The sequence below is a fragment of the Microtus oregoni genome, unplaced genomic scaffold (assembly GCF_018167655.1).
Source record: "Microtus oregoni isolate MIOR12 unplaced genomic scaffold, Mior012 000026F_ref0000081, whole genome shotgun sequence".
NCBI classification, from domain to species: domain Eukaryota; kingdom Metazoa; phylum Chordata; class Mammalia; order Rodentia; family Cricetidae; genus Microtus; species Microtus oregoni.
This window is the reverse complement of record NW_024543085.1, coordinates 31,982,120-32,094,525: the sequence shown is the minus strand read 5'-3', so window position 1 is coordinate 32,094,525 and position 112,406 is coordinate 31,982,120. Positions and strand designations below refer to the sequence as shown.

Sequence of the window (112,406 nt, the reverse complement as noted above, 5' to 3'; positions counted from 1 at the left end):
TAAATATATCAACACTGTCTAGTCCATTTGCATTTGACAAATTCAGAAAAAATATTTGGTGAGTCCAAAGTCTTATACCTAATTTACTTTCTATCATAACTTGCTTTCTGTGTCTGGTAAACTATAACTATAGCTATCTAATCTTCAACTTCCTCAGAGACCCAAGGAAAAAATGATATTTACTGAGTAAGCAGGAAGTACACACAAGTGACTTCTAAAAACTGTGAGTAATGACAGGAACAGCTGGCTACCTGGACAGTCACCCAAAGTTTCTCTACAACATTGGGGCATCCATCTTCGGCTTTTAGGCCTAGCATATTCAACAGACTTTTCTGTGAAGCAGGATATTTTGTGTCTTGCTAGTCTAATTAGGACAGCATAATGTCAACAGTCAGGGCAGGGGAGTTTTCTTGCCCAATGGCTTATGTTAACCACAAAGAAAGTAAACTCCATGTGGAGTTTCTTCGATGCCCATTATCTTCTCTGAAGTAGATTGGTGCTGCCAGGAGCAAACATGAATCGTTGTCATAAAAATGAAGAACCTCGGTTATTAAAATATTTTAAATGCCATGTTCTATAGATCTCTGAAGTGTTTGAAGATGACCTGAATCTAAATTATATCTTTGTTTAAACTTACAGACATAACTAGTGTGAACTATTAAGTTCTAAGTGCTTAACTACTAACCTATATTTCTTTACTATTCTAAACAGTTGATAATAATAATTTCAAGGACTAGAAACTTGCATTACACTGTTAAATTATATATATATATATATATATATATATATATTACCTTGAACAAGATTGGATATATGTATAATATATTTGAACAAAATTAATATCAAATTTGTATCAATATACAATTTTTGTGTATAATATACAAAGTAAAACCAATGTAAAACACTTAAAACTAATAGTTGCTTTTTAAAAGTAGATTCAATAACATACCTTTTTATTTTTATCATATCTACATCCTTTATCTTATCATATTTATATCCCTTTTTTCTTTTCCTTTAATTTTTTTTCTCTCTCTCTTTCTTCTTTTTGTTTTTTAAGACAGGGTTTCCTAGTAGCTGTGGAGCCCATCCTAGAACTTACTCTGTAGACCAGGTTGACCTTGAACTCACAGAGATCTGCCTGCTTCTGCCTAGTAAATACTGGGATTAAAGGTTTGTGCCACCACCACCTGACCCTTTTTTTTTCTTCAAAACAAGAGCCTTGAATTTAATTTTTTTTGTTTAACTTTTTTTCTGATCATTGTCCATAACAATCTGTAACCAATATATTAAACAAAGAAAACATTCATAATCTACTTTTTGGAAATGTGGGCATAGTTTTCTAGGCTACTTCCTGCTGATTGGGGGCACTGATGTGGGGACCCAAAGAAAATTTAGGATTATGGTCAAGTCCTTACTGGAGTATTCTGTGTGACTGGATCATTTCAGCCAGCAGTCTTGAAGCTGTTCTAGATGTAGAAGTCAGAGGAAACTGCAACAAATGTATTCTGAAAGGTTGGATCATCTGGGTCATCTCTTAACATTTTTCAGGGGGGTCTTCCTTGATCAAACCTTATTTTTCTTAACCAACAATGAATCCACAGACTCTCATTTCCTGTGGAAACAAAAATAAAATTTCTTCAAAGTAACATATCTTTTGACTTAAATTTTGAGGTCAAGGCATTTTGAGCAAACCTATTTTTCTTAATCCAGAATGAATCCACATCCTCTCACTTCCTATGGAAACAAAAGCAAAGCCTCTTTTCCAAAGTCACTTATCTTTTGAATTAAATTTTGAAGTCAAGGCATTTTCAAAAATATATAAATTGGATTAATACAGCAGCCTCAATAATCAAATGTCTTTGTCTTTTTTGCAGCTGTTGCTTCTTCCTCAGCAGTCAAACAATTCAAAGACAATACAATAACATACAGTATCCAGATTCGCTGTGTATTTTCCATCTTTACATGGAAGCTAGGCTGGGGTACATGGGAGCTGGGAGCTTTAGTTTTTCTCATAAACCCAGGTAGCTAGGTTTGGGTTCTGATTCCTAAAACATAGCACTTTTGTAAATTTGTGTCACAAAAAGTTGGACACACTAGATTATATAAGAAATCAGACTGGCTGGGTAGTGGGGGTGCATGTCTTTAATCCCAGCACTTGGGAGGCAGAGGCAGGTGGATCTCTGAGTTCAAGACCAACCTGGTCTACAAGAGTTACTTCCAGGACAGGCTCCAAAGCTACAAAGAAACACTGTCTCACAAAGAACGAAAGAAAGAAAGAAAGAACGAAAGAAAGAAAGAAAGAAAGAAGACTGATAAAGCCACAGGGAGAAACCAACTAGCAGTTTTTCCCTGTGGTTTCTGTATACATTCCTTGGCCAGATTTCCAGCCCTGACTTCTCTTAATGACTGACAACAAACCATAAGCTGACACAAATCCTTTCCTGCCTTAAGTTGTTTTGGGTGAGTCTTGTATCACAGCAACAGAAAGCCAAACTAGGACAGCAGGGAAGTAATTAAAAGTCAGCCTTTAGCAAAGTTTCTTATTTTTATTCCATTTAAAGGGGCAAACAGCAGTTTAAAGATGGTTTTATTACACTGTTGAGAGCTTCTTACAGGAAAAGGAGCTGATTTAGGAACATTATGAGTGGACTACTAATTGGCCCATAGTTTTTGAATCATTCATGGAATTTACACATAAAGTGGAATCTTTAGCTGCCAGTTTGTGCTGTGGTATAGCTCTGTTAACTGTAGCTAAACAATGCTTTCTCCACCACTGGGATCTTTCACAGCCCCCCAGCTGGAGATTCCTAGGGGTGGACTTGTTTCTAATAGTCCACTTCTGCTCCTTAACTCAAAGACCAGTGTTCTCATCTGGGAAGCTGGAATGTGATGGACTATTCTTGCTCATTTGATACTTTCTCACTCATAGCAAACTGACTGCTGCTTCTAATCAGTTTTGTGCTCCCTAATCTGTTGCTCCTTAATTCTTGTTTACTTATTTAGACTGCTATTATTTCCCACAGGAATTATCTCAGTAGGTACACATTGCATCTTTTATTTTAAGTACAGCACATCACAGTAGGACCTTTTAAAATGTGTGTGGGTGTGTGAGTGCAGGTGTATTACTGTGCTTGTCAACTTAGATATAGGTTATAAGGTAGCTTGATGCTTGATGGAGTTCATTCTTTCCTTTTACCTTATGGGTCCTTGGTATGAAACTCAGGTCATCAGTCTTGGCGACATGTTACTTTACCTGTTGAGCCACCTTGCTAGCCCAGAGTGGAAAATTTCAAAAACGAAAATCTGATGTATGATGCTTCACAGCTTAGAACTTGTTATGATGCTAACCATACTGTAGAGACAACATCCTCAATGATGCTGGCAAGGCCACAGATCCGATCCATGTTCATCTATTCAAATCCACTTCTTAGAATTCCTTTCTAAGGAAGCTTTGCAAACAATGGAGCATCTGTGTACAGAGGCCTAGTGCACTGTTTCAGCTTTGATTTCTCTTTTGCATATATGCTGAGATAAAACAGGATCTATTTAAGCATATATATGTACACACATGCATACTTTATATGTATATATGTATATACTTAAACCTTCAACCCAATCTTTTAGGTCTTTTATTATTCATTTTATTTTTTTCAAATTATATTATTTCCCCCTTTTCTTTCCTCATGCTAATCCTTCCCATGTACCAGCTTCCCTGGTTCCCTCTTAAAATCATGGCCTCTTTATTGCTGTTGTTTTGTTTGTCTTTTGAGGCAGGGTTTCTTTGCATAACAGCCCTAGTGGTCCTGGAACTCACTCTGTAGACCAGGCTGGTCTTAAACTCACAGCGATCCACCTGCCTCTGCCTCCCGAGTGTTGATATTAAAGGCATGTGAAAAATCATGGCTTCTTTAATTACATATGGGCACACACATACTTGCTTAATCTATAAATATAACACGCTCAGTCTATTTAGTGTTACTTATATGTTTATGACTTTAGGGGTGGCCACTTGGTATTAGAGAATCAATTACAAAGACTCATGTCTGGGGAAGACTGTCTCTCCTGCTGTGCTCTCAGCATTCTGCAGTTGCCTGTAGCTCTTTATCTGTGCATCAGGACACATGAGGTTTCCATGCTAGCATGTCTTTTGACATACGTCATACCTTAGATAGCCATATTGTTGAGCTGTCATGTGTGAAGCTTCCCAGTCATTTCTAGAAGACACATCCTCACAGCAAGTTTTCTGTCCCTTCAGGTCTTTTCATCTTTCTTTTCCCTCTTCTATGATGTTCCCTAAGTCTCAGGTGCAGGACTTAGGCTTGAGATGGATTAATTTGGGGCTGGTTGCTCTACAATCACTTGTTCTCTGCATCTTAACCAGTTGTGGTTTTCTGTAATGGTCTCCATTTCTTGTAAAGAGAGGTTTTGATGGAGGTGGGTCTTGTATCTTATCTGTTGCTTTCATTGGTTAACTAATAAATAAAACTGCTTGACCTGATAGGACAGAAAATTAGGTAGGTGGAGTAGACAGAACAGAATGCTTGGAGAAAGAAGCTGAGTCAAGTAGTCGCCATGATTCTCCCACTTAACCCACAGATGCAGGTTAAGATCTTCCCTGGTAAGCCACCTCGTGGGCTACACAGATTATTAGAAATGGGTTAGATCAATATGTAAGAGCTAGCCAATAAGAGGCTGGAACTAATGGGCCAGGCAGTGTTTAAAAGAATACAGTTTCCGTGTAATTATTTCAGATAAAGCTAGCCGTGCGAGAGCTGGGGCTGCCGGAATGCCCACCGCTGCTCCTTCAACAAGGTTTCTTGATGAGGGGTGAGAACTACACTTACTTCCGTGTATAAGGATAAATATTTACATTGCAGTGGGGGATTATGCTTATTTAGTAAAGTGATGGTTTTAGGTTCTCCTCTAAGATCCATGACCTCACTAGTCCTGGGGAGTTGACTAGGTTTCTACTACTAGGCAGAATCTCTCTCCTGTGAGATGGCCTTTAGGCCAGATAGAGAGCTGATGAGTGTGCCGCTATTGAACCTTAGAGTTCTCGTGCCTTGCCATTTATCATTGTAGTTCATAGGTCTTACTGATTAGGGATACTGGTTGCTTCCCCGTTTTGGAAGCTTGCATAGCACCTTCTGGTAGAATGGAAAGCCTAAGACCTGGTACTATGAAAGCTCATCCTTAGGAAGGAGGCTTCATCTTGAGTCCAGAGTACCTGGTGCCTTCAGAAATAGGCATTCAATAGACTGCATCGTTTGTAGAGTCTCCTGGTTATAATGTTTTTGTTAGACAGTCTTTGACTCTTGGCAGAACAATATCAGTCCAAGTGGTATAACTTCATTAAACTATCTATGTGTATAAATGGGTATCTGTGTGTATGTATGTATATCACATATACATACATACATATTATAATACAATATATAGGTAAGTTATGTAGTACTTACTTTTATGTAAATAATGATTCCTTGGGCTTTTCCAGACATCCGTGGTGTTATTTCACCCTCCTCCCTCTCCTGCTGTATAGACCTCCCTTCTCCCTCCCTAATTAAATCCTTCCATTTTACCCATTTCCCCCTGCAAATCACTTGCGCCCTGCTATTTCTGTATCTAGTCCTCCCCCTCAAAATTCCCTTTTAACTTTTCTGATTTTTGTCGAATTTAGAGTTGTAATGACGCTGAACCATAGTGACAACCACCATGGACAAAAGCTTTGGGGAACAACAGTGGCACTCAGCAGCTCTCTAAGATCTGGTCTAAAGACCAGCTCAGCAGGAGAGAAATGGAGCCTCTACCAGGTGGTGTACTCACACCTGAAAGTTGGGAGCTGAGACTCACAGACACGAAAGGACATGTGGTGTCGTCTTCCTAGGTCTGGGTCACCTCACTCAGTATAACATTCCACTGTAGTTATCTTCAGCATTGGTCACAGATGTCAATGTCCACCAGTTCATTAGCAAACCGACAGGAGTGTTAGTAACCTGAGTTCGAAAAACAATTAATATCCACTTAAAGTTTTAAATATGAAAGTTGGGAAATAGTTTGCCAGATTACATCATGACAAGAACTGAAATCTGTAAACAGACACTGTGCTTTCACTTTTCCAGCTGCCCAGACCCAAATAATCACACAGAAATGGAATTAATTACAACACTGCCCTATGGCTCAGGCATATTTCTAGCTAGCGCTTATGCCTTAAATTAACCCATTTTGTTATTTTATATTTTACCATGAGGCTCATGGTTTGTTACCTTACATCTTGCTTCTGGGCAGCTACAAGGCATCTCTCTGACTTCACCTTCTTTCCTCCTCTATTTCTGTTTTGATTTCCCACCTTGCTATATTCTGCCCTGTCATGGGTCAAGGCAGCTTCTTTATTAACCAATGGTAATGAAATATATTCACAGCATACAGAAGGGCATCCCACATTGGAAATCAAATGATGTTGTGTTTAGATGAGTCCTTTATAGTTCCTGTATCTTTCAGCACTCTAACATTGTGTGCCAAATCCAACCTAATCTGTGAAAAGTAAGCCCCTCCCCAAACTATTCTAAACTAAAATTAGCAAGTTATAAATTACATGTACTCTCTTTTTAAGAAGAGAGTATGGACACAAGAAGCAACCATTCAGCAGATAACTGATTGGTGCTCTTGTTCCCACTAAATAATTCAGTGTCTCTAATGGAAGTCAGATCCAATGTCTTCCCAGTGGATGAGCGTTATCCAATATTCAGCTAGCTGTTCAAGGCTTGTAGAGAATAACAGTAAAGCATGAGGTAAAAAATAAAATATTTTAATGGTGTTCATATTCTCCTGGGGGTATCCTGACAAGAAGTTTCTAGCTTCCTGGGCATCTGTCTCTGCTGTGAAGAGATAGAGAGAGGGAGAGTGAGTGAAACTCAATATTCAAATGTGAAACAGTCAGAAAGTTCAACAAGGGGCACTGGTATTCACAGCTTTGTGTATGTGGTTAGCCTTTCACAAGTCCCTGGTCTGAAGAGGACAGAAGATGTACTAAGTAAATAACTCATTAGGAACCAAATGGCCAGGTTTGCTGAGCTCAAAAGGAGCTCTCTCCATCTAAGGGAGAATATTCATGTGAGCCCGTCTAGAGACTTCAGCAACAGAATGAACTGGTGCATAAAGTGCTGTGTTGTTCTCTGCCTTCCCCTCTCTCATTCAAAACAGGAAGAGAATATTGATTTCCTCGTCTTGGCCACCAGCCCCACCTCTTCTCCCCATAAGTACTGAGATGAATGAGGGTGAGTCTCTCAAAGCACTAAGCAATCTTCAAGAGAGTACCGCCTTATAAATTAAAAAGAGAAAAAAAAAGAAAGAAAGAAAAGCTGTATTATTATGGGGTAGAAATGTCAGAGAGAAAGTTGGAGCTCTTATCAAAGGCTGTTGGTGCCCCAACATTTGCTGTCAGCCCTGAAAAGGTGGCTGTGAAGCTCATTGTATCCAGTCCTGGTTGGCCTTGGGCCCAGCATACAGTGGGATTTCTGGCCAATGGCCCCTTACAGTGGAAAGGCTGGCGCCTGGCCCAGGGACTAGAGAACTTTCATTTCTTTGTCTCATTGATATTAGTCACAGAATCTCCCTTTTCAGGCACAACCCAAACCCATGTGGGGTGGGGGATAGGAGCAGAAATTGCTGCACACTCTGAGCTCTTGAGTTCCCTAGGACTAAGAAAATTGTCCATTTCTGACTCGCTTATACAACATCTGTATCTATTTTGTTGTGCACATTTATCAGGAAATGGATAGTATGGGGTGTCCTTGAAAGAAAAATTGCTTTATAGACATAAGAAACTATAAGTTAACCTTGAATAAACAAAGAAGTCAGTATATTTGGCCTTTTCCCCCTTCTCTGCTTGCCTTCCAATTTCCTCTCTTTTACATTCTTCTTTAATAAATTAATAACTATCCTGAAATTTCACCTCAAAAAATAATTTGGTGAACAAAATTTGTGGGCACATTTTCGTCAGTCCCTCTGTGTGTGTGTGTGTGTGTGTGTGTGTGTGTGCACGCACGCATGAATGCGTGCAGCCTTTTCAAAAGGCCACATGTAATACACAGTTGAGAGAGTTCTTGATCCCTTGCATCGCAGAATCTATCCATGTAATGATATCCTAGATTCATATTCTGTTCAAATCTTGGAGAATGCTGTGCTTAGTATCACAGGATAAGGTTTGGTTTCAAATAATAATATGGTCTTAAACAGTCATCTCTAGTGGAAACTAGAAATCCTATCCAAAATCAAATTGGGACAACACTAGCCAGCAACTGATTTGAAAATAAATCACAGAGCTCCAGCATACCATAACCAAAGGACTAAGTTTTTTACTTATTTGCCTGATTCACCTATGCTTTGGTACAAGAAAAAAAATAAGATTTAGAGTAGGTCAAAACTCAGTACACATCATAATCGTGCCTGTTTTCATTATATTGCAAACTTGCCTTTAGTGTGTAGAATCAGTTAACATGGGCATGGCATTTTCTGGCACCAGTGGAAAGGTAGAGGAAATCAACTAAGAACACACAGATAAAAATCAGTTGCCTTGAAGATAAGTTCCCACTGTCCTCATTAGACAATTCTAGCTCAGCTTCTTTTGAAGTGGGGAGAATGGTGGCCATCCTTATAGGGGTCACGATGTGTTCTCTGGTGAATGACAAATATATGGCGGAAACTTTGAAGATTTCCATTATGCTGGTAAACAGAGTTGCTCCTGCACTTGATCCAGCATGGCAGGGTTGACAATCAAAGAAAACTGCATTCTCGTGGATACATCTTCTCTAAAGGCTTCAAAACTCCGACAATTATGAAATCTCCAATTCCCATTTCAGTGGCAAGGTAAAGATTGCTAGTCTCATATGTTGGATAAAAATGAAGGCCAAGAGTCATTGGTCTTCTACCCAAAGTCGGAGCGTGTTCCAGCAGCAGAACAAGGCAACTGACTGCTCATTTTTGGCCCCTTACTCTCATGTCTGCGTTTCTTCCAATTGGCAGCTGTTTGTTTGAGTCAAGAAAATATTGATCTTGAGGAGAAGTGGCACTGGTGCTGAGACAGCTCTATGAAGCTGGGTCATTTATGCCATGGTGAGTCAGGAGTTTGTCTGAAGGCAGATACGGAAAGATCTATGACTACAGAAAGCAGAAAGAACCAAGGAGGCCTGAAAAGCGTGCTGTGTTCACAGGCCACAGGGAATTGCTACCAGTTTTGACAGACATAATACACTGGGGGCTGGAAAGAAATAGGTACACTAGGAACGGCCAAAATTTTATATGGTGCTTTCCAAATGCATTTTCCCAATGCTGTAGAAGCTTAGATTCACACACGGAAGGCTGGCAGGATAGCAGCCACTTCTTGCATTTTCATCCTTTGAGGCTGTCTCCATGTTTTATACATTTGCCAAATCTGTCTTTCTAAATATGATTTGCATTAAGTCCATCTGGAGTTTGTAGTGTTCCCGGGTCTTTACAATACCAATGGTAAAGGCAATTTCAGGACCCACTGCAAAGTGAACTTCATGATAATCCAAGTTCGCTCCTTCATCTGCATTCTCTGTTTGGATGGAAGCAGTCTCCTTTTGCTTTAACTAAGCTCCGGTGTGGATGGCTCCCCTGCCCTGCTTTTTAACCGATGAAGCATTCTTTGGCTTGAACTCCTAAGCATTTGTTAGTAATGCTACTTGTGTAATCTGGTAGCAAATAGGGCCTGTAATTCAGGATGACGTAGTCCTGGGACACAATCTGAAGTCTGCCAGTCAGGTATCCATTGTCTTGATGTCTGTGCTGGTTGACTTTCTGTCAACCTCATGGAAGCCTGTATCATTTCAGAGGAGGAAATTTTAATTGAGAAAACATTTCCATTGGATTTGACTGTGGCAGATCTGTAGAGCATTTTCTTGATTACTGATTGATGTGAGAGGACTCAGTTCACTGCAGTCATTGCTACTCCTGGGTAGGTGGCAGTGGGTAGTATAAGAAGGCAGATTGGTCTGGGCAGTGGTGGCGCACGCCTTTAATCCCAGCACTCGGGAGGCAGAGGCAGGCGGATCTCTGTGAGTTCGAGAACAGCCTGGTCTACAAGAGCTAGTTCCGGGACAGGCTCCAAAGCTACAGAAAAAAACCTGTCTCAACCAAAAAAAAGAAAAAAAAGAAAAAAAAGAAAAAAAGGAAAAGAAAGAAAGAAAGAAAAAGAAGAAGAAGAAGAAGGCAGGTTCGAAAAGCTGCATGCGTCCATGGCCTCTGGTTCATGGCCAAGGAATCCTCTGCTTCGGTTCCTGTGCGCTTCCCTCAGCGAACGACTGTAATACAAACACTCAAACAAATCCTTTCCTCTTCCAAGTTGGTTTTGATGAGCATTTTACCACAGCACCAAAAGGGAAAAGTAGGGTAAGTACTCTTCCTGGTTGACTCTCAATTTACTAGCTGTTTAATGTTAGACATTAAAATCCAGTGTTTGAAAGGAATAAATAAGAGTGAATTGTTAGCTACTTTTGAAAGCTATAGAACGCTGTTTTTAAAAAGGAGAATGTAAGTCCCTAAAATGAATTAGCCTCAAAGCATAACAAATGAAAGAACCCCAATACTTAGCTCAGGCAATGTGACATGAGTGTTTGCTTGGGCCTTCCAGCTGGGACTGAGGAGAAATGATTCAGAATTAGCAAAAAGTCCACTGAAGTGGTGGCTACATAGGGCGTTTGTCAAAAGTCATCAAGCTGTGAAATTAAAATAGAGTCGTTTGAATCTTAAAGGACATGTCTCTTGTTAATGTGTATTTTTCATATGTAGTCCTCACTTAATGCAGTATTTGACCCAGAATATAATGTGATAATTAAAAAACAAAACAAAAAAGAAAAGAAAAACGACCTCTTTATTATACTTAACCATGTATAATCAAATGAATCTATTTTAAATTTTCAGCTTGATGACATTTTGACAAATGTCCTATGTAGCCACCACATCAATAGACTATTTGCTATTCTAATCATTTCTCTTGAGTTCCAACCAGCAGGCCCAAGCAAACACTTGGGTCTATTTTAGCCACATAGGTTGATTTTTCTTTTTGTAGAATATCAGACATTAGAGTCACATTGCATGTGTTAAGTGTTGAAATCCTTTCATTCATTATATTTTTAAAATTAATTCATTTTGTTGCATGTGTTTGCTGTTCACTGTAGAGTAATATTTAATGGATCTACTGCATTTTAATGATACATTCATCAGCTTCTTGTTTTGAGTTCTGATGAATAAAGATGCTATGGACATTTATACACAAATCTTACCATGGGACATATTTTTCTCTTGAGCAGCTACCTAACAGTGTAGAGTCTACTGTGTCTAGAAAAGCCTGACGACATGCTAGATTCATGCCTAATTTATGAGAAGCTGCCATACCGTCTCTCGGAGTTAGTTAGACTGGTTTGGATTCCCACCAACTCTTAGGGTTGGCAGTCTTTAAATTTCAGTTCTTTGATGGTGAGTATAATGCTAGCTTGCTGAGGTTTTAGTTTGCATCATTGAGGTTTTAGTTTGTATTTCTGAGAGTTTTCAATAAACTTAAGATTTTTTTCTCAGGCACTTATGGGCATGCATCTATTTTCTTTTTAAAAGTACCAAATTCTTTGCCCCGTTTTTATAGGATTGAATGGCTCCTGATTACCAAATTTTATGAGATATTTAAAAAATTTCAGGTTATAATTTTTGCCACACGTATATTTTGAGAACATTTACATATCCTTCCCACATTGCTTTATTTTTAATGGTAGTTTGTAACGTGTAAGGATATTTTGCCCATATGTATATCCAAGCATTACATGCACATATGATGCCTACAGATTTCAGAAGACATCAGATCCCCTGCAACTGGAGCTACAGATGGGTGTGAGCCACCATGCAGGTGCTAGAAAGGGAACCGGGGTCCTCTGAAAGAGCAACAAGTGCTGTTCACCACTCAGCCCTCCACCTAGCACCCCTCATGGTCTATTTTGAATAAATTTTTCTCTCTGGTATCAAATCATCCTTCTTCCCAGATGTGTATCCAGTTCTTTGAGTAGAATTTGTTGCAAATACTCTCCCTCTGTCATCAAACTGTTTATATGTATATTTATGTTTATATATGTGAGCATTGATTATTTTTCTTCATTGATCTACTTTTATACTAAGGATTATTTCAACTTTGTAGCAAGAGCAAAGAGTGTGAATTTTTTTTAATATTTATTTTTATTTGTGCTGCATTGGTGTTTTGTCTGCACGTATGTGTGAGGATGCCAGATTCCCTGTAATTATTGTTACAGACAGTTGTGAGCTGCCACGTGGGTGCTGGGGATTGAACCCGGGTCCTCGTGAAGAGCTGTCGGTGCTCTTAACCACTGAGCCATCTCTATAGCCCTCAGTGTGAATCTTTAAATCTTGTTTCAGTTTAAATAAATTTTGTCTATTCTCTATTCTTTGTCCTTCCACACACATTTTGGTATTAGGTTATCACTTTCTATTAAAATATACAGTGGGGGCCCAAGAAAATAGCTCAGTTGGAGAATTGGTCGCCACACAAGGATAAATTAATGAGCAGTTTCTACACTCACATGAAAGCTAGTCATGGTGGCATATAATGATATTTTATTCGTGTTTTAATGAATAAAGTTTGCCTGATGATCAGAGTGCAAAGCTAGCCACACTAGTCAGTAATACAGGCCAGGCAGTGGTGGCTCACACCTTCAGTCCTAGCAGACTCACTAGTTAGCCGTAGAAGATGGGCAATGGTGGTGCATGCCTTTAAGCCCAGCACTAGAGAGGAATATAAAGCAGAATGAGACAGGAACTTGCTCTCTCTTCAGTCTGAAGATTTCATAGAGGTAAGAGCTCTCTAGTGACTTGGCTGCTTTGCTTTTCTGATCTTCAGCTTGAACCCCAATATCTGTCTATAGGTTTTTTATTACTCATGCTACAGTGGCAAGCACTTGTCAGCCCAGTGCTCAGGAAGGAGTAGGAGAATCTCTGTGTTCATTGGCCAAGCGTCTCATTGAACTGGAAAGCCCCAAGTCCCAGTGAAAGATCCTATCTCCTTAACGATGGTGGGTGACTGTTGAGGAGCAGCAGTTGGGTTGGCGGCTGGCTCCCACCCTCTATGCACACCTGCACACAAACACAAATACGCACATAACACATCCACCCACACACAGAGCACATTCGAATTTTGTTTTGATTGTCTTGAATCTAAGTATGGAAAGATTTTACAGTTTTGCAATCCGAAATCTTTGTTTTGAAGCATGGGAACTCTCTTTTTTCTTTAAATGTGCTAAAACTGTTCTTACAAATTTTGGGTCTTTGTGGTGTACAAGCTTTGGGCATATTTCCCTAAATTTAGTCCGAAGTATTTGCATACACACACACACACACACACACACACACACACGTATGTGTTTGGATATATTTCCTGTATATAAATGCATATGTATGTGTGTATATATATATATATATATATATATATATATATTTCCCTAAATTTAGTCCGAAGTATTTGCATACACACACACACACGTATGTGTTTGTATATATTTCCTGTATATAAATGCATATGTATGTGTATATATATATTTTCCTAATATATATGGAATCCTTTGGGCTGCCACATCCTTTAAAGAAGACTGCAGCTTTTTTCCCCAGGAACTACCAATGGCTACTAGCTCCTCAGAGGTTCCCTACCCTACCTGTGTCAAAGTTTTGCCTGGCTTACTTCCACCGTGTGTGGATAACCCCAGCTGCTGTGAGTTTGAGTGAAGCAGTCATGCCGTGTCCAGAGAATAGAATTCCACAGCCTTCCTACCCATTCTTCTCTTCGGACATTTTTCCGTGCCTCCTCTTACGTGATGTTACTTGAACTTTGGTTGGGTATTTGATACAGATGTCTTGTTTAGGCCTGATGACCCAGTCTAGAGTTCTCTGAACTTTGACTAACTGTCTCTTTGTTGACTATTGCTCACAGCAAAAACCTGCTTCTCTGACCAAGGCTAAGAGTAGCCCAGGTCTATGGTATCCACAAAAAAATGTTTAGATGGGATTTTGACAGAATAACCATCTAGCAAAATAGCAGCAGTAGGTTCTGGCTTAGGGTCTCTGACCTCTACAGCCATGGGCTTTGACTAGGTTGACAGTACCAGGCATGAGATTCCCTATTGTGAATCAGGTCTCAAACCTGGCCAGAAAATAGCTACCCCATAATAGTTCTACTATTATTGCACCTGTGGGTATGACTTGACTGATAATCTGATATAGTATATGTATGATCCCGAACTATGGAAGACGGTTGTGTTTTCTCCAGGAACTCACACAGCACCTTCAGGTACTATGGAAGCTTGCCAAGAGGGAGGAAGTTTCCTGGTTGTTTTGAGGCTGGTTTCTTTCTCTAAGCCCTGTAGCCAGAGTATGTGATATCTTCATCATTGGTGTTTTACTCTATAGCCATGGTGAATGAATAACCAAGGGCAATGACATTCGCTTTTGTTGTTTTAGAGACCTCTGGGGCCTCCCTGACCGATAACCAATAGAGTGGTTTCTTGTGTCTTGAATGACACCGTGTAAGTAGAAAATGCTGCACCCTGAACTTTTCCTGCTCCCTGCCTACCGTGAAATGTGGTGACAGTTGCCTCACATTCCTGGTGGCACAGGCTGTACTGCTCTGCCATGCCTTCCCTGCCATAATGGACTAAAATCCCCCAAACCGTGGGCCAGAGAAAGTCTCCTCACTTAAGATGCTTTTGTCTGGTACTTTGTCATGCTGATGAGAAAGGTCACTACTACGGGTTACTTAGTCCATGGGGTTAGATTCTCTGTGTCCTCCTGATAGACTTCCATGTCCACCCCCAGTCCAAGAAAAAGGCAGTTCTACTCCCTTGGATGCTTTTCAGTTCTTATAAGACTTCGTTGGCTAGAATTACTAGTACAAAATTATATGAAACTACTAAAACGTGAAGTTTTGGCCTCCTAACAAGGGCAGTGTTTAGTCATAGTGAAAGTGGGTGCTTTCTGACTAAAATTGAGGCAAAAACTTCACACACACACTTTGGGTATTAGGGCCTGATTTTTTTCTAGGCCTTAGTGTTGCCCCTAACGACATCTTATTCGTCTATGGTTGCTTTGACAATCTGGAACCTCGTGTTGACAGATTTTAGCAAGAAGGGCAGGCTAGAGGGGCATGAACTGGAGATACTTAAATTCAGCAGGTACTGATATGGCTTAAATATATGAAATATAGCCTAAATCTAATTTTTCCTCCTCCTTCTCCTCCTCTTCTTCTTCTTCTACTACTACTTCTACTACTAAATCTTTCTTAAGTAGTTAATTTCAGTTAATTAAGTAGTTAAGTATTTTAAGTAGTTAATTTTGTCACAGGCCAAAGTCTGATGCATACAAACTGCTTACCTGATCTCCTAACCACATGAACAATGCTAGCAAAAAGAAGAGGCAGGATTTGGGAAGGATCTAAGCATGCTTGCTAGAATGCATTTTTCTATATGTGTTCCTGGGATTGCCCTCAAGCTGTGACAGATAGCTTGACGGATTGTTCTTTGCATTCCAGGGAGATGGGAGAACTAGAGAGTGATGACCAAGAATCCAAACACCCTGCCAAGTAGACAGTAGGAGATGTGTTACCCAATTTTTCATCTGCTTCCTCCACATTTTCAAAGATCCAGCTAGTAACCCACCTCTTTGTATTTGTCACCGAGGAATCAGTGGCCTCGTTTTCAAAACAACCGTGGGCTGTGTTAGAGTTTTCCTGATTTCAAATCATCTTGCATTAATTCCTTATTAGTCTTGTAACAGGCATGCAGGGGGTCATTAATTTCACCTGGAGAGGTTGAATGGGGGCAGAGAAACCCGTGATAGTAACTGCTGATCAGAGCTTCAGAGAACAAAAGTGTTCGGAGTTATTCTCCTAGCAATTGGGGAGCAGGGTAGGGGGGAAACATTCAGTCAAGGAGTAATTGCAGAACCTCCTGCTGGGGGCTCTGTGTCTACTCTGGCTCTCCTGTGGTGTCTGCACCACAGCTTAGGGACCTTGTGAAACCAGTGGGGGGGGGGGTTTCATTCTCACTGGCACTTGGATCATTTGGAGTAAACTGTAGTTACTTGTGGTGGACACAGGCTTCCGCGAGCCGACTTGAACACCCAACCCTCTAGCTGGGAGTTCCCACCACTGAGCTCTATCGCTCTGCCACAACTCCAGCCAGCTCAGATGGTGCCCTTTCTGCTGATGGCTTTGCGCGGAGGCTCTTCAGGCTTCACAGGTCAATTTTCTTCAGTATCGTTTACCACGATAGGTCATCGCTGAAATTTATATCTCTGAAGTTTTCTTCCCAAATCAGCATTTTCTTTTCATGTCACTAATCACATTATTTCCCCCCTAATTTTAATTTGTTAATTAAGATCAAATAGACACGCTTTCTGGATGTCAACATTTTTAACATTTTTCTTTGTGATTATATCCAGTCAAACACTGAAGGGCTCCCCAAGGGTAGTCAGGTGAGTACAATGACTAGAAATCTGGCATCGGGCTTCCCAGGATATGTAGATTTGAGGTCGGGCATCTCCGATGCATTAATAGTGTTTTACTTAGGCTTTAGTGAAAATATTGGTTGATTTAAAATGCAGCTTATTGCCTTTATAGATTTCTACTTATGGAAAAAACATACTCTTCACTCTTTTACATTTTCAAAATATCATGGTAAATAATGTCATTAGTGTTGTTCCTTTGCGGAACTACAGCTCCCAGCGTTCCTCTGGACCATGGACACATTTCCCAGAAGGCTTTGCATTCCTCGTTAAAAGGCGAGGGTCGACCCCGCCCCTTCCCCCCCCCTCCTGTTGTGTCAGCACACCTTTACCTGCCCACTGTTACCCCTCCCCCATTAAAAGTGCACCCACGTGGGACCTCCGCATGTCTGTGTTTTCTTCCCCGTGTAACGTCTTTACCCTCTAACCCACAGACAAGAAAGCCAGTCAAGAATTAGGAACAACAATTAGTATTTCTCAGTTTTGACCCTACTTACATTTTGGAACAACTTATTTGTGTGTGTGTTGTTCATATGTTAACACGTGCTTACATATGTGTAAACCCACATACATACTGGTGTGCATGCCTATGTGTATGCTTGCCTGTGGAGGCTTCACTCAACTCCCCACTTTGTCTACTCAGAGTATCTTGCTGAACCCAGAGCTTATGATTTGGTTAGTCTAACTAATCGCTTTGTTCCAAGGTCCTTGTTTCTGCCTCCCAAGTGCTGGGATTATAGGCTACAAGTTGGGCACTAGGGATCCAGACTCCAGTCTGACATTTGCACAGAAAGCTCTTGAGTCACTAGGCCATAGAGACAGGCCTGTAAAATGTATGTGTAACATTCTTGACCTCTGCTCCCTAGAGAGCTCACTAGATAGAATATGTCGTATCTTCCCCCAAATTGTGATAACTAAAAATGTCTCCAGACTTTGCTAAGTGTCTCCTAGAGGTTCTCCCTTTTGAGAACCACAGATATAACTAAAATTCACATGTGCCTCTTTAGCAACATGTTATATTTTGAAGTGATAAATGAAACAGAGTTGACATCATGAGAATCCAAAAAGTGCCATAATTAATCCAACATGTTTTACTGAACTGAGAGCAGCCTATGCTAAACATAGATAAAATTAAGGGGTAGTAAGGAGAAGGACAAGCTTTCTGAAATAGTCTTAGAATTCCATCACTACAGAACAGAAGGAAATGTTGAGGCGTGTCTTACAGTAAAGGGACTGGCAAAAACAAATCTTGGGAGTCGTTTCTCATCCAGGTAAAGCCCGGTGGAAATGGGTTGACTGCTCCCTGGTGAAATGAAGACTAGAAAAGGAAACCGAGTCACTGGGAGTCTGACTGGAGGAAGACACGGTGGTTTGCGCGCTAGGAAAGGAAGCTGGAGAAGAGTCTGATGCAGAGATAGGTTTGGGTGTGCAAACAAAGTTCTGTTGTTTCCTCCTTTGAAAAAAAAAAACAATGCATTAAAAGCTCTCTCCTGCAGGGTCACCTCTTTTGTCCCCAGAGGACTCTTGGGCCTGGTGCAGTAAGCAGTAAACAGAAGAGCCCCCTCCCCACCGCCACCCATCCTTAAAACAACTTGCCATAAACTAATGGCTCTCATTGTAGGATGGCCCTAAGATATGAGGGTTCAAAGGTCATGGGATCCCATAAGACTTACTAATTAAGTTGAGTCGGAGGGGTGTAATGTCAGAATTGGGAGAAATTGGAGTCCATTTTACAATTTGAACATATTTGGGTAAATTTGAGTTTTACTCCTCCATCGTTGTGCAGTAGTTTCTGTATGAGACTCAACGCTGATATGTCACTTTATCCTCTTGGTTCAAAAGTCGCAGGAAGCTGGGAAGTTCACTCTCCGAGCGTTACAAACCCCCGAGTGTGAGCCACACTGATTATCCCATGTTCTTTGCCAAAAGCGTGTCAAAAAATCGGTCTCTAGAGGCATCAAAGAAGCCAAAAATCCCCTAAAGGAAAGTGACATTTAATTGGGAATTTTCAGAGATCTGTCAATCCCAGTGACAACCCAGGAAAGGTTCTTTGCAGGTTAGTGACTGCAGGTGGGCTGCGGCTGGCGGCCGAAGTTAGCTGGACTCCCTGCGGGGAAGGACTTTGGGGATCAAGAGAAAGAGCAAGGGGGAGCTGCGTTCGCACTTAACTCCCCCTACCCTCCGTATATCATGCTTTATAAAAGAAAGAAAGAAAGAAAGAAAGAAAGAAAGAAAGAAAGAAAGCAAGCGTGGGACCAAAACTGTAGTCTAAAATACCATCGGTTTTCCAATTAAGATACCCGACTTGATAAGTCGAGGTATGGAGCCATGAGAGGAAAAAATGATGGTGCTTAGGAATTTGTTAAAGAAATATCGTGCGGGGTGGATGTTAAGAACAAACAGTTTTATATTCCCTCGTCTTTCCGTGCAAATTCGTTTGGGGAAAGCCTGCCCCCAGAGTAGCCTGCTTTTCATAAGCTTCCCAATCAGATTTCGGGGGCAAAGCACTCCCCCTCCCTCGCACAGTCTGCTTCTTCTCCCCGCCGGCTCCTCTCAACCCTCCCATTCTCCATTTCCCTCCTTGGCAGGGTGTAATTGAGTCAAGGCAGGATCAGGTTCCCCGCCTTCCCGTCCAAAAATCCCGCCAAGGAAGCCCCAGAGCATAAGAAAATCCAAAGTGGAGCGAGGGGAAGAAAGAAAGCACTGAGTCATCCATCCAGAAGCGGGGGGAGAGCGCAGCCGCCCAGGCAGGAGCAGCAGCCAGCAGTACCTGGAGTCCGCTGCAGAAACCTCGCCCTGCACCGTGCAACAAAGGCAGCCTGCAAGTCAGCGAGGACATCTGCAAGCCAAAGTAAGTGCAAGGCACCCTGTGGATTTCTCCGAAGGGTCCCCGGTGAAGTATGTATACCCCCAGGCCACTTTCCTGGCAATCTGCAGTCCGTGGGGGTTGGAGGCTGAGAGGAGCTGCCTGGAGTCGGCTTTTCAAAGCCTACTTGCTCCAGAAGGCAAACTAACCGAGGGAAATTGGGGGGGTGGGGGTGGGGGGTAAACGAGTTCGGCCAGTGAGGGTGTGCTCGGATGAGAGGAAGGAAAGCAGCTTTTGTGTTGTGGAGAGTGCGTGGGGATGGCGTTCCTGCTACCTGCTGGAGCAGGCAAAGCGCGGGAGAGGATACAGTTGTGCTCTTTGAAAAACCTGGAGCTTTGGTGGGTGTGTCTGGCCCGAGAGAGAGAGAGAGAGAGAGAGAGAGAGAGAGAGAGAGAGAGAGAGAGAGAGAGAGAGAATATCAATCCATCAGGCAGCTCTCATTTTCGTACCTCCACTTCTCAGGTTGCCCCAAGCTCGCCAAATGCCAACTGCTGCCGCTTAGGTGTGGTACACGCGCGGCGCGGCCTGCCCCTCCTGTGTCTGCTGACAGGAGACCATCTCTCCCTATCCTACCTGCCAGCTCAGGAACGGGTTCTAGAAACAGTTCAGTCCAAAGTTTCAAAGACATGCTTTGGATTCTGCCTTTTCTTGGGAGTGCCAATTATACTAACGAACGGGCACATAAGCACTTACGTTTTCAATTTCATCCAAAGAACCCAGGGATGTGAGCAAGACTAGTTTGGCAAATACCCAGAATCTTTGAGGTGATGTTTCAATTAAGTTATCATAATGTATTTTGAGAAGAATGTATTCACTTCCTTTGTGCACAAAACACAGCCTCTCCTCTTACACAGGCGTGTGTGTGCGCACACACACACTTCTATGGAATATGCTGTGGCACGTGAATACAAGAACACACTTTTGATTGTATACAGAGAGCTAACTCATTCCCGTCTTCCCTTTAACAGGGACTTTAGAGGTGTAGGGGCAGACTGAGGCCCTGGAAATCGAGTGGTTGGCTCCTGAAAGGAGGAGATGAACACTTTGGGGGAAGAACAAAGTAAGAAAGTTCTTCTTGTTCAGCATCTTTCCTCCTGGGACTACCAAAGATTTTTTTTTTTTTTTGTCCAGTATTTTTAAGAAAGTGTATATGTTTGCCTCTCTCTCTCTCTCTCTCTCTCTCTCTCTCTCTCTCTCTCTCTCTGTGTGTGTGTGTGTGTGTGTGTGTGTGTGTGTGTGTGTGCATGCATGTGTTAGAGGGAAGGGCCTGGGAGGCACTTCAGGAACTACCAAAGCAAAGCTTTTGAACTAGCAACATAATGGAGCACTTTTATGATCCCAGGCAAATGTGGAGCTGATGAAACGGCGGAGCCCACTTTAGCCCTTTGATCATCTGGGAATGAATTGTTTTGTGGGAATATTAAAAGGTAATGAGAATGAAACAGAAGAGTAGTCGGCCAACACAGAACAGAAGGCTGGTGCTTTCCGGGGTTCATTATGTCTGCTTTAAAGTAAATTATGTGCCTTCAAGGCCAAGTCATTAGAAACACTTATAGTCCACTTAAATTCAAGGGAAATTAGGGTGAATGTGGTCCCTCACTCCTCTCTAGGACCTGAGTTATTTCAGACTGCCAACAGTGGTTGTTTGTCATTGAAATGAGAGGATGTGGTTTTTAAACCATTTTATTTTAAAACCCCAATACTTTTCTTTCCAACTATAAGAAACTTTGAAATTTAAATTCTCTGATTAAAATGTAAGTCTTTAGAAGAAGGCAATCTTTCTGCTGCTACTCACAGACCCAGGTCAAGACAGCTTTCTCCCTTGGTGAAATGCCTGCCTGTGTAGGCAGGGTCTTCTTCACCCTCACCCCGCCTTTATGCGAACTGTAGCTCCTCTGGATTCTGGATTCTAGGGGTTTGTTTGTGGCTCAAGCACGTTATGTCCTCAAAGGCAGAGCTGTGAGAGAGTCAGACCTACTGTCTACATGATGCCTTAGCCATCTGACTCCTAAATGATATCCCATGGAGGATGAGAAGAGAATATATTTGACCGCACATTGTATTGTGTGTTGTGTGTGCCATGTAACTATATAATATGCAATTGTCTGTCTTCCTGGACCCTTTTCTTTTATAACACTGGAAACCAAAAACAAGCTCATTTAGTCAAACTTTTCATTTTCTTTTTTCTTTTTGAGATATGGTTTCTCTGTGTCACCCTGGTTGTCCTGGAACTCGCTCTGTGGACCAGGTTGGCCTTGAACTCTCAGAGATCTACTTGCCTCTGCCTCCTGAATGCAGGGATTAAAGGCATGCACCACCACCACCTGGCAGTTTTCACACTTCTTATTCGGTTTTTACAAACAGTAACATGTAATAATATCTGACTTTTCCCTTATTTATTTAATTTTGCAATCCAATGATCTAGTTTGCATTTTAACAAGACCTGGTCACTAAAAACAACACAAGACTCCTGAATAGTTTGCGTATATCAACAAAGTTAACCTTACAAATCAAATATTTTAGGTTTCAAGTTTTTCCTTTCTCTTGGAGAGACTCTGGATTTCTCATGTTAGTGGCATTCCCACCTGGCATTTGTAGTGTGTTGAGTCTATTCCTCAGTGTGTTCCCTGGAACACGGGGTTTGCCTGATCTGGAAGGCATGGTGTGAAGTCAGCAGTAGGTTGAAGTCAGAATTAACGTTATAAATGGCAGCTTCCCAAACACTTACGTTCCTAATATGGCAACATGGTGGTGGCAAGGGGCTTGTCCTTGACCCTGTACTGATGGTAAGGCCCAACTGAGACTACCCAGGACCGTGGGACAGAAAGCGTGCTCCACACCCCAGCTCCCCTGACTTACCTTCAGTCTGGTTTACACTGGATCATCCAAGGCGGATCCCTGAGCCGCTTCTGGCTGTGCTTTGTAGGTAAAGCTGAGGTGGAGGAGGAATGTTTTCTCCCTGGAGGTCCATCGGATGCACAAATGGAAATGCTTTTGTGTCCTCTGGCACAGGCCACTCTTTCTCCCTGGGAGCGAGGGTGAAAGAACGCGCATGTGTATACCCCCTCTTCTATGGGAGCAGGGCCTGCTTTTTCCATCCAGGGTCAATTAGCTTGAGGAGAATTTGTGCCCTGGCTTTTCATGGGGAAGTCCTTCCATTCTTGGTGTTCAGGGCCTGTCTGAGTTACCATTTGTTGGGCCATTATTTTTTTCTAGGTGCTACAAGCCAGACTTGTAGATAGCAGTTTGCATGCAGTTGTTACAACCTTTCTGCATCAATAACTGTAACCCGCCTTTTATGACACTGGGATGTGCTTTTGGCCAAAGGGTATCTGTGAGCAAGCACTATTGGAGAAGATTGTAACTATGGTAGCGCTTGTGCGTTATGAGGCTCACACTCACTGTGATTCCCCATGGGATAAGAATGGGTAGGAACAATGTAGCATAGTCAATAGTTCATGCCTGAGACGATTTGAGTAATAAAATTTAATCTTTCTCAGTGCTTTTTGTGTTTAGAGTCTGGTTATTGTAGTGACTTTTAGGTAGGTTCCCATTTCAAATAGAAAAAGAAAAGGCGGGATTTCTAAGAGTAGAAGCCTTAGATTCTTAAACTCCACAAATAGAACGATAGCAACAGAAATTGTCTACTTTGTGTTAAGTTTGAACAACACCAGTCCTGGTACTGACCATCGGGCCCCAGTTTTATCAAATCACACATCCACATGCTCTAGCCTTTGGTTCACACACCCGGCTCCTAAGCAGGGTTATCTTGTGAGACGCTTTAATAGCAATTCACCTAAAACAGATTCCAAACAACCACAGACCATTATACCCTCACCTGACTCTGGGGAAAACAATCTTTTAAAGCCATAGGTGATTTCATTCCGTGGCAAATTGCCTTTCTTTGTGCTTAGCACACACCTGCATTGTCTGCTAGCCCCGCCCTCTTCTGATATCCTCTCTTGTGATCCCCATGATCCCCAACCTCTTTGGATACTTACCTTCTTGCCTTCTCTTTGATGCCCCCCCCCCCCGTGAGCTTCCAAATGTGGACATTTAAAGTTTTCTCTCTTCTCTCCTCTGCTTCTCCCTTCATCTCTACTTCTAAATGCTGATTCCATCCCATGATGTCCTTATGTCCTTGACACAATCCCCAGGCCCCACAACGAGCATTCTGTGTTGCTGCTGATACCCTCTGTCTTCCAGAGGGAACACCTCCAAATCTACAGGTCCAGCCCGCCTCACACTCCACCTTCCTCTGTCCTTTACATTGCCATGGCTTCTAGCATGGGGAGAGAATTCCTGCTCTTCTAGAACAACTCAATGTACTATTTTCATCACAATTCGAGTCTAGCTGTGAGGCCATTGCTTCTCAGAATTTTAAAAGTCTACTTGCCCCCTGTATCTCTGTAACAATTTATTCATGTAGGCTGAATAGGGTGTGCTTAATGGAAGGAATATGGCTTCTTTCAATAATGTATCTGTGGGCTAGAAAGTTGGCTCAGAGGAGGCCAAGAGCACAGGCTGCCCTTCCAAAGGTCCTCTGTTCAATTCCCAGCAACAACATGGTGGCTCACAACCATCTACAATGAGATCTGGTGCCCTCTTCTGGCATTCAGGAAGAACACTGTATACATATTTTTTTTAAAAAAATGTATCTGCAACAGAACAAATATCTTAAACTCCCTAGTTTAGAGTTTTTTCACGTATGACCATCACTCCTTTTGTTTAATTAATTGAATTTATTTCCCATTAGCCTCTCAAATAAGACCTAAAGTCCAATATATATGAGGTCAAATAACTGAGAACAGTCCTTCCTTCCTTCCTTTCTTTCTTTCTTTCTTTCTTTCTTTCTTTCTTTCTTTCTTTCTTTTTTGAGACAGGGTTTCTCTGTAGCTTTGGTGCCTGTCCCAGAACTAGCTCTTGTAGTCCAGGCTGGCCTCCAACTCACAACTCACAGAGATCCGCCTGCCTCTGCCTTCCGAGTGCTGAGATTAAAGGCGTGCACCACCACTCGGCTAGTCCTTGTTGTGTTCATTGGATTAACTTGATGTGTGAGCATCCCGATTTCTGCAGTCCATCCAGAGTTTCTGTGTAAAGAGATAGACTCATACAACCAGACTATACGATAGGGAGTCTGGTAATGGACAGTATCAAACGCAGGCCTCCCTCTCTGCTGATTCCTTCCCTCTTCTCATCTTTCATGGTCTGTTCTCCAACACTCCCAACATGACGCTTCCTGCTTCTCCAAAGAATAAGCCTTTTTCTTTTCCTAGATCGCTGTCTTTTCTCACTAAATGCAGTGCAAAAATTAATCATGCTCAAGGCCTGGCAGATTTGGCAACTGAGATCTCCAAAGAGAGTGACTTTTCCCTTCCACTTTTGGAGAGCATTTTTCATACAGGGAACTCCTAATCAAAAGCAGAGTCTCCGATTCAGAGGCCGCTAGTTGACTCCTGTCCTGTATATTGCCCAGTGTGAGCTGATGAATGTGTTACCAGGCTTTTTGAAACTTTTTTTGGGGGGAAGGAAGCTTGGAGTGGGGGGGGGGGGATGCTGATGACACACTTTGCTTCCTCAGTGAGTGAAGCTCTCACAAGCTATAAACCATCCTGCTAAACAGGAGCTCATGTTACTAAAACCCAGGCAAGCAAATCCTGTCTTTGCCATGCCCCTTATTTGCTGCTGTCATTGTCATTTTCCCAGGACACCTAGAGATTGCTAAAGATGCCAGAAGGTAAGTTTGATCCAGTGAAGTGAGGACGAGGAAGGATGTGTGACAAGAAACAAGAAAGGGAAATCTGAGTCACAGTCTTAAAAAAAAACAAAAGTGGGAAGACAATTCCAAAAGAGGCTAAAGTGAACCGGGCATGGTGTCTTGTATTAAATGATGGGGTTCTAGATCCTTCATAAGAGTCTGGAAGGGCACGCACTAGATTTTCAATTGGTTATTTTCGCCACATTAAGGTCTTTAGAGTTTTTGGCACAGTACACGTACCACCTAACTTTCATGTTCAGGCCGTTGTCCAAGGATTTCTCCGGAATGAAGGTTCTGATGCCCTAATTTTCCTTAGGAACTGTACATATCAAAGGACTTCTGGGAGACCACAGTTCTTTGACCTGGGGATCATACTTTAAGTGACAAGGCATCTAAGTTCGTGTGACAAATGGCTCTTTTTTTCATAACTTTCTGCATATGGCATCGATAGCTTAATAAAACCCATGAGGATCCTTGGGGGAACCTTCTTGCTTCATGCAAAACTTGCTTGTGTCTGTCTGTTCGTGGCCAGAGGTTTTCAGTGTTTGATTGCATCTTAAAAGCTATCGCATGATCTGATATTGCATCGGCTGAAGCTCCTGTACTGTCCTAGTGGCCTGGCCACATGCACAGGGGTTCTCCCGATTGCTGCTTCTGGTGGAGTCCTCTGTCGAGGAAGAAAGAGATTCAAGTGTCATCTCCCAGATTTTCCTTGAAAACTTACTACAAGTGTTTGGTAGACTTTGCCCTCACTACTGAAAGATTTTCTTAGTGTTATTCACATCTGGATTTGGACATCCAGCACACCATTCTCCTGTTCTCTACTGCATTATAATAGAAGAAGGGCAGAAATCATCTTTCTGTGTGACATCCTAAGAGAGTTTCAGATGCCCACAGAAAAGGCAGCTCAATAGTGAATACAATTTGGTAATAATCCCACGAAACAGAGAAAATCTTTTAAGATAAAACAAGTGGAAATTTTCCAAAGACTTAGAACAATGTTTTCAGAATAGCCTACCTCACTCGGGTGCTGAGAATGTAGACAGTGATACGTCCTAGTCACAGGGCTTTGCTTCTGATTGCAAAAGCATTCTTTTAACATAGAGTCTAACATATAGTGTCTGTATGTGCGCTTAGTGGACAGCTGACCAAGTGTGCCCTATAAGCCATGATTAGAATTTTTGGCCTAAAAATAAGAAGGCCCTAAAACTCTAGGAAATCTGATTTAAATTTTCACATTTTTTTTTCTAAAAAAGAAGAAAAGAAACCTTACCATAAAACAAACAACCCAAACTCCGTTCCTATGAGTACCGTAGTTCTTTAGAGGCACTTCGAATGAGGAAGCCTGATGGTTCTGTAGTCAAGAGGGCAGGCAACTCATTAGTTTCCACCCAAAATGCATGTTTAAGTCTTGGAAGAATATCATAAATTCTGTCTTCCTTTTCTCGTTTCTTTCTGAGCTTACTCTAGAGATTTAATTGTTGATTTGTGTCTGGGGAATATGTGAACCATCAAGTAGCACTCAGTGTAGATCAAATTTGTGAGTTGACTAATTTAAACCATATGAAATAAGTTTCCACTATATATCTTTTTTTTTGTTTGTTTGTTTGTATTTTTTCGAGACAGGGTTTACTCCGTAGCTTTGGAGCCTGTCCTGGCACTCGCTGTGTAGACCAGGCTGGACTCAAACTCACAGCGATCTGCCTGCCCCTGCCTCCCAAGTTCTGGGATTAAAGGTGTGTGCCACCACTGCCCAGCTTCCACTATATCTTATCAGGAAAACAGATATGCCTAAAGAAATATGTTTATTTCTTCTAGAAGAACATATTCATGTAGCAGGGTGATCAAATTTTATGAGAAAAACTTATATTCTTTGAACATGTACCATGTATTATCACTCTGACAAACTTGCAGTGCTTCTGGTGTGACTTAAAAATAGTCATATGCATAATAGTGTGCCCTTCATTTCTATCAACACTGTAATTGACTCGTGCAATATTTTAACATGTATATATCCATTAACATGTACATTTGTTTCCACCAAATGAACTAATTAAGATGGAAATTCAATTTGTTTAGCTTGATAGGGGTAAATTGGAACCGCAAAATTGCTTAGTGAGTTATGGATTCTTATTAAAATGATGGAAACAGAAAAATTCAAGTCAAAAATCTGATGTGGTAAACAAGAAGAGGCCCTGTCTTGGACCAGGATAGTTTTCTTTTTTTAGATGAAAATGAATGATTTTGAAGAATTAGCATGTACCAATTCACAGTCAAGCTGCATAAACATTGTGTTCCATTTTTACCGGAAGGACCCTTTCCCTGTAGCCAAGACAGAAAGTCGCCCTAGGGAAGACACAGCTGCATGGTCCTTCCCAGGACTCATCTAATTCCTCAGCTGGTCCCTGGAGCCTGGGAAACTTCTGAGCCGCTCCAGGGTTCCAGGGTGCATCTAGTTCACTGCAGGTGGGTAGGCTCCAAGGCCAGCAGACCTCTTTGATGCCTGTCGCTCCAGGGTTTGGCAGCCTTCAGGGGAGTTATTTATTTGCTCTGTTATTATTTGGAGTGACTAATGGACAATTGGCTCTAGTTGAAAGTGAATTGGATCAAATTGGGATTTGACAACCACATTGTTGATCACAGGCAAGGGGTGAAAGTCAAATGCCTTTCTAGTCCAAGCCAGTATTAGGGTTCCCATCAACTATAGCCCCAGGGGTTTCCACTCTTTGTAAGTAGAGTCTTGTTCTGATGATGAGGAAAAGGTGGTTTCCCTTCTGATATATGATGCCTGTGGATTTGAAGATGGACTTCAAGGCTGTCGTGAATGAATTTGGCTTGGAGATGTAGATCAAAAACAGGTCAGCAGAATAAATGGGTAGATGTGGATTTCTACCAATTTCTTCTTGAACAGACATTTCCCAAGTGTAGCTTGGCTCTGTGGGTTTCTAATGATTCATCTTCTTGCAAAAGGCTAAATGGGAGCCATTGACTTCAAAGACTGCTCCAAAGAATACACACACACACACACACACACACACACACACACACATACACACACCAAAAAAGAAAGAAAGAAAGAAAGAAAGAAAGAAAGAAAGACGAATTTGAGTAGAGGTCTAAGGGGAACATTCAAGAGTGGGAGAGAGGTCAGCTTTAAACCTGTAGAAAGGAACTTTAGAACTCAGAAAAATTCCATTTAAGGAGTGTGGAAGGTTCTTCCACATGAGACAAGTGACCCGGAGCATGCCATTGTGTCCTCTGGGTCTGGGTCTGTCTGCTGTAGTGGTGTTTGTTGGGAAATTGCTCTGACGCTGGCTTGTTTTGCTCATTTTTCCAATATCCTGGCTCCAGATACCTCTTGCTATGACAATCCCATGAAGCCAGGCTCCCACTGGGGAGCGAGCAGCCCTGTCATTTCCTTGATCTTCCCGGAAGGAGTTTTTGTAGACAAAGTAGTGTCAGCTCTGCCTGTAAGATTCCTGCCTTAATCAGGACACGCACATCCTAGGTGTGGGACCCAGAACTGGCTCTTAAAGCTGCTCCCCTACTCATCTTTTTCATCCTTCTGTGTACCCCCAGTCCCTCACTAATGGATAATTATGTGAAAGAAGAGTGGGGATCTCCTTCCCTGAGCTGGAGCACAGAGGGGGTCCCCTTCAGCCCAGGGCTCAGATATACATTAATCTATTTCTTTCTAGCGTTGTTGTATGCCTCAATTTGTATATACCAAAATGTAGTACATAGTGCTATTTTCTTTCTACTCACAAGTTTATGCTTGGATAGTTTATCAAAAATTCAAATACAAATATGAAAAGCAAATACGGCTCTTTTACCTTCTCATTTCAAGTTGCCTCCTTCCTCATTTGATATTAAAAATCTATACCAAGGCATAGCGACATTTTTGATCATCATCCATGGACCTTAGGCACGAGCAACTGGAGAGGAGTTCACAAAAGAAAATGTGAGTTTTCTTCTTTAGCAAGGAATATCAGCTTAAGAATTAGAGGCTGTTTATCTCGAACAGGAATGGATGTTGTTGCCCTTGAAACCTGACAGGGAATGGCTTACCTTGATCCTTGGTAGCATTTAAAAGAAAAATCACACTTTATTGAGAACATTAGAATATTCATATGTAGTCTGTAGAAGTTCTGAACCTAAAATGAGCCCAGAACCCTTGGGATTGGAATTGGAGACTTAGAGAAATGTATATAACATATATGTGTATATATATATGTAATATATATGTATATAGATACATATTTCACATATATATTTCTCAGGAAGCTTTTGAAAACTACTAGTAAAGTTTTTTCAGGGTGTACATGGAGAAAGGATGAAACTGGTTTATCAGGTACATTTGACTTTTACTGAAATGCAGATGACAGAAACACTAAGAAGGAGGGTCATGTGCCGCTGAGGGTCAATCAAGGTCTACACTAGAAAGACAGAGCATAGAAATGTGACTTGATGTTCGCTGAAGCAAATTCACAGATCTTGAAATATATGCCATGACACAGCCTCTAAATGAAATTATTTCCACTTGGAAGTTTCTATATGAAGCACTTTCAATTGTTAGATTGTCTTGGATACTAGATACTTGTATTTATGGAAGCCGCTCTACTAAGTACGAGTCCCAGTGGCTATGAGTTCTAAAGCTACATTTTGTTATGTCTACCATATGGCTAGCAACATGTGTTGGACTACTTTCAGTATATCACTGCCTGAACTAGAATGGAACTGACACTCAGTCCATGCTTGTTATTAGAAAGGCATAGGATCGGCCCTTTGTGTAGCTTCTGTCTCCCCTATTCACTCATCTCCGGCTGCTTAGGCTGAAAACTGCGGCAAGGGTACTTATTTTCTTGGCACCTAAGTTTTTCTTTCTCCTGTTTTATCCTCTGTGCTTGAAGGACGGTCCTAGTACCTATGCTGCCCACACCCAGAGCCCAGCCTCCTCCTCCTGCGTACAGATAATGGTATCTGGCCTTCACTCTGGTCGCTGCCACCCCTGCTTTTCTTCCTGTGCCCAAAGATATGCTGTCATGAATAGAGGCGTAGGCGTAGGGCCCACCGCTACCTTTGAAGCGTTGCTCCTTGGCAATGCTGTGGCAGGAGTGGATTTTGTCCCTTACCACCAGATAATTCTTAACACCTTGACTTTTTTCCTTCTTGCTTTCTATCTTTGTTCTTTTTTGAGCCCTCTTTAGCTGCAGCAGTTACAAGGAGTACTTACTGAGTGATTTCTCTATAGTGGGTGGTACATTCTCAGATCTTTGCATTAAGTTCTGGGCTAAATTCTCCCAATAACCCTGTGGGATAAAGACAGCTCCCAAATAAAGGAGTCGAATCTCAGGTCGGCCATTCCATGGAAGGTGGTTGGACTCGCAACTGACATTGTTGTCTAAGTCCGCCGAACACAAAGACATTTGATACCACTCTTCTGCTTCTATCTCCCGTTTTATGACAGATATTGGAAGTATTTTAGTTCCGTCTTCCCTTCTGCTTCATAGCCAGATCCAATACAAAGGCTCTCACACTGTTAATTTATTTCTAACTCATTAAGGTTTGTAGAACACAGTCCTGGATAATGAATGTTGCTGTTAGCCCAGACCTCCCTAATTGCATATTATGGCATCCGGTTTCATGTCTACTTGTTTTCACAAGCATCCATTTGCCTGGCATGGTGGTTCCAACATGACTGTGTTGAAGAGAGGGTTCATCTGGGACTGGTGGTAGGAGCGTGGCCGGGAGCTGCTGTTTGATCCCCTAGCCTGCTATCACCCGACTCAATTGTCAGACTGCTGTATTCCAGCCACAATGCTGTGCTTGTTTGTGTATGCGAGTCCCTGGCTTTGATTAGCAGCAAGCTACAGAGCAGCTGAACATACAATGGGGACCAAAGGATGGGAAAAAAAATCCTGCTACAGTTTCCCATTGGAAAGCATTCACTGTCAAGCTTGGACATCCAACAGTGGGGCACGGACGGACAGAGGCTGGGAAAGGTTAGGCGATGGATTCTCCACGCCCTACAGCCTGTTGTGTGCAACGAGGTCACTCTGTTACAGGAAGCATCGGGGCTCTATCCCTCCAAATGTCTTTTATGGTTTGGGTTGGAGACTATTATTAATGAGGTTGGAAGAAGGGCAAAGCGTGGAGGGCTGGCGACTGGGAGGAAACCCCAGGATGACAGGAAAGAGGGCAGAGGCATTGAAAATGATATACCCTCCACAAAGGGCAGGACTACACAGCTAATGGCATCATTAATCTGACTGCATGGAAGAGCTGAAGAGCCAGAGCCTTATTTCAATCAATAGAACAAGGAAGTGGGAAGTATCTGTAAATTGAGATTTACTTTTTGGCTGAAACATAAAAACGACACACGTATATAAGGCTCCGTGTGATGTTTGGTACACAGATGCAGTGTGCAATGTTGAAATCAGGTTAAACATTCTTAGCTCTTCAAACACACCTTCTTTATGGTGGAAACATTCAAGTTCCTTTATCCTCAATTTTTGAAACATATAGATAGCACTTTGTTGTGCTCGATTCTTACCGCATTGGGCAGGAACATGTCAGAATGGACAGTGGCAGGTTTTATTTCACATCACAGGTAAAGTCAGTGGTTTCTAGATACAAATGGCAATTGTGTTTTCATTCCTGTCATGGAATTAAATCTTAAATCTACCATAAGCACTCCTTTCTCCTAGAAGCTGTATAACCAAGTATCTGTTTGAAGAACAGAACTTGAGGGTTATCCTGAGAGGAATGGTTCAGTAAAAAAGATTTTCAACATTCAGAATATTTGTCCAAGCTATTGTTCCTGTTACAAGATCTCATCTGTTATTGTACTCTGTGGATTCCTGGAGGAGCCCCCATAAGAGAAAAGGAACATTTGTAATTAGAAAATAAAAGCCTAGAGCCATTTAACGAAGGTTTTCAGAGGAGGAGGATCCACCTTCTCTGCAAGAAAAGGGAGGTTGAAGCAGGGGCAATATTTAAAACAAAAAGTAGAATTGAATTATACACAACAGAAAGTCGGGGGGGCAGAAGAAAGAAGTGGCACCAAGTGCTATGATTTGGCTGTGAAAAGTCCCCTAGAGACTTGTACGTTTGAACACTTGGACCTTGGCTGGTGGGACTATTTGGAGAGGTTGTGGGGCCTTTGGGCACAGGGCCTAGCTTGGGGGCATAGGCCACTTGTGACGGGTTTTTGAGAGTCAGAGGGGAATTGGGGGAAATGTTGAAAATAATAGTGTGGCCTTTTCAGTGCAGGCTAAGCTTGGGTTAGATGTCAAGGAAGCACTGAATGTCCCTTTCAAGGGAAGACACTTGGTCAAAGTATTATAGGAAAGATTATTCCTGGAGAAGGTACAGTGGAGGTAGAGCAGACACGTAGCTTATGAATGGCAGTGCTTCGGGCATCACCCTCCATACCATTGACTGTGCAGACTTTGGAAATATTGTTCACACTTCAGGCCTTAGCCTAACTGTCATATTTTCCATTAAAACTGCCTTTATTGCCCTGGTGAAAAGGATTACTTCCTATTTTGTCCCAAAACTCGCTTTGGTTTTATGTTTTCTATTTAGTATGACCTCCCTCCATCTTTCCATGACTCTTTCTCCCTCCCTCCCTCCCTCCCTCCCTCCCTCCCTCCCTCTCTCCCTTCCTCTTTCCCTTTCTCTCTCCCTTTCTCCCTCCCTCTCTCTGTTCCCCTCTGTCCCTCCCTTCCAAATCCTTTCTATGTATTAAGCATATAATCAGGCTCTACATTAAATATCAGGAATAGTGACATAAATATATTGATTCCCAGTCCCCAGATTATATAATCTAGTCATAGAGCAGCAGGCTGGCATATCAATAATTCAACAGTGCTGTGGTCTAGATATGCATACTGAAGGCATATAAGAAAGATATTTAAATTAATAGTATAGATCAAAGCAGGCTTCCAGAAGAAAGGATCTTTTGACTTGTGATTGAAGAATATTGAGGTGAGCATATTTAAGGTAGAAATGGCGTTGTGAATGCTTAATTCGTTCTTTTCCGGAAGCCATTACTTTAATTGATCCTTCCCACTTAACCTGTCTTTTAAGGTTAATGTTTTCCATGATCTCAATTGGTTGTATGACTGAGTGGACAATGGGATGAATGGCCAAGGCCTGGGTGTCAGTGGGAGTTAGGATGGATCCTTTCGCCAGGTACTGTAAAATGAAAAAAATCTGAAATGTAAGTACCCCAACAGAATGTTAGCGATCGAGAAGTGAATCCAGATGAGATTTGAAATCAATCAACCTGGGAATTCTAGTGTCATCATTGGAAAAGGGAATCTGTGGGGAAAGTCCATTTGGAGAAGTGAGTATTCCTGGTTTAAGGCAGGATGATCACTGGAACTGAGCAAGAGGAGCTGGGCACAGGCTTCCCAGATGTTTCTGAGTTTCATCAGTGTTCTTGACGCCTATGAGTTTCAGGAGGAACCGGCCTCAGACTTGCGACCCCTGGTTGGTGGTAGTCTGGCTGCCAACTCTATTCTTACTTCCCAAAGTCATAACTGCAACTTCTTCCTTAGAAGCTCCAGTAAGATATTCTGTAATAAAACCACGTTAATGATTTTTACTTTTTGCAAGATGTGTTGTATGATGCATGCTTGGATCAATGAACTTTTTTTTTTTTTTTTTTTTTTTTTTTTTTTTTTGGTTTTTCGAGACAGGGTTTCTCTGTGGTTTTGGAGCCTGTCCTGGAACTAGCTCTTGTAGACCAGACTGGTCTCGAACTCACAGAGATCCGCCTGCCTCTGCCTCCCGAGTGCTGGGATTAAAAACGTGCGCCACCACCGCCCGGCTCCATGAACTTTTAAGAAAACCCTACAGTCAGGTCTTGATGTCAGATGAATATGAAATCTTCTAGAAAAATAAAAAACAGGCGAGATAAGAAAGTCATCTGCCATTCCAGTGACCACCCATTCTTCAAGTGCTCACTGAATCACTCATGGAGATTTTCATCTCCCCTGACACTGTTCATTTTCCCGTGTCAGAGGAATTTTCTTCTGCTGGTCATGGGCAGAGTCATTACTTCAGCAACCAGCGTGGGAAAGAGAGTCAGGTAATTCAGTCCCGGAATGACAGTGAAAGCCAGACTGTTAGGATCAGTAAGTACTTACAACAGTTTGTGTGATAAACACTGTTTGGGGCTCTAGTCAAAGGCAGAGGTGGCAGCCCTGATGCTCTTGGGTGAAGGGCTCCTATCCTGGGAGGATTTTCAACAACACAGTCCCTGTTTTGTGGTAAGACTTTGGCTCTTCTGCATGCCCTGTGGGGAACCCAAGATGTTCCCTTCCTTCCTCCCACTTTCTTCATCCCATTCCAGGTTCTTCCCTCTCCGTGAGAGCAGGAAGACAGGGACACAGATCGATTTTATTTTTCTTCCTTAAAATTTATTTGTCCGGTTTGGTTAAATGGGAAGAAAGCTCAGGAAGTAAGAATTGTCTGCATTCCAAGCCTCAAGTTAATCGTGATTCAGGAGGGGGCAGGATGTGTCCTGGGGAAGCAGATTAGACAAGGCATTTTGTAAGGACGCTATTTAGCTTGGAATCTGTTGTATTTAGTGTGATTGTGGATGAAAGCCTTTAGTTCACAATTTCTGGTCCAAGAGGGTAAAATAAGAGATTTCATTGAAGGCTCGCCCCTCCCTTGGTTCCTTTGAATAAGGTAACTTCCTCCAGAGCGAGTACACTCAAGTCTGATTGTGGATCTTCTGTCTCTAGTGACCCCTCCACCCCTTGATATTTTAAAGAGAAGTTTAAACTTTGTTTAGACTTTTCTTTGATGACAGTCACAGCTAATAACAATACACGATGTGGCCGTTGGGAAAATTGCTTTCCTACCTACATCTTACCTTATCAACCTCCTTGGTGGTTTCTGTGCAACGAGCTTGATTATGGTTGTCTTCTCTATGCATTATAATAGCGAGGTTCTGAAAAGGTAAGAAGTCCATGTCGAGCAAGTGTGAAAAAGGGAGAGCGGCAGTTGTCTCGCCTGCTTCATAGGCCCTTCTGGGAGTCATTAAGATAGGCTATAGAGAGGGTGTGGCTCAAAACATTGCTGACATAGTTCCATTACCATTCTTACTTTAAAAGATTTATTATTTGTGTGTGCGTGCATGTGTGTGTGCATGTGTGTGCATGTCAGGCAGAAGACAACTCTGTGGAGCTAGTTTTCTCTTCCTACCTGTACTTGGGTTCCAGGGACTGAACTTGGATCATCCCACATATAAAGGGATAAGCGGCACTTGGAAACTTTGACAGAGAAGTGAAATTTTTAGTTACTGGCAGTCTTCACTTTGCTTGGACCCATTACACGGCTGAATTAGTTGACGCTAGTTGTCTAACAACGTAGCTCATACTTGAGTGTATGAACTAAAGGTAGCATGCACATTTCCCTATATATGCATCATTTATTCACGTTAGGCCCAGACCCCACGGCATGTGGCGTGCTTGTCTTCCTATCTTCCAGTAATAAACTTACGAGACATCTTTTCAGAAATGGGTAATCTGAAGACACTGGCCAACAGAAAGAGAAGTGCAGACAAGACAGGGGAAGGAATTTAACAGGAGGTGGAACTCAAATCATAAATGGAGTAAGATTAAGTGTGACAACATGGACCACTGTGTCTATCTGAGAGACCCTCTGTGTGCAGCAAGCACACTTCACAAAGACAGAAGACAAACTAATCCTTGTAAATGTGGAACGCAGGCCTGACAAAAGGAGACGCTTTTCCCAATGGGACTGAAGCTAGCAGCAAAATTACTTTAATGGGATTTTAGGTCCTAAACAGTGAAATGTTAGAAGCTGATCCAAACCTAGAAAGGTGTCTGACAGTTTTCCAAGAAAAGAAAAAGCAACTGTCACATGCTACAAATTTTCCCACAAGAGCAAGAAAGTAATCTACTCTGATCAGTCTTGTTAAATTTTCCCAAATCTTCAAATCTGTTTTTGTTGTATAACAGCAGAGTAAAGAAATACTAGTTTTCCCTATATCTTAGTTTCTCTATCCGTTTACAGGTAGTAGTAAGAAGGATTTTAGTGATCAGATATAATTTTTAATAGGCCACAGATCAGTTGTAATTTCCCCAGTTGATGTCCCTGGTGTCTGGTTGAATCTCACCTCTATTGTCCCATGTAACCTTGTATATTACCAGCTTCCTGCAGTGGATCTGTCCCTATGCCACTCCTGAAAAGAAACAGATTGAGTAGGTTTTATAGTTTTAAAGTAGAGATCAGGGGCCACCAGCAGAACCTGTCCATCCACTTATCTATCCACACAAGCTAGTTATGGAATATGCTCTTCCAAGCCTCAAGAACACACGGGTAGAAGCATGGAACGCGCCTGCCTTCATTCTTTGTACATGAAAGGCAAGCATGAACAAAATTGGCCAGCATGAAGGACCGTGGAGAAGAGAAGAGAACAAAGAAACAGAGGGCGGTGTATGTGAGGGAGAGAAGAGGGTGAGGAATGAGGGTGTGGAGAGGTTCCTCAGTCCCAGTCCATCATATTTTCATTTCTGGGAAGAAGAAAGCAAAGCAAGGCAAAACAAACAAACCTACAAGTGTTAATTTCATATTATTTCAGCATGGAAGCTTAAACTTCTTAATCTGGATTTTTATGAAAATGTTTTTATGACAAAGAAATATCTGTTAATGTTCAATATATCATTCTATTTATTCTACTCACCTATAACTTATTTTGAGTAAAATGTAAAAAACGAGTTAATTTATAACTAGAACTTTCAGATTATGTTAAGTTCTTCATAATTTAAGCATTAAAGCAGTCTTTTATTATTGTCATTTTCATACATTTAAATCTAGATTCCTATGTTTTTTGTACCAAAAGATGGTTATAGTTCCACTAAGATGTCAATATCAGACATCATTGAGATGAGAAGAGAACCGTTTTGATTTTGATAAAATAGCCAAAGGTCACTCATATAGTAGTCAGTGTGCAAGAATACAGCATTGGTACAGATAAATTTTAAATTCACATGCAGAATATCCATTATCCCTAACCATCTAAGTCGGTATCCATGATGAACACCATGATGAACACTAGTAATGTCTGCAGAAATTTCACCTCTGCTGGTTATTTATTTTATAATTAGCAGCTAGAGATGAGTGGAGACAACGATTTACCATTCTGGGTGATTATATATGGACTAGGACCTCCGAGGAAGTAAAATATATGCCTTTTGCAGAACAAAAACAAAAACAATTTGAAAACCACAGAGGAACCCAATCCGTATTTGATTGAGCAGATGTTATTCTTATAAAGCAAACATCTCTCTGACTCCTAGCCAAGAGCAGGTAGAAAGCTTGACCTTAAGAGAGTTTGATAAATGGTATTAACCTCCAAGTTTGGGGCTGATAGCAGGAGGTGACCTCGAAGTTGCTTTGCTTGTTTAGCTGTGCTTAGCTGTGCACGGGTTATATAATTCACTACCTCGGAGAGCAGGGTAGCGTTACGGACACGATAGCAAGCGAGCCCTACCAGATGTTCATTAGCCTGGGTGCTCTGAATGGGACACCTGTGGGCACAAAATACATTGTGGGACGAAGACTCATTAGAAGTCGAGCACATGCGGTTCACCTCATAGCAGGGAATGTTCCCCAAGCCCGGCTTGCTCTGCTAGAAGAATGACCACCTTGGGGTGTGTGGGGAGGATAACAAGGTGCCCTGTGGCCTGGCTCCATGCTGAGCTGTGTGGTCAGACAAAGCAGAGAGCTGGTTTGTGAAAAACAACGGCTGTTAGGATTGCAATTCAGTTGACAAGCGAGCGTCAGAAAGCCAGCAGAAAGTGTAGAATGCAAAGTTGAAAATGAAGGCAAGCCTACAGAGAAGTTTGTTTATTTTTCTCTATGCCGTGTCCAGAGTCATATTTCCCAACGATGTTGGCCCTTTTCTATCTAAACACCTTTGAAGATGCCCCCTGCCTTTTAGAACTTCTCTCAGCCATTGATTTAAGTTTGATACCGAGCATGCATTCCTAATCTCTGTAAAAATACAATGCAGTATGTGTTAGCCATGCAAAAAATATCAGCAGTGCTCAGTTTCATAGTAGTGCGGGAAGGTGCGGTTACAGCTGCATCACAGCAGATCGAGTAGAGAATGGACTGCTCATTCACGACACGACGCTGAGCTGTGCTGCTTCATCCTGAGATGTCAGAGCCACCCTCTTCTCTCTGTGCCTTTTATTGTTTCTAGATGTGTTAGGGGAAGGAGTTTATTGTAGTGTGTGGGCAAGTTTCAGTGGAAAACGAGGAGAAAGAGAAAAGGTAAGATTGTTTTGTGTTGTTTTTATCTTCCTGTGGTATAAATTGTAGCAATACAATCGAAGCTGCTGAGTGTTTGGTTAAATATTGATGTATTACGTTTATGTTTTCCAAAGCAGCAGGAACATCACAGGCATATGCAGACTATGGTAAGGGATCATATGGCTAAGAAAGCTGTATGGCATTGTTTATTGTTTTTGAAATGTCACGGGACCCGGCATGAGGACTCTTAGGTAGTGAAGTGTGTTTAGATGGGGTAGACCAGGGAGGTCAGTAGTTCAGAGGGTGGACTGAATGGTGCCTAGATCACTTACCAATCCACTATTTAAATGCTGCCTTGAGTGTTGGCAAAACAGGTGTCCTCACAGCAGGGAACAGGCCACATGCCTGGCCTATTTGGGCAAATGGCAACAGTTCTTGTCTGCAGCCTTCCCCTCCCCTCAGTCCCACTCACCAGCTCTTGGTAACGTCCTTATTCTCATCCATGCAGATTTGAATATCCTTTGCGGACACCAAGAGACAATGTGAGCATCAGTCAGGTTCTGATGAAATGACAATGTAACCCCTTCCCCCAGGGGAGAAATTCTGGATTTTCTAACTCAGTTGCTACAACCAGAGGGTGGAAAAGTCATATATATATATATATATATATATATATATATATATATATGCATGTATATATATGTGGATATATAGATGATATAGATATTGAACAGAGAAGGGAAAGCATGAAGGTACAGAGGTCTTAGGAAAATGATTGAGACATTTGCTTCCAGTTTTTCATTCATCTTGATTCAATGTTATATTTTTAGCTTCATCCCCAAAGATCTAAGTAATGCTGTCTCTGGAGTTTTGACAACCAATGGCAGGGAATCAGGGTCTCTCTCTGTAATACTGAACACCTGGGGGCAGAAGTTCCGATAAATATTTCATATATATGATTCGGTTGTTCCCACAAGAACGTAGGAAAGCGTGGAGATTAATGACCCCCGTGTCAGAGGTGTACACATTGACAACAGTGTTAAGGAAACCGCAGGTCTTAAAATACAAGCTCCATGGAGAAAGTATCCATGCTGCTTTAGAAGTCATGTGGTAGCCCATTACACGAAGTCAGAAGAAAAAGAGCTCAGTTACGGTTGGGGTGAACTGGTGAGTGAAAAACCAGTAGCCAGGGAGTGTAAGAGCAATTTTATAGGAATATCCAAAGGGGAGACCTCACACCTGCAGTTAAAATGCCAGGTGGCAAGCAGACAAGAAAACTTGGGTGCTCACTGGGGACGGGTCAGTTCTCTTTGTTAGCATTTTGACCTGCTTTTATGATGATGGACTTCATCTTACTTGAAACATGATTTCTCTGTTTTATAAGGAGTTCAAGGGTTTTGTTTTGTTTAAGTTAAACTCCTTTCTCAAAATCTTTAGTTAGCTACTAACAAAGACCAAAGTTGAATTCAAGTTGTCTGTCCCTAAGATTCATGGTACTAATAACTTCATGACGAGTGTCAGCACCCCTGGGAAGGGAACTAGTTCCCACCACCCACAAAAGCCTATGACCATTTGTTCAGTTGCTCGTTAACTCACCACACACACACACACACACACACACACACACACACACACACACGGTCCATCTCTGAAAAGCCTAGGGATGTGAAGTTAAAAGGAGATGAAGAACCCACCATTTGTTGCCTTAAAATTAAAAAGAAAAGAAAAGAAGAAGAAAAAAAGGATGAGCTTGAAGTATTTACAGATGTCCACATCTAGAGCCACAGAGATAAAATAGCCCATGGGAGACTCTGGAGTGTTCTATCTGACTTTCCTATTTTGGGGAATGTCTGGAATTGCTGCCTTAGCATCAGGAGTAAAAGAAGAGTATGTTACTCAAAGACTTTACCCCTTTCTCACTTCCTCCACCATGAGCCTTCAGCCACCCACTGACTTCCTTGAAGAAGGGTCCATCTCATCAGGAATTTCTTTACACACTGCAGGTCCCTTCACCTGTAACTGCTTGTGCTTGTGTTCCCAGGGCACTGATTCATGCCGATCTCGTGCACATGTTCTGTGGTTAGCAGGGCCTCACTTCATTCATTTTCTTTCGGCAAAGGTGGTAATTTATATGATGCAAGGACTTTATTTCTTAAAAGAATACTTTAGAAACTTTACTTTAAAAACATTGCAAATAAAATAAACATCACACACCAAAATTAACCAGATCCAAGTTGTATATACTTCTCCGTGGCCTTCGGTACTGTTAGGCTAGCAATTCTGAAACTGGAGTGTCATGATGGACTTTATCCTCTTAGGCCTTTATTTCCTTTCCCCATTAGCACCCTTCACTACTGTCTGGTTGACATATTGAATGTCCTATGCGTGGTTGTCTTTAATGTATTTAATTAAGATTTTCTTTCAAGAAGACTGTGAAATCCACAGACAAAGAGGAAACAAAATGAAGGCACTAGCTACCTGTTCATGCCTGTATTGATGTGGTACTGCAATATTTTGTGGTTTCTAAAATAAAGAGCAAGTGAGTAAAGTTTCTAAGTTTCTGGGATTTCTCTAATTGGAGCCCCTAGGTATGTGAGCAGATGGCCTGAGATATGGGGATTACGACCAGGGGGCCTCTGAGATTCCCATGCTACCCACATGCTCAAACCCGCTGCCCAGCTAGGACAGTTTGAAAAAGAAATTTAGATTTAGAAGTAGCCAGACATTTAAAAGATTCTTGTTCAGATTTAAATCACGAAGTCCATGAGGGAGAAACAAACAAACAAAACCATATTCTGATTCCTGCGTCGAGGAGACCAAGGGACAGAATAATGAACATCTGGAGGCTAGAAGAGGCAAAGGCAAGCGGGAGAATGCACACCTAGCTTTGGCGTTCTCTGCTTCTCCAGGTCGCTGCTCATCCTGCCTCTTAGCCCTCGAGGATTCACTGATGCCCTGAGAGTAACTGTAGGGTATGAATGTGCTTCTGATTAAGATTGCCATGCATGTATAGAAATGAGGGTGGAAAGAGAGAGAAAGAGAGAGAGAGAGAGAGAGAGAGAGAGAGAGCGCATCAACCTGAGAGCAGTCCCACATCCAACAGAGAGGCTGGGCTTGGGGACAGACAAAGCAGCTAATTGTGAGCAGTTCCACTAAGGGGCCTGGGAAACTCAAGCACAGAGGGGTGGCTGTGACCCATTTGGCACGAGCGGGGCTGGCCCTGCATATTTCAGCACCCTAGATGGTCAAACACCTGGGGTTTCTCATGAGTGCAGCCCTGTTCTTGGAGATTTATGACATTTACCAGATTTGGCAGCCGGCTAATCTGCAGGAAAGGTAATTCTTTAAGTAGTCCAGTGTGCAAGGCAGGGCTCCCCAGGAGGGCTCCGGTCCCCCTCCTTAGTTCCATTCAAAGCTTGGACAGTTTGGCCACAATGAAAGTGCTGTCTGAGGCTGGGGAGTTGGCTCTGGGGGTTAAGTGCTTGCTGTGCAAGCATGAGGACCTGAGTCTGAAATACCAGCTTGTTAAGTATAAAAGGCACGGCTGTGATCCCAGCACCATGATGTGGAGACAGGGGGATCCGTGGAGCACGCTGGCCTGTCAGTACAGCTGAAACGCCAAGTGCCAGATCTAATGAAAGACCCTGTCTCAACAAAGAATAAGGTAGAAGAAGAATCTGATGGCTACCTCCGGTCTCTATACCTGTGTGGGCAAGTGCATCTACATGCACACAGATGCACACAGCTCACAGGCATCACACACACACACTCTTGTTTGAAAGACAGACAGGTAACTGTTATTAATGAAAGGGGACCTTCATTTGTCTTAGTAAAATTCTCTTTAGTGATGTCATGTAACATATGTGATCATGAAAAATGCTTTGCTGAATTTCTTAGATATTATTATTTGTCCACTAATGGGTTTTCTTAGATTTATGTTCCCTTAATATTTAGAGTGGTCCCGTATTCCAAATCTCAGGGTAGAAACGGAAGTGCATGTTCTGTCCTGACACAGCAGTAATGAGAGAGCCAGTGAAGCTGAGTCCGGACTCAGAGCTTCCAGAAAGTGCAGCTTTGGGGGATGGAAGCTTGAGGTGTGAAATGAGACTGTCAGAATTAACTACCTTTAAAACAGGAACGATTGTAAGGGATCGGTTGGCCTAGAGACTCACTGGCTCCATTCTGTAGACTCCTCTGCTCTGAAGAGGTCTCTTGGGGGACACAGCAATGAGGGGGAGGTCATTCACGTGTTTGTTTTCTTTGTCACCTGATTGTAGTAGGCTGGAAGTAAAGGGAACCAAAAGGAAACTCAAAGGAGCTTAGAGATTTCACACTTCTGCCTTGGTCTGGATTCAGTTATCCTGGCCTTTCCATGCACCAAGATCTTCCATCTCATACAGATTCCTACTCTGCTCATGAGGATTTGTTGAAACTAAATTTACTGTCTATTGTTGCAATTTATCAACACGCACACACCACACACACACACACACACACACACGGACGCACACACACACACTCACTCACTCACATTCACTCACACCTTGATTTTCGGCATTTTTAACGCGAAGTTACAAGCGATGGAGAGCCTCTCTCTGGTGACTATCTTGGTTTTTTTCTGTGACTTGAGAGGTAGTTATCTTGGCCTTGTCACTTTCTTCTGTTAGGGTTCCATCATTCTCCTACCCTTTATCCCCTTCCTAATGGCCAAGAACAACTGTCATCTGTTCTCCAAGCATGTGTTTCCTTAGGCCAGTCAGCTCAGCTACCCACAGGTGTGCATCTGTCTCACAGCGATGCCGTTCCTTGCACAGTTATCAGCATCCTCTTTTCTGCTGTCAAGTGGTTCTTCACTAGGTTTCCAAGTCAAAAGAACAGCAGACTGAGAGTCGGATTCCTGATCCATGCGATCAGCATTTCTATCAGCACCAGCCAAGAAATAAATCGTATCATTCTAACAGAGGATGAACATATATTATAGTTAGCAATGCGCCAAGTTTTCAGTTACACACAGGACAAACACTACCACCACCACTATTGAGGAATCACAAAGTTGCATAGAGTAGGATGGGCTTGGACCTGACAGAGCTTGCTTTGACTTTTAAGCTTATTCAACATCCCAAGACAGAGGCCATTCTGACAGCTCTTTTTACTTCGCCACGTACGCCTTCAAAGGTGCTACAGAAATTTTGTACATGTCTGGGTTCTGTGGAATGCAGACATGGCACTGGAGACTCTCATTTACCTCTGCCAGGTGCCCTGGGGCCTATGAAACGTACCACAATACACACGGAATGCAGTAACGAGCCGTGATATATTGCTGAATCTGCTTTAGTTAAGAGAATGCTTATACACAGTCTGCTGCAGGAAAGCTGGTCCTGGGATTGTGTTATTTAGGGCATTATGTGGCCTTCTGAACATTTTGGTTGTGATTCACGACTTTAAGCTGAGCTTCCATAGATATGTTTTTTTTTTTTTCTTTTCTAATGAGATTTCTTCATCCTGCTCAGACTGTGGAATAACACGACACCAGATAAAAATAAAGTAACAGCTAAAATAAGCGATCATTTCCCCCCTGCTTTCCAAATGTGTTTCCTTGGCTTGGGCTCCTAACCCAGCAGCCAACTGAAAGAGGCTGGGTACTAATAAGCAGCAGCTCAGGCTCAGCCTGGGGTGACTATACAGAGGGCGGATTCTATCCCAAGAGGGTGCAGGGTCTTCCTGGATTCCCAGAGGGCCAAACAAAGCTCTCACCACAGCAAACAGGCAATCTGCAGCACATCAGAGCTTATAACTGTGTTGGCCATGGAGAAAATCTTGTCACACTAATGATCAGAATTGTTAACGTAGATAGGAGCTGAAATTTATTTCACCCTTTGACAGTTATGAGAAATTTGGCTGAGAGAAGAATTTTATAAGGGAAAGAGTGGGTACAGACCGTCCACTTTTAAAAACTGCTTACAGAAATGTCCCCTGTGGATAGTTCCATCCTTGAGGATTTGAGTAGGAATGGAATTGTTTCTAGAATTACTGAAAATGTTAAAAATATGTATTCTAGACTCACTATCTAGGGCAGCTCCAAGGGAGTGTATTGACCAGCTGGGTCACACCGGAAGGACTGCGTGTCCCATTGTCAAAAAGGCTCCCTTCAGATGAGATGACACCTTGTCATGCACGGGAAGGGAGGCATCTCTGGGTGCACTACAAAGCTATGAACAGAAATGCTACCTACAGACCAGGTGGCCCTGACACAGCTCCCATCAACTGCCTTTGTCCCCTCAGCACTGGGTTCTCCAAGTCTTACATCTGACTGGGTACTGTCACCACAATCTTCTCCTAGATAGTTTGGGAAATATGGTCCTATGGTCTTTACATTTTTTTCTCCTGGCTGCACTATGCTTTTCACATGCTGCATTCTGGAAGAGAGCTGGGATGCCTGCGCAGCCACTGCCAGGCATGAGTTCCCTACTGCTGGGGCACAATACCTTACAGAAACAACCTGAGAAACTGGCTCACAGTTTAAGGTCCAGTTCACCACGATGGGGGAAGTCGTGGCAGCAAGAGCTTGAGGGGACTGGTTATACTCCTTCAGCAGTGTTCAGGAAGCAGAGAACAATGGATGCTATTGTTTAGCTCACGGTCTCTTTATGGGCATTTTCTACCCACATTTAATTTGGGTCTCTGAACCACAGTTAACTAGATAATTTATCATAGTTACATCGAGTGGCTTGATTCCTAGGTGATTTTAGATGCAGCCAAATTGGCAGACAATATTAACCATCATACCTGGTTGTCTTGGGAGAGGCAGAAGTCTAAAGGTTATCAGAAAAAAAAAAGACATGTGGCCTGCCAAGATTGTTCGGTATCTGCAAGATGGGTAAGGAAATGGGAGCCAAATGAAACAAAAAAAAGAAAGGTTTTCCAAAGTATAGTAGTGAAGTTTCTTAAAGCATTTTTACAACATATTAAATATCACTGTAAAATTTTTTTCCACAGCAACCCCGTGTAAGAAGTTAAAAAGGTCATTAATTTGCTTTAGTGGCAATGTCTACTAATTCTGTCTCTATCCATTTCATGTATTTTCTACATTTGGCTTTATATTAAGTTGTTTTAAACAAGAAACTAACTATTCCAAAGTCAAGATTGATTTTTATTCAATAAAATGGAAGTTTCTAGTTTTCTGCTTGAATTGTTTGGTTTTCACTTAGACTGGATGTTAAAAATGTATCCAGTGATTTATACCTTCTATTTTTTATTAAATATATGGGTGGGAGAAATGATAAATAAACAGCAACAAATTTCCCAAAGGTTGGTATTTAAAACAGATTTGAGATAAGGAAGCTTGGCTCAGCAGCTTAACCACCACTAAGCCTCAGGCCAAGGAGGCAGAGGGATGTGTGAGCCACCCAGGAAAACCTCAGCGCAAGCAAACTCCTTTGTGCATCCCTCCATTCTCGTGGTGGCAACCTTCCCAGTTGTTTATCCCTTTCTTTTAACCTTGCTCTTTGTTCTAGATAGAAAAGCAGCGGGGAACCTCCAGACAAAAAGCTCACTCCCTAATAGAGGGGAACAGGGTTATTTGGCTACACACCTTAATTTACAGGGGTTTTCTTTGGAGAACGGTGCAACAGAACTGTTGAGCGTTGACCACCAAAGAGACTACATCTTACTTTACGAAATGGAGTAAATGCTTCCCATGTTTGCAGATCCCTTAGCCCTTCATCACTGTTACTTGTTGCTTCTTTCCCCCCCATGTGGGGGATGGCTACAAACTTACATGTTTAGAAATCATTTTGACAGTATGGTCATTTAGTAAACAGCAATAGTAGATTCCCCCATGGGGCCTATGATTTCTTTAATCATGGGCTTCTGACCAGTTTACAGTACCAGGCAGGAGTCCCTTCTGTGGATTAGGCCTTCTTTCTAATCAGAAAACAGCTGGTCACCCGCACAACCATCTTGACACTATTCCACCAGTGGGCACATGGTACCTGACCAGGGCCATCTTGCAGCATGCAGGACCTTACACTGGATAAGACCATTGATGCTTTCTGCCTTCAGTAACAGCACTATTTTATTTGTTTGTTTTTTGTTATTCGAGACAGGGTTTCTCTGTGGTTTTGGAGCCTGTCCTGGAACTAGATCTTGTAGACCAGGCTGGTCTCGAACTCACAGAGATCCGCCTGCCTCTGCCTCCCAAGTGCTGGGATCAAAGGCGTGCGCCACCACTGCCCGGCTAACAGCACTATTTTAAAACAAGATCCCTTTCTCGTTGTGTGATAATAACATGAAACCTTTTCCCCAGGCATCCCAGGCCTCCAGGTTGCATGAAACTGTATAGTATCTCCATTTTGTTCTCTGTTCCTGGCTCCATTTCGGTGTCTATTTTTGACTCTATCCTTCTTTTCTCCCCCAGTTCTAACTTAATGTGGCTTTTTAAATGGACATGGTATGGAAACCTTTTGGCTCCAGCATTGAACCAGTCAGGTGTCAGAATACCGGTGTCAGGATGAGGCATTGTGTTTAGAGCCCTTTAGTGGGGTACACCTTCTTAGGCTTTAAGTCCTTAGAACACTGTTTATGTTTCGGGACACTCACCGAGAGCCATTGTGTTGGAGAGAGATAAGAGATGAACCTGAGTCATGATAAAATGATCCTATGTTTGATCATCATCTGCCTTCCACAGAAGAACTCATAGTCACCCCATCTTAGCATGGTAGACGCTAATTGTGACTAGACCAACCCAATGTGGTATATCTCATGATCTGTTTATACATACATATATATATATATATATATATATATATATATATATACCTTATTGATCTGCAAATCCCAGCCCCCTGGAAGCAGCCTTGTATAAGCTCCCATGGAAAAGGAATGAAACAGATGATCAGTTCTTTGAGAAGCTTTGGTGGGTCTAGGTCAGGTGATTTGAGCAAGTTCTCACTACTGGTGGGATATGGGTGTGGATGCGTGTGTGTTTTGGTTTATGTGTGCACGATTCTGTGACTCAGCTGTGTGAAACAGCAAGGTTGGTTCCGTGCTGTCTTTTCTTTCTGCTCTTTGCCAATGATTTCTTTTACTTTTCTTCTTTTGAGCAGCTAGGGAAAAAGATAATATAACCTTTGAAAGAAAGTGGTTATTGCCCAATGAGACTGAAATTCATGACTTTTAAATAGTAATAAATTTTGGAGCTTCCAGAGCTTTGAAGAACTCAGGGCATAAAATTCATGACAATAAACAACGAATTGGCTCCATAAGAGGTAGCTCTTTCCCCCGGTGGATGAGATAAAAATTTTGATAACAGTAGGAACAGCAGGTCAGAGGGAGAAAAATTACAAAGGCATCGCTGGGTCCCAGAGTAAGAGCCCTACAACACTCCTTGGGATAAAAGGGAACAGACTGTATAATACTAGGGGCTTTAGATTCAGTGGTTAGGTGAAGCTGTTTCCTACCGCCAAAGACACAGCAACAGCCTCCCACCACAACACACAGCCGTCCACATAGAGCAGCCAGAGTAGGGGAGTTATGCAGGAGAGGAGGAGAGACGTTCATGAGCACACTCTGTCCCTTACTCTGCTGTTCATCAGTGGCTTTAGGCTCTTTTTTGGGAATACCCATGCATACTTTGAGGACTAACTGCAGGGTAACAAGCCATGGCACATAGAAAGGACCAAGTGTATTTAGTCTGGGTTCTTAATCACGCAAGAAGAAATTTTAATATGTTGCTTCTAGTCAGAAATAAGAGGAAAAAGAAAAAAAAACTTTTGAAAAAAGCTATCAGTATAATTAAGTAAGTTTTCCACCCAGGTGTTCTTGGAAAGGTCTTCCCTACGTTTGTTCAGTGATTTTTCTCAGACACAAAAGTACTCAATGTGCCAGGTACCTAGTTTGAGAATCTAAGGATGCATTTATTGTTACATTATGAATAAAGACCTTTCCTGCTCCCTGAAGAAACTTATATCTGAGGAATTATGGGGCTCTTCGAAATTGCCCCCGAGAGGTTCAGTCTGAAACAAAGCCAACAAGGAGGGATAAGATCAGGAATGAACTCTCACGGGGCTGAGACTCTCCATACGGAAGGTATTTAAAAACGAAACAGCATCAAAGCTCAATGTTTAAGTTTGACATTCCAAATTGCTGGCTCAGGGGCCATTGATACTTACACTGAATTTCTGGTTGTCATCTGAGGGCTGACTGCTTGTGGCAAGCATGGAAAACTAGAATCAGTCATTGTGGGTTTTTATTACTAGTGTTTGTCACACCTGTGTTTTCATGAGGAGTTGAAGGCCCCAAAAAGCTAGTGCTAGTGACTGGCCAGGCAGAACTAATGGTGGACCTTCCCACTTCTCAGTTTTGAGACTTTTCCCTTATCACGTTCCTGGGGCTGATAAGTCTACTTATCACTGGGACATTCTGTTCACAAATATGGTCTTGTGAAACTGTAAGCCAGATTTCATTTCAAGAAGGTATTGAGATATCTGAACTGTCAGGGAGTTGTGGAGCCAAGAAAAGCTAAGTATCCACCAAGAAAGGCTAAATAAATTGTGCATGCATTTCCAAATTTTCTGGAAGACAAAAAGTCAGCTACTTTTGTTATCCTTGGTCCAGATTTTCCTGCTTCTATTAAAATAAATAAATAAATAAATAAAAAGCAAGGGAAGCTGTATTGGCTTTGGCATTGTTTTCAAAGGGCCTCTTTCATTTCCTAGAAGACCTCATTTATTCCTAGCTCTCCCTGCTCCCAGGGGATGGGAAACTCAGCCAGGGCATCTGATTTATGGAATTAGCCTTTCCTGAGTGCGGATGGCCTCTCACTCCCACATGAAGTGAGGTGAAGTTGAGGAAAAACACTTTTCCTTTTTTTTTGCATTATCCCCTCCCTGCGAACGCCAGCTCTTGTTCCGAAGCAGAATTGCCGTGGAAAGCAAGGATTCCGCCATTCCTGTCAGAGCTTTCAGTGAGGAAGACTTAGAACCCATCCATTTCATAAGAACGAACAATGATGGTGCCTTTGGTAGTGTTCTCACCCAAATCCCCATTTAAATACGGCAAGGGATGGACAAAGGCTAGTGTTTCAGGAAGGGCAGATTTAAGCTAGATCAGCTGTGGAAATCAGCACTGGCTCACACGTCCAGGACCTAATGAGAATCTGGCAGATGCCCAAGAGGAATTGAGTCTACTTGGCTGTGCATTTGAGCCCCCATTTTGGTGTTGTTCCTGGGAATCTCTAGAACAGAAGGAAGGAGCCGAGGAAGCAGTATAGGCAGGGGTAATCACACGTCTTGGCTATATGTTCATCTCAGGCTCCTTCTTAGGGTGGGACAATGGGCAGAGCCTCTGATGGCTTCTTCTGTGGTGCATTCTTCCACACACATGGCTCTGTCCCGTTTTGTAATGTTCGTAGTGTCCAGTTTCCCTGCCCCTGACCGAGATAAGTATATGTGTACCCAAGAATTCAGTGAGGTCTCTACTTGAGTTCAGCTTCTGTGAATTTCCGAAGTTGACTGTCAGCCTCTTTATCCCCCCCCCCAATCAGAATCCATCATCTCCTTCATTTATATTCTTAGGCTTGAAATCTGACAGTTCAAGAAAAATGCAGTCAGAGAAGCGTCAAGAGAGATGAAGGGGGAAGAAAGGGAATGTGCAAACAGACATTTAGGACCAGTGCCAAATTTCTTGCTAAATAATTTTAGAATTCTCTGTGAACGTGGCTGGAATATGTCAGCGAGGAAGCAGGAGGACATGTTTCCTGTGAGCATAATCCCTACCCGCCCACCATGATGTAACTGCTGTCTTTTTGGTGTGGGAGAATTGATTGAGAAGTGGTAAAAATAGCTTCTCGCTGTAACGCACTTTCTCTGGAGCCCTTGGCGACTGTGTTCACTTACGAAGAAGGAGAAACTCTTTAGAGCGGTTACGGTTTTTGGAGGTAGCACTCCTAGGATAAACAAATCAAATCAAATCAGGACAAAAACGGGCTTTTAGATGCATAATGAATGCATTAAGGGCTATCTATATCATGTGGAGGAAGAAGAGGAATCATAATCATACCTGGACAATTAATCATTGGATTCTCCCTAGGTTTGAGCGCCATCTGATTTAATGCTGGAGTCTTCACCCCAATTCCAGCACTCTTCAACCAAAATGAAATACTTCGTCATCTTGTTGGGCCCTGTGCTCTCAGCAAGCCGTTTATCTGGACAGCCAGATTTGGGTGACTTTTTCCTGTTATCTTTGGATTCAAGGCATACTGAAAGGTCCAGCCATGCTGGGTGCCAGTCAGATTGCTCTAGCTACTGTAACTGATTATCCAATGTGTAGAAGTGTTACTTTGTAGCAATTTCTGACTTTCTCCGCTTCCAGCCCTGATTTTCTCAGCAGGTACCACTGTCCAGGGTCTGCCAGCTCATACCAGATTTCCTGATTTTTCCTTCGATGTCTCCTTTAAATGTATTGCCTTTTTATTTTGTTTCGTTTTCTTAATAAAAGAGGATGGGAGAGGCACCGTATCCCAAACTTTCACGTCTGAAACTGCTATCTCCTTATAGATACTTCTCCTGGGGAAATCTGTGATACAGCTTTTTATCTTGAATTTTGGCTTTTGAGAATTTGCAGCTTGCACTCCCCGCTAACCTCCTTACTCCCCTGCCTCTCTTTCCCTGACATTCCTTCTTTTTTTTTGCCATCCTTTAGCTTGCCTTTCAGCCAAGAGACCATTCTTCTGCATCTCCTGCTTATTGATGAATGAGATTCATTCATCTTTCTCTCTCTCTTTGGGGGGTGGGGCGAGGTGGTCTGTGAATAGCTATAGACTCTGCCTGCTCCCATTTTTCCACTTCACTATTCACTTCCATGGAGACAGAACTGCAGGGTGGGAGGCACCGGGGTCAAAGGTCAAGAGTGATCACCTTTTGAATTCAAGCCTCTGATTTCCACTAGGGATAACATATTGTAACCCAAAGAAACAGGGCAAATACTTGTCCCTCCAAAGGCAAACTACAAAGGGAGGGAGGGGGAAAAGGAGGAAAAGATCAGAGAAAAGGGGAGGACTCTAAAGCCAGGGTCAGGTCCTATTCTCTGCTGTGGTTTCAGATGGTCCCTGAGACTTTATATGGGGGCATTGTGCTTGAAAGCACTCTGTATCTTCTCAAAGGCCAGATTTGGCGAATATTGTGCAGTCCGTGAGCACAAGTAAAACCTCCCCTCTAGAGACAACTTTATTTAAAGAGATGTACGTGGTAAACTGTTGTTCGATGTTAGAGCCATCTTGTGAGACAGGCTTATGCTGTGTGAGATTCTTCATCACTTCCTAGTGAGTTTATAAGACTCAGTGGGATGCAGCCCCTGGGTATATTTGCATTTAAGCTTGCTGGTTTTATGTCTCCTGGTTAAAATGCAAGAAATTCTATCAAAATAATCAGAGAATGGAATGTACTTGCTTTTGACTTGTATTGCTATTTTGATATTTTGGCAAAAAATGAATTAATATCAAGATCAAATATAGTTTTTTTCTAAAGAATTTCGAAGCACTTGGTCTCCATTTTGTTTTTCTTTCTATCCATAGCACAATGGCCTACAGTGTCTCACAAGTGCATGTAGAAAGAATGAATGATGAATAAGATATATTTAAAGCTTTCTTAAAGGCATCTTAAGTGCTCTCTCTATTTGGGGGAGTTATTTGAAATAATCCCACTTTATTAAAGATAACCTAAGTAACTTTTGTACACCCCAGAATCTACTGCAACATTTTCATGGGAATTCTTATTTTATTTGGGGAAAGATGTTAATTCTAACAATAAAATAACAATCTGATTCCTTCCTTGAAATGCAAGGTTCAGCCTGGGTCTGTAATGAAATAGAAGGATGCTACCCAAGCAGCTGTTTTAAACTCAAGTAGCTCATTAGAATTGTCCTGGAAACAGAATTTTGCCTTCATAGACTCTGCAATAGGGAACCTCAGTATGAGTGATTTAAATCTTGTAAATGAACTCTTCAAGTCAAAAGCGTTTAGTAGAACCAGAGCCACGTCCAACAAAATACCACCACAGCAAAAACAACAATATACAGTGTGGGTGTTATGAAACAAAGTCATTTCCATGCCCCCTGCAGCTGGCCCATAGAAACACTGCCTTATTGACATTATTACAATAAACACAATGCAATGAATAGGCACAGACATCAAGTGCTTTTTCACTGATGCCATACAAGCCGTGGTTATTGTTTCAGGAAGGATCTAAACTGCATCGTTTATTTAAAGCATTGGAAAAGCAGAGCGGAGTGGATACAAATTGAGCTATTCTGAGCCATTTCTGCAAAGTGTAGGCCACCATTAAATAACAACTTCTCTATCCTAAGTCTCTCCAAACATCACAATGAGATCATTACAACAGGAGGCCCTTAGAATTATAGAGGCACCAACCAGGTTAAGTACGAATTGGGGACCGACATTATATTCTGCTTTCCCAGAGTCTTGATAATGACAGCAACCACATTGTTGGACATATCTTTAAGAAATGTTAACCTAGGCTAGACAGGAGGGGGCTGATGGTTCAGGCAGGTGTCAGCAGGTGCTCCGTGTAAGTTAGTGTCAAGTTCAATTCCTTCGCCTCTGCTTCAGATTGCCTTGTTTCCCTTCATCACTTCTAACTTTCTGTGTTTTCTCCCATTGAATTGCACCTGATTGTTAAACCTCTTCATTTTGACTTGAAAAGCAACAGATGTTTTTCTCTTTTTCGCGTTAAACACCACGTTTTTTTCAAAGACACATCCCAGCAGTCTGGCAACTAAGAATCAGAGGGCGTCGTTTGTTGCCCTTGCATGGTTTCTCATTATCTGTGTCAACGTCACGTTGGCATTCAGCTTCTTTGAGGATGAGGTTTTGCCGCTAGGAAATGGGAATAATAGCAATCAGCTTGCTTGTGTCGTAGAACGCTTGGGGTCAAATACGAAAATGTGCATACTGTCTGGTTGCTTATGTAAACCACCAAGTATAATTTCTCATACTGAGTTCTCTTATGTCTCCTTGACATTTATATTTTCCAAACAACGTGATACCTGTTTTTAATCCAGGTGTAGTGATGCATGCCTGAAGCATGAAAGGATCAGCAGTTGATGGCCAGACTCAGCTGTGTCGTGGATGCAAGGCCAGCGTGGCTTATATGAGAACTTGTCTCAAAACCCAGGACAGAAAAATAGAACAGCAAAAACAGTATAATTCCTTTTTTTAAAAGAATGGTTTAAAGTTTAATTTAAAACTATAACACAGCCAGCAAACTACAAGAATACACACACACACACACACACACACACACACACACACACAAACACACTTTATAATTATTTCCCTAAATTACTTCCAACTTATACATATAGGCATAAAGAAGTTTGTTGCTATCTCTGCCTTGTTAGATCTTAGTTCTCAACTCTCAGCATATGTTTGTTCACTATGACATGAAGTTTAAAAGAAAGCTGAGCAAAGCATACTTCTGTTGACTTTGAAGGACAGGAAATTCTGAGTTTTAGTGTAACTATCTAGCTCTACAGCTATGTGTTTACCTAGCTTCGATCTTCTGAGAAAAGAGAGTCACATTGCTTACATGGAGCTAGCAGTTACCTCATCTCTAACTTTTGCTTTGGGGCACATTATTTAGAAGTCTTGCTACAAAAAGCCACAGGTACTCCATGATGGGATCTTAAAGCTTAGATTCACTGGAGAGGGTTTTGAAATTGTGTTTATGGGGCACTAATTTGGGGCTTTCATGGTCTATTTCAATAAGCAGGACTCTTTACTCAGGGGCCACTATGGTTCTCCAGCCTTTTCATCGTCTCTAGGAAATGTCAGCTGACCGTTTTTGAGGGCTGATTCTCAGGCAGGGAGAGGATCACAGAAGTGTGCTCCTGTGATGCCCCTTTCCTCCTGTGGAGTAACCATGGAAACCAGGAGTCAGAGCAGATTCTCCACTGAAGATAAAGGTTGCAGATGTGATGGGGTTATGTCTACACACCAGGGCATAACTGTGGTCATACTGACAAATTTCTCTTTCCACTTTGGAGATAATTGCTTACCATGTTTGGTGATCTCTTGAGAGATGTGTGTGTGTGTGTGTGTGTGTGTGTGTGTGTGTGTGTGTTATTCTAGTAGTTTGCTAGATGTGCTATGCTTTTATGGTTTACATTTTAAATTAATCCTTAAACCATTCTTCGCATGCATATTGAGAGCACAGGTTGACTGACTGTCTTCCTTTGCTGAGATCACTAGCCTGTCTAGCCAGGAAGCTCTGGGGACCAGTTTGTGTCTGCCCATTCCTAACCCTGTTACAGAGTTTAGATGTGAAACTGCACCAGCCTTTATGTGAGTGCTGGGGATTTGAACTCAGGTCGTTAGGCTTGCCCAGCAAGCACTGTGCTGTCTGGGCATCTCCCCTTCATCCAGCACACTGCCCTTCTGTGTCCTTTGTGTGATGGACCACGGTGTAACTGTGTACAATTTTGGTACTGTTCCTTATAACCCTTCTATAATAAGATGATCTCTTAAAAACTCGGCTCTTCTGTTTGTGATTGCGCTTTGACATTTACCTTCTAAAGGACTTCTGATAAAGATTAGATGAAGTAGAGGCATACAAACAAAACATTTAGTATTATGACAGCGGCCAAGAGAAAGAGAAAACCAAAAATAACAACCAAAATTCAGCGAATGGCAGCTCATTTTAAGAATGTAGTTGAAGATTTTCTTACAGTTTAAAAGCAGGTAGAGTTAGTACTGAACGCCTACACAGAATAATGTTGGGGCTACTAAAGAATGGAGAGAGCTGAATCTACAGTTGATGAACAGTGTTCTGGCTGGGAGCCCTTACACAAAGGCAGCACAGCCCCACTGAAGAAGCATGCAGGAAAGTTCCAAAGAACTTTTCATTAACCCCAGGGTCAGGGAGCTCCTGTCTACACTCAGAGTTTAATAAGACCCTTTTTAGACGTCCCTAATTTCTTCTTAGCAGTCTGAAGCTCAAGCCTTCTCTCAGATTTGAACCTATGAGGTAGCATGCAGGAGAGAGAGGCCAGTCTGGTGCTCCTAACTACACTTACAGCCTTGTCATTTCCTTGATTCCCAGGAAACTACTGAGCCCGCCTCCTGTCTTTGCTCACTGGCTGAGTTCTAGATAAGGAACATTAACAAGGTTTGTTTTGTTCTGTCCTTTCTCAAATTCTTTCCAGAGAACTCAAGCCCTTGCAGGGAGGTGAGGGAGTTGGAAAGGAACTGGTGGCGTTGGTTGCTTCCTGCTAGGCTAGGCAGAAAAGCCAGAAATAATCTTCCTTCACAGTTGAAGGCCACCGGGCTAAAAAGGAGGCAGGGTGACCCTGGCAACAATCTGTGCTCTATACAGTGTACTGATCAGGGTTGTGGGGTGGGGCTCAGTCTGTCTTCCAGTGCCAGCCATAGATTTTGAAACTTCAGTTATAGTAAAAAATGTATTACTCCTTAATTACCAACATTTTCATATCAAAACCTCTATGAGATTCAGAAAATTTTGGGGAAGAATTCTCACATTTAAGAACTTATAGTAAAAGGCTGGGGCATATTCTTCTGGTTATAGGCTAATCAGAGACTCAGTAAACTTTTGAATAGCTCAGGTTAATATATGGCTAAGTTAGAAAAAGAAAATCTGAAGCCCCCTTTTCTCATCTATTAAATATAGAGTTGAGGATTAGTTCAATCAAAATTTAATCAAAAATTGGATTAGGCCAAATTGCAGGATTTTGGAAAGTCATGGTTACAAACAGCAATATTTTTCTGAGGATGGATTCTTAGGTTCTCTTAAAGCTGCCTGTACTGTGTCTTCCTTATCTCTGCTGCTAGTCCTCGCTTTAGGCATTTCCTGCTGCGATTCTCTATCATGGATGCTTGAGATAGTTTTCTGTTCTCTACTGCCTGAGCTTTTCATATGGAGGCAATGGGAGACTGAGTCTCAGAGCAAACTGGTGAGGGCACAGATGGTATTTACCCTACCCTGGCCCTTCTAGTTCAAAGGTTGCCTTTCGGTAGGGCTTAGCTCCATTTGGTATAGTCTGATGCATCCTAAACTCTAGTTGCTCCCCTTCTCTGTGCTGCTCTGAGTATCAGGAGGCTGAAAACATGAGCAGCTTCCTTTGCCATCTGGCTTCGGTTTGGCCTTGGCCAGTGGAGGGGAATAACAGAAGTTGGAAATAGGTAACTCTGAGCTATTATTTAGCGGTCAGCGTTTCTAAGCTCCAAGGTTGTGCTACAGGCTGCTCTCTCCTCACGCGGCCTCTGCCTAGCTGCTCTCAATGCCCTGCTTCCACCTTACATCAGACCTTTCGCTGTTGCTCTGCTAGGTCCACTCACGTATCTCTTTCCAGTGGCACTTCTTCCTTTACACATGGTTTTGAGAGATATGTCAACCAAAAGCTCATCAATGACTCCACTGGAACCCACCACCTGCTCTCTGTCAAGACCCTTCTCTGTAAGCTACTGTTATCCAGGAAACTCTCAGTCCATTCAAACATTCAGACCAGTGTTCATTCACTTCTCTTAAAAATCTCTTGAGCTTTGATCACCTCCTCCTGTGCAACACTCATGACTCTGCATCCCACAAAGCCATTGGAAAGCCAAGCCGAAATATGCTCACTGAGGGAGGTGATGGTGGATTCTTGGGGTGTGGGCACTGAACTTCACCGCTTTGTGATGAACTCATTTCAACAAATGACTTTACTCTTTATCATTTTTTTATATAACTGTATCTCATGGAAGCTTCCTGAAGTCAAGGAACTTCTTTACATTCTGTGTCCTTTCCTGAGGTATGTACTTCTTTTTACATTAGAAAATATCTGTGCTGGTAGAAATGAGTGCTGCTTTGGGACACTTTTGGGATGCTTTGTACATTTTAGACAGCAGAGGAACTGCTCAACTTCCCATAGCAACCTTTCTGTAGGACGACAAGCAGAACAAAAGTAGGCTTTCCCAGAGCCTCTGGTCCGCATTGGTTTTCAGTGTCTGATGGAGGCCAACAATGTCGGGATCCTCAGATAGTCAGAAGAATCACGTCTCTATGCTTCCATGGTAAGTCATTGTGTGCTACATGGTGTGGTGCCTGGTATTGCTCAGCCAGAGGCTACACAGAGTCTCTCTGTTCAGCATCCTCAAGGTCCCTCCCTCTCACTGTCACCAGAGAAGCACTGGAGCAGCCAGCTGCAGCACAGGCAAGGTGAGGTCTTTGCTTTCCATCACTGGTGTCTTAATGACTCTTATAACGGACTGTTCATTGGAAAAGCAGTCGATATCAAGATAATCCTTCGATGTCAGACAACTGAGAGAGATGTGAAGGGATAAGCCAAAGTGTCCCCATGATGGAGGAAGGTCATTGGCTAATAAAGGAACTGCCCTGGCCCATTTTATTGGTTAGGACATAGGTAGGTGGAGTAAACAGATCAGAACGCTGGGAGGAAGAGGAAGTGAGGTCAGAGACTCCACAGCTCTCTCGGGAGCAGACGCCTCAGAGAGAGACGCCATACTCCCAGCTCCCAGGCAGACACACGCCATGAAGCTTGACCCAGGATGGACTAGGCTAGAATCTTCCCGGTAAGACCGGTGCTCACCGATTATTAGAGATGGGTTGATCGGGATATCAGAATTAGCCAGTAAGGGCTAGGGCAGAAGGGCCAAGCAGTGCTTAAAAGAATACAGTGTCTGTGTAATTATTTTGGGGCATAAGCTAGCCATGTGGGCGGCCGGGTGTGGGGAACGCAGCCCTGCCGCCCCTATTACTACATCCCCACACTTTCATATATTTCTCCTACGTATGAACATATCTAGAAATTCTTTTTTTTTTACAAGAGCACAAATCCACTTTTATTTATTTACTTTTCATTGGTTTAAATCCGGGATGGGTACAGCATCACACGGATTCTGTGGCCAATGGCTTTTGCAGGAAGGTTGCTTCTGAATTTGTCACGGACCATGCCACTGTTTCCATGGGCCCGAGTTACTTTCCCCCAGATCACTCTGGTTTTGTTTGGTTTGCCTCCAGGTGTCACTGTTTTGTTCTTTGCTTTAAACACATAGGCGCATCTCTTGCCCAAGTAGAATTCAGTTTCATCTAGGGCATAAACGCCTTCAATTTTAAGGAGAGCCGTGTGCTCTCTCTGGTTCCGGAGACCTTGCTTATAGCCAGCAAAAGTGGCCTTGCACCACAGCCTTCCAGACATACTGTCCTTTAGAAGTCCTGTTCCCAGCAGGCCTCTCTCCTGCTCCTCTGCCTGCAAGCAGATGGGGATGTTCTTCTTCCAGCCCGGCATGGGGACTGCTCCCTGAGCTTACTCAGGGGTTCGCTCGCTCACTTGCTGGCTCTCTGGTCGCCGGCTGCTGGGCTCGCTGCGCCTCCTGGCTCACGCCTAGAAATTCTTTTGTTGACTCTCCTTCTTTGTCAGCCTTATGATGGTTTTTCATTACTATTAAATTTCTCTTTGAGCTGTTATTAGCGTTAGAATTTCCCCAGAAATATGGAATTTTGATAATTTTCTCCATTTTTGGTGACTTATGGGAGTAGTTATCATAGTGATTACTATAAATGATAACGGCATCAAGGGTGACAGCAGGCTGTGGTTGCACATGTTGACCTCAACAACACAGTATTATTTGAAGCAGATCAGTTTTGTATTTCTGTCTAAGGAGATAGTAATTCTGCAGGATTTTTTTCTCTTTTTTTTTTTCCTCTTCATGTTTCAGTAAGTGAGGACTCTGTGGTCAGAGGGATCTGTCTTTCTGCTTAACCTCTGCCATCTCTCCATAGTATCATGGTACCTATGCTTGTAGCTCAATAGACAAGTGACTCCTCTAGAACAGAAAAGAAGGGATAGGAGAGGAGCTGAGGTAGCTTAAACTCCCCAAATCCCTCCATCCATTTGTGCCACAGTGTTTTGTTTTGTTTTTGTTTTTGTTTTTTTTTTGTTTTGTTTTGAGCAGGCAAAGCCCCCTTCCGTGTGGTTAAACACCAGCTGAATGGAAAAAGATTACACATACAACCTAATTCCCACGTGTGATCTTGTTTTTTTCCTTGTAATCATACCCAAAAAGAACAGGCGAAGTTAATTTTAATAATGCTTTATAATGATGTATTTCACCATGAATTCAATATATAAAATAATGTACTTAATATACCACTTTAAAGTTACAATAATAACTGCAGACAACACTCATAATCCAATGATAGCCTATAACTATTTCATATTTGATTCTAATTCAGGCATTCAGAAGATTACTGATTGGCTCATTTCATGATCCCTTTCAAGTTTAAACTTCTTAAAACATAAAGAAATATAATCTTTGGAAGTTGGGTTGATTACCTCATGTCTTGGTTCAGACTTGGTTCATTTTAATTGTTGACAGTCACATAGGTCTAGTGGTTATTTTATTACACAGCAAGTGTTAAGCGATGAGCCAGGCTACTTTGAGGAATATATATATATATATATATATATATATATATATCCTCAAATATATATGATAGATTTATATGTGTATATATAAATCCCTCAAATCTATCTATCTATCTATCTATCTATCTATCTTCATCATAGTACTTGTGTAGAAGGCCAAGTTTCATAGAGGAATGAAAATTTGAATTTTATCTATTTGTATTTAAGCTCCATTGAAGTATAACCTGAATGTACTCAAGTCTTCACTATAGCTGATCCTTGAATAAATGAGTCCATTATTGATTGAATAAGTAACTAGATTTGGGGTATTTTCTGCATTCTCTTTTGTGCTCACTAAATCCACATCTGATATGTATTTCACTCCAGTTTTCACTACTCACTTTTGTGGACTTACTAGCTACCAGTGGCCAGTGACTACCTTGTGAGACAAGAATTATCTAGAATGTTAGGTTGCAAAGCTAACATAAACATCAACATAAATCACCAGCTTGATATCCCACGGAAATTTGTTTTTTATTGCTTGCCTAATCCTCTAGAAGATGTTACAAATGTGTTTTTTTCTTTGCCACTATTCCTATACCTAGAAGCACTAAGAAGGGAAAGCCAAGCACAATCAATAATGGACTTTTTAGTAATTACAACTCAGCCAGCTTTCTGATGGCTGGGGTAGGTGACAGGGAAATACACAAATAGGCCAAATGCTCTTGGTGGGGCATGAGATGTCCCAGTGGGAAACAAGTGATCCTGAGTTGGCATTTGGTGAAATACTTGACTGCCAAGTGAAGTAGCCAGCTATTAACTTTACAAAGGAAAGTCATACTCAGGAACAGGCCTGGCAGACACTGTGATTCCAAAGGAACCATACCCAACCCAACGGGAGAGGGCAAAGAACGGCACAGCCAGTGGACCCGAGAGTAAGCTTGGGGTCACTTGGAGCAATGGCTCTCAATCTTCCTAATGTGATCACTTAATACAGTTTCGTTGACACAGTTTCTCAGGTTCTGGTGACCTTCAACCAAAACATTATTTTCGTTGCTGCTTCAAAACTGTGATTTTGCTACTGTTATGAATCATGATGTAAATATCTGTGCTTTCTGATGGTTTTAGGTGACCCCTGTGAAAGGGTCGGTTGACCCCAAAAGGGGTTGCAATACATAGGTTGATAAATGCTGGGTTGGAGGAAGAGCTACCACCTTAAATTTTGTACAGGGTATCTCCATGGACTCAACAGTTCTCTCTAGAATTGGGCTCAATATCTCAGCTAAAGTGAACAGAAACTCCCTTCGTTGTGCTATGGAAAGCAACACAACAATGAAGAGATGGATGTAGCACTAATCCAAGAAGCCTTTTTATGCCTCTTTTAATGTCTGCCTGCATTTGGCTTCTTCATAGGGAAGTTAAAGAAAACAAAAACAAAAAGCAACCAACCAAACAAAAATAGAAGTCAGTATCACCTGCAAGTGTGCAAGTATATCTTCAGGAACAGGATCGTGGTGTACGTGGAATTTGGTCGATATACCTTACATGGTACGCCAAAATTTCTCCTTTATTATTTTAGAGCAAATTGTAGGCATTTTGTTATTTTTCTTGGCAATGCTGAAAGCTTTTGAACAATATAGTTGTAAGTAACATTATTAGAATTAATTCAATAAGATTCAGTGTTTTGCCCTTTCTCACCATTGTCTCATATCTGTAATAAACTGGTCCACTAAAAAGTCAGATGAGACAGAGCACAAAAGATCTTTAAGGTAGTAAAACCATGCCATGTGATAATAGAATAGAGGATACATATCACCACGAATTTGTCCATATCTTTCTACAAAACGACAACAAGAATGAATCTCACTCTAAAGTGTGGACCATAGGTGACAATGAACCTTTGTAGTGAGGGATGTGGATAACAGAGGAGGCTATGTATGGGGAGTTGGAGGAGACCTATGTGGTATTTCTGTTTTCTTCTCAGTTTTGCTGTGAATCTGAACTGGTCCTAAGGAAACTGGTCCTAAGTAAAAGAATAAGTGAGACAGACAATCACTCCACCATATGCCTGATCCTGCGTTTGGGAGAATCATCCAAACCTTTACCTCCTGAGATAACACATTTCTTTCTCAGCACTCCTCCACAACTCTATTTCCACGCAAATAGACTAGCATCTTAAATATGTCCGTTGGAAACTTTATTAGTTGTATGATGTTGTCTTATAAATGTACTTAGGGATGATTACCCTCCGATTCCTCTTCAGTTGTTACATTGGTTATGCAGGAAAGATGCTCACACCAGCACAAACACACACAAGTTCCCTCTTTCCACTCCATCTATTCATGGGTGCTTTCCCTCTCGCTTGTCCCTCAACTCATCTTCTGCTGGGCCCATCACAGCACCTGTATGGTTTGAACTATTTGCAAGACCAGACAGAACTCTCAGCCAGGAAAGCAGCCTTACAGGAAGTGGACACAGCCTTGGAGATATTGGTAGAACCAGCAAGGCTGCTGGTATGAAGTTACCACTGACAGGCTTGACCTAACTATGAGGCTAAAACATTCTTACTTAGGAGTTGGTGCAGTGGGGAAGACATAACTGACCTACGGATATGGGATGTATCTACTAGGTAGGAACGTTCTAGACTTGACAATTCAGCCCAGGCAGTCCCGCAATTCAAAATGTCCTCATCATTTACTGTTTGCTAGTCCACCTAATTGTAGATATCTATGCTGATGTGATTTATGTAAATTTCTTCCTTGTGCCTCATTTTTGTTTCTCAAGGGCTTTACATATGCACTTTTGCTTATTATTTTGTATCAAGGATATTTACATGTGTACATTTTGTTGAATGCTATTATAAGTTTGATTCAATTACTGATACTTGATCTTCTTGGTTTTCTTTGGCTTTTTGAAATTACATGTACACGTTAGAATCACCTTATCATATTCCAAAAAAAAACTGAGAATGGCATACAATTACTGAGTAGTTTTGAGAGTCATTCATGGTATTGAGCATGTTGACCTATGCATATGAGTAGGGGTAGGGATAACATTTGCATTTACCTTGTTTTTTTCCAATAATATTTTATTTATTTCTTTATAGAATGTTGGAATAATGTTCATTAATTTTATGCCAATATATTGAATTTTGTGATAAATGGTTTCAGGGATTAATTTCATTTTATTTGATAATGGAATATTAAGCTACTTTATATGTTGATAAATTGTTCAGTACACCTCAGATGCTGTTACTGGTTCTGACAGGACTTTGGCAAGATTTTGATATTTTTATTCAGAATATCTTAAGTCTTCAAAAAATAACTGCTGCTTTATTTCTTCTTTTATTCTTGTCATTTTTAATGTTATTGAATTCCATATAAATTAGTGTTTCGAATTAAATCTATGGACCTGAACATTAATTTTTCCTTCCAAGTAGTTGGAAAAGGGCTATTTTATTTTATAGAAAGCTTAGGTAAGTAAAACTCCCAAATACCCCAGTATTTCCTACCCCATCTACACATAGACCTTCTCCCATTTTTTTTTTATCAGACACTAATCCTGCTTAAAGCTTAGCATAGCAATAGGTACTTGCCATTAAGGGTTATTAAATTTTTCACATGATTTTTATTTTTTCCATTTTTCCATCAGTGCAGTAAAAGAAATGTTTTTAAGCTTTGCATTATTAAAAAACACTCACTTGGTTATTAAAAAAAGCATAAATCAAGACACTAAACGGAAGTGTGGGAAGAGATTTCATGGTTTGTTACATTTTCAGAAGAGGAATGCAAGATGGAATTGCAAGTGACATCTCTGTCAAAATGAGTAAGTGTGCACATAAGTTCAGGACCAAAATAATTGAATTATTTTGACAGGATTAGACCAAAGGACTCCTTCCTTTCTTTTCCTGACTTTAACTGGATCTTGTTATTTCACATTTTGATGAATAGTTTTTGTTGTTTTGAATGATGATTACACTGTATCAGAATCACCACCCACAGGCTCTAAAACCAACAGTCTCCTAAATAGAACAGTCCCCGCCCATGACAGCAGGCAGAAGTAAGAACGTTCATATTTACTGAACTGTTCAGGGCAGACGGAGGTTTCTCTGGCTTGTTGGGAATCCAACCTTTGGTCTCTAGACCTGAAGGATGGAAGAGAGTGAATGACGTAGGGGTGGTGCTTCAGCACATGACCTGAGTAAAAAGGCTAGATTTTTAAGTATGTCAAAGGAATCCCAACGGTTTTTATCTCACTACCTTTAACTAGAAATTTAAAGGTGGCAATGGCTGGAGAGACTAGCATTTTCACACTCCTACAGAGAAAACGAAGAAGAACAATCTACCTCACCTTTCTTCAGGCAGAGTTTTGGAAAAATGGCATCTATACTTTATCATAGAGAAGACAAGGGTTTCCTGGGTCTTTTTTCAGGTCAAACAATACCTGATTAAGTCTGGGGTGCTGTTAGGGACATTAGTTAGCACTTGCTACTGAAGTCCAATAGGTGGTCAGGAATATCAAGAGAGCTGTGGCTTTGGCTGATGAACTGAAGATGCAAGATGCAGAGATGCCCAGCTGTGTTACTGGAGGCAAAGAGTGATTTGTAATGAGACCTTTATGGAGTAGGGGTATTTAACCTTCAACCTTCACAAAGAGTCAGACACTTAATAGTAGCCCTGTTTCCTTGCTATAGGACCTAAGGATAGTTTCAGCTAGGCTACTGTACAAAATAAAATCAAATTCAGTGTTATTTTCTTGATAATAAATGTTTTATGTTAGAGACTAAAATTAGTGTTAGAGAGAGGAATTAGTGATTAAAAGAACTTGCTGCTCTTCCAGAGGACCTGGGTTCGATTCCCAGCACCAACTCAACTATTTGCAACTCAATTTCCAGAAGATCCTACAACCTTTTCTGGTCTCTGTGGGCACCGTAAGGTACACAGACAAAAATCACCAGTAATATGCATAAAGTTAAATAAATAACATATTTTAAAAGTATTCTTTAAAATGCAGAAAATTTATAAAAGTCCTCAAAGGAAAACAAAATGCTCCACATTTCAAGGATAACGCCAAGCAAAAAATAAATATTATACATGCACATAAATGTGTGTGCAAGTGTAGACCTTTCTAACAAATGTGTTGTTTTGCACTCATGGAATTCATAATTCTCATTTTGATAAACATGAACTATAGTGTGATGTGAATAACTATAGATCGCATTTTAATAGCTACATGGAATTTCATCTTACAAATGTTTTAATTAATTTCTTATTGGCAGTAGGAAATTTTTCATGCTATTCCTTCAATCATTCTTGAGCTTGTTTCAAACTTTTACAACAGAAGTTTAAATTTTTTAAGGGAATCTTTAAAGTCTTCTATATTTTGTAAGTGATATTAATGTTTGACATGGTGATGAAATAATTATTCCAAGTATTTCAATTATATTTTCTATTATAGTGTATATATTATTTTCTAATAGTTATTTTTGTATTGAAATAGGCAGAGAGAAAGAAAGAGGAACATAATTCCATGTATTGTCAAAGCATTGTCAGCTTTGAAAGTAAAATGTGAATTTTAAGAGAAATTCAAAGCTCTTAATTGTCATCTCCAGCTCACCCCATCTCACTGCAAACCCCTGAGGCTGTTCTTAGCCAGTCATGTACTCAGGGCTTATACAAGCAGTTCTCAACCTGTGGGTTGCCATCTTGTTAGGGGTCTCACATCAGATATCCTGCATATCAGATGCTTAAATTACAATTCATAACCCTAGCAAAATTACAGTTTTGAAATAGCAATGAAGTATTTTTTTTATTTTGGTTTTTCGAGACAGGGTTTCTCTGTGGTTTTGGAGCCTGTCCTGGAACTAGCTCTTGTAGACCAGGCTGGTCTCGAACTCACAGAGATCCGCCTGCCTCTGCCGCCCGAGTGTTGGGATTAAAGGCATGCGCCACCACCACCCAGCCGCAATGAAATAATTTTATGGTCGGGGGTCACCACAACATGAGGAGCAGTATTAAAGGGTTGCAGCAATAGGAAGATTGAGAACCACTGTCTTACACTGTCAGGAGAGATGATAATATTTGGTTTTCTACTGCACTGAGTTATAACAAGGCTCAAGTGGTGAACACACATAGAAGCACACTGAACACAATGAAGAAGTATGTCCCTATTAGCCAGATTACTATTGTTTTCCTTGAGGGTCACATGATCTGATGGCCGGATCAATTTAATGGAGCTGCCATTGATTTCTACCTCATTAGTATCACCTAGCAATCTGCTTGCAGAAACTTCATTAAACCCTAATCTTGGCTTAATACTGTTGTTATATGAAGATATTTTGAAACCCTCCCTTTCTGCTATTATTGTGTAATCAATTACTACAAAAGTTGGTTGCTTAAGGCAAATGGCCCTTTATTAGCTTACATTTCTGTAGATTAGACGTTTGGTCAAGAGTTGGCTGGGTTCTTGGCTTGGGTTTTGGTTGTTGTGGTTTCTGGAGATGAGAATAATCTTTTCCTAGATCAATCAATTCTTGTCACCAAAAGCAAAACACCAGAGAAAAACAGTTTAAGGGGAAAATGGTTGATTTTGATGCAGCCTTTCAGAGTTTTTAGTCCATAGTGAGCTAGGTCTTAGCTATGGTTCTGTGATGGGGTTGAATATCATGGCAGTAGAAGCACGTGACAGAGGAGGCTGCCCACCTCAGGGACAAAGGAAAAGTAAAGGTAGAGATGAAGAAAACAGGGCAAGATGCACCTTTCAAAGGTTGACCTCATGGCTTACTTCCTTAAAGTAGGGCTCACCTCTCAATACTCTATTCTGTTACTAATGAAATGGGTTAGTCTTTTCATAAAGTTAACACCATCAGCCCCCAGTCACTGGTCTCTATTGCCAGCTGCTTGTCCCCAGGCATGAAGCATAAGCCTATGGAGATTTGTCACATTCAAACAATAACACTAATACCTCAGACTGGCTGGTATTGAGTTTCTTGAAGACGTTGATTGAGGACCTTGTTTTCCCACTGACTCTCACCTGGAGGACATCAATAGAAATAGATAGGTAAGTAAGTAGGTAGGTAGATAGATAGATAGATGACAGATAGATAGAGCACATTTCTTAACCCCTGCTTTTACATCACAGCCTATTGCCAAATGCCTCTCACGTTTTGAATTTTGAGTTACCCTGTTGTTGGTCACAAGATTCAGATGGAACAACTTCTTGAGTTTGAGTCAGATCCACTCAGATCTTCTTACCTCGTTTAAAACTGAAAGATTTGAGCCCCTGACTCTGACTGTGAATAACCTACAGCAACTCTTATGTTAGTCGTTTACTAAATGATGGGGGAAGATTAAGTGTTTGGAGAGACAGAATTCTATGTACTACCTACCTGGAAGTCACGGTGCCTCACTTCCCGTGACTCAAAGCCCTGCTTGTTCCCTCTGAAGAAAAGACATCATCTTGTATAAAAGTCACCCTGATGCTCAAGCTCCAAATTTTAATTCTACTATAATCACTCTCTCCCCTCCCTTATTAGTCTTCGGAGTACAGGCTTAAGAAACAGCTAAGCCAGCTTCAGAACTTGATTTTACCACTCCCTGTGTGTATGAGCTGAGCAATGAGTGTAACTGGTTGACTCATTTCTTTCTATAAAATGGTGATACATTACCTGTCTTGCAAGCTTTTCGTAGTTGTTAAAAAAGTATTATATATTCAGTCCTAGAGCAACACCTGCCTATACTGCAAAAGCACATAGTAATGTTTGTGTTGTTGTCATGGGGAGGCTCATGTTATCAGATTCACCTTATTTTCTGCTGTTGGCCTTTTAAATAACTCACAGCCAGGTGACAGGCTAACTTTTCTTTTAGTACTTCACTGAAAATTACATTAAAAATTTATTACATATTGTTTTAGTTTTCTTGGGCACTGAGAGGTCTAAAGTTTCCAAATTCTACAGGAAGGCTTTGCTTCCCCCAAATAAGCAGCACCTTCCATATTAGTGCAGATACGTATTTTTGGTTATTATGTTTCAGCACTAAATTTTTTTTCTTTTTTTTTCTATTTTATTTATTTTTTTTATTGAGAAAAGGAAAAAAAAAGTTTCCCCCTCCTCCCATTCCCCTCCCCCTCCTCCCACCCTTCTCCCCCCCCCCCCCACTCCTCTCCCTCTCCCTCTCCAGTCCAAAGAGCAGTCAGGGTTCCCTGCCCTGTGGAAAGTCCAAGGTCCTCCCCCCTCCGTCCATGTCTAGGAAGGTGAACATCCAACCTGGCTAGGCTCCCACAAAGCCAGAACATGAAGTAGGATCAAAACCCCGTGCCCTTGTCCTTGGCTTCTCATCAGCCCTCATTGTTCGCCATGTTCGGAGATTCCGGTTTTATCCCATGCTTTTTCAGTCACAGTCCAGCTGGCCTTGGTGAGCTCCCAATAGATCAGCCCCACTGTCTCAGTGGGTTGGTGCACCCCTCGTGGTCCTGACTTCTTTGCTCATGTTCTCCCTCCTTCTGTTCCTCATTGGGACATTGGGAGCTCAGTCCAGTGCTCCAGTGTGGGTCTCTGTCTCTATCTCCATCCATCACCAGATGAAGGTTCTATGGTGATATGCAAGATATTTGTCAGTATTGCTATAGGATAGGGTCGTTTCAGGTTCCCTATCCTCATCTGCCCAAGGAACTAACTTGGGCTCCTGGGAGCCACTCTAGGTTCAAGTATCTTGCCAGCCCTAAGGTGGCTCCCTTAACTAAGAATTGCAGCACTAAATTTTGAACCACTTCTTGCTTCAGATAAAATTAAAAGAGTATATTTGACAAGAAAGGTGTATGCTTTTTAAATGGCATGTTCCTAGAACATGGTCAGATGTCTTTTAAGGCAGCAACAGTAATTACAGATCATGTTTAACAATACGAAAGAAGCTGGTAGTACCACCATGTTCCATGTCACCTGCAACACCTCGAAAAAAAATGAGTTTGATGCCCAGCAGGGATTCTCAGTTTCTTCTGAGAAATAGTCAACTGGGAAGAAAGGGCATTAAGGCTTGTTTTTCACAAAATTGCTGAGAGCCAATACATCTAACAGGCAAATTGCTTTCTCACTACAACAATCAATTTCTTGGTTATTAAATGACAACTCAGTTATCAAGACACATTTCAAAGATTTCTCTTCAATCAATCATTATGTTCTAAATTTTAGCAAACTCTATTCTTTGTCCTGCTTTAAAGGATCCAATTTACACAATGGAGGTGAGAGTTTCCAACTATGTAAACATCCGCTAATGTCATCCTGACCTAACAGGCAGGGAGGTCAGGTTCTGACTTCAATTATGTTAAAAAAAAATGGCTTCATATAATCAACCCAACCTTCTCGAAAGGATAAACAGTTGACATTAATTGTCATATGTACCTTTAATAATATGGAAAATACTAAAAAGTAGAAGCAATTTGATGGACCGTCTTTAAAATTGGCTACATTGTAAATATTTTGTGAACATGGATCATGTAAAGCTTTTAATTCAATGTAGTATTTTTCTCTCTTACCACAGCTGCCTTTACAAGTTAGTGTGAAATATTGGTGTGTTACATAAAAATTTAATATGTCTGTAAAGCCATTTGAATGATATCATTAAGCAATTTCTAAGTGATGGGTTAGAAACCTAAGGATCAATTTAGGGTCACGTTTCTTCCTAAACTCTTTGGGGGAAAAACTATACATTCTGTTTTTATCTTAGATCTAGTCTCAGATGACCTAGGAAAAAGCGGTCATACCCATGTCACCCCAACAATAGTTGTAAGGCTTGTAATAGTAATTAAATGTGGACTATGGGATATATGGCCTACAGGGTTATTTGTAAGTCACTTTGTACAAGTCCTCTGGAAAAAGCCAGTCCAAAGAGCACTCTAAGTGGAGGGAATTCTGTATGTGGAAGTTCAAGATGGCAGGCAGAAAAGTTGTACTAGCCAAGCAACAAATTTTGCTTACCCTTCAGTGGCAAAACCTAACTTATTCAGTATATTGCTTTGTAAACACCTTACCAGATTGGGATAAGAATTAATTATTAATTAGGATTCTAGTAAACTCAACTCCCTGTCCATCCTCACTATTAACTAGCTGTGTATGGTTTAAGTCTTTCAATCTACTACACCTTCAATCTCATAGTTAGCTGACTGAATATTAGCAATGCCCATCATGTTTATCTCAGAATTGGGGATTGAGCAAGGTAAAATAAGATCATTTTAGTGAATAGAAATAGCTATTGATCATTTGTTTCTATGAAATATAGAACCACAATTTTAAAAAGAAAATTAAGTCATATAGTATTTAAGACACATCAGATCCTCCAATTCTTAACACATTAAGAAACTCTTCCTTCAAATAATTGTATTGTACTTTCTCAAAAGAGTCACAATTGATCTATATGTTTTATTCCACAATGCATTGATTTACATTTATACTAGTGATTTAATGATTATAAATGGATTTGTGAAAAAACAAGACTTTTGCTTTTGAAGGGGAGATGGTTTCGTTTTGCTTCTTTTGTGTTCATTTCATTTACTTACCTACAAATTGAGCATGATATCTCACTATATCATTATGAGTTGTCATGATCACTGAGATGAGACTAAAAGTCCTCTTAAAGACAATCTCCAAAGAGGCTGCTGTCAGAGACCCCAGAACTGCAACGGAGCCAAAACTTCAGGAGTCCTACATACTGGGGTTGGTGTAGTGAACAGAGAGCTTATGTTGTTGAGTACTAAGGTTTCCAACAATTTTATTGCAAGTTTGTTTTATCAATGTAGAGTGTGGAACTTTCTTGTCTTGTCAATTATACAATGACTCATTAAGTGTGTTTCTTGATGATCTCAGCTGACAAGGAGATGACAGTATTGTGAAGGCAGTAGATTTCAGGACAAAGGAGAGTTTGGTGGGAGTTATTGGGAGTATCTATCATTTTTAACAATAATTTTCTTTTAATTTTATTCAGATACCAAAATCCTTGGGTATGTTATTCATTTTCCTTTAAATTTATTACATACTTGAAGATTCAAAGCCAAAGTACAGAATTTACACATGTATTCTAATGGTAATGAATAACCTAAGAGTATCAGCTATGTGCTATTGTTGCATTGGGTTTGGCCAGTCAGTTTTTCAAATTTCATCCATTCATTCATTTATTCAGTGATTGCCAATTGCTTAGGTGCTTTCCTGGCAATAGGACTAGAAAGATTATATGGAATGTTGCTTCTTATCTACATGTAGTTGCAAGGTTTATTAGATCCCATTTAAAAAAACATCTTATGGTTATAAGATCCAGGTTAGAGACTATTACACCTTTGAATTAACCTAGAATTAGTACCCGCAGGGTGTATAATCTTTAATCCATTAGTAGGTTCCCTGCTGTGCCAGTCACATCAGACATGTTATAACTGGGACCAATTCTGCATCCTACCATCTTTCGTGACTTGGCAGGAAGTCAGCCTCATTCCTCTCTGAAAAGCAGCAAACGAAACTTTGAGATTCCAGTTCAAGGTAAGGAAGAACATTTCAGCACTTTGCACTCCCCAGCCATGCCAGCGACTGGGTCGTTCATTTGTTTTGTTTTCCGCTCACATTTTCCTTTGGGCACATTAAGCGTGTGCTCAAGAAAGCCCTTCCCTGCTCCCCGTGAACTGCTGTAAACAAGTTGATTAGATTTATCAATTGAAATGTGTTTAGTTGCAGCATCTTATAGTTACCTTGTTAGCCTCTGATTGATTTATTTCAGGTCAAAGCTGTACACCATTCAGAACACTACTACTCTTGATCATATTGTCAATGTGATTTCAGATTTATCTTAATATCTATTACCTGCACATTGAACCAGAGATCTTCTTATGCTGTCATTCTGATTATTAATAGCATTCTTTACAGGACAGATTAATCTCCATTAACCTTGTTTATTTCTCTAGAATGGAGTAATCTAAGCTTAATTATAGTTATAGTTTTATATATATATATATGTATAAGTACACACACACACACATATATATTATACACACAGAGACTTAACTTTACTCCTAGATGTATATATTGAGAACATTTTTCCAGTAATTTCTACAAACTAAGATACCCAGAAGCAATGCAGCCTTTGTAATTTAGACATATTCTTACAAAACTAAGGTTTGTTTTGGTATGTACGAACTATTTTGATCATTCTTCAATAATTTTCAATGGTCATTTTATCCCTAAGTTTGATTATTTCTAGGGAGGAAGGGAGGCCAGTAGATGGGAATATTTGATACTTTCAAAGAAAGAATGAAAAGGACTCAAGCTCTTTCATTAATGTGGAAGCTGCCCTTCTTCAGAGTCTGTGCAAGGGTCAGGATGTAGCTGACTCTCCCATACTACATAAGAGCAGATGGTAATACGCAAATCGGTCCACCAACTCTGTACAGAGCAGATCCTTTGGGGAAAGGAGACTGAGTGTGGCTGTGTATGGGAGAAAGGAGGGTGGGGAAGTGAGGCCCATGTGACCATGTATGCAGAAGGCAGAAATCTGCTTTCTAGGGAATGGGGTCAGTAATTCGACTCACCATCCTTATTTGTCACATGTCTAGTTTCTAATGCACCTCATTTCTCTTCAGCATAACTTTCTGAATTGCCACTTTTCTCTGTCATTGCTTAAAGCATGAGGAGGAATTCAGAGAATGTGGTTGAGAAAGCAGCTGGGGATCCAGCACCCCCACCAAGCTACTGGGACAATCCAAGTTTTAAAGTGCCTTGCACCCTCTGACTACAGATGTCAGTAGGTCCCTAATGAAGTAAGTTTGCCAGGTTTCTAACAAGATCTTCCCCTTTCCCAAAGCAACACTGCATAATCAGTGAAGCTTTCCCTTGCATTTCTGTCCTTCCTCTCTGGTTCTTTATTTTCTTTGTAGTCAATGAGCTCGGCCTTAAATGAAAGCGAGAGTTGTATGAACTGAATCAACTTGAAATAGTAGCTAAAAGGCATGCAAATCAAGAATGGCAAGGTTCAGCTCTTCCGTTCTCGAAGCAGAGGCCAGCTTCAGTCCAAACGGCTCCCTGGGCAACAGTTCATTTACTCTAAGGTTTTGTTCCAGTATGGAACCAGGCATTCATAACCCAGTATTTGCCGGCTAAACCAAGGAAATACACATTTTAGCCTTACCTTGTGGTGCCTCAGTACCCATCTGAAACCTTCCGAGTAATACAGTAAATGCATGGGAAGGAGTTTGTAGCACTTGTGTGTGGTGGGGGGCAGGGCAGAGGAGGGTAGAGGCTCTTATATTTCCTGCTTTATTTAACTAAGCATAGGCCAACTTCAAGACATGATATTAGGCAGTATGGACAGCAAGATAGTATTAATTTAGACAGTGCTTCTTGGATTCTGGGTGTTGTCTGTGACACGGCTGAGTCACGGTGGTAGAAGAACCTAGAACACAGTCAATGTGGCATCTGGGAGGTCTCTGAACTGAAAATATATAAGAAAAAAGGTTGCCCAGAGTCAAGGGGACAAAGTGCCACTAAGGGAGCTCCTGTCACTAAAACTAAAAGAAAACTTCAAGCCTGTCTGCTAGGAAGCATTGAGGAAAGACATAATGCTTCTACCATAATAAAGAAGAAGAAAGTGCCTTCCTGTTTCTGCCAGTGATTCAAAGAGGTCCAGAAACTGGATAGATATGCATAGAGCTCTACAGAAGGCTTCACAGGTTCACCAAGAAGGCTCAGTAGATAGAGGTGCTTGCATGCAATCTTAATAACCTCAGTTCAATCACTGGATCAGAGAGACTGACTTCCCAAGAATTACTCTCTGACTTCTACCTGCTCACCTCGGCTCTCACGTGCTTGCATTCATGTGACTTTACATGGACTCAGACACAAATGCAATAAAATAATAATTAAAGAAAAATTTTCTCAAAGTTTTTGGTCAAATAAAGCAAACTACTAAAAACATTTCTGTCCAAGTGTAGACCTTTTTATATTTTTATAGAGAAATACCAAATTATTAGGGTGAGTGATTGAATGTAGTGTAGATGTGTTTCCACATTTTAAGGAAAACTTTCTTTGCTAGCTTGAATAATAACTAACTGCAAATCAAGTTTACCATGCATCTGCATGCATTCTAGAAGAATCTAAAAATACCACCTGTATACTTCAGTATCAGCCAGCCAGCATGCTCCAGGTAGAACATCCTCATGAGTTACAAAGAGCAACTTTCTTACTCACCGATGGGCACCAAAGGATAGCAGAGGCTTAGAATTCATGGTTAGCCAGTCCCACAAAGCTTGTGACACTTTCTAGGAGAGACACAGTCTTGTCTACATGCAATCCACACTTCCCCGCACTCGAGGATTCCCCAAAGCCCACTCTACTTGGGGTCTCATAGACAACAGGGCTGTCCAGGCTAATGTATTACAGGGCCTTCTGTTCTAGGAGGAATGGGATGAGAGTCTGTCTCCTTTTGATCAGTTCTTCCTTGTCGCAGGATATAGTATTGCTAGCACATCCGACAGCTATCCTAGAACTATGAATAAGAGAAAATAAGTGATTTCCAAAGCCATGCTGTGTCTTACCCTTTTATACCCTTTACCTTTCTGAATTAATGGAATATTTCATATCAACTGATCAGATTCCTTTGTAAAATTCTTTTCGCATGGATCGTTTTTAGTAGTTATTGATCATATTTAGTAGTAGCAGATGCACAGGCCCCTTCCCTCTGCACTGGAGACTGATGCTGCCCGGAGAACTCCCTGCCTCACACACATCACGGAGATCAGATCCACAATATGTATTCTTAATCTTTCTCCAAAGTGTGTGGCGCTACGCCTTTGCTTAGTGGCATGCCAGTGAACTTGAAAAACTGCATGCTGTTTTGTTAATTATGTTTTTAATTGAGTCACTCCGCCTGAATGAGCAAAGTCACCGGATATTAGACATGTTGTCTGAACACAGTAGTTTGTAAAGCCACACTGAATTGTTTTAGAACAACATGCAAGCACAGTAACACTCCTGGCACCAATCCTTTCCATTTGTAGCTGGAGTTCCATGGTTTGGGATACGCTCTTACTGAGCTGGGCCGCACAATACAGAGTCAGGTTTTCAGCCAACCGAGGACATTTATTCGACACTTGTTACTAATAGTGATTCTTACATCCAGATTATGATTCAGTTGGTCGATACGTTCCTTTGCTTTTTAATGCCCCCAAATGAGAAAGGTCATTCCAATCTCCCATAATGAGACAAGGCCAATAACAAACTAGATTTTTAAAGTCATAAACACTTGATTTTCTAAAAGCCCTTTTATATCAGTTCTAGTCATTGCCTCAGTCTCCTGTAGGCGACTTAGTCTCTGCTGTGTGCTGCTTCCTACGCTCCATGGCTAAACATCTTGCAAATACCGTTTCTATGCATTGATTCTGTGGCCTTTCTGCCTCAAGTTCCCCTCATTTCCTTCCTTCTTCATGGAGAAGGTTGAAACGTCTACAGGTTTCCAAAATAAGTATGTAAGTAAATACGTATATCAATAAACAAAATGTCCTAATTCTCTCCCACCCTCCATTCTCCTGAGCAAGGTGACTACTTGGGCCAGGGTACTCAGAGAGGACAGTTCATACATTTACTACTGGGGGACACGACACTCATTCAACTCTTCTTTCTCCCCACCTTACAGGACTATTTAAGAGGACTCTGCCTCATAGTCACTGTTCCTATCTCACATAGCACACGCCCACTTTATATAGAAGTTATGAGAACCGGAAGTGTCCAAACCATCACACGCTCTGGCAGCTGCAACTATGCCATTGAAATGGTTATGTCTGAGAGTTGCATGTTGTTAGGACATGGGTCATATAAAATTAAATGAATGCCCTCTTTTATCAGTCTTACTGGTCTGCTCATAATTACAGTGGGCGTTGACTGTTGGACTCATCTCTATGCCGTGTGTTCTGTGCTCATACTTCGGACACTTTCTTTCAAGACTTAGTGTTTGCATAAGGAGGTCCAAGAAGGTTGGCGGAAGTGATGACTTAGTGATATTATAAGCCGGATATGTGGCTTTATGAGATGGCGCAACTCCAAGGGAATGGCCAGATCTTTTTACATTAGGCCAGTGTGAAGTTATTTAAAATAAAAATGAAGTTTTTTTTATAAAAAATATAGGAAGAAAGTAACCAAAGAATAAGAAAAAACATAACCCAAACTATAGAAATTTCCTTTAGAAACCAGTTCTCACATATAAAATTGGAAGCCACAAAATCACTACTGTTCAGTAAATTCGGAAAGCATAAAGGTAAAAAAAGATGTTATGTTTGTCAAAGAGATCTTTGACTTAGAATAAACTAGTCCCAACAAGATTCTGCACTCCCAAGCACAGTGAGGAAAAAGAAATTAATTTTTCTTTTCTCTCCCCCCCCCGTGGGTTTTCTGTTTTTTTTTTATTAATTATTTATTAAAGATTTCTGCCTACTCCCCGCCACCGCCTCCCATTTCCCTCCCCCTCTCCTGGTCAAGTCCCCCTCCCTCATCAGCCCAAAGAGCAATCAGGGTTCCCTGACTTGTGGGAAGTCCAAGGACCACCCACCTCCATCCAGGTCTAGTAAGGTGAGCATCTAAACTGCCTAGGCTCCCACAAAGCTAGTACGTGCAGTAGGATCAAAAACCCATTGCCATTGTTCTTGAGTTCTCAGTAGTCCTCATTGTCCGCTATGTTCAGCGACTCCCGTTTTATCCCATGCTTTTTCAGACCTGGGCCAGCTGGCCTTGGTGAGTTCCTGATAGAACATCCCCATTGTCTGCTACTCCAGACAGGGATCCAACAACAGATTCACGTAAGAATACCGGCAAAGACAGCTTGGAGAACCAATTAAAGTTAATTGGGATAACTTACAGGAGTATGGGTGATCTGTTACTGACAGGAGCAAAAATGTGTTCAAAGACAAACCAAAAGTTGTCGCCGTGAAGACAGGAAACCTGTACTGCACTGTGTGGCTTTATAAGCGTGAGAGTGTCGTTTCAAGATACTTAGATTGACCTGAGCCTCTTCTAAGCAACTGGACTGATTGACCTCATCCAGGCTTCTCAGCTTGTTTTGGAGGCTTCTAAGTCAGCACTGCTGGTGTCTGTTTCCTTCAGGTGGCTTGGCTGGTCTCACTCAGAGGGTATTTCAGCAATCCTTACTTGTAGCGCACCAGGCCCATCTGCGCTCTATGCGCTATCGTACAGATCGTGAACCAGGCAAGGGGCTGGAGATTGAAATGCACAAAGACTCACAGATAGAGACATTTGTCATCCTTGAAACAGGAATGCCCCAAGAATGCCCTCTTGATTGTGTACAAGAGCCGCTTATATAGGGATCCGTAACTGGTAGCCACGCCCCAGCCAAACCCACCAGAAACCACTCTCCTGCCATCAGGAACTCCTGACGGTCTCATGCTCAGAGCAGCTGCAGTCTGCCTCAGAGCAGAGGAAAACAAGTTGTTTACAAGAAATTCAAGATCTGGGGGTTCACTGCTCCCAACACTTACTGCTTTATAATGACTTGGTGAGGGTAGAGTCTAGTGTGCCTTGTCAGTTTCAGGGACTTCCTGAAACCTATTGTTTACTTTTTGAGCTTGAGGATTTTCTCTGCAGAATGGACTGTTTGGCCTCCCTTTAGAACAGCAGTTCTCAACCTGTGGGTCATCACTCCTTTGAGAATCACATATCAGATATCTTGTGCATTGGATATTTGCATTACTATTCATAACAGTAAATTAGAGTTATGATGTAACAATAAAATAATGTTTTGGTAGGGGGTCACCACAACATGAGGAACCATGTTAAAGGGTCACTGCATTAGGAAGGTTGAGAGCCACTGCTCTGTACTATTAATTGCTCTTGTACTTAATTGCAGTAGATAACCATTAAAATGCTCATGAAGAAACTAGAAAATTCTATAACCTTGAAATTAAATTTCTAATTTGTTTTGATTATATAGATTAAAGCAGTAAAGAAATAATGCAGATAATTTGAGCCATTTAACTAGTTTGATCTACCACTAATTAACAAGTACATCTAGATACCAGTCATGTTATAAAGGAAATAGCAAATATTATCAGATATACTCATTTGTCTTGAGTTCTTGTAGAGAACTTGTTTTCCCTTCCTTATTGTTGCATGGGTTTTGTGTACTGAGAGCTCAATTTGACAAAGACAGAAATTTTCAAGAAACTTACACACTTTGTAAAGATTTATACGGGCCAGAACTTAAAGGCTACATGTTTTTCACCAAAATAGATTTATTAGTATATTATTACCAAGCCAGAACACATCAGAGAAATCCCTGGGGTATTTTGTATCAATAAGTACATGGTTGTCCTTAGTTTTTCTTTAAGAAGGTAAATGTTACTTAGATGAATATTAAGTTTTGTTTGTTTTAATTTTGAATTGTTAAGTTTTTTTATGTTTGACTAGTTATCTACTAGTGAACTAAGTAGTTGATGTTAAACTTAAGGAAACCAAGTGATTCAGAGATTTCGGTAGAGTCAGAAGAACAAGGTCAAACAGGAGACATAAATGGCTAATTACTGAATTCTAGAAGTCATTCTGGGAAGGGCTCTATATCCAGTTGCTAATTTTTATCTGGACAGAGGAATAGTGATTTATACCTAAATATATAATTACCAAAATCCAGAATGTAGGGTATATTGATTAAATGGTTTGTATTTTCTAAAAATATAAAAAGCAAGAATTAGAAGTCAGTGGAGGTTGGTTATTATTTATGTTAAAAGCAAGCCAAAAAGCATTTAGATGTTTTTAAGTAGGTAAGTCTAAAACATATTTAAATAAAACCCTCAAAAAATACAAGAAAAGAATTTCTCTGTGAGTTACTTGTTGAGAGATGAGCTGTAGCTGGGACAAGGAATGTGCAAAGTCCCTTGACAAGACCTCTATTTTTATAAAGATTCACTCAGGTATTCTGTGTCTTTGCATGATTTTCAGTGTCTTATGTTTCATTTTACAAGCTTAAAATTACTATTTATTTTGTTTTATTTTTTATTGATTTTATTGAGCTATAAATTTTTCTCTCTTCCCCTCCCTGCCTCTTCAACCATCTCCCATGGTCCCCATGATTCCAATTTATTCAGGAGATCTTGTCTTTTACTACTTCCCATGTAGATAAAATCCATGTATATATGGTCCTCATTGTTGTCTAGGTTCTCTGGGATTGTGATTTGTAGGCTAGTTTTCTTTGCTTTATGTTTAAAAACCATTTATGAGTGAGTACTTATGATAATTGTCTTTCTGGGTCTAGGTTAGCTCACTCAATATGATGTTTTCTAGCTCTATCCATTTGCCTGCAAATTTCAAGATGTCATTACTTTTCTCTGCTGTGTAGTACTCCATCGCATAACTGTACCACATTTTCCTTATCTATTCTTCAGTGGAGGGGCATTCAGGTTGTTTCCAGGTTTTGGCTATGACAAACAAAGCTGCTATGAACATAGTTGAGCACATGTGGATTGAAAAAATAATATTTCATAGGCAATAAAGAAAGTAAAGCACAAAATGTCTAGTATGCTCTAGTGTTGTGAATGGATGCAAATGCATTTTTAGGCATGCTGATCAGTCTTCCTTATGATACACTTCTGGAGAGAGCTATGATTGTTTCCAGCCCATTGTCAATGTATTATATATCCAGTGGTTCAAACAGCTAGGATATTATTTTAGCTTTATTTTCCCCCATTTTAAGCTATATTTCTGTGACTTTTTCAAGATCAAAGTTTTAGAAGCAACTTCTAAGCACGGGGGGCTCTCTTTGTCTTATCTACTCCAAATAAAAAGATGGAAGAGGATATTTTTCCATGTGGAAGGGCATAGAATATAATTGTAAATGGAGTTGATTTTCCTCACTTCACACAGTTGAATTGCATTGACATTGTCACTAATTTTCAATGCTGGGCTCAGGACTCAAAGGGTGTACTGTGAGTTGTTTCTTGAATTTGTATTGTGCTTCCAAAAGTAAAGGCAGAATGAATCTGTGTCCTGAAAAGACTAATGGAGCCTTTAGCTGATTTTAATTAAATAATTTCTCTGTCTTGTGACATTTTGCTTTGATATAAAACAAAAACTCCAAGTTTTATTTCTTCAATAAAAAAATTTGTGTTGTCAAACTTTTCACACTGAAAAACAGTCCCATAGTTTAAAGAAGCAAGGGTTTCTATTGGCTCACAGTATAAACTAGTTTACTCTGTGTTGGCTGACTCCACTGTTTTGAGGGCAAGGTGACCCAGAATATTGTAGGAGATGTCTGTCGGCTCATCTCACCAAGATGGGGAAGCAGACAGAAGTAACAAAAGGGGGTGGGGTGAGACATGGCCTTCAAAGACATGCCCTCAGTGACCTCCTGCCTCAGCCAGCTTCCATCTTCTAGAGCTCTGTTGTCTCTAATGCTATTCAGCCAGCCTCCATCTTCTACAGCTCTGCTGTCTGTAATACTATTCAGATTTCTAATCCATCCATGGATTCAATCACTGATAAAGGCGGAGTCCTTCTAACAGTCCACTCACTTCTTCAAAGCCCGACTTGCTAAATTTGGGGATCAAGCTTCTAATTCTCAAATGATACTTTCTATGCAAACCAAAGAGTGGTAGAGGTAAGCCAAGCTGAAAATGTAATTCCATGTTATCTTCATGTCTGCATCCTGTAGCTTTTGTGAGAAGTGTCTCTAGCAGTTACCAGCCCCACAGCTCACTCCCACTCTTTTGATAGCAAAACCAGTTCAGTGGGTTGTGATGTTCTGATTTTGTCCAACGACAGAAAATGATCAGTGGTAGTATTAAAGTTTGAATAAAAAATTCTGCCTCCAGGCTTATCTCTGTGAATTCGAGACTAGCCTGGTCTACAGAGCTAGTTCCAGGACAGGCTCCAAAGCCACAGAGAAACCCTGTCTCGAAAAACAAAAAACAAAAACAACAACAACAACAAAAATTCTGCCTCCAGATACTATATTCGTCTTTCTAAATAGGACAAGCAGGGACAGTTTCCAGGATCCTTGTCTGTGTTTACACCAGGTATTTCCATTTTCAAAATCTTAGACCCTACTCCAATGCTTTAGGAAGGAGGAGGTTCCTACACATTCTAGCTAGCCCTGAAGTGTAACAAGTGAATGCTTTTCTCCAGTTAGTTCCTTTATTTGTCATTGAATTTCAAGCTTCTTTGACATAACTCAACAGTATGCACTATATCCCAGATTCCATTTGTGGTAGTTTCCAATTTGTTAAACCCAGTGAATTATGTCTGTCAGGTCAAATACAATAAAGATGGCAGAAGGTGGTAAGAAATAAAAAAAATTCCTCAAAAGAAATCAGCCAATTTAGTAAGTTTTATTCTTCCATTGTGTCTTTTTCTCAGTGTGAAGAATAATTAGCCACTTCCCTAATTGCTCTGTGTGTCTGAGGGGGGCTTGTTCTTACTTCTATGTTCATCTGGTACCCAGCATGTTGGAGAACAAGCAAAATTAAACTCTATGCATGGAAAGCATGAGCTTTTCTGTGATGCTGAGGATAAATAGGCAAATATTAAGATAGCACATGCAAGCTGCTATCTGCACACATATATATCACTCACAGATTTATTAGACCAGGGAGGTGCCAGAAAGTTAGCTGAGTGTTGTTTGGAGCACTCAAATGGTGTTAAATACTGTTTGGTCTACTTGGGTAATTTTAATCAGTACATTTCTTTCTCTTCTTTTAAATTTTTACTCTTTTTACAGTCCCATTAAAAACTGAGATATTAAAATATTGGTTTAATCAGAATGACTTCTGACCTTACCGGGGGCATCACCACCACATTGCCTGGTCAGGCTCCAAAGCTATACAAAAAAACCCTATCTTGAAAAACTGAAAAAAAAAAAAGGATAATTTGCAGGTAATTTTCACACATCAAAGCGAAATCTATGTTGAAGTCAAAATTGAAAATCCCGAATGAAAGAGAAATTAACTATTAAAATTAACTTTTATGAATTTTCAAGTTTCACCACAGTTCTTAGGGACTTAAAGAAGGTAGTTAGTCAGCCTTTGGAAAAAGCAGGGCTTATAGTCCTTTATGCCTAATCATTTTAAATGGTATTTGTCCTAGGAAATAGTACATCACATAGTTGCACAGAGAACTCATCTCTGAGAACTCCGATAAGCTTGCAAATCAGTGAATCTTGGTTGGTTTCCTGTCTAATCACGAGATGAGGACTCACCTCAGGTTTGCCGGGGACATTTCAGTGAGACCATCATGAGAATGCAGCCTTAGGAAGAGCAAAGCTGCCAATAGTGGATTATGGATGGGGATGGGAATGGTGCTGAGTAGCTAAGCAGAGTTCATCTCTTTTTTGAAATATACTTTATTGTTTTTAACTGAGCTATACATTTTTTCTCACTCCTGTTCCTTTATCCCCTCTCTCCTTCCACCCTCCTCTTCTGCACCCCATGCTCCCAATTTACTCAGAAGATCTTGATTTTTTCTCCTTCCTACTTGCATTCATGTATTTCTGTCTTAGGGTCTTCTTTGTTGTCTAGATTTTCTGGGGTTGTGGGCTGTAGGCTAAAAGCCACTTGAAAGTGAATATATATTTGTCTTCCTAGGTATGCATTATCTCACTTGGTATTTTTTTTTTAGTTCTGTCCATTTGCTTGCAAATTTCAATATATTATATTTTTTATCACTGAGTAATATTCCATTATGTAAATGTACCAAATTTTCTTTATCCATTTTTTTTCAGTTGAAGGGCATCTAGATTGTTTTCAGGTTCTGGATATTACAAATAATGCTGCTATGAAGATGGTTGAGCAAATATCCTTGTGGTATGATTGAACATTCTTTGGGTATATGCCTAAGAGTGATATTGCTGGGTCTTGAGGCAAATTGATTCCTAGTTTTCTGAGAAATTGCCATACTGAATTCCAAAACAGCTGTACAAGTTTGCACTCCCACCAGTAATAGGGGAGTGTTCCCCTTACTCTATATCCTTTCCAGCATAAGTTGTCATCAATATTTTTGATCTTGGCCATTCTTAGAGGTTTAAGATGGAATCTCAGAGTTGTTTTGATTTGCATTTCTCTGGTGGTTAAGGATGTTAAGCATTTCCTTAAGTGTCATTTGGCCATTTGAGATTCTTCTGTTGAGAGTTTTCTGTTTAGGTCTGTAGCCCATTTTTTATTGGATTATTTGTTCTTTTAATGTCTAGTTTCTTAGTTCTTTTTATATTTTGGAGATCAGCCCTCTGTCTGATGTGGGGTTGGTGAAGATCTTTTCCCATTCTGTAGGCTGCTGGTTTGTTTTGCTGACTGTGTTCTTTGCTTCACAGAAGCTTTTCAGTCTCAAGAGGTCCCATTTATTAATTGTTTCTCTCAGTGTTTGTGCTACTGGGGTTGTATTTAAGAAGTAGTCTCCTGTGCCAATGCTTCCCACTTTCTCTTTTATGGGGTTCTGTGTGGTTGGTTTTATGTTGAGATCTTTGATCCATTTGGACTCAAGTGTTGTACATGGAAACAAAGTTCATGTTTTAAATGATAAAGTGATAAAAATGTTAATTTTTGTTTGGAGGTAAAATATGTTTATTCATACTACTGAAACCAGTCATTGATAGCAAGGAAAATGTAATACTAATAAGTGACAATTCTAATGTATGAAAATTGATACATAGTAATCATGGTATCAATTTTTAGATATTTATGAATTAGAAAAGCAAGTTTCACGATAGAGTGATCACCAACACACAGGTGTGTACACACACACATTACGCACGTGAACACACATGAGTGCACACATATAGGATTAGTCTTATTCACTGAAGAGATTGTAAAATCATTAAAAACTAATCTCTTGCTAGTTTTGGTATAAAAGAAAATAGCACAGACTAGTAATAACCAAAGATTATTTCTACACTTTCATTTGATCTATACAACACCATTAACAGCAAATGGAAGTAAATGACTATCAAACAAGTTACTGTAGTCAATGGCTTCCTCAAGGGTGTTTCAGCAATATAACATCTTGGCGGAAGGTTACCACAAGTGTCTTTAAGTATAACAGGGGTCTTTCTAGTGTTATCTAGGGATTTTGGTTTATGTGAAATGAGGGGTGTTTCAACTTCTGAGCAAGTATAATCACTGTTCCTCAGGTCTTGAGGGTATAGTGGTTTTTGAGTAAAGTCTATTTATAACTTTTTAGTATCATAGCATGCCTGCTCTATTTCTGTGATTCACTCTAAAAAATAATGGGATGATATTATGAACATGGATAGATAAGAATCAGAGATGCTGCTCACTGGTAATTGTATCTAAATATAAAAAACCAGTCAGTACATTACTGTGCGCTATCATTTGCCATGGCCACACTGAAGAGCCCCATGACTGCAGCGCGATGGATGCTTCCAGGAACCTCCAGGCATCCTGAAGATGACTGGAGTTGTTATTACCAAGCGATGCCAGCAGCAAGATGAATTGTAGGAACCTGCTCAAAATCAGTCTTTAAGATTCTCTTGCTTACATTACCCCAGGGGCATACATAACAAATAGCTGTGAAAATCTGATACAGTGAGTGGTTGAATAATGTCAATGGCCATGTGACTTATTGCTTTCTGTAGCTGTTGGGGGAAATGATAAAATTCCACTTGCAATAATCAATACAATTTTCCTAAATCCCAGTGCTCCAGAAGCTTCAGGGAAGGTGTTTGCTTCATCATAGAGCTGAATCTTCATCCTGACTTAGGTTGAAATCACCTTCTTTCTTTTTTCTCCTCCTTCCCAGAAATGTCATCCCAACAGTACCAGCAGCAACGTCGAAAATTCGCAGCTGCCTTCTTGGCATTCATTTTCATCTTGGCAGCTGTGGACACTGCTGAGGCTGGGAAGAAAGAGAAGCCAGGTAAGTAGTGGAGTCGCAGAGAGACGCTTCCTCGGATGGTAACCGTGCACCCAGCCACCTGCTTCTGGTCTTTTCCACCATTTCCAAATTCCTTTTAATTATTTAGGGAAACCCTACTTGAGACTTGTTTTATATTGCCCCACTTTACTCCTGAATGCACAAGCCCTTGTATTGTCACGAGTGGGCTGTGATTTTGGGGTGTATAATGGAACCATACCACATTTCCATTATGCCTTTCTATCTACAGAACAAAACCAGATCATCAATTTTTAATGAAATTGTTAGTGTGACTGCTAGTACTTCTAATAGACCTTTCCTCTTCATTTTCAAACTTTTTATAAACTGCTTGAGATTTTTATTTTTACAAAAATATTTTCTTCTTTTTGCAATTTCATACTTTCAAAGGTTTTCATCAAAATTACACAAATCTTCAGATTGCATCTGGCGCAAGTGTGTTAGTTAACTGTTCATTGCTGCATTCAAACCCTTGAGATGTGAGGTTAAGAGGAAGATGTCTTTATTTCACTTAGGGCTTCAGAGGTGTCCCTCCATCACAGCTCACAGCATCGTGGTCAGGAAGCAGGCAGGAAGGCAATGCCTTCACCGAGAAGCATTTGTTTCTCAAAGGAAATGTTAGCAATTCACTTAGAATAGTCTCCATCACTCACATGATTTAGTAGTATTAGTTCTGCCCCCACCCCCGTGCTTTCTTCATCTCTTCTCTAAACCATGCATTGAATTGATCATTGAGAAGACATCTGCCCTATTCCCACTGCCTTCCTGGACAATGCAGATAAAGATAAAACGCATAGACTTCACAATCGGGGTGCTGAGGAGTTCGGGACATTTCTGCATGGTGATTGCTTTCGTGTCCTTCCTTGCAGAGAAAAAGGTGAAAAAATCTGACTGTGGAGAATGGCAGTGGAGCGTGTGCGTCCCCACGAGTGGGGACTGTGGATTGGGCACCCGCGAGGGCACTCGCACTGGCGCCGAGTGTAAGCAGACTATGAAGACGCAGAGATGTAAGATCCCTTGCAACTGGAAGAAGCAGTTTGGAGGTCAGTCTCACCCTGTGCTCCTATCGCTTTAGGCTACGAGCATGAAAGTCTTTTGGAATATGTCTATCAAATTTATTTTTCAGGCCAGTTCACATTTATGTTACATTAAATACATTATTTCCTTAGACCCAAGGTGACCAGAGAGCTTGCCTCTCAGATTCATCACTAGTGATATTAGGAGATGGGTTTTGGCTGTCTTTGTTTGTATTTCTCCTGTACATCATACGATAATTAGCAACACCCTTGTCATCTACCAGTTTTTTTTTTCTTTTAACCATAATACAGAAAAACTAGCCAAATGTCATTTGGTAGTCAAAACTATTTGTAGTTAAGAATCATTGCTTATACAGGCACAAAACACGCCCTGGTGCCCTCCCAAAAATGTTCCCGTTCCGTCATCACTTTCTACTTTCCCTTTTTGGTGTTCTGATAGATCTGCTTGAGACAAGTTCTCTCAACACTTTCAGCTTTATTTCAATATTCAATATTTCCATCCTTAACCCATTATTCAACATTTACATCTTTAACCATACATATCCATCTACAAGCATGTGTGTGTTTTGTATTGTGTAGTGTTCATGTGCACTTGTGTGTTTGTGAGTGCATATTTGTCCAGGTCACATGTGTGAATGCCAGAGGTTGATGCTGTGTGTCTTCCTCTGTTGCTCTTATCTGCCTTTTCTGAGGCTGGGTCTCTTGTTGAATCTGGAACTCAGTGATTCCACTAAGCTTACCACAGAGATCCCTGTCTCTGACTTCAGAACACTGGGATTACAGCTGGGTTGTTACATCTGCCCAGCTTTTTATGTGGATTCTGGGGGCCAAGACTCTGATTCTCATGTGTGTGTGAGGCAAGCCCTTTATCCACTGAGTTATCTTCACAGTGTTCCTCTGCCAATTCAAAAATCCAAATGGCTTTCTCTTCTGCATCATCCACTTTGTGTTTTTTCCTGACCACCATGGGACATAATGACCATGGTGTCCTACCTGTCCCTTACAGAAACACACTGTAGCTGAAATGCGAGTAAAGACGGAGGATGCATGTGTGCGCATGTACCCTGACTTCTGTAACTTTGGAGCACGTATTTATGAATGGCTTTAACTGCCACGATGGCAATAGAGTTCACATAAATTAGACTTTAACTAGTATGGGCCACTGCTAAGACTCACTTATAAAAAGTTTGCGGGATGTGTCTTAAAGGATTCATATCATGAACATCTATTTAAATCTCAAAAATCAATATAGAATCAAAGCAAGCAAGCAAACCAACAACCCTAACTATCCAAGAAGATAGTTAGTAAATATCAACACACACGTTTTCTCAAGAGACATACAACAATGAATAGACACCCGGAAAGATAATCCATTTTTCTGTCCCATTAAGGGAAGAAAGAGTGAAACCCTGGTGACATATTACTATGTGCCCATCAGAATGACTGGAGTAGAACATTATGATACCCAATGCCAGTGAAGATGCAGAGATGCTAGGGCCTGTCTTTACTGTCCGTGGAGATGAAGAATGGCACAGCCATCCTAAAAAAAAAGAATATTACTTTTTAGAGGTGTTGCTTGTTCTATGTTTGTATGAAATTGAACATGACTTGCGCTTACCATGTAACTCAGCAGTTTCTTGGGCTTTTTATTCCGGGGTGGGGGAAACATTTTCACAAAACCCCTTCCATGAATATATAACATTTGCATATGTTATATATGCATATATGTATATTTTGGACAAACTATAGAAGCAGTCCAGGCATCTTTCAGCTTGTGAAGGTATAAATAACCTTTGATATATCTGTTTCATAGACGGTTACTCAGCTGTATAAAAGTAGATACTGTTGATTCACTTGAGTTGATCACCAGAAACGTACGCTAAGTAAAGAAATAGCCAGTCTCAGAGCCAGAGAGATGCTCAGTTGTTAGGAACACCTGTTGTTCTTGCAGTGACCTGAGTTCATTTCCCACCACCACCGTATGGTGGCTCACAACCATTAGCTATTCCAGTTCAAGAGGCTTGTACACTATCTTCTAACTTCTGTGGCTGCCAGAGTAGCCAAACATACCAGTTTACACAGCTTAAAATCTCATCTCCAGAATGAAATGAGCTGGAGAAGAGAGTTGTGATTGTAAGGAATGTAAAAGGTAAGAGGACTGTGACAGTGGGCCCCTTGCACTGGGACTTGTAATGGGTATACATACCCATTGATGGTGTTTATCACATGCATTTACATGGATAGAACTAGACATGTTCATGCATAGGAAACTGAAGAAATCTGCCTACACTCTTGAAAATGTATCAATTCCCATTTTACAGGATAGGTTCACAGTTATTCAAAATGCCAAAGCTGGGGGGGGGCAGGGATTGGGCGAAAAGTATATGGAATGTCCCTGTGTTGTTTCTTAATAACTGCCTGAGAATGTACAATGGCTTAAATCCAAAATCTGGACATCAAAATTGCACCTTTATTATCACCTCAGTAAGCTCTCTTAATGATTTTTCTTTCATCTTGTCATGCTTTGTAGCTGAGTGCAAATACCAGTTCCAGGCCTGGGGAGAATGTGACCTGAATACCGCCCTGAAGACCAGAACTGGAAGTCTGAAAAGAGCTCTTCACAACGCCGACTGCCAGAAGACAGTCACCATCTCCAAGCCCTGCGGCAAACTCACCAAGCCCAAGCCTCAAGGTAAGAGGCTGCCACTCTGACAGCTTTCATAGACTGGGAGAGGCAGATGAAACCCAAATATTCCAGGAGAGAGTGTTAGGACAATGACTGAAAAATGCCCACTTGTGAGTTCCACAGCATACTCTCTGTAGATAGTCTCTGAGTTCAAACTGATGTTCTCTGCAGACGTGAACACCTCGGGGGTTAGGAACTGAACAGGAATACAACTGAATGCCTCAGCAATCCATGCCAGTTAAGATGGCTGTTGCACGGATTACTTCTGTCTCAGTTTTCAAATTGAGACACGATAAATAAACTCACACGGTTCGTAATGCAGAGATCTTTCAATCAGGCCACTCTCAGATTATCTATAATGTGATTTTCACAGACTCAGAAAAGACATGGTACCTATTCCTTCCCTCTACTATGTGAGATGATAGCCTTTATATGTCTTGGACTTATTTCAGAGCCTTTAAAAGCTTGAGGTGTTTCAGCCTCCACACCCATTCATCACAGAATTTTAAAACTGTGCAGAGTTACTTATTCCCAGAATGCCAGGCTCTATATTAATGGTGGAGATGGTAAAGCAGAACCATATAGCCGTGGTTTCATGCAGATGAAAGGCCCGCCGGAGGAAGCCCAGGAGGTGGTCAATCCTTTCATTTCATGGCTAGATGGACTGAATTCTGTCTACTCCAAATCTGTATTTCCAAGTATTACCCCCGACCCCAGTATCTCAGAATGTGACTTTATTTATAAGTATGGACTTTCAAGAGGTAGGTAAGTTCAAATGAGGTCACAGGAATGGGATCAAATCCAATATGGTCGATGTTCTAATAAGAGGAGATTAGAAAGCAGACACATAGAGAGGGAGGGCCATGTGAGGACATGGTGGGAGGTGCGGAGTGCCAGCCACAGAGAGAAGTCTCACAGAAAACCAGGTCGGTCCAACACTTTGATCTCAGGTTTCCAGTCCTTAGAATGGTGAGCGAGTACATGCCTATTATGCAAGCTACCTGTGCTGTGCGTGGTGCTTCATGCGGCTCCCACAGACAATTCATGCCGCATGCTTCAATGAAATCCAATTGAAAATATCCCCTTGACCTCTCCTTGTACTTGACTCTCAAAATTACATTTGAAAATTCATCCTGCTGGATTCATTGGAGAAATCCAGATAAATGCTGGTGATTAGCCAAAGTAAGAAAAGAGAAATCCCCCGGAAACCGACGGCGGCTGGTGCTTTATACTGATGACCAGAGAGGGTTCTTTCCACGTGCCAAGGTTTCCATCATTTGATGCAGTTGGCAATGGCAAGGGCTACCTCCAAGTTCAGGACAGCTAGGTACTCTAGGACCTCAGATGCTAGAGTTGAGGTTTGACTGCCTTCCAGCGGAGTGTCTACCAACTCTCTACCTGTTGCTTATCTAGACAATGCCAGATTTAAAAACAAACAAACAAAAAAAATAGGAGCCATTTTCAGAAAGGAAGTTCATAGATTCAGTCTTCAGACTGACTTATTTTAAAGTGGTAATTGAACCCAAACCTACAGCATCCATAGAGAACTGCAAGGGAGAAAAACGTAAGGTGTCCCCTATGGTTCTCTGCCTGAACTGTACGCAAGAGCCTGCCGAGGGAGCCATGAAAATTCCTACTGCCCCAACTTTGTCAGACCTACCAGATTACACCTGGTAGTTCCAACAGGATGAATGATCCTTAGAAGATTTTTTTTTTTTTTTTTTTTTTTTTTTTTTTTTTGGTTTTTCGAGACAGGGTTTCTCTGTGGTTTTGGAGCCTGTCCTGGAACTAGCTCTTGTAGACCAGGCTGGTCTCGAACTCACAGAGATCCGCCTGCCTCTGCCTCCCGAGTGCTGGGATTAAAGGTGTGTGCCACCACGGCCCGGCCTCCTTAGAAGATTTTGTTATAGTGTCGAAATTGAATGTACCCCTGTTTAGTGTGAAATCCATTGACCAGAGAAGAGGTGCATACACACATTGTCCCTGTGGCGGTGGAGGAGGGGAGATAAAGTTTGATAAATGGAGAGAAGAGGTGAGAAGGAGTCCAGGGTGATGGTGACCTTAGTGAATAGAAAAACTGTCAAAAACCTTAATAGTCCACAATGAAAAAGATCCTTAAGGGCATTCAATAAACACAATACAAGAAGTTCTCTTTTTTTGTTTTTTTTTTTTTTGTTTGTTTGTTTTTTTTTTGGTTTTTCGAGACAGGGTTTCTCTGTGGTTTTGGAGCCTGTCCTGGAACTAGCTCTTGTAGACCAGGCTGGTCTCGAACTCACAGAGATCCGCCTGCCTCTGCCTCCCAAGTGCTGGGATTAAAGAAGTTCTCTTTTTACTGTTGAATCTTTAGGTTATTTTTCTTTTGTTATTTAGTGACCGTTGATGACTAGATGTGTTTCTCACATTCAACTTTCAATCTATCTAGTGCTAAAAATACTTCAAGTGGATAGTCTGTAACATTTGTTCATATTAAATAATGAAGGCATATAATTTATTTAGAATGGATTAGCCTGAGTGAGTCTCATACTTCAGAATATCTTTTAGGCATTTTATAGATCATAGGTCACGCAAATATAATCTTCCCCTTGCATTGAAGAGGCCATTGTTAAAAGTCCAATCCTGTCCATCTAAAGCAGTAAAAGATTTTATAAACATTTTTTTGTACTGCACATTTTTCTGCACAAAGAATAAATGTTACTGTAGATGAGCTGGGGGGATGTGTCAGACTGGAGACTTTTATTTTTCTTAAAAAATGGGATACACAAGCACATTCTGCCGTGAGTCTTTCTTTGTTTAAATAAAATGCAACCAGGGACACTCAGGAGTTGCATGTATTTCCATGCTGCTTCTCAAATAACGGCGGCTAGATAGTCTAGCTTCCTTCTGCACATCTTCAGCCTTGAGGCAGCTCATTTGCTTCAGGTTGCTGGAAAAGCAGGTGGTACCAAGTGAGAACCTCCATGGCCATTATCACGCTTGTTTCCCCTCCCTCACTTTGCTCTTTGTACTGTACAGACATTATGTCATAAGGGCCCATGCAACCTTATTAGAGAGGAGACAAATACTGGATACTGCGCTTGGCCAGTGGTGTATCTCTCAGGAATGACATAGTCAAGATTTGGCAAGCTCTGCGTTCATAACTCCCTCTTCTGCCTGCTCATACATTATGGAAACTACGCTAATATAAACTAAGCACTGCAGCTGTGTAAAGCCCCGTGTCAGTGGGCTGAATGGGAGATGGTATCTGCCCTTCCACACCCAGACTTTGTTTCTAAGAGTCTCTATGGCTTGTAATCCACAGAGCAGGCAATCAGGCCTTCCTCAGATGGACATGGGAGATATTGCTCCATGCTACCTCCCATCTTGTCAACTCATAAAACTTTTATCACATGAGGTATTTTATTCTTCAGTCTAGACTATTAAATGGCAGAGCTTCTGGGAAGTTGCCTAGTATCTGATCTAGCCTTGGTGTAATAAATAAACACAGCAATCATTTGATGGCTCAGCCACAGCCATCCTGCCTGGTGTCTAAAAGCATAGCCCGAGGTCTAGCTTTGCTCTTGTCTTCTGGATACACTTTCTTTTCTTTATACATGAGACCTACCTGATTGAAACTTTTTAATAGCTTTCAGACTTTCCAAAATAAATAACGTATGATATTGTGGTCTTGAGGAAAATGAACAATCATTAAAACATGTTTAATTATTTCAAATACTTGAGTCTCTGAGGATATAGCTTGATTCTTTGTTTTCCCAGTCTTTAGTTCCTTCACCAAACACATGGCCAGGCTTAGTTTTTAAGTTTTATGTTGTTTTTGTTTTTTTTTTTTTAGCAATCTCCTTTTTTTCGTCTTCCTTCCTCCATCCCTCCCTCTTTCTTCTTTCTTTCCTTTCTCTCTTCTTTCTTTCTTTCTTTCTTTCTTCATTTCTTTCTTACAGTTTAGTTCAGAAAACACTCAGGTTAATATGAAGACTATGTAATTAAATTTCAGAATGGAACATGGTTGTTGGTAGAACTTTGAATACTCACGACTAATTTGAAGAAAACCTGGAAAATGTCTTTGAGACTTTACTGCTGCTAATAAGGTAAAAGATTAGAGTAGCTGATAAGAAAATAAAGGAACCTATAGTGTCTAGAGTTCCTAACAAAACAATTGCAAAACTGCTAACTAGACCACTCAGGCAAAAATTGTGTTAAAATTCATTCCAGTACATTCTGTCAACGCAGCCTTTCAAAATGTAGAATGGGTACTTGCTGCTGCTTTGTTAATATTATGCAAATTCTACCCTTCAGGCTAAGCCCACAATCTCAATGACATAGGGTATCGTCTTAAATCTCTTAAATGTGGATTCCCACATTTGCCTGTGGGAAACACTCTTAATCCAAAGAGAATGTCAGCATTGTATACTCAAAAGAGAGGGGTAACAAAGGGATATATTTGGTACATCAAGTGGGCATAGTTTTCCTAGGGGTCCATCCAGGCAGTGTTGCTCTTAAGATGGGCAGATAAAATCAGAACTTACTTAATTATTGCCAGCCTAGCAGTGACAATTAAGGGAATAAATATATTGGAGACTACAACTTTTATTTGCTTAGGAAAGAAAAGAGTTTTAATCAGGAAAACCCTGTATTGGCTACTGATTGTAGGTGTATTAAGCTCCACACCAGTTGGCTAAGCAGAAGGAAGTCTATTCAAGGGTTTTATATAGTTCAAAGACTCTCTGGGAGCCCAGTGGATCTGGCCTGGACCGTGCAAGGCCAGTAACAATACAGCCAAAGGCAACAGATCCAGTAAAAATATCTAACTACCCCACAAGGAATTGTTCTAGCAAAATCTCTTCTACGGAAAGTACATCCTACTCAGTGCATGCAATGCAATGACTCAAAGCCTGAAAATCTGAGTAGCTTGTTTACCAAATCAGACCCTTCTACCTCCACCCCTCGTGTGTGTGTGTGTGTGTGTGTGTGTGTGTGTGGTGTGTGTAAGCATCCAATATCTCCAAATGTGGTACCTATTGTGTGTTTCTCATGTATCGTTTATACCTCCGTATCTCATTTGAACATACTTGCTTGATAAATATTAGCTCTAACTCAGAATCTTGATACAAGGGAATCTGGGAAATATATTTGGCTCTTTAGATTCTATCTGTCAGCACAGGACAGCCTGCTGCAAGAATCTTGATTTAGTATTTAGTGGACCGATCTTTCAGATTGGGAAGGAGTGTTGCAATGTATTAGGGCATGTATAATTAGCTGGAACCGTTCTCTTTGTGTAGTAGAGGAGGCAATGCTACAATTCCAAGAAGACAGCATTGCCTAGAGAGACAGCATTGTTTTATTCAAGACAATGGACATATTTACAATTAGTTAGGTCTCTCCTTGAAACAATTATTATTTTTCTCCATGGAGCTAATTGAGCTGTTTTAACAGTGAGAAAAATAAGAGTCCCCCTATGCAGATGGTTCTGTAGAAAGAACCACAGCAAAGACCTCAGGAAATTTCCTGAATCTTCTATTTCAAGGGTCCCCTTAAATGATTGGGTCACTGGGAAGTTAGAAAATGACTGCGATGAGCAAGGGGCCTGGGAGCGCCCCCCTGTGGGGAACCATGGTACTACCACCAGCCTCATCTTCGTGAGCGGTTCAGCCCATGGCACAGGCATCAACCTCTAACCAGCACAGACATGCACGTGGGGCCTGGGCATGGGGTTTATGTGGGAACTTCAGTGAGCTATGGATTTTCTGAATTTTGTCTTAAATGACAGCTGATTTTAAAATTAGAAGCATTCGTTGTATCTTGAAGTTCATTTAGAGCTTGCTTAGTTGGCAGGGTGATCACTGACTTTTGAGTTTGTCTGGCACCTGGGGCTTGTCCAAAATGTGCCGGGGATGGTCCACGGCAGGAGCACGAAGTTAGATGTCTGTCCTGCAGGTAGCTGAGGAAATGAATGGAAGTTAGTCTGCTAGCTCAGTTCCAATCTACAATCTGCTACCAGGTGCTTGTTGAATTTCTCCACTCATGATAATACCCATTCTTTTTCCTAGCTATTTCTAAAAGTTTTCCATCTCATTGCTCTGTCTGGGACAGCTGCCCAGCTTTCTCTTAGGTTTGATGATTCATCTCTACAGATGAAAAGAATGGCCACAGTCAAAGAACCAGGCCCCGCTGCGTGCAGTGTGCAGCTTTTGGCAGCAGACTATTGAATGGGAAAATGGGTCAGTAAAGTGATATTCCCAGCATTCTCCATTCTCTTTCCGCTAAATAGATTTCCTTTGTTTGTTCTTTTGAAGATAAAAGAAGTTCCTCAACATTTTCCCCCATTTTGGAGGTGGGGGGTGGGCTCTGTCATCCAGCAGGAAGAGGCATCGCTGCACGGAGCATATAGACTTTCCTAGGCTCTGGATTTTAACCATGTGGAGTGATTATATAGGGCAGAGTCCCTGCAGGACGGCTCAGGACCTGCCTCAACCGCTGAGACTCTGACTGGAGAAGGGGGGTGCTGATGACTTCTGTTCTTCCATTTGGTCTATAGGAAAGGCAGCATGGGGTACACGGTAGGACATCCATGCTTCTTGGTCAGAGAGAAGCCCTCTTTCTCAGACTGCACTCAGATTTTCATCTGTTGCTATTCTGCTTGAGGAAATGTTCGATAGCACCTATATTTTTATTCCCCGCTTATAATATCGTACCCAAAGCAAGATCTGACTCTGTTCCTTTCGAGTCAGAGTGATGTGTTTTGCCTTCCAAACTGCTGACAGAAAATACAACAGAGCCAAGTTGTTAAGATGAAATGGAGACACAGTGTACATATATATGAAATTCCCCCCAAATAAATGAAGAATATTACTAATAAAGAAAAATAAAAATGAGGACCATAGATAATGTGCTTGATAAGTGTGCAAGAAATTTGAAATTATTTTCCTGTTTTCTACATCCTGTTGATGTAGCTACTTTCAGTGTTTTTGTCCTGTTTTGTCTTCTTTCCTTCCTTCCTTCCTTCCCTCCCTCCCTCCCTCCCTCCCTCCCTTCCTATTTTTTTTTAAAGCAACTTCCCACACTGTAGGTTAGGCTGGCTTAGAAGTCACGGCATAGCTCAGGTTGGTGCTGAATGCACAATTCTCCTGCCTCACCTTTCTTAGCAGTAGTATTACATGTGCACCACCATGGCCAATGGTGAGGTAGGTATTTACACCTCTGATAGAAGAAGGCCTGTGGTGATTGTAGTAGGAACTAGCCATGAATTACTTGTGCGCTTCACAGCTTAGCGTAGTGTGTACGCACTACCACAAAACAGTCAGAAAGCTCTCAAGTATGTCCTGCAACTTCTGGTTTCACAGATCGGAAGCCAAAGCGTTAGAGAAGCTGGGCACTCAGTAGGAGTCCATCCTAACAAGCAGAGTCGTGGACTTGGACACGTGGCTGCAGTCTGAGTCTGGATCTTCTGCATCACATATAGCCTTTGCCCATGTAGATATAGATGTCACAGATCCTATGTACGGAAGTTAATGAGTTTCAGACTCATCCTGAATCTTTACCAGCCTTCAGGAGGATGATCCTGCCTGGACTTTACCTGGTCTCTGCTCTACATCCAAACTTCAGGAGCTGGGTGAATGGGACCTGGCTGGAGGGAACAGGCACAAGAATGGATGATCTATGCAGTTACACTCTCTTGCCTGGCTCACTGGGGCTTGCTGCTCCTACATTGACTTCCTTTATCTGCTGGGGCCTCATCCACCGAAAAGAATTTCTTGGGTGTTTAGATCTTGTCCTTAGGCAAGAACTTCTCATCCTACTGCCAAGGCAGACGTAAGAACGAAGAACTATAAATATTTGTGGAGCTTACCTCACGCTATGTCTGCTTGCATCTCCCTGGGTAAATTCCACACTTCAGAGGCTCATTAGCTGCTCACACAGAACACAGCTCTGTAATAATTAGAGCTAAGGAAGGCAGCACAATCAAACAACATTCGCACTGATTACTTTTTGGGCTGGAGATTCTGGGTTTTCCCTCCCAGGAAGTCTTTGTGATTCTGCCTTCTAATTTCTCAGTCAAGAATTACTTCTTCTATTCTCTGTAGTTACTATCATCTCTCGAGCATCATATTAGTAGTTTAGTTATCGGATACTTGTTGTATAGCCTTATGCTAATTTATTGGCCTAGCTTGTTTCCCTTAATCCTTACAACAGCTAATAGGTGTTTGACCACATTTTACTGTCTAGGAATTACAATTCATAAAAGTTCACCCTGCCAGTAAATGGCCAAGCTGGAAACAGAGATTGATATTTCTATACCAAAGACTTCCAGAAGAGTATATGAATTATAAAAATAAAATTGATGATTTGTTTTGTTTTGTTTGTGATAATTTAAAACATCCAGTCATATAAATATATGTGGGGTCATTTATGAATGAGTCTTATTAGACAGTTCCTGGCTTAAGTTTCTCTTTGTATAGTAATTGCATTGAAACCAAATGAGAGCTTTTAGTACCGTATGTATCCAACTAAGACCCTACAATAAGGGCACAGTTTTTTAAAGTGAGGAATAGTAGATCAAGTTACCCTACCATACCAATGGCCTCCCAAACAGAACCAGATCATCTTGATTCTGCTTTGAGCATCGTGGAGGCTCTGGTGCCTCTCTGTGTCAGAGGCACAGCGGTCCAGGTAACAAGCACTGTCAGGAGGGACTTGTCCCTGCTCCCAGCAGTCCCGCTCAGTTCTGCACTGATGCAAAGCTGGCGGGAGCCCACAGGGAAATCAAAGCAGACTGGCTGGGGCTCAGGACGCAGAGGTAGTGAAAGGAAAGAAAATAAACAAAGCCTTTTTCTAGAAGAATAAACAATATTCATAGGAAAACTCATCAGAAATCCAAAGGCTGGGTGCAGGTAAAAGTGTTCCTAGGCTCCTGCTTAGGCACACAGGCTAAGTCTGGAGAAAATTTTCACAGATTAAAGTGTTCCTCAGCAGTAAAAAACAAGGACTTCTTGAATTTTGCATACAAATGGATGGAAATAGAAAACACTATCCTGAGTGAGGTAAGCCAGACCCAAAAAGAGGAACATGGGATGTACTCACTCATATTTGGTTTCTAGCCATAAATAAAGGACATTGAGCTTATAATTCATGTTCCTAGAGAAGCTAAATAAGGTGAATCCAAAGACAAACACATAGGCATCCTCAGGAATATTAACCTTCATCAGGCGATGAAAGGAGACAGAGACAGAGACCCACATGGGAGCACCGGACAGAAATCTCAAGGTCCAAATCAGGAGCAGAAGGAGACGGAGCACGAGCAAGGAACTCAGGACCACGAGGGGTGCACCCACACACTAAGACAATGGGGATGTTCTATTGGGATCTCACCAAGGCCAGCTGGCCTAGGTCTGAAAAAGCATGGGATAAATCCGGACTAGCTGAACATAGCAGACAATGAGGAATACTGAGAATTCAAGAACAATTGCAGTGGGTTTTTGACCCTACTGCACGTACTGGCTTTGTGGGAGCCTAGGCAGTTTGAATGCACACCTTACGAGATCTGGATAGAGGTGGGCAGTCCTTGGGCTTCCCACAGGTCAGGGAACCCTGATTGCTCTTCGAGCAGATGAGGGAGGGGGACTTGATCGGGGGAGGGGGAGGGAAATGGGAAGCGGTTGTGGGGACGAGGCAGAAATCCTTAATAAATAAATAAATTAAAAAAAATCAATACTCCCCTGACACAAATAAAAAAAAATAAAAAAAAAATAAAGTGTTCCTAGTATTCAGTCTTAGGAGACTTTCAAAATATGTTTATTTTTCTAAAAAAATAAATAGAAGCTCCTTATTTCCTAGCTTTCATTTAGACACAAAAGAATAATAAATTCAGCTGCTATGAAAGCTACTGGCAGACTGTGAAAGATTGAGGGGGAGTGATGAAGGTCTGGTACTGACTGCGCTACAGACGGGTACCCGAGTCTCTTCTGCTTGGAAGCAGGAGTACCAGCATGGAGATACGGGAGCAGGACTAATGCTGTGTGTGCTTGTGTGACCATCATCGAACATAAAATCGGACATAAGTTTTCTAGTGTTAATATTTATAGTCAGATAATGAATGTGACTGTGACATTTTCATTCATGACATTGTACTTTGCTGACTTGACCTCTCGTCACTCTCCCGTGTCCCCCTTTCCACCTTTCTGGTCACCTTCCTCTCTCAGATAGTCTCCTTTTTGCTTTTATGTTATGTGTCTGTCATACACCTACATGTACAGATCTAGATTCTACCTATGACAGGATATGGGCAACGGTCCTCATTCCCCCTCTTCTTTATATTTTAACATGTGTATGTGTGCGCATGTGTGTATGTCCGTGTGCACATGGTGGATGGGGGTGAAGTTGGCTGTCTTCTTCATTAGCTTCTCCACCTTGCCTGTTGAGACAAGATCACTCACTGAACCAGAATCACCGATTTGGCTAGGCTGGCTGGGTAATGACCCTCTATGCTTTGCCTGTCTCTCTCTCTCTCTCTCATTACCGAAGCTGAGGTTGCAGACATGCCCTTCAGAGTCCATCCTAGAAAAGCTTGTCCTTTTACATAGGTTCTTGTGATTCAAGCTCAAGTCCTCATACTCTTGCAACAAGCACCTTGCCTACTGATCCACCTTCTCAGCCCCCACCTCTTTGTCCTCAGTGTCAATAAGATACATTTAAAACATATTCTCTTCTTCTGTAGGACGAATGAAAAAGGCAAAAACACATGTTTTGACCTTCTAGAGCAGATCTTAAGGACATACATACATGAACTGATCACACACAAATTCAGTGATGTATTCATTCACTAGAGCTGCTGTACAAAGCACCCTAGACTCAATACCTTAAACAACACGTATGCTTTGCTGCATGATTCTGGAAGCTACAAATAAGAGACTGAGGTCTGTGTAGGTTGGTGTTTTCTGCTATCTCTCTCTTTGCTTGGAAATGACTATTTTCTTCCAGTGTCCTCAGGTTTCTGAGGATACCAGTCACCAGATTAGGACTTCATTTTGGCTGAATTACTCCTGAATTACTCCAGATATTTTGACTCCACAATATACATGGATTGGGGCTTTAGCATGTACTTAGGGAAACATATTTAACCTCATTTCATCCATGTCTATCATTTTTGAACCCCTGAGAAAAATTCATATGGAAGCAAACAAGGAGCAATTCACAGGGTTATAAAAATCTTCACATCCTGAAGTTCACGCTTCTCATCATTTTGTCAATCATCATTTAGTATTTTACTGATGCTGATCATATATTAAAATGTTATTGGGTATGGCAGCAGAAAACATTAATAAGCTAAGTGGAAATGTGACATTTCTGGCAGATGCTATCAATATAATTGCTTATCATCTATAATATAGCAAATGTTTTTCATTTCAGAAATAATATATTAAATATTTAGATGTCATCCCTGTTGCCTCAGGGTGGACAAAGTCAGTAGGAAAGCCATTGTTGAGTGCAAGATCATGACAGTGGCCCACCGACTCAGGAAAGGGAAGAGATTTTTGCAGAAAAAGAGAAAGCCAAATACTGATTTCTCATCTCTGTGTGTGAAAAGGTGTTAGAATGTTAGGACTGTGCAGCTATATTAGTAAACTAATAATAAAACTTGTCCATTTTCTACCTTGTATATGCAAGAGTCAAGTCAATCAGTGACCCTGACACACCAACACATGGCTGGGTTTTCTTTCATGTCAACTGTACATAGAATGTACATTATAAATTTTCTGAGAAAGCAAAGAAGCCCTCATATGTTCTCCCCCCACCACACACAAAAAGGAAGTGGGAAGCTGGGAGGAAAAAGAGGCTGGGATGCTTGTAGAAAGAGAAATAAACTTGATTTACATTATTTAGATGTCATTATTGCCTATTTACTTTATTTATAGCTATTTGTTTCTTTATTTACAACAGTTTATTGATAGGTGCTTGAGTTCCTTTGGAAAATACTTTTTAGGGACTTTTGTTAACTTGACTCTGTTTGGTTGAAATAAATAATCTACCTATATTGTACCACTTTTTATAATATTTAGCATGTTATGTATTACTATTATTTATTTATTTATTTATTTTAGACAGGGTTTCTCTGTAGCTTTGGAGCCTCTCCTGGAACTCTGTCTGTAGACCAGGCTGCCCATGAAATCACAGAGACTGCCCGTCTCTTTCTCTTGAGTGCTGGGAGTGCCCACCCTCAGTTACACAGTTCCTCCAACAAGGCCGCATCTCCCAGTTCCTCTCTAGTAGTGCCATTCCCTAATGACCAAGCATTCACACATAGGAGCCTATGGGGGCCATTCCTATTTATACCGCCATATGCCTTTCTTCATCCCTGCCATTTTTGCTATGAAACTGAGATAAATCTGCCCCAGAATACTCAACTCTTTCACTTAGAAAGTATCTGTCCTTAAAGTGTTTAAATGGATCCCCCACCGGCACCATTTCTCTCATTTCCCTAGTATAGAAAATAGTTTAGAAGTTATCCCGCCAACCGCATAACGGTTGTTCCTAAGGGTCTGTGGTGAGAGGAGGAGATGGCTCACATCCTTTGATTATTCAGCTTTGTGGAGCAAACTGACGTCATAAGATCCCATAGAAGCTGCTGATAAGAATTTGGATTAGAATTTACAAGAAGTATAGTGCAGTACAATACTGATCTGGAGCTTTAAAACGCCCTATTCTATCCAGGGGATCATCTCCTAATAATCTATACTCAGACAAACATTTTAATGCACCTTGATTGGGAGCAAAAATAACAAAAAGCCATCGCAGTAATCCAAATGAACTATAGAGGAAGAACTGTTTAGAAAAATGGGATACGTTATTTTCTATCATTAAAATACTACTTGGTCGTGTTTCAAGGTTTATACAAGTATCACAGAATGTAGACTCAACAGATTTTTAAAGATTTATTTATTTTTATTTTATATGTATGAGTGTTTTCTCTGCCTGTATGTCTGTGAACCAAGTCAGTGTCTGGTGCCCAGAGAGTTCAGAAGAAGGCATCAGATCCCCTGCACCTGGAGCTACAGATGGTTGTGAGCTCTATGTGGGTGCTGGGAGAATAACCCAGGTCCATTCCGGGAGCAGCAAATACTTGAACCGCTGTGCCATCTCTCTAGTACTCAACTGTTTTTAGCGCATCCCTAATAAAAACAATAGGAAGAAATATAAATAGAAGTTACCAATAATCATTTTGTTTCCATATTGTACAATGATGGACAACTCCTGTTAGAATGTAAAATGTTTCTCTATTGTCTACATGAGCTCATGCTACATTTAAAAACAGAAAAGTTATTAATATTTCCAAGAATGATAAAAATAACCCAGAGGGGAGAAATTATCTTTTTTTCACACTGCCTAAAATTTATAAACACTTTTCTTCTTATTAACTCATTTTCCTTGTGGATGTTCACTACTTTATGTCACAGAAATCTGTAATGTATTTGCAGTAAATCAGCAAGAAAAATTGGTCCCAAAGCCATTAAAACCCTGGCATGGTCTTCAACATAAGTGTGGCCTATAAATATCTTTAAAATTTGAAATATGCACATAGAACAATCTTGAAAACATTTTTTTTCTAAAATTTTTTGTAATACCAGATTTTTGAAGATGCAGTTTTGTTCCTTCTGCCATTATATGTGAGACGCTCAAGCTGCATCTGGTACATAGTGGAGATGGCGTGCATATGTGCTTCTCACTGAAGAAATAAATGTTTGGGAGGCAGTTGTAGTGAAGTGGATCTCAGAGCCCATCATCTCAGACAGGACTCAATCCCAGTATCCCTCCATGAGGATGCGGGTTTTATTCTTGCCACTTGGCAGACTGGCTGATTTTCTTGACACAGGGCTGATGTGTGTCAGGGAGCAACATGAAGCAGATGTCACTTCAAGTTGGCACTTGCTTTTTAGTAAGTGCTTCACAAAAGTCTCGAGGTTTCTGCATGAAGAAAATGGGCCCGGGATGTGCTATGATACGAAACATCCTCCCCATTCTTCTCATTTCCTTCGTCTTTCCTATTGGCAGTTGTCGTTTGACTTTCTTTCAGATTGCTGGCTCACAAATAACAATGAGGAGACTTATTATTAATTGTGAAAGCTTATCCTTTGGCTGGGTTTGTTTTTAACTAGCTCTTATGGCCCATATTTTTAAGCCTATGGTTCTGTCACGTGACTCATTAGCTCGTTTCTGTACTGCACATCCTGCAATCCTCTGCATCTCCCTGGTTCATTCCTCATGTCTAGATGACTCCTCTTTCTCTCTCTCCCTGGAAATCCCACCTATCCTCTCCTACCTAGCTATTGGCCATTCCGTTCTCTATCACACCAGTCACAGAAATACATCTTCATACAGTGGACAAATACCCCACAACAGGTAGTTGCTACACTTTACTGTAGTTCCTTTGGTTCTTGGAGGCCATCATAATGATGGAGCTTATAATCATAATTTATAGCAATAGGAGGTGTTTGAAATTTTACTATTTTGTTAGAAGGTCTCAGGACTTTAGGAACACTTTCCAACTAATTGCAAATGCAGTGGCATCTCTAATCTAACAATGCAAACATTTACAGAGCGAGGGCCATCTTGTATCTGTGTCTCAACCATGAACACTTCTCTATGAACTTAGTCATAGGCCAAGGAAAGGATGAGGGTTTGCAAACCCAAGGGGGCTGAAACATCAGTGTGTTGCTGTGATGGATGTATGTCTCTATATTTTCCACATGAGCCCATGTTATGTGTAAAATATCTGGAGCTGGGAACAGAGCTGACATTCCCCCAGCAGTAGCCCTAACACTCACATGTTGCTCATTTCCTAGCAAGCATGTCTGCTTCACGGGATTAGTCCAGGGGGGAGAAAGTGATGGAGAGCCTGGGGTTTGAGTTAATGTTTGGCATGCCATGCCACTTGGCTCTGTTCAGTGTGAACTAAAGTGCTCTTCTGTTATACATCAGTGTCTGGGTCCTCCTGACTCTAAATGCTTTGGAGAGTGGCCACTGCATGACCACTATAAAGCACTTGGCTTCACCAAGTGAAGTTCTGCTCTAGGTCAAGTGGGGACCCTCATGCTCACACCAAACCTTTGTCTTACCTTGAAAACTACTGAAATGAAACTGGCTTTATCCAGAGAGTTAATTCAAGCTTTGCTCTTAAACGTAAGAAAACAATTTTAACCTTCCAAATGTGACCCTCTGTGTTCTCATATCAGTCAAAGAGAGATGTAAGAACATTGAATAGAGAAGGATGGAGCCATTTGGTGCAAATCCTAATGGGCTAATGCGTGGATCTAGTTGAAGGCAGGTCGATACCCTCTGTGTGTTTCGCCCAACTCTATGACCCTGTAGATGGACTGCATACCATATGGTCCATTGTTCTCCTATAAAAAGAGCTGCCTGAATGTATCAGCAGCTGGAGATACACACTAGAAGCACTTAGGAACTGTTTGCTCAGAAGGAAAAGAAAAAAGAATGCTAATGAACATTTTCAGTCGAAGGGATTCTGAAACGCACTGGAGCTAAACTAAACAAGGCTGTTGAAGCCTTCCATAAGGAAGAGATCCGGTTCACTCCCAAGAGAGGCCAGCCTGTTGTATATGCTTTCTAAGCAGGACCCTCAAACAATATTTGACATTCCAAATGGAAGCAAGCAACATGATAACAAGCATGTTTAGTGGTACACATAGGTAGGCTGTGTTCTTGCTTATTTTATAGGTATTTCCCCAGCTCTTGTTTGTGCACATGTACACACACTGGCAATTTAGCAAGAGCCAACGCCTGTGTGCTGAACTTGGCCAATTATAAGAAACCTGTCTTCCCTCTCACAGATTCGGACCCTGATGCTGTTCTCTTTCTCTCTCTTTGAAACTGCAGCAGAATCAAAGAAGAAGAAAAAGGAAGGCAAGAAGCAGGAGAAGATGCTGGATTAAAAGACGCCACGTTCCGTGGGCCAGGAAAAGAACATCAGCAAACAGGATTAGTTAACTATTACATTTATACCTACCGTAGTCTTTTTATTCAACAGTTATCTGTAGCTTAAGTACACGATAGGAAAAAAAAAAAAAAACAGAGAAAAGACTTTTTTTTTTTTGTAGTAGCGTTTTTAAAAAAAAATGTATGCCATAGAACCACTAGGGGCTTATAATAAAGGACTGTAATACTGTTTAGAAAGTTGAGCTGTAGTATGTGATAGGTGGTAGGCAATTGAGGTAAGTTTTTTTTTGATGTTCTATGATGTTTCACCTTTAAATCTTTTTTCTTTAATTTTTTTTACACCCCCCCCCTTGGGCAGCAATTTAAATGCTACAACCATGTAAACTAGTTCTCTTGCTAGATAGGTTTTCACCTAGACTTTTTTTTTCCCTGATTGTGAAAAATATATACTAAACAAAGCAGCAATAAAATATAATCATTCTATTGGAGAGAAATACATTGCTTTCTGCCAGTGGAAATTTCTTTAAAAATTAACAAATTGAGAGGAGGAGAAAGGCAAAACAGTGATGTCATTCATGGTGATTTCTGTTTTTTAAAAAAGCATTAAGACATGGAATTCTTTCACTTTGGCAGAAACATTGGTTTTCTTGATGAAATTATTTTTCCATCTGAGGAAAGAGAATCTAGGAAAAATAAATCAAAGTGATACTGAATAAAAGGTGGTTTGTGTGCAATAATTTCAATTTGTAATTCTCTCTTCGTCAGCCATGTTGTGAAAGTCCATCACGCAAGCTAGTTAAAATCCTCATGGGCACAAATGTTACTAATGTGTTTCTTCTTTTTTCTTTTCTTTTGTGATTTAGTAAGGTGTACAGGCTGAACATCCCTAAACACCAAATCTGATATGTGCTAAATACCCAACAGTTTTGTGTACAGACCTGATTTCACACATGAAAAATTCTACCCGTGACCCCAGGGAAGATTCAGAGTTAAAATTCAAACACACAGAAGTATTGCATAAACTTACCTGGGATTGTGTGTACAAGGTACATAGGAAACAATTCAAGTCAGTACTTATTGCTAGATTCCATTCCTTAGACACCATATTGTGTGTAGACAAATTATAAAGTTAAAAAAATCAAATGTGATATCCTTCATTCCAAATATTTGAGATAAAAGACTCTTGACTGTATCAGTATTGAATAATTTCATAATGGAATTCAACAAATTTCAATAAAGCTTCAAATTAATGTTTAATGCAAGAGAGGAAGGTTCATCTATTGAATGAGTTTTGGATAAGCATGATACAGACAAAACGCAAACAAACTGACAGTTTCCAGAAACAAGAGTTTGCAGTCTGTCCTATACCGCAAATACTGAAGAGACTGAGGGCTCCTCTTCCTCAGTTGACATTAAAGTGTAATCTTGAGTAAACAAGCCTGGGTTTCTCCCTCTCAGAGAAACAAAGACGCTGGAAAGCTCTAGACTATGGTACAAAGTCTTGACAGAGTCATCACCGATCCTAAGATATTCAAATTTGATGAGCAAATATCTGTCTACCAAGATGATCGCAACCCCATTTTCATAGACAGTAGCCCTGCACATTGTGGATTAGCCACAAAACAGCTAATTACACCTGGCTGTAACAAGCAGCCAGAGGCATCCACAGCTAAGCCTTGCAGGCCATCTTGTCCAAGACTCCACCTGAGCTTGGGAAGCTGAAAAGTCTGTTTCAGCCCTAAGTCAAAGCCAGATGCCAGTGGGGAATTTAACAAGGATGAACATGTAAGCATCTTAAGTATTGGTGCTTAATAAAATCAGAGTGCCATGTAAAGCCCAACTGACAGAAACACGGATAGGAAATGTGGTCCTTTTGTGTGCCGGCCTTCATAGGAAAAGGTACTCATGGGGATGGATGGATGCAGGGATAGAAAGGCAGTGTCTCAAGTGGGGTTTTGACAGTGTATTACCAAAGGGCGGAGTGATGAAAGACTCTGCAGCCACATTTGTTAGACTCCAGGCTAACACCGTTGTCATCATCATGCAAGCAAAGCAGTCAGCCATGAATCATTGATGAATTAAGGTGAACTAGACCAGAATCTCCCAAGGGAAAGGCAAGCCTGTAACTAACTGTGATGTGCTCCATTAGTCACAGGACAAGACAGGAATCTAAAAGTAGGCGGGGTTCTCTGCTGTGTCAACTATGATTCTTGGCATAATCACCCTCACATCTGGTGTGACATTCAACTCTCCTTAAGTCTTGAGAACTTCGAACATCTTAAGATGTTAAGTGCACAGAAGCACTGAACTGGTGTAAGAAACAGTTAACCAAACCAATGGTGCTCACAAATAAGAAAATAGCAGACTGCTGCCACTCACTGGATACAGTTCGAGAAAATGCCGTCTCCTCAAGTGTCCCCATTTTTATCAATGACATTTCAGTGTTCATTGTTCCTGAAAGATGGGAAGAGAAAGGTAAGGAAACCAACTTCATTTCCTCAAACTCTTAAAGTGATTTCCATCCTATATTTGGGAAGACACAACGCAGCTTTGCCTGAACCCTGGTAAAATACGACTTCCCATAGCACAGAGAGGCTTCCTGCTCAGTATGTTGTAACAGATCCTCCATCCTCCAACTTTCCCAGTGATCCTGAAGATTTGATACTGTTACCCCCGGGTGTGAAGAGAGTCACTGTAAAAACATGAACGACTTCACATCTTGTTATCTCTGTTGGAGAGGAACGGAACAGCGAATTTATCTCTGAGCATTTCCCAAGGAAAAAAAAATAAGAAAAATAGTGGATGGAAAAGGCATTGGTCTCAGCTGTACCTCTAGAATTAAGCTTGTGGCACCTGTTAGGTCTTCTCTCTCTCTCTCTCTCTTTCTCTCTCTCTCTCTCTCTCTCTCTCTCTCTCTCTCTCTGTGTGTGTGTGTGTGTGTGTGTGTGTTTATCTCAGTTTTTTTCCACTGCCCTTTTTCCCTCCCTTCCTGTTTCTTCATACATAGGAGAAACAAAGGTTGCCTTTGGTTACGTTGTGACCCCTTGTGAAATGTCCTCTTGATCTGCTGCTCCTCTGAGTATGACGGTTGATGTGTGGTAGGCCTGTAGCTGAAACAGAGGATTTTCTCAGATGCAAAGACATTACTTTGACTCTTCTATGGGGGCTTACTTTGAATTCCCCACCGCGAGCTTCATGGTACTTACATGTCTGTGCATCACCAGACAAGCATGAGACCAGCACATAACGAGCAAGGCTCCACCTTTCCATGAGGAAATTGTTTGACTCGTCACTGAAGATACAAGTAAACAGGGTAGATGGGATGCTCCAAGTGCTGCACAAGACGACATTAAAACACAAAAGAGTTGTAATATAACAAGCTACCTTTCTATTGTCAGGGATATAAAAAATCTAATCTATTATTTACTATAGGACAAATGTCACAAATCCCAGGTCTTGAGGGGTCAGGATAATTAACTGTGAAAAAATGAATGCAAACTTGAACATAAGATCAAAAATTGTTCGTATATTGTAATTTTCATTCCCAAGAACGTTATTATCATAAGATATGTGGACATTAATCTTATTTTCAGGGGCTCAGAATTATTGGACCCCTGTTTCAAAATTGCCAACATCACAAATTGAGTATTATGTCTAAGTATGTAGTACTGGACCGCATTCTAGAGAGAAGGAGAAACATCATGGCACTCAAGTAAAGGGCACAGATAGATGTGCTATCTATCTATCTATCTATCTATCTATCTATCTATCTATCTATCATCTACCTACCTACCTACCTACCTACCTACATATCAATTATCTATCATGGTGCTCACCAAGTCAAATAAGTTCGACCTAATGATAATGAATTAGTGTTATTCAAAAACACTCTTTGGAAAAAATACAGACATTTTGTATATGAGGAGGACATATCAGTGAAATATTGAGAGTTCATATAGTAAGAAGTAAAGGTTTGCAAAAGAATTATCTAATTTGCCCTATAGAGGAGAACTCTTTAGATCTCCTAACTCTAGGCACATGTGATAGATAATGTCTGTTGAGTGCTATCAGGCTGCCCTCATTTTCCACAAACATCTTTCGATTTGCACATCTATCTCCCATGGTGTACCATATGCCAGGAGTATGTGTTCTGTCCAAATTGTGAACTCATATCAGCTTGATTTTAGAAATGTTTTAGACAATTATAGTATATGGGTTGAGGGATTGGCAGCCTCTTGAATCACACTGTGACACAAAGTGTTGGCATTCTCCATGCCCCATGAAATGAAGGACTATTTTTAACAAGCAAAGGGAAACTTTCATTGTGTGACCGCTCCTTCGGGTTAGGAGGTGAGCTATCTCAGCAAACAGCTTGCCTTCCCTTGGCCTGAGAAATGGATGCTCTTTTCCTGCCCAGCTGAAGAGGCTTGTATTAATCTAAGCCTTTGTGGCTTTTCCAAAATTCTATATTTCAAGTAGTCTAGATGAAGAGAGAAAAGGCTATAATTACATTTCTTACTAGTTTATATTAGAAGTTTACCAATCTTATAATCAGGATCTAATAGAGATAATAAAATATCTACTTTGAGCTATTAGAAGGAAACAGGACTGGGTTCATGCTGCAGCCCTAATCTGTCCTCTACAGTTTGAGTCCTTGCCTCTACATTAAAAGATGTCTAACAAGCTAAATCAATTGCTTTGAGTGGCATTTGACCAGGATTTCCAATCATTTAATAAAGAAACTTAATCTTAGGTGGGAAGTTGAATTCACACTTTCCGACAAGCACATCGTAGTCAAGAAATCTAACCAAATTCAAAATGAGATTATTTTCTTTTAAGAAGTGTGTTTCCAAAGTCTTTTTGAGCAAATCAGAATCTTGGTTAACTATACAGATTAGTTCCTGAAAATATTCTTGGGCGTGTTTCTGCTTCTAAGCATGGATCATACATTTCTCCCCATAGGCTACCCTAACTTATATTCATTAATAATTTATGCATTCATTTGTTCTGCATCGTTATGACATGTTCAGCACTGGTACAGATGTTGGGAGTTCAACAAAGAACAAAACGACATCTTGGCGTTCAGGAGATTGATACTCCTATGTGGGAAAGGCACACTGAATGTTGCTGCACAGCATAGAATTGATGTGTCAAAGTGTAGTCGTGTCACGGCATGGCATGGCATGATTTTCCCCATTGTTCCATGAGACTTTGTGCCATATGATGCTAATCTGAGTCACATTCATGTGACTTCTTACAGAAAGAGACAGACTATTGAAGTCTGATACTGGACATGTAGGTGGTTTCAGTACTTCATATTTTCCGTACATCATTTTTTTTTCCCAAAAAGTATGTCCATCAAGATGACCAGTCTTTTTACATGGCCTTACAAAGCACTCCGAAGTTCAAAACTGAAAACCACCAAGCCTTCATAGGCCACAACCCAGGATCTGACCACCTTTTAAGCCAAAATCTAATGGTTAAATGAAAGGACTTAAAAGGGAAGCCCATATTTTAAGGACAGAACTACATAAGAAAGTTAATCTAGAGTCATAGGTTATTGAGGCAAATAATTTGGTGAATGAATTGGATATATATATATATACACATACATATACATACATACATACATGTATGTATGTATATGTATATATACGTATATATATATATATATATATAGAGAGAGAGAGAGAGAGAGAAAGAGAGAAAGTAGAGTAAATAGAGAAGAAGGCAGACTTGCTAGTTAAGGGAACAGCCTAGAGAGGTGACCAAATCTCACCATGACATTGAGACAGAATTGAGCAACTACAAAGGGCAGTCAGTGCAAAAGTTCTTAGAAGGGAGTTTCCAGAAAATTCCAGGAGAAGTGAGAAATCAGTAGATAAAGCAATGTGAGCAAAAGGGGAAGGTCCAAGAGGTTAGAAAACAATGATAATGAGCTGTGTACCAATGACGTCCAAGACTGAAAGAGCTGTTTGGTTCTCTTGTGAGGGACCCCGTTTCCCCAAGCAAAGGAAACAGAAGATGAACAAGGGCAAGAGACTTCAAAGTTGGAATTTGCTTGAGGGTTTCAAATGCTCAATTATAAACTTGCTAAGTATCTCATGCCCAATAGTTTCCTCAAAATTCATATAAGATAGCTGGAGAACACCCTCAGTTGACCTAGTCTAATTTAATAAGCTGCATGATACATTTCTCAATTTGATTCATTAATCAATGTTGCATAGCAACTCACCAAAAGAGATCCTTAGATATGGTCACAGGAAGGCTCTGAAGGTAAAAACATTAGCATTAAATGTGCAATTCTCCCATATTCTTATAAATTTCATTCTCAGGAACCCAGGCATCCCAGAATTCTCCAATATATATTACTAGTCTAAGAGTAATGTTGATCTCATTTTTTATGACCTCAGCACAATAATAAATTCTCCATACTCCAGTGGTCCCTGGAAGTATGTAAGCATCAGATTCTGCAAAAGTCAGTATTCATTAGTCACAGATAATAAAAACTTCTATTGTAAAGCTCTGTGTGTGTGAAAATTTTTTTTTATAACTTTATTCAGCAGCTCGGGGAACTGAGTTATAGAAGGCTAGAGGAACGAGAATGCTGAAAGATTATATTAATCTTATAAATAAGATTAATATAAACATGTAATTAAGATAAACATATTAATAGCTCTTCATTAGTTCCAAACAGTTTAAGTCTTAGTGTGGGATGCTCCTTAGTAAGGGTCAAATGGTTCCTTTATTGTCAAAGCTTGTGGTCTTCTTATTGACAGTCTACCAGAATCACACGGAAATGAAGGGGAAGAATTCTCCAAAGATGGATTCACTTCTCTGAAATGGAAAGGGAATGTCAGAATGCATTAAAAAATAATATGCATTTTAATTGATTGAAATATTAAGATTTTAAAAAGATATTCTAGAAGTTATGCATTTGCATGGGTTCCAACTAGATGCAAGTTGAATGCAAAGAAAGGAGGCTGGTGGGCAATGAAGAGTCATCTCTAATTTCAGGAGAATCCCAAGTAAATGACAGCATTTACACAGACAGAATTTTAGTTTGCCACCTGGAAGTGGCTTATATCATCAGCTTGATCACTGAAATAGTTAAAGTGGCAATTAATTTAGCCAATCAGGGAAAATTTTCAACTGAGAAATAATGAAGGTCATTTGGATCTGCCTCACATTTGCTTCCGGCTGTCCAGTTACTTTCTTTCTTGATTTCCCCCTCTTCTATTATTGCTGAAATACTGCTTTCTTCTGATCCCAAGAGATCCGACTTCACAATAACCTGGTACCTCAGGCATCAGAGACCTGGTGTCATAGAGAGTGATGACTTCCCGAATAGGGGAATGGATGCTCTCACCTAACCTGTGAGGTTCCCCGCCCACGTCCCCCTCAACAGATCAAATCCCATTGTAGACCTCACTAACCACTCTCCACTCCGTTATTTATTACCATCTGGTAAAATAAGAAATGTTTGGATCACATTTATTTTGTTTCTCTCATATACACCTCAAACCCAGGACCAGGAACAAGACCTGGGCTTTGATACCAGAGATAAAGTCTTGAGTTTACTTCAAAATTTCTCCCGTCCTCAGCTAATTAGTTTGTAGTCATCCCGGAAGTGCAGTCTCTTTAAGACTTGGGTCTGTTTTCCTCTCCCTGACCATCTTCATCAGCATCTTGGCACACCATCACCACCCTAAGTTCAGCCTTGCTAGAATACCTTGCCAGATCTGCAGAGAGCGATGTGGTGCAATCCCCTTCTCCAGGCCAGGACTCCACATTCTGCTTGACTTTACAACTGTGGTTTCCTTGTTCGCTTGTTCAATACGTGTTTTCATTTCTTGCCGGTTCTCCCAAGGTCAGGCCGTCTAAGCCCCATTCAAATATTCTCCATGCTGTTATCG

General features: G+C 41.0%; 2 protein-coding genes across 4 annotated transcripts; one reads left to right on the top strand and one right to left on the bottom strand.

Moving 5' to 3' along the window:
* The first annotated feature begins 19,113 nt into the window (after window positions 1-19,113).
* On the top strand, window positions 19,114-105,208 carry Ptn (pleiotrophin). 3 transcript variants are annotated; one of them, XM_041675729.1, is made up of 5 exons: window positions 19,114-19,420; window positions 84,697-84,813; window positions 85,698-85,871; window positions 88,396-88,557; window positions 104,431-105,208. In XM_041675729.1, the coding sequence occupies exons 2-5, from the start codon at window positions 84,699-84,701 to the stop codon at window positions 104,484-104,486; spliced, it is 507 nt and encodes a 168-aa protein (XP_041531663.1). In that variant the 5' UTR covers window positions 19,114-19,420; window positions 84,697-84,698; the 3' UTR covers window positions 104,487-105,208. The 3 variants fall into 3 exon arrangements, with proteins under 3 accessions (XP_041531663.1, XP_041531664.1, XP_041531665.1); XM_041675730.1 differs by lacking the exon at window positions 19,114-19,420 and adding an exon at window positions 38,492-38,513; XM_041675731.1 differs by lacking the exon at window positions 19,114-19,420 and adding an exon at window positions 71,427-71,445.
* On the bottom strand, window positions 58,386-58,718 carry LOC121463484 (60S ribosomal protein L35a-like). The gene has a single exon (XM_041675732.1). It carries the CDS (start codon window positions 58,716-58,718, stop codon window positions 58,386-58,388), a length of 333 nt encoding a protein of 110 aa, XP_041531666.1.
* Window positions 105,209-112,406: the final 7,198 nt, after the last annotated feature.

Excerpts from the sequence above, each read along its gene's own strand:
- LOC121463484 (XM_041675732.1), bottom strand. The coding sequence starts at position 58,718 with ATGTCTGGAAGGCTGTGGTGCAAGGCCACTTTTGCTGGCTATAAGCAA.
- Ptn (XM_041675729.1), top strand. The coding sequence starts at position 84,699 with ATGTCATCCCAACAGTACCAGCAGCAACGTCGAAAATTCGCAGCTGCC. Across the intron at positions 84,814-85,697 it reads TGGGAAGAAAGAGAAGCCAG|AGAAAAAGGTGAAAAAATCT; the intron begins GTAAGTAGTGGA and ends CCTTCCTTGCAG. Across the intron at positions 85,872-88,395 it reads CTGGAAGAAGCAGTTTGGAG|CTGAGTGCAAATACCAGTTC; the intron begins GTCAGTCTCACC and ends CATGCTTTGTAG.